Raw genomic sequence first — 144179 nt, forward strand, 5'->3', positions numbered from 1 at the left:
ATTGCTTTAATAATCTTGGTTAAAACATGTAAAATACAATTGCTGCAGTTCATCGTCACTGTTTCAGATTGTTTACCTTATAAACGGTTCCGTTCTAGAACTAATCTGTTTTTAGGCACTTATATACTGGCATTTGCAGAACATTTCCCCATTTTGCTGATCGCTTTCTGGAAAGGTGTAAAATCTCATTCCCATCCCTACATTCTTGCAATGTGGGTGTTGAATGTTAAATTGTATCAAAGTGAACAACGTCAGCCGTATGAATTTATGTTTTCTCTACAGAAAAATCCAAGAATATCAAGATCTCGCACTACCAGAATAAAAATAAGCAGTTTTGTGAACCAAACCTTCTCCAGTCAACTGCTCATCTCTCATGCAAATGGTAATTTCAACCAAATAAAGGTAGGGTCAGGCATTTTTGAGGAACGTTGCATCTTTGAGATAAACATCAGGAGCTAGCTGCTCCTTGGAGCACTCCCAAGACAACACTCCCAATGGTGGGCTTTTTAAAGTACCCCTTCTCACACTAAAGGCAGAGTTATGGTTCTGCGTCAAAACGACGCCGTGCCTACACCGTAGGGTACGCGTCGACGCGTACCACACGCCGTCACTGGCGCCGTCACTGACGCCGTGATCAGCCTTTATTTACCGCAGCACCCGCCTGTGCGCTCCTGAAAGAAACTCCGAAAATAACTCCTAAAAGATGGGTGAGTACTTGTAATCTGTCTACGTTTGTACTTTCTAAACAGAAAACAAGCTTATTATCTTCTCTTTTTCTGATTAAATGCATCCGAAATAGCCGGGTATTTTTAAAACCGAATATTTCCCCCCCTTCGTTTATAAAATCATTTGTATCCACATTACATCGTTGTTAAGAAAAAAACAACCTTCCACACATAACCGAAGATCTGCGTTTTCGACCACATTCATAAGCATTCCAAACCTGTAGATCATATGTTCTTCCGGCCTTCAGGCCTGCCTCCGCGGCGCAGCCTCACCTGGAGCCGCGTCTCCTTCTCGGTAACGAGCCGGAGCCCCCCCGTGTCCCACCACGGAGCTGCCGCGTTAAATCGACGCAGCCCTACGCCGTAGGGTATGCCGTAGGCTACGCCGTAGGGTACGCCGTAGGGCTGCTCGTCGCCGCGTACCCTACGGCGTAGGCTCTGCGTCGGTGTAACGCAGTAAACGGTGGTCAAGAGCAGAGACCATTTATTTAATAAATAGCTTGGAGAACAGATGGGGGATCATCTGTAGTTCTGTAGTAAACAAAGGTCGCACGTTAGACGTCAGACTCAGAGCAGATTTGTTGTTGTTTTGGAGCATAATGTGACGTTCGAAAACGCAAAACTCCGGTTGTCTCTGTCTACACGCATCTACATAAACTGAGTTTTCAAAAATCTTTTAAACATTCGTTTATTTGCGTTTTCATGTGGATGACAGGTCCAAACGTAGGAAAATATCTTCGGTTTAGCAGATATCCGGCTACGTGTGTACGGGGTCTGCGCAGTAAGATGGGGCAGAGCTGTGGAGACGTCTCCCTGCTGCTACGTCATATGACGCGGTGTTCGAAAAAAAAAGCGTTTTTAGGAGCTTTGATAAAATCAGCCACTTTTTCCTCTGAATACTTGCCCTTACAGTATGTCTTGTAAAACATATTAAATCCTACTTTAACTTCTCACATAGTAATTTTCACATAAGGTCAGGTATCATTTTTGAAAAAACCCTAACCTGCAATATGCTCTTTAAGGGTGCAACAGGCATGGGCCCCCAATAAAACATTTTCTTCTTGAAATTAACATCCCTTCAGTTACATCCATTACATGTATTATATTGTGTGGGTCTATGAGAGAAAACAATGACTTTTGAATGCTGTAGTTATAAGAACTAGTAGCTATAACTTATAAAATAGCAAGCACTTTGAATTGCATTTTGTACGAATAGTGCTTTAGGTCTAATATATTTATTATGTGTTAATAGCTGTCTTGATTGAGACACTTCAATGGGTGTTTGGCCAAGGCAACATACAGGCCAGAATTTAGATGGAGTAGATTGTGTGGAGAGCGCCACTTCATGTGACAAAAAGGGCTCTAGCTTTAATTAGGGCCCGAGCACTGACAGTGCGAAGGCCCTCTATTGTATCTGTAGGAATGTTCCTTCTTCCAACGAAATAAGGGCCTTTTTGCCCCCCTAAACGTGCCCCAAAAGTCACCAAATTTTGCACGCAAGCCAGGCCTGGCGAAAAAATTTGATATTTAATGGTTTGCACTAATGGGCGTGGCCTAATGGCTCAACAGTGCCCCCAAGAAAACTTTGTGCCTCAAGCCCCACCATACGGTTTGACGTACATGCACGAAAATCGGCTCACACCTGTATCATGTCGCAACTTAAAGAAAAGTCTCTTAGCGCCATGGCCGAAACCGAACAGGAAGTTGGCCATTTTGAATTAATCGTGTAATTTTGGCGCAATTTATGCCATTTCTTCAGCCGCTTCTTCGCCCGAACCGTAATGTGCACCCAGGTGTGTTATACATCATAATGTGTGTCTCGATCCTGCGACGATACACATTACTTTTCTCAGTTAAAAGCGTTACTGTGGCGACGATAGACCCCAAAAAGCGCGCCCCCCCTTCTTCTGATTGGTTCATATTTGATAGTCCCTATTTTCTGCTATAACCTTTGAATGGTTTGACATAGAGACTCGTGGGTGATGTCATCAGACTCGGTTTTTGACTCCTTCCCCTTAATTGGTGCAAATTAGCCCCTCCCCTTCATCTGATTTGTCGATATCTGACAGTTCCTACTTTCTGCCATAACTTTTGAATGTATTGATATAGAGAGTCGTGGCTGGTGTCATCCGCTAAATGTCCAGGCCTGAAGACATCTACATGCAAGTCATACAAGCGCTTCCACTGCAGCACGCCTGAATATGCACAAGGGTGCGAGGGCCCGTTCATCGCTGCTTGCAGCTTTAATTCATATTTGGTTTCCACAGGATTGTGTGAATATTATAGCCTTCATTGCCAAGTCGTTAGCTTAGAAGTTGCCCGCGCAAACTTTTTGCCCAAGTGCTTCCAAAATATTCTTGGCAGTTAACTGAATAAACCATCTCTTGGAGCGTGTCACAGTGGATTTATTCAGTAGGTCAAGGAAGGAAGGTGATTTTTTCTGTTTAACTGTATCATAGGCTGGTTTCAACTAGTCAGATTTAAGGAACAGAGACATTTTCTCAAAACATAATAAAACTCTGGTTGAAGCCAGCTGAGTAAAGTTACATATTTTCCACTAAAAACCCGGAGAACCTCAGGGCCGCAGAGACTGTTGATGTTTTTAAAAAGAGGCTCAAGACCCATCTCTTTAATCAGGCTTTTAACTGACTCATTTAACTCTTTTAAATTTCTTATGCTCACCCTTATTTTTATTGAATCTTACTGCTCTGTTTTATATTTAGTTTAGCCTTTCTTATCGTATTTTATTTTATATTTTATTTTTGTTTAATCTCAATGTTTTATCTAAATATTTTAGTTGTTATTTATAGTCTATTTTATACATTTTACTGTCTTATTATTTTAGTTTTTAATGTCTTACTTTCTAGACATACTTTTAGGATTTTATGTTTGTATGTTTTATGTTTTTATGTTTTTTATAAACTCCTTTAATGTATCTTATCCTGCTTTCTTGTAGCTTTTATCTCCAGTGTTTCCTCATGGGGAGCCTCCATGCTGGGAGTGACTCTGGCCTGCAGGGGGTCGTCCTGGGGGTGGTTCTGGCCTGGATGGTTGTGGAGCTCTGCACCACGGCTTCACCGCTGTGGTGTGGACTCCTCTCTCCGTCCGGGCCGGGATGGTCTCTGTGGGCCCCCCCCCTTGTAGCTGCGGGCTATGGGACCTCCTGGCGTGGACGGCTCCCTGTTACCGTTTCGTCGCCTGGATCCTCTGTGCCTAGCCATGTCTACATCATGTGTCTGCGTGTGTGTCTGTGTGTGTAATTTAGGTGAATAGTAGTGTGCTTTTGTCTGCGGGGAGGGGGGGGGGGGGGGCGCATTAATAAGTTTTATGTTTATTTGTTTTTCTTGTTTTTTTTGTTAAGCACTTTGTGTTTCATTATTTGTATGAAAAGTGCTATATAAATAAAGTTTGATTTGATTTGATTTGATTAAAAGCTTTCAGTGTCATCCTATTTTCCGTTGTTTTTTTTTTTTCTTTGGTCCGATTTCATGCCACTGAACAGCCATCCATGTTAACCTCTTGAAGTAGATAATTTGATGTTGTTTCACCTAAAACTCCAATTTTAAGGTTATACCTACTACAGGTAGTTACAGTCTCCAATGTCAATAAAACCATAAATTTAAAACATCAAGCTCTTTATTTATTTAATTATTCATTTATCCGTAGCAGTGTCTGCTCAACCAGATTCTCTAACTATATGGCAGCACTTTATTAAATCACTGAAACATGCGTGCATGTGGTTCTGCTCTGAATGGGTTAACTTTCAACTTCCGCCGCTGCACAACCTGCTTTCACCACCTACAGTATGAGTCACAGGTACTAACAATCTCAGCATACCTTCCCAGTCCTATGGGCTGGCTCCGAGCCTTGCCAAATTAGGGGCCTGAGAATTACTCTTGGAACAGAATAATGATTAGGTGGGTCCTATCAGGATAGGGAAGACTGTTTATAATGAGATCGTAAACATATGCTTGTGCCAGCAGAGCAGCTACCCATCAGCTTAATTGCCCCAATTTGGAACCTGAACCCTCATTGGTCCTCTCCAGAGGAGGTAGAGTATGTGGAGGAAAAAAATCTGGAGGTATATTACAACAACAGTGACATGATGGAAGGACACAAGTGCAAGTGTTGGGCCATACATACACATTCCAAGCCGTGCGATGCATTATGCAAAGGCTCAGGCGCACACACACAGTACAGTAACCAGCACCTGCATGGAAGATTTTGAGGGCAAACAGACCCATTGTGTATTGTACTTGCTTTTGTGAATCAATGTAATTGCTATGCTGAATGGGAGGACGATATATAGTGAATTGGCTCAACAATTGACAACGTATGATGTATGCATGTTTCTTAGTGTAAGTGGCAAGACAATGAGCAGAGGTTAAGTTGTACTAACCTCTGTCTGTTAAGGAGCTATTAGGAACAATCTCAGCCTGCAATAATATAGATGACATTAATCACCCCTCTGTGTGGGTGCAGACTTTACAACACACTAATAGGTATTAGCTGTCAGTATACCTCCCTGACAACATGTTGGCTGCGACCAAACCCCATCAAGTCAAACTAAGTGATTCAAAAAGGCTGCAGAATCTGTCAATCACCCATCCTAGCGTCCATCCCCTTTGTATTGTTTTTAATATTCTATATAGGGTTTGAATTATTTTAAGAATACTGCATTCCATTTTTATTTAATGTTTACATAGCATACAAGCTCTTACTTGGAAGGAAATAGTACTTAAATAGATTTCAGTTTTGACCCAGAAGACTACCTTTCTTTTAGACTGTCTTCGGTAGCTTCCTGGTTTACACAACAATGATGGTTCTTGTGAGACATACCCTTAATTATACCTACACCTGTTGTGTTCACATCATTTCTACTGATAAAGTAGTTTTACAGTAGTCGGTGGACATTGATTCACTTTGGGAGCCAGCCAGTGATCATTCAAGGAAGTATATGTTCTTGGGCAGATGTCAGTTTAGCAAATCTGGTGTCACCCCTTGCTCCAGATGCAGCCTTAGGCTTTCTGTTCTTTCTAGAGAGAAGAAACAACACATTCAAACAAGCCATACCTTCATTTTCAATACAAACTTCATCTGGTGAATTTTGGAGGGGGGGGCTAAACCCTGTCCAAACTGCCCCCAAACAATCCACACTTCCCCCATTTAATTTCATTTTTGTTCATTTATGTAGTACCAATTCACAAGGAGAGTCCAAAGAAAGGAGCTCCCCAGGGAATCATGGTCCAGTAATCTACCTTTAGCAGGATAAATAACAGGATTGCCAGGGGTAATTGACTCAGCCCCAACTTTAAGCTTTATGATAAAGGATACGGTTTAAGTGATATTATTACGGTTGAGAGGATGTCTGTAAACTTGTTGTAAACTCTGTTACTTACAGAAGTGGTAAGGGTACATACAGTACAGTTTTTCACACACTGTTTTGGCATTTGGCTCTATGTTTTTTGTTAATTTGGCCCACATGACTTTTATTTTATTCTGATATACAAAACTTGGGAATTCAAAGAGGATGTACTTGCTTTGTCACAAAACCGAATGTACACCATCAAAAGAATATGAGGTGCTGTGAGAAACATAATTCTGAATTAGCGTGAAAACCAAACTCTTTTACACACCATACTGAAAACCTCACACACTCACATGTGAAAGACTCTTATACATACAACTGGAAATGTATCCACTCACAGAAACTACTGACTTACACATACTAGTGAAATCTGCTCATACAGTTGAAAATGTTTCCCTCATATACACACTGGTGAAAACCTCTCACACCTACAACTGAAAATTTCAGTTGAAATGGAAGTTGGTTGGTTAGTCCGATTTTTTTAACGACAGTTAATTTTGATTGCTTGATACAGCGATGTCATATCAGCAGCCAAAAACAACCCTGACTGAAGCCATAACCTTACTGAATAATATATTGGCTTCATTGGAGAGCATTTGGACCCTGTCCAATGTTAAGACTGCATGGCTACAGCACTACAACCCTTACCCTAACCCTTTTAAAACCCTCAACCAGAATATATGTAATTAAACATGCTACCAGTCACGACAACGCAACAGATCTCCGGGTGTAGACTGAGACTATCCCTGCCTACATCACAAAGTGCATTGAGGATGTAACAGACACCAAGACCATGACTGTCCGGGCCAATCAGAAGCTATGGATGACGGGGAGAGGTCTACAGACCTCTGAAGGCCTGGAATGCTGCCTTCAGAGCTGGAGATGGGTTGGGCCTGAAGACAACCAGGGTCAACTTGCACCTGCTAGGTTAAGAAGCAGCACTCCGGGATGATAGCTCATTGCTCAGCAACAGAAGAGATAGTTGTACAAGTAAAAGCCCTCACCATAGACCTTTGACAGCACCACCTCTCTGCTGAATGGACTTCACAGAAGACCCCCTAGTACATTTGTACTGTTTGCGTACTGCATTGTTTTTGTATTAAAAAGCTGATTTTAGGTTTTTCATGTGAATGACAAGTCTTCAACACACCAGAGTCAGTCATGGTGTTCCACAGGGTTCTGTTCGCGGACCATTAGTTTTCACTATGTGTATTAAATCCTCACATTATGTTCTATTTTCAGGTAACATAAACTGGCAGAAACTCTCATCGTTAAGCAGATGATACTTGTCTGCATAACAACACCCATGTCCTACAGTAGATGACCGCTAATGTCCTGCTAATAAACCCAGAAAACATTTAGATTGTGGTCTTTGGACCTGAGCCCTTCAAAGACCAAGAATTTAGTTATTTTAATGACTCTGGGTGGCATTACTTTGGCATTAAGTGCTACTTTGAGGAACATTGTCATGTTTAACTGTAGCGAATAGACATAGGCTTGGGGTTCAATTGTGTGCACCTACAGTAGGTGGTGACGTGCACTGATCAGGGTTACGTGGCGTAGGTGATGATGGTGGTGATTAATAGTAGCACTCAGGGGAATGATAGTTTGGTGGTGAATGGGTGATCGGGGAAGCTTTTTTTTTGCTGACTGCTAAAATATACATTGAGAGCAATTTTATATGATATTTTTGCTCACATGTTCATCTTCTCTCTTCCTTTTACCTATAGAGTATTTTACGTGTACCTGCTGGTTTTTAACAACTGTAGAAATAATCGCTACTGTAACTGTTGGACTATGAAATACAAATGGCAAAATTATGTTTTATAGCAGTTTTAAAGGTTAAAGGGAATTTTCAACACATGAGAATCGGCCAGGTAGCCAGAGGGTGAACTTGATCAATGAGTGGCCGGAATAGAGAATATTATCCCTTTAAGTTTTTTATTTTAATGCTTTGTCATGTGCAGTTGCATTACACTCTTTGACCTTATACTGTTGTCATTACAGTTCTGACCTGTAGTACTCTGACATCCCTCTAACAAATTTAATAAAGTTTGGAGTTCTGTTTTGCAAATATTGATTTAAACTTAAACAAGTCGAAAATAAAAGAATAAGGCACTTTGCAATTGGCTAGAAGAAAATGTATAGGACTTAAATTTGTCTTTGAATAACTCCCACTCATTTTATTAAAGCCCCATGCACGAAGAAGCAGTGCTGCTGAATTTCCTGTAAATTCTCTTGTTGACAAGTGATAAAGAACATCACAAAGCAAAGTAGCAATGCATTATTAAGGAAAGATGGGATCACCAAGACATGTAATTTGCATCCTATCAATTTTGAGAATGATCAGGTAGGCTTCAAAGGAGGTGGTTTAAAATTGTTACTTATTTTAGTTGATTGCATTGTCAACGTTTAGTCCTAATAAACTGATAGAGATGTCATTCCATAGCTTCAAGTGTATCTCTTAATCGAGTTATTCATCAGTTGGGATCTGCTCAAAGTATCACTCATCTCAAACATGTCACACATGCACGTCTATTACTAAAACCGCATTCCTATTGTACAGTTCAGTTTAGGTCCTCTTTTGGCCATAGAGTGGATACAAGAAATCGGGGCAAAAACCCCTGTGACGTTTTCTGAGGACTACTTTGGAAGCCCCCTCATCACATTCCTATTCAGTTCCCATTTAAGCTGCTATGGTATTCTGTTCTGTACTCAAACATAACTTAAAGTTGTCAACCGCTGCGGTATGTCATTTCTAGAGGGTGCAATGCCTTTTATAAAAAACATTTTGATGCTAGCACTGATGGAAAGTGGATTGATGAACATTGTAGGAGTGGACTGAAGTACCCCAGTTGCTGTCAACGGAGCAGCAAGGTGACCTCAGAAGGCCTTTCTCTTTGGATTTGCCACAACTGAACGCTTTCTCACAGCTCCACTTATTTCTGGGATAAGTGATGCACTACTTACTAGAGAAATAAAATCTCAAACAAAAACACAGAGATCTAAAACTGAATCTAAAATGTAACATGCATCCTTTTTACTGGCTCTTCTTATAAGGGCTAGAAAAATCTAAGCCAAAGAACATTGCTTCTTCACTGAAAGAAACCTAGGAGTAAGTCTTCATCTGACTACATACTATAAGGGGTAGGGGTGGGGGGTTACTTTCTCACAGATGAAATTGAACTCTATTCCATGTTAAGGATGCTTTTACTTTAATACTTGCTGCCAAATAAATGCAATTTCAGCAGCTAAAATCTAAAAATACAAGCGGGTATGCCTGCTTAGTATGCCAGGTAAGTCTCTGGCTTCCCCTCCATAACCTTTATCCTGTATAATAATATTACACTTCATCGATTGTCCTATACCAAATTATATTTAGCAAGTGAAATATGAAACCTATGTGTGCATATTTATATGCAATGAGACAACTTACAACTGCAGGGAATTTACACCAAGTCTGTTGGTGTAAAATACAATTTTCAAAGGACAAACGGCCAAAAACACATCCATGCTACACAATTTTAAAATGTCAAACCTATTTGCAAAACATCCATGCCTCTGACTTGTGTAAAGTACAAATGGAAGGTCGAGTACATGGAACTACCTCTACTAAACACTCATGTGTGGAGCATTGTCTTCTTTTATTCCAATTAAAAGGGTCGGTCAAATACTTAATTCGCTGGCAACTAATGGTGTGTGAGAGGCAGCACTGTGTGCTTATCAGGTCAAAATTATCAGGTTTGTACCACTGCCCCATGGACGACAGGGGCTCTTCTGCTTGGTTGTATTCAATCTCATTAGACAGCACAGGGAAACAGTGGGAGTTTGGTTTAAAAAGGAGGGAGGGAGGGATGGGTAACTGCTTGCCAAGGTATCAACAGAGTACAGTGAATAGAGGAAAAACTGCTGTTTGGAAAGAAAAAAGGCACGAATGAGTCCAGGGTGAAACCTAGATGGTTATAATGTCACTGGGCTAACGTCCTTTTGTTCTTGAAAACAAACCGGAGATTAACATAAGAGGTCAGATGTTTGCTGTGTTTGTGTTTGGATGTACTTCAGTGGTACTGATGACTGTCAAGAGACAACTCGTACTCGAAGAGGATGTTTATACGGCTGAATGATGTAATTCCCCAGCTCCAGTATGTCCTATCGGCACCAAGTCAAGGCCATCCCCCCACCTAGCAGTTTTCCGGGCCATGCTGGTGTGCCTTGTTGGTTTATCCAAACCACACCTAACCCTCCCTAATAAACAGAAGATATTCCAGCACTGACAACATAAATCTGATGCACTATTTATTTGTTTGTTTATTTTCATTTGAACAAGAATGTCAGATATGAGACAGCAGGAGAAAACAGAATTACATAGAGAAGAATGGGCTCAGTGAATGGGCTCAGTGAATCTTGTAAAGATACCTTCCATAAAAACACAATGAAAATATATCTGGTGTGTATATATTTGATGAATGATGAAAAAGTGACTTTGGACAACTGTGTTAGTGTCGGTTGTTCCTGAGAAATGGTACTCTGTGACTGAATGTTGATTTGAAAATTAATTAAGGAAGGTCTGGCAAAAAAGAATATGTTAGTCTATGGAGTCCCCTTGGAGAATTTGAATCCATCACTGCTTCCTCCTCACTTGTGTTCGCTTAATTTTTTTCTTGTTCCCCCATGTTACATGATTTTTTCTCTGTATGTCTGCTGTGTGTTGTTGCTGCATCTGGCTGAGCTGGAGGCAACCCTGAGCATCATTTCACAATCACTTTCTTCTCCTATACTCTAAATCTCTTAAGTGTTTTTTCAGGGACTCCCCAGCCTGCTGCAGCTGCTGCTTTACTTCTACTTCCTCACTGAAAGACAGTTTTCTGTTGAACCCCTTAGGAATTCACCAAGATGTTCTGTGTTAATCATTCCAGACACCAACCTCTGTGATATGTTTGGCTTCTTTTGATAACCTATCTTTGTTTTAGACGAGCGCTGCTAATGGTGGCAATTTGTTGTAGTAGATACATGTTTCGGCTTTTTTCATGGATATCATTGAAATTTGAATTATTTTTAATTCCGGGTTTGGTGCTATGCTGCTTTATTACTTTTTCATTTTTTTAACCTTTATTATTAGTTACCATAGCAATTAATTACTCTTTTTCAAATCTAGAGCCGGTGATATCAAGAGATATTGAGAATAAATTGTACCCAGACTAAGACCCCACAATTGAAGAGGAGAGGTCGTATAGAGCAGTAGCAAAGCGGAGAGAGAGGAATAGGAAGTTTAAACCTTCCAACCGTAATCATTGGTGATGTCTGGTCTCTCGCAAAGTATATACTGTAGATGAGCTTATAACCAGGGGTGCACACAAGCCGGTACTCAAGAACCGGTACTGCACGTTTTGGATGTTTCCCTGCCTCAACACAACCCTGATAGACAAGGCTGTGTCACCAACAGAGTTGTGTAGACCTTGATGAAAAGCGACCATTAATTTGAATCAAGTGTGTTGATGCAAGGAGACATCTAAAACATGCAGTAGACTGGCCCTCGAGTACCGGCTTGTGTGCACCCCTGCTTATAACCGTGACCAAGACAAATCTGGAGTTCCACCAGAATGATGTGTTTCACGGCTGCAGGAGCATATGCCCAACTTCAGCTTCTCTCTTTTCTTTTTACAACTATCTGCATTCATATGGTGGGTTAGTGCAAAAAAAGAATTTCATTGCTATGGTTACTAATGATAAAGGTTCAAAAAAATGGAAAAAGTAATAAAGTTGTTTGGCAAAAGAAAACCTTTTTTTAATATATTTTATAATTTGATCTTGCAGCATATTTAAAGGGGACCTATTATGGCATCTAATACCTATTTTAAACAGGCCTTGAATGTCTTAAAAAACAAGCTTTTATATTGTTTCTGCTAAATAAATAAGAAATTCAGCCTCTGAGCTATGTCTTTATTTTCCCATTCTCTAACCGCATTCTCTATGCGGGATTCTGAGTGGGCGGGCGGCTATGATAATGAGGCACTGTGCTGATTGGCTGCCCGACGAGATGACGTGATGACGCGATGACGCGATGACGCGAATGACGCAATACACCGCTACGAAAAAATGGCGGAAGCTCCGGCCGGCGGAGTTAGTTGTGGGCGTGCTCCCGCCGTTATGTAACGACGGGAGCAGAATTTGAACGGCTCGTAGAAGCCACATCAGACTGGATGGCTCATCCGGGCAGCTGTACAGACACTGCAGAATGTGGTTGCTTTCCTCCTTCTCTGAGTTGGCAGGCTGAGGGGAGACCACGTTGTTAAAGCAAGAAAAAACGTGTTTTTCATAATAGGTCCCCTTTAAGTTTTCTTGTGGGTGTGAGAGTGAAGCTGAAAGTGCCCTACACTCTTGACTCGCTCATCTAACAAACTTTATTAGGAGCAAGCTCCAACCTTCTTACCTCTTGACTGAAGCTCATGTGGAACTAAGATTCTTTGCAGTTCCTCAGCTGACTGCTAGAGGTTCCAAAAGTGAGTCCATCTCCACTGACTCCCATGGTAAAATCTCCAACTTCAGAGCAGAAATAAACATATGCAACCCTGTTAAAAAAAAAGTAGTCTCAATTGACGAGAGATTATATAAAGCAATACATTTTACATTATACATTATTCATTGACTGTCAGCTCAGCTAATGGCTAGCCATTATCACTTCCTCATCCGTAACCATCATGCTATCGCGCCTAGCGATGCAACAAGCTGTCGGCTAACGTTGGCTAAGTGCTTTATTCTTCCATTGAGTCAACATGTATATTCCGCTGTAAAAGTCTGATGAGATATTTCGGCTGGGTTTGGCCAAAGGAGCTGGCAGCAAAGCTAACTTTGATTGACATGGTGGGCATGTTCCCCTTGGCTTGCCGAGCAACATGGCTGCGCCCCACATGAAGAAAAACATAATTCAGAAACCAATGGTCACTATGATTAGGACCTGAGATGGATTATGTCACAGAGGACTAAAATCACAGAAGTACAGAATGGCAGACAAAGACAGAAGACTGTGATTTCCCGGTTTCGAGTTTTCAGTTTTGGTATATTAGGTTCCTCTTTTATTTTGAAAGCCCATGTCCTTGTATTTAAAGGGGACATATTATGGCATTTAATGTATATTTTAAAAAGGCCTTGAATGTCTTAAAAACAATCTAAAGCTTGTTTTTTCTACATACATCAGAAATTCAGCCTGTGAGCCATGTCTATAGTTTTACCGCTTCTAACCCCTTTTTCTGTGCCTCATTCTAAGGGAAGGGGGGGGGTATGATAATGAGGCTCTGTGCTGATTGGCTCCCTGAATGACGTGTAGCAGGGGAGGAACATAAGCCTGGCATTCAGTTACACGGATCTTAAAGCCTGATTTACGGTTCTGCGTTAAATCGACGCGTACCCTACGCCGTAGGCTTTGCGTTGGTGAAACGCAGAACCATAAATCAGCCTTTAGTCACCTCATCTTCACACAGGAAGGCTAACAACCACACACACACACACACACAAGCATACAAGTGTGGTATTCAAAAATAGAGCGGGAGCAAAACTTAGTTTGATTGTGCTTTATTTAAGTTATTACATAAATCAAACCCATCGAAATCCCAGCTTGGTTTCTTCATTCATCCGAGCCTGATCAAGTCCAGGAGTCCAGGAGAACTGCAGCTGCGATGGGCAGAGCCCGCAGCTCTCTGGCCGCGCTCCTTCAACAGTAAACGACGGAGCCCGCTGGCGGCGGTTCCTCCCGGAGGAACCACCGCCCGGTCTTCGGGCAGAGACAGGTCTCCTTCTCCGCTCCAGGCACCCCGCCACGGAGCCTACGCCGTAGGCTCTGCGTTGGTGTAACGCAGAACCATAAATCAGCCTTTTGCTTGGAAGATCTGAAATGAACAGAAGAAAAATATATTACGGTACCCGTCGGGGCTCCTCACCGGTCCGGTCCGTGAGCGGCCCCGGAGCTCCGAGCTAAGCTAAATACTTAACCCATGCAAAGATCATACTTGTAGCAAATATAAATAACATAAAAAAATAACGTTCTTACCGCTGACTCGTGTGCAGTTGCCGGGTCCATGCTGTTGGTACTGATCCTTTTATAAGGGTAAGTGTCGATGCAAAACCTCATCTTAACTGTCCCTCGCTGTGGAAACAGCCACCGCTGCTAAACACTGGCTGGAGCTCCAGCTGGCGTAGCTGGCTGGTTGTGGGCGTGGTTTCAGCAGCGGGGGCCGACCTATGGAAATGAGCGCCTAGGGTGACGTCACCCTAGGCGCAGATTCAGAATGACTCAAAAAAAGTCACGTGACACTGGAAGACTCAGTCAGGCGGGGGGAGCAGACCCTCCAGAATTCCATGGTATTTTATCTTCCCTGTGCTGGCAGGGTGAGGGGAGACCACTTTATATATGTTAAAACAAGAAAAAACGTGTTTTTCATAATAGGTCCCCTTTAAGTTTGGTCTTGACTCCCATTGTTCCTTCTGGGGCCGGGGCGGCTCTGTCTCTCCGGGCAGGCTGGCCCCCTGCCGGGTGGGGGTCGTTGGCCTGAAGGGTGAGGGCCTCCTGGCCGCGTGTCCGGCCCGGACCGGGTGGCCGGGGATTGCCTGGGTCGCGGTCCGCCGCCGCGGGATCCCTGGCTGCTTCTTTCCGCGCCGTGGGGGCCCCGCCCGCGGGCCCCCTCGGCCGCCGCCGGGTGGGGGGGGGGGCCTAGCAGGCGGTGGGTTGCCTCCCTCCTACTTCTCCCCTCTGTGGGGTTGCCGGTGGTCTGGGACAACGTTATATATCGGTAGTTCGTTGTATTTTCATGAAATAACTACTTTTCATTGCTGTGTTTTGACAGAGAATTTGTCCGGGAGCTGAAATAAATAGATGCAGAGAGAGCGTATGGACAAGGAGGAGAAGATGGAGAGAGAGCTACTCGACAGAGAGAAGAACTTTGTTAATAATAAAATAAAATGAAATTCAATAGACTGATATGTTCATTTCAATACATTTATTAAAATTCCTTTCCATCCCTTATGTCATTTCATCAATGAATGTGGCTTTACTGCTATTTCAACATTTAAGATAAGATAATCCTTTATTACTCCCACATCGGGGAAATTTGCAAAATATGGCCCGACTGGAATCGAACCCGCGTTCGCTGTACATAAGTCGCCTACTCAACCCGTTGAGCTATATATAGCTTTATTTTGTCTGTAGTTTGTAGTTTTGTCTGAATATAAAGTGAAGCTTCATGTTTACTTTTTTTACTGATAGATGAATAAAGTTCTATCTATCTATCTATCTATCTATCTATCTATCTATCTATCTATCTATCTATCTATCTATCTATCTATCTATCTATCTATCTATCTATCTATCTATCTATCTATCTATCTATCTATCTATCTATCTATCTATCTATCTAGTAAAAACATGAAGCTTCACTTTATATTCAGACAAACTAACGTGACAGCTACGACTGTAAAGGTGCGGGTATGCTTCTGCGTCAAAACGACGCCGTGTCTACGGCGTCTGGTTTTTGTACACGCAGAGGACACGCCGTCACATGCGCCGTCAGTGACGTGCACCTCCCGAAAATTGTAACTACGCGTCGAGGAGACGCCGACCACACGCAGACCGAGAGGGCTGTGATTGGTTCGTTTGAAAGCGAAGCATTTCCGGTTTCCGGTTTGAATCAGTAGTGAACTTCCAGGGCTTTTTTCTTCGTTTATGTGTGATTTTTTTTGTTTTTATTTTTTGCACAATAGTTGTCCTTATTTCTTTGATTTACTGTGACCGGAAAAAGTCGGATAAACCATTCAGAAAAAGATCGCTAACTAGTGGCCGCGAGGGGTACTGCACCGCGACCAAATGGAGAGACGGAGAACTCTGAACGGTTCGTGACGGCGTCACGACTGCGCCGTGTGCTCTGCGTGTGTGTGACGCAGAACTGTAATTCAGCCTTTAGATTTCATCTATTAAACCAACATTTATTTTCCTAAATGATTTATTTCAGCCGGCGACAATTCTCCACAGAGCTGCAGGTTTCTCCCCGGGACGACGCCGTAGTTTGACCCGGCGATCGTGTCTGTTCTCCGGCCGTGAGCTGCTGATGCGGCCGGACCGGCGGCTCTTTTGATCCCCGGAACATCGGATCAAATTTCTTAACATGCGTTATTTGGATAAACTGAGCCCAGGGTGGGGATCTTAACGGTTACTTTTACACCTAAAAAGATGTTAAAACGTAATAATGTGGCATATTAACAGCGCTACAGCTGAAATTACAACAGCTTCTAGTCTGCTTTTAAATCTCATCTTTCGCTGACGTTTTGGTGCGAGATGCATTCTGGGATACACTGTAGCACACTGCTGTGTGAACGGTCTGCTGGAGCAGCGTACTGAATCGTTCATTAAGTAGGCAGTATACAGTGCATACTTTGCAGTATGTAGCATGTAGTGCGGTAGTGTCCGAATTCGGAAACGACCCTTGTCTTGTCTTTCCCTTGCTTCCTGCTGGTCCATCCGGTGTCCACCCTCCATGTTTCCTGCTTTTTTGGATTATGGTGATATTAAACTCTTGTTTTTTTTTTTTATCCTGCTCAGCAGCGCTTTTGGTTTTGTTTTAATTTAATCAAACATATTTTTTGAACTCCTGCCTCCTCGTCTCCTGCATCTGGGTCCTTCTCAATTACTACTCTAACAAGTGATGGGTGTTTTGTGTGTTACAGTATGTTGGATGTACCATCCTGATTTGTACGAGAGCTGAAATGGTCAAAGCGAAAGAGACGCATAAAGCAGTGAATTTGACCACCAACATAGGTTCAGCAACTACTCAGGATCGCGGCCTTCAAGCTGAATCACAGTTGGTATTGGTGTGTTGGGTCATGCAGTAGACCTCCACTAGTGCAATGGATTTCAATACTTGGAATAAAGTTCTGATATCTAAACTACACATTGGTGTGTGTGTCAAGATGGCTGTTCATACATGGGTGAATTGTAAAGATGGTAGTTTTTTTTTTACAATGATTTTAAGAAAGATATAGACTTAAACTGCTCTTTCTGAGAAGTACACCCTGAAGAGGTTTTTCATTTATTTTGCTCTTTTCTCAACTAAATGATGGGAAGATATTTGTAACCTAATTTCTTTTTTGATTGAACCTCATCTTTCCCTGTGCTTTGAACATATACCGTTTGGTTTATCTGACTTCTGCAAAAGAAAAACACTTCTATATCATCATTCTCAAGAAAGAGAGGTTTTTGATTAATCTCTGAAAACGAAACCAAACATTAAGAAATCCATCAACATGAAAACTTTAAAAAACCTTGAATTGATGTACACTTTATAATGATTTTGTATCAAAGTTTGCTTCTGTATTTTTGAAACATTTTGTTGGATTGTCTTGTGTTGCACCTTGTTGCTTTAATAAGAGACTGAGTCTCGTGTGATTCAAAAGGTCGGACGAGATTTCATCACACTCAGTGAGAACAAAGGAAATCGTAGGCTGTATGGCCAAGATAAGAGTGTGCATGTGTATGGGTGTTAGAGAAGAGAGTAAAACCCTGACGTTTCCCACACACAGATGCACCAATGTGAAGCCAACTTTGCATGTGCTCTCTGGTCATTCAGCTGGGAAAGAAGGAAAAGCTTACAGTAGTTTTCTGTCGTAGGAGAGATGTGGATGCAACAATAGACAAACTATAAGATAAACAAACACACTTCAGCAAGTGTAGTTAATAAACACAATTGTTGTGCGATTGGACCAGGGTTCCTCTGGGTTGGCGATCAACTGGGTGGTCCTGGCGACGAGGTTCTCTCTCTCTTGCTCTCCCCGTCTCCGTGCGGATGAGCGATTTGGCTTCGGTACTGCAGCTGGGCTTCCTTCGGCTCTGAAGGCATTCACATCGTTCGACTGGGGGTCAGAACGTTCACAGATTGCTCGTTGCAGCGCTGCGGCGAGACAGACTGTAGTTGCCGTTTCCTGGCAACCACACGCTGGGCATGACGATGGAGAAGTAGGCCATTGGCTGGTAGCTCGTCACCCTAAAGTAAGAGCTGTAGCCTTCACTGCTCACAGGCTCAGGAGAAAAAAGGTTTGTGGGAGAGTGAGAGCGAGTTCGGGAGAGAATTATAGCTGGGCCTGGGCTGGTGTGCATCAGCGGGGACCCCTGTTGCCTCACAGCGAGAAGGTCCCCGGTTCAACTCCCTGGCCAGGCGGGGGTCTTTCTGTGTGGAGTTTACATGTTCTCCCCTTGCTTGCGCGGGTTCCCTCCGGGTGCTCCGGCTTCCTCCCACAGTCCAAAAACATGAGTAGTAGGTTAATTGATTATTTAAATTCCCCGTAGGTGTGAGTGTGAGTATGTCTGGTTGTTTGTATATGTGGCCCTGCGATGGACTGGCGACCGGTCCAGGGTGAACCCCTGCCTCTTGCCTGTAATGAGCTGGGATAGGCTCCAGCAGACCCCTGTGACCCTGCAAAGGATAAAGCAGGTATAGAAAATGGATAATTGGAGCAAAGTCTGCTGGGATTTTGAGTCATTATGGACATTTCAAACCATGTGGTCCGCCCGTACAGATGATCTTAGCCCTTTCTTTGTTCAACACTGCTCCTTTTGCACTAGTCCTTACTCGGCCCGACTCGGCTCGTCACGCCTCTACCCGTTTTGTCCCCGTTTGTTTTTCCACACCCAGGTGAGAAGTGGGCAGGTTGGGGTGAAGCTGCTGTGACGTACTCGATTACGCAACCGCTTTGTTCATGTCGGCGCTGATCAGAAATCAGCTGGAGCCGCGAGCGGCTGAGAGTAAAACAGCCCGTCTACATCCCTTTTTTAATTCTCTCGTCAGCCACCAGGTTTATGAACATCTGCACCTCAGAGTTGGATCACCAAACAGACGTTTTGCGCTTTATAATAAAGTCGCTGCGAGCCGCGAGTCGTGCTCGCGCTGACTCCCGCTTCCTGATTCAAACGTCTGACGGCCCCGCCCCCCGACCAATCAGTGGCGCGGAGAGTGTTGACGTCAGAAATAGTCCCGGCTCAGCCCGGATAGAACCTCGCCAGAATGGTTACAGAAATAGTATCGGCTTGGAGCGGCTCTACCCGTCTCAGCCCCTAGTGCAAATGCGCAAAACGGGGCCGTGGCGGGTAGAACCGAGCTCAGGCGGGACTAGTGCAAAAGGGCCACACAGGTCTGTGGCCCAACATCCTTACGCTCTGGTTGGTCTTCGATTTATGTTCCTATATGGCATTTTCCCCCTGTACCAGGGGCTCCTAACGTAGGTCCTTCATCATTCGCAAGATATCGTATGTCTTTTAAGTCTCTTGTGGAGAGTTTAATCACATGTGCAGTCATCTGCTGGGGGAGCAGCATCAGAGCCGGTGACTTAATTATTATGAACACACTGAAAAAGCAGGCTGGTTCTGTTCTGGGGCCCCTGGAGCTGATTGTGTGAAGCAGAATACTCCAGACCCCAGCCAACCCTAAGCATCCTCTTCACAGTGACTCAACAAAAGAGTGTATTCATTAGATCTGCAACAACAAAGACCGCTAAAGGAGATCCTTCTGGCCCACAGCGATAAACCTCTACAGTGAATCTCTGAAGAGACTTAAATCATAAAAACGACTGTAATACATTTCCCTGCGGGGATTAATATAGTATTTTTGAATCGAATTATCAATGAGATAACCAAGTCTTGTGTTGGATTTCCAAATACAGTGTTTCAATTTCCTATTTTCCATTTGTCTACGACAAACACTTTGACAATCTCGCGACAAACTGTGAGCTTAATGATGATAATTGGACCTGCCAGTACATCCCAAAACAAAGTCAAACAGAATGCAACGTTATTTTTTCTTAGGACTTAATTATTGTCAAAATTCTTCTGTTCTTAAAAAAAGAAAACAATATCATGCTCAACACAGAATTTCTTTAGTTAATTTATTTTCTACTGTGCAATACGTTTTTATTTTTCATTGTCTTTTGTTGGGACATAGCTTAATACATTTTTTTTTAATATAAAGAAAATAAAAAAAACTGAATTACAAGAAACATGTACAAAACTTCAGCATCAAATTTATTGAAGCGATATAATTGCTGCCCTATAAAGCGTTTTCTGTATGGACATTCTTTGTTTTTAGAAATACACACCTCAATGTGACTTGGTATGAAGGAGGAGAAGAAGGACTACCTTTAGGCTTCTTTTTTCATTTTTTTTAAATTCCCAGTGCCCTGGTAGCAGGAACTGACTCAATCCTGATAAATCATAAAAAGGGCAAAACGAGGGTTCCTGGAAGAATGCTGGGACCCACCCACCTTAGTTTAGGTACCACAAGTTTTATTTAACAGGCACTTTTATCCGAAGCGACTCACAACAGATGCATTCATTTCAGACAAGGTAACACCGTAGAGCACAAATGAAGCGGACGTAAGTCAGCATTCGAATAAGCGCAGTGAAGAAGTGCAGTTCAGGAAGTTGATAAGAGGACACTGTTACGACAGAAGGTGTTTTTGAAGGAGTTTCAACTCTTGTAGCCGCTGGTGACTTGTTCCACAATTGACCATTGTCTTGGCAACCAAGCAACAGGTAGCTAACTGTGGCTAGTGCTCTGGTCAATCAACTTGGAAGGGTCTTGAAATGGTCAGAGGGCAAGGGTCACTAGAGAGATGGACCACGCTGCTTCACCTGTCACATCAGGTAGAAGCCAGAGAGTTAGAGGTAGTCCAGCTGATGTCCTCCAGTTAACCATGGTCCTCACCTCAGTCCTCAGCTGGAAGCAACGATGCCCCCCGGCTCCCAAACCCCCACCAGGCCAGCCAGAACCCCTTGCATGATATTTTACTTTATAGTAAGTTATATTACAAGGCAGACTGTAGCTCCCTAGGTAATACTAGTCTTGGAGTAGCAGACCTACTCTAGAAGTTGCAAAAAGTAAGATAAACTGGCTTGAAATTAGCATAATATGGACATTTAACAGGTTATTCCTGTTTTTCATTAAAGGTTCACTGGCGCATATTGACAAGCTATCTAAATCAGATAGCTTTGATAGTTTGAGCCCATAAATCAACCAATTAAATCTCTGTTTAAACCAAACGATCCAGTCTACAGTACAGAGGCAGAATTTCTTCAAGAAGCTTGAGTGATTGTTGAAGGTGATTACAAGCATAAATCTGTCACACAGAAACGCCAACAATACGTCAAAGATGAATAAAGTAGAATAAAAACATGGAAGTAATGATGAAAACTGGCCCCAGGCTACCCTGCTGGCAGGGTTAGTTCAGATGCTGCATCAACAGTACTCCTCTCCTCGTGTTTATATCTATTGAGTTGGAAAACGGCAGGTTGCGTGTCAGGAGAGAACCGTCTGCTGCATCAACAGTGATTGACTTGTTCATATGTGGCTGATTGCTCGAATGGTTAATTCATGGGAATATTAAATAATTTATTTGCAGATTAATTGGTACATACATTTATTAATGATGTGAATTTTTGCCACCATGACGGAAGCCAAATCTGCATGAGGAAAGAAATGATGCCGTTCACTCAAATGCTCAGCGGTGAGGAAGCTCCGCTTCGCGGTTTTGATTTGTATGAGAAATTAGCAGAAGGTGAAGTTGTTGTGCCGTCAGCAGCATAACACCTCTTTTAGAAATAGCTACAATCTGACAGGCCTTTTATTTTTCCCTCTCCATCCCACACCTAACCCCTGTCCTCCGCCGTTTGATGAGTAATGCAACATGAGGATGAGGCATAGCTTCAACACCCCTCAGAATTCAAAGCTTGTTCTTTTACCGAGCTAAACTTTGCTCTATTTGTGGCCTGGCATTTTGCCAGTCAGGGCTTTATAAATGTTCACGGCTAAGCCCGAGGCTGGTAATGAGCCGGTAAGCAGTGGAATCCTCAATGGAGAGCAGGGGGGGCGCTGGATCCCAGGACGTCCACGGGGCTGCTGGATAAACCTGAGACTGAGAACACCCACTCACATCTGCACCATCTGCTTCATGGCTGAAGTACCCCCCCCCCCACCCACAGATGCATGCCCACGCACTCCTGGCTCTCACTCGGCACTACTGATACTGTCAAGCGCTTAAATGCCAGACCACCCTCCACCTACCGGCTGCACCACCCTCCCCCGGTCTCCTCATGCACCGAGGAAGCAGGAGGAATACAGATATGCTGTCCCAACACACACAAACACACCTCCACATCTCCATATCTTTGTTCCCCTTATTTATGTTTTTAGATTTTACTCTTACTTTCCACGGTAGTTATATGCTTTAGTCCCACTCCTGGATTTCATTATCGTAAAAAGCAGTCTCATGCCTTTGCATTGTTTACACAGCTGATTAACACAACAAAGCATGTAATAGTTGTTTCCGTCCACATGTCTGAAACATAATAAACGCGCTGAAAGTGCTAATGTTCTCATTTTGAAGCCTGGAAAGTGGAAAGCAATTTGACCGTTTGGGAAAGTGCTGCGGTCCAAACGTATCAGTTACACTTGTGAGTATTCAGATGCGAACATTAAAGCAGACGTGTCAAACTTGAGGCGTGTGGGCCAAATCCTGCCCACCACTTCACTTTATCTGGCCTACGACAATATGCACACATAATCATGCAAAAACAAAAATAGTCTACCAACTCATTAATTCAATTCAATTCAATTCAATTCAATTTTCTTCATATAACGTCTTTTACAACAAAATTTGTCTCTAGGCATCTACTCATTGCATGGCAGTTTTTCAAAATTAGGCCGCTTCACGACAGTTTTGCTGTGGATAAACAGATTTAAAACCAAACATCCAAGATAAGCGAAGGCAACTTCAAAGAGAGATATAGGGGAGATATTTAAAAATTGCTAGTATATTGTTGCTAGATCACTAATCATGTAACAAGAAAAAAAAAGAGTTATTCTCACTTCATACCTTAAGATAATAGTAGACTATTATTCATCCAAAAACTCACAAACATGAAGTAAGTTTAACTAAAGTGAAAAAACCGTGATGTAACGAAGGAGGGACAGGGAATTCTTCACAGACTTCTGGAGGCGTCATAATGTTTTTACTTCTGGCAAGAAAACTTCTGCAAACATTCTTCAACTCATTCAAGAAAAGAGACAAAGAGACAAAAGAGACATTGAATGAGATGAAGAAGTTGAGGTGTACATTAAGCACACGCGTCAGTTTATTCGTGCACGACCCCCCACCCTCAGGGACTGATCTGATCACCTCTGTTGTCCTGTGTCACTGTTTGTCTGCTGCACTGTTGAACCTCATGTAAATAATAAAAAAGTCACTTTACACCGTGCACTTTATAAGTATTGTTTTACACAACACCAGCAGTTACATGTAGCATTTGGTTTATTGTTGTTGTCCCATGCTGTCCTATGTTGTTTATGTCTGTTTGCAGGGAAACATTGTTGAATTGCACTGTGTACTGTGTATATAGAATGACAATAAACCCTCTTGAATCTTGAATCTCAATGTTCTGAATATTCAGAACAGAAGTTTAGAATATTCTAAACTGGGTCCAGATTGTGTAACTGGGGTGGCTGAAATCAGATAATATTGGACAATATTATATTGTGTACTAAACTTATTGTACGGTAATGTGTGTGCGTGCGTGCGTGCGTGTGCGTGTGCGTGTGTGTGTGTGTGTGTGTGTGTACTGCCCCCACACACATTCCATTAGTACATTACCTCCTACATGCATAAATCTGTAAAAAAAAAAAAGCCTTTAATTTGCATGGTGAAGTATTAAAATGTAAAAGTTTGAATGTATTTAATTAGAACTCCACCACAGTTTTCATTATCTACTTCATCACTGGCTTATTCTCTGAAGTTTGATGAAAGTACTAGGCGTCGGTAACAATCATTAAAAGGTGCCCTCCCACGTGGAAACCTTTCCTGAGGCCGAGCATGACCCAGTCTGGTTAGTTTAGTGAGTGTGGATGCTGGACTCCTGGTCCTGGTGTTTGGAGGAGCTGTCCTTGGGCATGCCGCCTGCTCACTCGTACAGCAGGAGGAGGAGAGTGCGTACTGTATGCACAGGTTTCGGTGCACAAACATGTTCTCCACTGTGCTCACTGACACAGCACGTGCCCTGAATAAACCCCCGGTGCCTGATGTAACGATATGATGTTGAAGCGGCAATTGTGATGAAATGAGAGTGGGGGGGGCGGGGGGGGGGGGCATCTGCAGTCACAGCAGGCAAAGCTGGAGGCAGTCGATCGTACTCTGGGACAGAAACCAGCAACATGGCTGTACCACTAGTACCTACTCGGCTCTACTCATCTCAGCTCGGCTCGACTCAACTCGGCCAAGTTTTTTTTCCATAATAATTCAGCATCTGCAGCAGAAGTAGGAGGGTTGGAGCCAAGCTGCTGTGACGTATTTGATTGTGTGATCTAAACGAAGAAGACAACAACAATAAAGATGTAGAACATGGAGGAGATGATATATGTGCTGCTGGGTCTGTGGCTTGTGTTCGATATCAAGTTAAAAAATTAGCGTGAGAGAAGCTTCAAGCGGCAACGCTTTCTAATTAGGGCCCGAGCACTAACAGTGCGAAGGCCCTATTGTATCTGTAGGAATCTTTTTTTCTTGTCTTTCTTCCGACGAAATGAGGGCCTTTTTGCCCCCCTAAACGTGCCCCAAAATTCACCAAATTTTGCATGCAAGCCAGGCCTGGCGAAAAATGTAATGGTTTGCATTAATGGGCGTAGCCTAATGACTCAACAGCGTCCCCTAGAAAACTTCGTGCCTCAAGCCCCACAATACGGTTTAACGTACATGCACAAAAATCGGTACACACCTGTATCATGTCACAACTTAAAGAAAAGTCTCTTGGCGCCATGGCCGAAACCGAACAGGAAGTCGGCCATTTTGAATTAATTGTGTAATTTTGTTGCAATTTATGCCATTTCTTCGGCCGTTTCTTCGCCCTAACCGTAACGTGCACCCAGGTGTGTTATACACCAAAATGTGCGTCTCGATCCTGCGACAATGGGCATTACTTTTTTCAATCAAAAGCGTTACCGTGGCGACGAAAGACACCAAAAAGCGCACCCCCCCTTCATCTGATTGGTCCATATTTGATAGTTCCTACTTTCTGCCATAACTTCTAAATGGTTTGACATAAAGAGTCGTGGGTGGTGTCATCTAACTCTTTTTTTGAGTCCTTGACCTTTATTGGTGAAAATTGCACACGCGTGGGCCCATTCATCACTGTTGCAGCTTTAATTTTTTTTAGTTTTTCTCGGTGCTGCTGAAAAGTCAGCTGGGAGCCGCAAGCAGCTAGGAAGTGACCGAGCTCCAGGTAGATCTTGTCGTTCCTTATCGCCCGTCTAGATCCCTTTTTAATTCTCTCCTCAGCCACCAGGTTTATGAACATCTGCACCTCAGGGTTGGATCACGAAACAGACTTTTGCGCTGCCATTGCCAGTCAAATACAATGAACAAGAAGCCGCGAGTCGCTCTTTCGCTGATTTCCGCCTCCTGACTCAGACGTCTGACTCCCAACCCCCTCACCAATCGGTGGCGTGTAGTGTGATGACGTCAGATACAGCCCGACTCAGCCGCTTAGAACCTTGGCAGACTAGTTACAGAAAAAGTATCTACTCGGCACGGGTAGACCGCTGGTGGAAAAGCACCAAACCTAGGCGAGGCGAGTCGGACTGAGTAGGTACTAGTGTACTAGTGTTTTCACTCAACAAATACGCACATTCATGCTGGCAGCCTGGTTTTTCAAAAAAATTATAATCAACTAACTGCATGTGGAGGCTATTATGGATCCAGCATGTGGGCTAATCTAAGATTCAAGATTGGTTGGATGAAAACAATGAGCTCCCAAACTGAGGCCATCTTAATTGGCAGCGCACAACAGATAGAATCCTCCTTCGAAACCAACGTTACTTTCTCTGCCCAATACATCCCCACCTCCTCATCAGTCATCTACCTTTAATCAAGATTTGACCCACAGTATCACGCAATAGTCTGGACCCAATAGCACCACTCCAGGCTTTGTTTCTGCACCTGCACCTGTTCTGCACCTGTTTCTGCACCTTTACGCTACTCGGTAGACCTGCATCATCATTAAGGCTGCAGATGTTCAGACAGCAGTCAATCAGCCATCTTAAACCACCAAACTGTTTTATTGCTAGGCAGCACAAAGAGGAGAAATAAATGTACATATAAATATACAGGGTAATGTAGAGGTTCATAAGAGCAGCTGGAGACTCTTCTCCTTTGGAGTTTGGATGAATGAAATCAGTTCTGTGTGTCTGAGTGATAGCAGACAGAGGGAAGGTGACGGCAGCATAATGGTGGATGGATTAGCAAAAACATTGCATTTTTATCCCCGTCTGAGTTTGGAGGGGGAAACAGGGTTGGGGCTTGCCGAGAAAACATCCAGAACTTTCTCTACGTCCTGTAACTCCACCTCAAGGTCAGCAATCCTATTGGCTTCTGAGACCCAAATCCGTGTCAGCTGTTGCCCAACCAATATATCTTTGGCTTTGTTGTTATTGTCCATCGGCACTGTGTCCCACAATCCTCTGCAGTGATTAAACAGCTGAAAGGGAGCGTGAATTGGGATGATAGGATTGAGAATGACATGAATTTGTATGCGAGTCTGCATGTCGCAGAGTATTTTGGGGCTGTCAGTGGAAAAAGGCCGGGAAACAGATCTGCAGACAGAGAGAGACACGAGCGAACGGTCGTGAGCGCTTCTGTTTACTTCCAGGAGAAACTCTCGTACACCTCAGATGCACCTCTTTCTTCTGAAGCTGCGCCTGGATCAAGAGACATTTCTAGCAAAGGCTCTTTGTCAAGGTGAATGAAGAAAGGGAGGAAACCATCAGAAAAGTGTTTAAGGTCATTCCATCAAAGGTTGTCTGCATGTGTCACTGCCAAAAGAAGTGAGATAATCATTTCTGCTTTATTGGCTTTGCCCTTTGGATTTATTTTGTGCAAAATAGCTCAGTGTGAGCATTTAAAAGCCTCAGAAGTTTTTTTTTTCCTTCATTTGTTTTTTCTTCGTTTTCCTGCATTGAAAATGAGAGCAGAATCTGCTCTGAGACAGTATCCCCTGGAGGGTTTGCTTCTGTGCTGATGTTACTGAGTGAGCGATTGAAGCTCATCCATCAGATTCAGTGCAGGGGAGCACAAAGAAGTCTAAAAGTTTCACTGGCTACCGGCCAGGCCACAAAAACTGGATGTTTAACAGCTTAAGTTTCCGCTAAACCATCTTGAAAGCACACGAGAATCATTTGTAGTGTTTTCCCATCTTGGTTCAGTGGGCTGGTGAATCTTTATTGTTTTCTTGGCGTGCAGCAAAATAACCTGAACTACTTGAGATGACATGCTTCACAATTCCCCACTTTTGTTCAGTCAACGTTAAGATGTGGGAGAAATAGCTTTTGGCCATAGTTTTGAATAATAATACACTTGCAATAAGAACTGGATGTCATTTTTTAGGTTTGCAAGATTACTTTTTGACTAATAGTCAAATGGGGAGGAAAACATAAGCACTTTGGTGACAAGAGTCTTTTCTGTGGTATATATATTTTAGGATTTCATAGTAGTTTTCTTCCATTTTTCCATGTACATCCCAATCTGAAACCGAAGGATGCTGCTCTTTACTTTTATTTGGAGTTTGTTTATTACTCTTTTATAAATCAAAGATTGTCTAGACATATGATGCTCAACAGGAGAGAGTTCTGCTCTTTAAGAGCCACAGCTTTAAGAAACAAAAGTCTCCTTGAGTTTGGAGTCTGGACCAAACTGTAACCAAAGAGCCCTTATCTGAAAACGTCAGAGATCCACTGGTGACGAGCGCCCAGCGTGGCTTCTAATGTTGAAGTGCGCTTGACTCTTAGAGCAGTTATTAAACAGAATTCTGGGGGCATTGGACACAGATCTGAAGTTACACGAGGCATCTTCAAAGACCTGAAGCAGGATGCAGAGTTAAGATAAACTCTGGTGTTATCCTTCATTTACACGCGTGTGGCTTTGGCTCGCTCCTGCTTGACGGGCTACTGTAAAGAGTCATATATGCTGCATACCCAGGCCTTACCTGTGCTATTTTAGAGATAACAGGTCGGGAAAAAATAAATAAATACAACTCCTTACCAACCAGCTCTTTCTCAAAGTGAATTCACTGTTACTGGAATCTCAAGGAACCTGGGTGGAGATCAGGAGATGAGATGCAGCATTTATAATGGCTCGAACATTCCTTCTCTTATTGTCAAATAATACATGTAATAACACATTTTAAAATAAAAAAATGGGAACAGCAGATTTGATGATTAAATATTTCTGGATATTAGTTAAAAGTGAGATTATAGGAAGCTATTACCACCAGGAATTGTATTGATCACAGAGTGTGAATTTCAATATACATATAAATTAAAATATTTAAGTAGAGGACAATGATTAAATGGTGGAAATGTGGCAAAAGTTATTTCTAGAGAACAAATTCCCCGTCTCCTCTGTGTGTTTTGAAATGAGAGCTTTTCTTCTCTATGCCGTGGCGGGAAAACCTTCCACATGATTACAGATGTGGAATGGATAACCGCTAGCCATTGGCTGAGCCGACTGTCAATCAGTCATATTAGAAATAAACGTATTGCTTTATATAAACTGTCCTTGTGTGGTTCAAGAAAATTCACCCCCTTGGAGTTGTCGGTGTTAAAACAAACGATTGGGACCAAAATGGTTTTCTGAACCAGGCTGTAAATGTGTTTATATCGGTTCTGAAGTTGGAATTTTAACACGAGTCACTGCTTTGATGGTGAGTCAAGCAACTGCAACGAGTTTTATATCTGTATGAGAATCGTCAATCAACCTAACATGCTTTTTTTTTGGTCTGTGGGAGGAGCCGGAGCACCCGTCCATGTACTGTTAGCAGACTATAAGCAGTTTGTTTAAACAAACAGGATAAAAGTACTGCAGTTTCAAGCTAAACCTCTTAAAGGAGACCTATTATGGCATTTAATGTATATTTTAAACAGGCCTTGAATGTCTTAAAAACAATCAAAAGCTTGTTTTTTCTACATAAATCAGAAATTCAGCCTGTGGGCCATGTCTCTAGTTTTACCGCTTTTAACCTCCTTCTCCATGAGGGATTCTGAGGGGCCGGGAGGCTATGATAATGAGGCTCTACACTGATTGGCTGCCTGAATGATGTGTGGCAGGGGAGGGAACAAAGCCTCTCCGGGCAGAAGAGCCGGCTCCGTACACAAAGCGTGTCCCATGCGATGCGATCGAACTTCAGTGACAAAATAAATTCCATTGCTTTATTTTCTATTGGACTGTCCTAACTGGCCGTGAGTTTAATGGTTTCAGTGTGGACAGAGAGCGTCCGATGTCACGCAGCTTGACGCGATAGTCGGACGCTCTCATTCAGTTACACGCTGTAAACGGATCTTAAAGCCTGATTTACGGTTCTGCGTTAAATCGACGTGTACCCTACGCCGTAGGTTCTGTGTTGGTGTAACGCGGAACCATAAATCAGCCTTTAGTTACCTGACCGGGTCACCTCGTCTTCACACTAATTCACACAGGAAGATTTAATTGAATTCTAAACAGGTACACCACAGTTATTTACTCCGATTCCTCATCATTTCATTTCTTGTGTTACAAGACAAATGAATCATGTTAAAGGAGCGTGAGGCTCCTTTTAAGAAATGAGACTCTCTAGCGCCACCCTTCACCACAACGGCCGTTGGGGATACTGCAGCCAACAGTGAAGCCGGCACGGGAGAACGGGGAGAACGTGCATGCAGCGCCATGTGACGTCACATCCGCAGCCCAGCGCGGGAAATTCGGGACCGAATTGCAGCACATTTTGTAGCACACAGCCTGTTCAAGGCAACGGAGAGATACACTAGAGGGCTCATTTATGCACTATTGCTGGCTCAAGGAAGGACCGTGCATTTCTTCTGAAGGTGTCGTTGAACAGCTTCAGGTGCTTTGCTTGGAAGATCTGAAACCATAAACAGAAGAAAAATGTATTACGGTACTAATAGAGCTCCATAACACGGAGTAACACCGGAGCTAATCTAAATACTTGCAAAGATCATACTTGTAAACAAATATAAATAACGTAAAGAATTAACGTCACTTACCGCTGACTCGTGTGCAGTTGCCAGGTCCATGCTGTTGGTACTGATCCTTTTTTGAGGGTAAGTGTCAATGCAAAACTTCATTATTACTGTCCCTCATTGAAACAGCCACACGATTCACCGTTTCTGAACAATGGCGGACGCTCCAGCTGGCGGAGTTAGTTGTGGGCGTGGTTTCAGCAGCGGAGGCCGACCTATGGAAATCAGCGCCTGTCGTTACGTAACGATAGGCACAGATTCTGAACGGCTCGTAGAAGTCACATGACACTGGAAGGATCCTCCGGGCGGGGTGTACAGACCCTGCAGAATTTGGTTGCTTTACTACTTTTCTGTGTTGGCAGGGTGAGGGGAGACCACTTTATATATGTTAAAGCAAGAAAAAACGTGTTTTTCATAATAGGTCCCCTTTAAGATTCAATTTCAAGAAACCACCTTCAGCATAAAAGCAAAGCTTACTTACATTTATTTGAGAAATATGGTCAGGTGTGAGATGCGAATGCAGCTGGTGACCGTCCCTCCACCTGGGAATCAAACTCACTCTGCCGGTATCGGGGTTTTTCCTGGATCCCATGATACTGGTGCTAACTTTGTCAGACTGAGGAACCTCGCCCCGATCACTTTCTTTTTGTTTTTATTTTAGAAAGTTAATGGAGCAAGGTTCGACATTTTACCATCCTTTCTAAGTCTGAAATGGTCCCACAACAATCTTTGCTTTCCCCTATTATGTTTACCGTACTTTTGATCTCTATGGTAATATATTCTTCCTGTTTTTAAAAAAGTTATTTGAACCAGAATTAATTGTACTCTCTGCTGGTAGCTTCAGTCAAACTCAGAGCATCGCCTCAAGGATAAAACCTTGTTGGGATCAAATTCTACATGATTTACAAAATTCTGAACAATCAATCATTGGTAATTGATCAACAATGCCCATCCCTACTAGGATTGATTCACTGATTTAACAAACTCTGGATCTGTATTACTTGGTGGCACAATAGTGCACGACATTTAGTGTTTGCTTGCTGACAATGAAATAAAATACTGAAAAGAAGGAAAAAATTATAATAAAACAACCAAACGAAGTGACACCAAACCTTTATAGAGCTGACATGGTTTCTTCATTTCTTCATGCTGTTTGCTTTGCAGTTGCCGTCAAAGGGCCGTTCTGGTGGCTGAATGACATTATCTAACCCTACCCCTAACCCTACAGCAGTGTTTAGGGACTGTGAACTAGGTGAAAAGACGCTGCCCAGCTTTTGGTAAGACCACTCACACTGACTAGAGTCGCTGCGTTTCACAGCAGCTACCACGACATGAACATTTCATGCTACTTCTGCATCCGTTGGGACCCAAAGGTAAAGACAACACAGAACCTACTCTCGCGCTGGACTGCAGCGAAGCTGTGACAATTTACACACCACGGATCGAGCTGACAGGAAAGCAAATAGCAGAAAGACACAGAGAAAGCAGTCAATCTACAAAATAAAACACCATGATCAGGCTCCAACTTGTACATCAACACCACAGGAACCCGAAGAAAATGTGGGTAAACACTTCAGTGGGTTTGAGAAGAGATTTAAACCACAGACGAGGAGAGTTTATATGTATAACTCCAGAAAGCAGGCAAGGCAGGTCAAAGCAAGGCAGGTTTATTTCTACAGCATAATTCAACAATAGGGTGCTTTACAAAGACATTAAAACACATGGCGAGATATACAAGTTTTTTGGATTGAAGTTTTCCACACTCTCTCGAAAATTCGGAAGCGTAAACTGGTTCCAAATCCTATGACTGCTTTGTTCGGTCCTTCTAGTGATGACGACCCCCGGATGACTTCTACTGAGCGTCATATGGTCTCTTTCGCCTTGCTCCTGGCCAGGCGGGCCATTCTGCTTAGATGGAAGGGGGCGGCCTCGCCCACACACACTCAATGGCTACGAGACATTATGCACTGTCTTACTCTAGAGAAAATAAGATTTTCAGTTAGAGGCTCAGAGGATAAATTTTATAAGACCTGGCAACCCTTTTTAACTTACTTTCATGATTCTCATACAATATAGATTTTACGATGAGAGAGTGAACACAGTGGACCCTTGACATTTGATAAGCTCAAAGCTTAGATATTAATATGCCTGCCAATTTTGTTTCCCTCCTTGTGTGCCTTTTTAATTAACATTTTTAGGGATTTGGGTGGGGGGTGGGCTGGTGGGCTCAATGTACTACCTCAGGATTGCAAGATTTCCTTTTATTTTTATTTTTTCTGTATATGTTTTGTAAGACAACTATTTTGATACTACCTGGACCTGCACCAGCAAGACCTTCAGTGGGTTTTTAATTTTTTTTTATTTTTGTTGTTTTTGGTCAGGATATACATTCTCAATGTAACATTGTATTTTTATATTCTTTGTGAAAAATAATAAAAAAGATTTGAAACAGAAAACACATGGCGAGATATAAATTAACGCATGACTCGTGTGATCCTAAAAACATCAGTCGGACTCCCGAATTTCATGGGTCCAGCGACGCTCCAGCTGGGCGCTCCGGTCACGCTGAGGTCTCGTGGATGATGGAGCAACGCCGCTCCACGGCAGGACGGTGGCGGCTCCGCTGCAGGTGGGACCCAGGAGTCGGTCACCTCGGCCGTGATGCCCGCCGTGCCTTTGTGAGTCACATTCTTCATAGTTGATGTGTCCCAGAGAGCTTAAAACAGCCTGCAGATGCCTCAAGAGCATCATGTTGAGTGTAGAGTGTAGAGTTAGTTTGGTGGATGTTGCAGACATAAGGAAGGGAACGCCACGGGAGCTAGACAATTTCCAAAAAGTTATAAAGTCTTCCTTCAGATGAAACTGAGGTTTTAACATTTAAAAAACAAACAAACAGTGTTTCCATTTGTTTGTTTAAACATCCGTGCTCTCGTCCAATATGCAGCGTTGTGTATAACCCCTTCAAGTAAAAACTGTCAACATGGAGTTGAGTGGATTTTCACAGACGCTTAACTTTGACAGTGAACACAATAAAACTGACGTTTCTGAGCAACTGAGTCCCCGCAAAAGCAGCGCATTAAATACACGGAGGCAATTCAGAGTGAATGTCATAAAACATTAGAGGAAAAAAAGTGAAGAAACGTTAAATGACAGAAGGAAAATAAAACTCCATCGCCTAACGAAGGAATGTGTTCATAAAAACGCTGTTAAACACGGCATCAGAAAGGTAATTCAGGATGTGAGAGCTAATTTAGCATCTGCAAAATAAGAAATCCAGATTAAAAGACAATTTAAATGGTGCGTTGCTCTCTGCATCTAAACCATTTGTAGCACAAATGGGTTTTTTCTTTTCATCAGAACCTTTGCTTGAAGGGGGAAAAAAGCAATAATAATCCATCAGCAATACTATTTTGATTATTAATAGACACAAAGCAGTAAATCTGCAAGGCAGCTCCAATCACGCAGCGTGGAAATTGACATGTGATGTCAGATGAAGGGGTGAGCTGGCTGTAATGCCCACACACTGTTTCACAGAAGACTGAGAACAATGGGTGCGAGAGAAATCTGTGAAATTGTTTTCCAGACAGATTTGTAAACCGCTGGAGCAGCTTGTAAGCAGCTTTCACTCAGATGAAGCAATCCAGACAAGACCAACAGCGTCGCACATCTGCCCGCGTCTGAGAGCATTCGGTGGAGGGATATTTAGCATCATCCTCCCCACTCTCCTGGTGGGGGTAAAGCAGCCCTCGCAGACAGAGGAGGAGGATGTGAACTCTGCTGCTCGCCGGGGCTCACGGTGTGTCGGAGCACTGGTGGGGATTAGCGGTGAGTTACTGGAAGGGCAGGAGAGTCATGCAGTGCAGGCAGGTCTGTAATGATGATCCTCCCCATGAGTGATAATGAGCGCCCAGGTAATCCTGGGACCACGAACACACACACACCAGCACTTGTGATGTCCTGACACGCAGAACAGAACTAAATACCACCAAGGCACCTCATAAACACACATCTAAAAGCCACGTGCACATCACCCGTGTCTTATCTGCAAGCTGGAAAATCAGAGACGGGCAATCTTTCCACCGGGGGCCGAACTTCTGGCACCCTGGAAGTTGTTGTGATGATACCCCCCTTTCTCCTCCCTTTCTACCAGCATCTTTCTTTCATCCATACAGATAGCAGCGGTGTCCTGAGACCCCTCGCCCACATTGGTAACGGGGACCACAGAACGCCGGGCCCAACCTCGTTAGCTGGACTGGAAAGAAAAGGGGGAGAGATGGCGGGAAGGTGGGGTAGCCAGAAACATAAGTGCTGTAGGTTTGAGGAGCAGCAGAGAAAAAGAAGAGTAGGAGGTAGTAGGTGTGTGTGTGTGTGTGTGTGTGTGTGTGTGTGTGTGTGTGTGTGTGTGTGTGTGTGTGTGTGTGTGTGTGTGTGTGTGTGTGTGTGTGTGTGTGTGTGTGTGTGTGTGTGTGTGTGTGTGTGTGTGTGTGGGCACGTGTTACTGTGCAGAAAATATGCCGTGGCACTTTGGGAGGATAAAAAAGGAAGAAAGAGTGAATCTCTTTCCCCTTCGTCACTCGTCTATCTCTTTGAATGAGAGTTAAATCTGTCAAGTCAAAGGGGAAGAGCTCCTGCTCTCGAACCTCCCCCAGCCCCACTTCCCACACCCTCACTTTCTCTACTCTTTGATCTGATCGTTGCTCTCTCTTTTGTCAGGCCAAATTAATCAATCCGCATGTCATGTCACCCCAGAAAGACGAGGACACGTGTGTTGCAGCCGGTGTGCACAACACTTCATGGCTGCATGAGCACGTGCATGCTGCCCAAGCATCCCTCCACTAGAATGGCGGCAGCCTTCTTGCTATGCTTATGAATAAAGATGATATTAATCCTAAAAACTAAAGACATGGAGGAGGGGATTACTGTGTTTACTACGTCCCATGTCTGCAGGAGTGGCGAGCGCTCACCAGGGCTGGTGGCATGTGGGGACTTTCAAAAAGCTTCATAAGATGATTTAAAAGCTGGAGAGAGAAAGAGAGAAAAAAAGAGGAAGTGCTTTTTCTCTCTGTTTGTATCTGCCATATGTTGTTTAGGTTATTTGAGGAAAATTAGAGATATATTGGGTATTAGGGATCTATTTTTAGAGCGGGCAGCATCAAGCCATTGCCAGTGCCTCTATGTATTTAAATCTGCCCCAGCAACTTGCCAATATTTTGCCCATATTCTCAAAATCCACACTGCAATGGGAGAGAATGGGAAAGATAAAAAGGGAGAAATTCAGAGAAGCAGAGCAACCGATCTCCCAAAATAGGTCAGTTTGAAAGCAAGATGAATTTTCATACAGCCTTTTAAAAGGGCTTTTTAGGACTGAGGATTGTGCAGGAGAAGATGCCGCTGAGGATCTCTCTCTTTTCTTTTTTCTTTTTCCCCACACATGCATTCACAGCTAGGTTGAGATTCATGGGAGGGCCTTGAAGACTACTACTGCCCCCTGGTGTTTGCCTCTAGGAAAGGTGTGCGTTCCCTCCATCAAGACGCTCAAAATCTCTGCTGAACATTGGGAAAAGGAAGAAATAAAAATAAAAGGAAACGTGGGTTTGGTCTCCTCATAGGCATCCTGCTCACGGCTTCAAGGAAGATGTGGGTGTCAAATGCTGAACGGATGAGATGTCCACTTTTCCCGCTCATACTATGTGGCGGAGCCTACACAAACACCAGGGGGAGGGAGAAATCAATGACGACGTGCCAGACTTGGCTCTGTCATCCACAAAAATCCGCGCACTTAGAGGGGGCCACCTCACATTCAGCCCGATGTTGTATAACAATAGAGAGCCAATTTCTTACTCATTTCCCTGAAATAAAACAAGCAATTATTCATATCCTGTTTGGACGGGGATTGGATATGTTAATACTGGGGAAGGGACCCAGCCTCACCTCCAACGGCTCTCCTTTTCATTCCCATTTAATGAACCTATTATGTATCTGCACATGGCAAAATCTGATTATACTCTGATGATACTCTGGGCACTTGTCCTGTGTCAGATTTGTTCTCCTAATTCAATAAACAAAATAAATATATTATTTTCATTGTGTTGAACGACTGAATTTAATTGCACAGTATTTGTGTAGCGTTTATCTGATCTACTGGCAGAAAAGCAATTACATTTTCATTGATTCAGAACGATGTGAAAATAAAAATAGATGTTTTTATGACTGTATAATGACTCATTTTGTCACGTTTCAAGCCGGATGAGGACCTAAATATACAACACAGGAGGAGGGTGGATAAAGGAGTGAAAAATCTTAAATAAAACCAACGAAAACAAGCCAGAAGGGCCGGAAATCCAAAAACAGAAAAAGCTGAGCATAAGAAGGTACGGGAGAAACAAACATCACTGACGAAGAGGTCTGAGAACGCCTGTGAGGACGTATACGTGAGGCGGTGACGAGCTGTGGTGGGAAAAGTGCAGCCATTCAAATCAAAGCGGTCCGAAACAGATGTGGACAAAAAGGTAAACTAAAACATTATTCAAAACCTTATGCTACCAACATGTGCTATCAATATTTTCCCCTTTGCTATAGTACGCACTTTTCAATCAGTTTCAGAATCTACCATTGACAAAAAAAGAAATATAAAAAAAAACCAATCCTTGGACAGGGTACAACTTTCGGAATAACTTCCTCCTCTCACTTCTCCACGCATGCTGTATCCCCAACGGGGTCAGCAGTTTCAACAATGGTAAAATAAAAATAGCACAAAACATAGTTTTCAAAAATGGAAAAAGTTCTCAAGACTTTCTTAGAGTGAAAATGATCATTTACTTGTTGCAGCTTCAGTGTGAAGGACCGAAGACCTGGAAGACTGTGATGATGAGGAATCTGACCACAAGAGGTGCCGCGTCATGAGCAATGGCACCGGGAAGATGACAAAGCTCAATGACTCGGGTGTGAGTTTCACCAAAAAAAAAAACTCAAGCAAAAAATTGTATTTGGCAATTCGCTGACTGTTTGTCAATGACCAGCTGACAAACTCAGCAGGACGACGATGGTCACCATATGTATTTAGCTACAGTACATCATTACATTCCTCTGCAGCCTCAATTTCTTGCGAAATCTGCCAACTCTTGTTTTTTCTTTCCACAAATATGTAATCGAAAAATCCTGTAAATCGATTCTTGACTCCTTAAAAGCCTTGTTGATCTTCTTCAACACTTCTTCTCTTCAATGTTTGAGGTGAGATTTTCAATACATGGGCCTGCAAACCCCGCTGTCCCGCCCCCGCTGTTCCTAACAGAAATACCAAGACAAATCAAAACAAAAATGATGACCAAGGATAATTATGCATATGCTGGTTGGCAGTGTATAGCCCAGGACTTCTGCATGTTTTTGTGAGGGTAGCTCACATTGGCTACCCAAGGGAACACGCGGAGAACATGCAAACTCCACACAGAAAGGCCCTTTCGCCAACCCCACCCAGGTGGGTGCTGAAGTCATGGGGAAACTTAACACGCACTCAGCACCCACAGGACCTTCTAGCTGTGAGACGGCTGCACTACCAGCTGCGCCACTGTGCCCCCTCAGCAATTTAATTGTTTATGTATGTTGTGTTGTGAATCGAGCCATACCAACTATGTAGTGATGCATTTAATTGATTTTTGTGTGAAAGCATGCTGTTGAAAGCATGTCCTCTGAACCTTCTTCTGGCGTTACCTTCCTAGGGCATCCACCGTCTCTTGCAGTTGTTTCTGAGGTCTGTAAAACCGTCCTGGCATTGCTGCACTCAAACGTAGTGACATAGAGGAAGTAAAGGTGTGCTGCAGAGCTTGATCACATCCTCAAAAATCACAGAACATAAAACATTTATAGCCTATCCACGGAGTGCAAATGTCCTTTTCAGCAGAGTTGAGTCTACACTAACTTGGAACTGACCAAAGACCTGCTAAAGACAGAACACAAACTAAAAATCCAAGGAGGTAGTGTCAAATCATGCAGTTCGTAAGGGACTGGCTCCAAAACAGTTACGGTAGTTTGGATTGACCCGCAAGTTAAAATGTTCAATTTTATAAAAGAAACAAACACTGCCATCTTTACAGGTGGTTAAACGACGGTTTTGGTCTCCATATCTACATTGCATATCCCAGTCAACTGCAAGGGGAAGGGATCTGATCAGTTAAAACTGTATGAAACCTCAATTTTCTGCACAACTACATGCGTTTTTGATCGAGTGACAGGTGCATTGTAGTTTATGGTTTGAACAGCTCACTTTTGGTAACTTTTTAGTGACGGAGATAAAGTGGATGTTACGAGCTCTGGGCCTCCTCCCTTCCCAGGAAGGCTTGTGTCTGGTTGTTCCCACTGGTTGGCTCCTCCCTGTACTCAACTGATCAGACACACCTGGCTCATTTGCTCACCACTCCTGGTTAAAAGCCTCGGTTTCCAACACACTCATTGACAGACCGGTCAGTGCTGTTGTTAGCTACAGAATCCGTAGATACTTTTGCAAATACTTGATCACTTTATGTTCTCAGTATTCCAGTTTCTCCAGTAACGTGTCCTTAAGATCCAAACTCTCCAGATCTATAACCCTATGAATGAACTTATGCTCCTTCTACACTGGTCTGAGTCTCACTTGTGAGTCCAGTCTGAACTAAAACTAATGGGGTGTGTAAATAAACAACCAGGCTTGCTTGTTCCATGGTTTTGTGCGGAGTCACAGGATGGCCACAGTGGTCCTACCATTATGTTTCAACAATCTTAAGAAAGCAGCGGGTGATGTCACAGAAGGCTTGTCTCATCTAAAGTCCATAATTAGTCCAATGATTAAGGTTTGGGTTCTATTTTACCCACAGATACCTTATGACAGCTTTATGTTGAACATTTCATTATAGTGTTTTCCAGCAACCAGAGCATTGTTGCAATGGTATTTGAGCAACTTATATGCTACCGTAACAAACCTTTGGCTTGAAAATACAGTTACGCACCAAGTTGATATGTTCATATTCATTTCTATGTTACCTAAAACAGAACATTATCCTTTACCGTATGAAAAATGTTCTTTCCACCGGTGCCATGCTGTCATGCATGCAACCCATTGTCTTTGTCGAAATTTTGGGTGAAATTCCTTCAGCTTTTTTGTGTTTCCTCTTTCTGCTGAGATAGTAGCATAGCTGGCTAGTAGCATAGCTACTGAGCATAAATCAACATTGACACAAACCTCAGGAGGGACGCAGAAGAACGCTTTGGGAAAAAAATGGAAAAACACCTAGCCCTTTTTAAAAACAAAGTATTGGCCCACTTATCCCACCTTCACCTTTCCAACCTCTGGCTGTCGAATTTGTTTTTTTCTTTCTTTTTTTATGACTGATGAGGCAAAGACTTAAATTATGTAACTTGTATAAGGACATTTAACTTACTCAGAAATGTTCTTGCTCTGAAATTAAAGCTGGGATCAGAGAGTGTTATGCTTCGCTTACGCCAGACATCAACTTTGATGTTTTCCAATTAATCCAACTCCCCAAACCACTTTTTTTTTCTTTTCGTTTTTATATCAAGGACAAAAACCCACTTGCCCCTTGCGGTGAATGGCGTAGGCCTGGGGAGAAAGAGACACAGCAAAGATTACATAGTGACCTAGGTATACACAATGAACACATCTCTAACCAGCTTAACTGAACCACCCTAATGAGACAAAAAGGGCTGATTTTGTTTTATAGTGGCTAAATCAACCTACTCGGATGTAAAATCACGCATACTGCAGGTATTAATTGGGAAAATGATGATGGGAATTGTTGGTCAACCCTGAGGTTTCTGTCCTCGTGGTCCTGCATAAAATCAATCCAAGTGTGCAGCAACTAATTTAAGTTAGTAACTTCAGTTTTCCCTGTAGATGCACACTGCTCTAACTTCAGATGTGCTGTGCTGGCTGTTCACACAATGAGTCTAATATGTTCCTCCCAGAAAATGGGAATCATGCATGAAATCTTCACAAATCTGTAGTGGAGTCGCATATAAATCAGCTTCCTACTAAAAACCAACCCTGGATTTACAAACACCAAATAAAACTCAAGACAAAAGGAACATGTGCGTCATAATGAATGTAGTTATTTGTAAATTGTAAGCTGCTCCATTTGCTCGTTAATTAGCATAAATCCCCACCAAGGGGCCACCATCTGAAGGAGGTGTAAAGGTGTCTTCAACCTGCAGGTCCACTTAGGGACATGGCACACATTAAAATGGGAGGATATAAGAAACAAAACTTAGAAATCAGGAATATCATTGAAAGTCTAATACATTTAACTCATTACAACCTCAGCAACACACATCACAATTAATTTTACTTTCCTCACCAAACCAGCGAGTGTTTCATCACCAGAAAAATACCTCCGGGTTTAACTGCAGCTGCCGTCAGTGGAATTCAGAGGTGATGAGTGCGGAAAAGACACCTCTCCTGGATGGATATACTCCCACTATTTTCAGTTTCCAAGAGAAAAGGACGAGGGTATAATAGTCAAGTGTGATTTGTGTGTGGCACAAAGGGAACTCTACATCGAAACAAAGAAACACCTGGGCCGCTGCCATGCAAACACTACGCTGACTGAGAGGTCTCAAAGAAAAGAGAGGTTGCAAAGGACGAGAGTCCAGGCAAAGCCAGCCAACGGAAATTAGGTTTTCCCATTCTTCATGATGCTTTGTGAAGTGAAAAAAGTGGTGGCGGTTTATTGCTGAAGACATGCATACTACAGAGCGCCACAGATGTTAAGACAAGATACCTTTTCTATTGTTATTGTATACTTGATACAACAAATCAGTAGATGCTTAAAGCAGCTGTTTTTAAAAGAAAATGCATGCAGATTAAAACATCATCATTATTGACGGCACAAAGAGATCAGGCTTCACTCATAAAACCGAGCATGGCAGGTAAAAGTGCCCTCGGAGAGGGAGAACATGATGTTGATAACAAGATAATAGGTTAGTCATGTATGAACAGAACTATAGACATAGAAACTATTTTTTTCCTTTGTATTTCAAAGTGTTTACTTTAGCAGATACTGAGGAGTACGACGGAGTATTAGGGCCAAACTAAAACAAAACAAAAAAAATTGGAAATTATGAGAATAAAGTCGTAAAAATTACGAGAATAAAGTCGTAATGTTGCGAGAATAAAGTCGTAATAGAATAAAGTCGTAATATTACGAGAATAAAGTCGTAAAATTACGAGAATAAAGTCGTAATAGAATAAAGTCGTAATATTATGAGAATAAAGTCGTAAAATTCTGAGAATAAAGTCGTAATATTACGAGAATAAAGTCGTAAAATTCTGAGAATAAAGTCGTAAAATTCCTAGAATAAAGTGGTAATTTATGAGAATAAAGTAGTAATATTATGAAAATAAAGTGGTAATTTATGAGAACTTCAGAAATTCATGAGAAGAGCATCTTCTCCCTGTGTTAAAATGAGGAATATTGAGCATCTTGTGAAGTTATATTTATATATTTATAATATATTACAACTTTATTCTCGTAATATTACGACTTTATTCTCAAAATATTACGACTTTATTCTCTTAATATTATGACTTTATTCTCGTAATATTTTTGTCTTAGTTTGGCCCTAATACTCATTCACTGAATCCCACTAAAAGTTTTACCTCTGAACAAGTGACTCCTCCTGCTCATGTCTGTACCAGCTACACTTCAGCCCATCTAAATATATCCATCCGTCCATCCGTCCATGAGCTGCTACTTATCTGAATTCAGGTCACGGGGGCAGCAGCCTCAGCAGAGAGACCCAGACCTCCCTCTCCCCAGCTCCTCTGGAGGGATATTGAGCTCTTCCAAACCCAGTGTACTTTTTTAAAAGCAGTACAACACATGTGCAAAAAAGTGGGATTCAAAAGTTTAAAATTAAAATTAAATTAATTACATTAAATTCAGAGACAGAGTTTGGAAGTTACTTTCTAAGTGATTTTTCTGTGATTTCAACATCTTTAATGTGGAATTCACTGAACAAACATCTGATTCTCTGAGCTGGCTTGCAGCCCTTCCAACATCTGTGGTGCCACATTTCAGCTTTGATTTGGACTAAATTAGTCCAGCTGTTCTCCCTTTCGTAATGCCTCTGGAATTGAAGAAAGCTCGTTATTCCAGCTCTGGTGTCTTAAGAACATACATTTCTTTGATAAAGGCAGCGGCACCGTCTCGCTGCCAATCAGTTGGAGAGCTCAATATAGCGGGCTTAATCATGATGCTACAGGTTTTGTCCATATCATAACCTGCTCAGATACATCGCGGTACACCAATATCAGACTCACTATTCCTTTGAGAGACTGTTAACCGTCTCATAGCTGAGGTTTATGCAGTGTTTCAGTACTCTACAGGATTAAGACTTATTAGAAGAGTGGAGTAGAACTGGTTTAGACTGATTGCGACAAAAGCCCCAGCCTCAGTGTTGTCTTCAGCAAATCCAAACACCAATCTGATCGATCGCCGCTTTCCTGCTCACTGCAGGGCAGCAAGAAAGCCATCGCAGACGCTCCCATGTCTCTGCCTTCATCGCAGCGTCTGTGGTCACATGTTCCTCCAACTTTCCAATCGCACCCCCAGCCGATAAGTACCACGCTGCATTTTGCCGGGTGCTTCTCCACAGGCATTCACAAACACCCAATTACACACATGGAGGTGGACGAACAGACGCAGGGATAATGAAATGGGCAGATAATGGCATACATGCATGTAGCCGTCAGGGTGGGAGGTTTTAGAAGTAATGTCTGCTATTCTACGGCCTCTTCAAATACAAAATTCACTTCCTTTTATCATTTCACATCTTTATATTTTATTATGAGCAACGTGGGAAACAAAGACAGATCAAAATACATTTGGTCACACTCTGCAAAAACTTTAACGATTCATATAACCCACTGATGAACATTGGTCATTTTATGCTTTTGAACAGACAAGGTGTTGTTTTTTTATGAGGAACAACAACAGCAAACAATCATAGAGGGTTTAATTATGTATTATTATGTAAAGTACACAGTCATTTCCCTGAGCGCAAGGCATGCAGCTCCGTCTGGAGCCCACGCTGAACCAAATGAACTACCATGATTAACCGGCTGAAGATCACAAAAGAGAAGCCTTTTAGTTTTATGTAGGACCACGACTCGCTGGAAACGTTCGGCAAGGATGCAGAGCTGATTTAATAATCCAAAATATGTCAAAAGAGTTGCTATTGTATGTCTTAAAGTGTCAACAACCGAGCTAAACGGACACATACCTTGTGTGTGTGTGTGTGTGTGTGTGTGTGTGTGTGTGTGTTGCAGGTGGCCGTCCTCAAGCCTTCATATCTCCATCTGTCTCTCCCCCGTACGTCTTTTTAAGGTCAACAAACGGTCGTCCCAGAGTCAACAGTCTTAGTTAACAGTGAATGTGTGAAACACAGCGCAACAGTAAAACAAAAGAACAAAGAAGGAAGCACAAAGCACGCTCGGGGGGGTGTGGGGGACACAACCGCTGCCTAAAACTCACTTCCACGGTGTGACACAGACCATCATTCCAGTCCGTCGTAAGACCTTTTTAATGATGTCTTTATTCCTTACCTGGTTTAGTTTAGGTATCAAAACGGCGTCATTGTGGTCAGGAAATAATGAGTGTTTGACGTAAGAAGGACAGGACGAGACACCAGGCTTCTTATTCTAAAAGTTAACGTTATACAAGTCAATTAACAATCTTCTTGGGCAGCTGAGCCTCTGCCGTATCGTCTTTGTTCTCTATAAACGTCTCATCTTCATCTTAAATCTGTTGTGGATGTCATGCTGCCGAGGCCCAGTTCATTTCAGATGCAAGCACAGACAGACAAACAAACACTCAGCCAGACACACCCACCAGTGTTTACTTTTTTAACGCTCATCAGGCGTCAGATCCAGGGCATCCCACAGATAGGGAATTGTTCTTTTCTTTTTCTTCGTGAAAGAGCAGTTGCCGAGAGATAGGGGCTTCGTTTTTTACCGCTGCTGCACTCCATGAAGCCAAACTAATGATCAAAACTCCGAGCTGCTCAAAATCATCCTTCACCCCACATTGTTTTTTTATTTATTTATTTATTTATATATATATATATATATATATATATATATATATATATATATATATATATATATATATATATATATATATATATATATATATATATATAGGAGCTGATTGTAAAGATGAAGGGCGCGTGTGCCAGCAGGTGCGTTTCTGTGGGCGTTCGCTGTTAGCAGTATCTCCACGCTTGCCTCCACATCCTGCATGAAAGCACGTGATCGCTTTAACACGTGTGCTGAGGGCAATGGTGGGGAACTACGTGGTGACCAGCGGGTGGCGACCTTCGTGTCGTTTCCTCTTCAGCATCATTCAGATAATAGTTCGGATTCAGCCGTGGCTCATCGGCCTGCACGAAGCAGCACTTTGAAACAAAAACCAGCGTGAATATCAGCTTAATGATCGACCGTGTAACATATGGATGTGTTAACGGTTTTTGTGGAAACTGGTCTTCGAGGGTGAGGAGCAGGGAGGCAGCGGCCACGGTCATCTGGTCGTGTGGACAGCTTTATTCAGTTAGAAACGAGATTGGCAAAAACACCACAGAGTCACTGTTGACAGAAGAAAGTAGTCATTTCAGAGATGTGAAGCATGTGATGTGTTATTTGCTTTTCTTTTTCAGCCCTTCCTGTCACAAAACCTGCGAGAGATATCCCCGCTCTGCTGCACATATTCATCCAGGAGATCCGGCAGTGATCTCTGGGTTCACAGCGCGGCGATGGCGCTGATGGAGATGGCACGATGCTCTGCTTTGGTGTGTGAAATAAAAGAGTTTCACATCACGCAAACTTGACTGCAAGCAGAACAGAAAAGGAAAACTTTCCATCTCCCTCTTCTTCCCTGAGCTTTTGATCATATGCGCTCCTGCCACTCTATATAGGGCGACGAGATTAGTCATTGCGGAGCCCATCTGTTCTCTTTGCGACTCGTTTGTTTACCCACTGGTTCGCATCAGGGCTTCAGGCAATCAGGGGGGTTCCTCCTGCGTGGGAAGGGGCCTGGGCGTGAGGTTAACATAGCTCAGTGATTCATCACATTTCTCACTAAGTAATGGTGATGAGCAACACAGATTCCTTCCACTGCTGACGGTAATAAAAAGGGCAAAGTAATGGAGAAGGGAGCTGCAGCCGACCAAATAAAGTTACGTGGCAGCACGATGCTTCTGAGCAGGACGAACACGTGCCAATTACCAGCCGCCTTTTGACAAGACGAGCAGCCTGCGATCGCTGTCAGCAGGGAAATAGCTTTGTCCATGTACAAGACCACGGCTTGACAGACAGGTGTTGATAGGATGCAAGCCTGAATTAGCTTCACGCAGTAAACGAGCGATATAAACACAGTTAATAACAGCGAAACTCACAGGCAATTACTGTAGCTTCTTGTTTTCTTATTTATTTCCAGCAGCATTGTCATTGTTCAGCTTCCTTTTTGTGTGTACTGGTCAGTGCACACAGTTTTATCATCTATACCAAAATTGTCTTAGAGCTTCTGAGAGGTCAGGAGGTCCTGAAACAAGAAAGTAGTGAATGCAGCATGTGGTTCAGCATTGTCCGTCTAAAAAACGCAAGGCCTTCCCAAAAAAAAACATGTGGTCCGGGTGTTTCTCTAAAGTCTGCCTTTCAGCACTGATGTTTCCTCATCAGGTTGAAAAACCTAATTCTGAAAGGCTCTACTGCACCTAAACACCATCAATGAGAATGAGAAGGTGTCCAAACTTTTGGTATGCACTGTATAATGAATGTCTGCCATCTCTGAAACAGATTTTTCTGAACTACATATAGAGGAATGTAATACTACAAACTATGTTATTCAAACTAAAATAACTAACTTTTTAAACTACTGTCTCCAGGAAGTTTGTTTTTTCTCAGTTTCTGTGGCATCGAGTGAAGAGTGAGGACCGGGGACCAGTCCACTGGTGACCGGTCCACTGGTGACCGGTCCAGGCTGGAGGACCGGGGACCAGTCCAGACCAGGGGCACCTCCAAAGATTTTTCATAGGGGTGGCCAGATGGGGCCACTTAAATTCTTGGGGTGGACGACAAAACTAAAAGCCATAATTACAGGATTTTATTATACTGTACTTATACAGTATATACTTGTAATATACAGGCTCAGAAATACTTAAAGAAACGCCAACTGATATGCATTTGGCCCAAATGATTTGGGATGAAACGTATAACTGACGATAGAATCTATGTGACCGGCAAGTTTTTTTTTTTTTTAATTGAGGCAAGTGGGGTGGCCAGCAAATTTGTAAGGGGGGCCGTGGCCACCCCTGGCCACCCCCTGGTGGCGCCACTGGTCCAGGGTGGAATGACCATTGACCAGTCCAGGCTGGAGGAAATTATTCAGTGAAATATATGTGCTTTAATGAGAACAAAGCAGAGACTTTTCTGACTTGTTTCATATTTTCTTTTTGAGTGTAATTACTTGGGTTTGGGTGTACCTTCCTCTTGAGGGTGACCAATTATTTTTCACGGGGAACGTCGGTGTCTTGCACAAAGCTAACAACCCTTCCTCTTCGCCTGACATGCAAGCCACGCTATGCTCAGATGTTGGAATAAAATATTGACAAGATGTCATGCAGCATTTTCACTGAGCTACGCTGCGCTCGTTATCCTGGCTGACCATGTAGAAATGATTTTGTGATTATGGTGCAATGTCAGGAAACCCAGTCCGCCGTCTACTCGTGGAGGCCTCTCTGTTCTTTATCTCCATCTTTTGAATACATTTTGTAATATTTGCACAGAGGAGCTAAAGGATTTCAACATCTTAGGTAACCTGTTGACCGTGCTGTAACTGAAGCCACGGCCCTGTGTGTGGTTATGGTCAAACAGCAGCCAGGAGTCGGGGAGGCAGTACCATTCCCTCTGTTGCTAGGACACTGAAGGATCATCTGACTATTTGTGGCTGACTAACTTCCAGAAGTGAGAGCTTGGAAAAGGCTGTGAAAAGTTGAGGTGTGGGTAAAGAGAGAACAATGCGCTGATTAAATGAAAAACTCCCCCTCTGTGTTTTTTTTTTTGTTAAGTCTTTTTTTGATAACCCTCTCCAAGTTCTCATGGAGTGAAATAAAGCTCCGATATGATCCCTTCTTTGAGCATGCGGTTGTTGAACCGAATGAGGACGGGCACAGTTTTCGGTAATCTCTCAGTTTGCCGCACAAAGATAAAAATACACGATACTCCTGGACGGCTCAAAGCCGCAGCATTCCTCGCTATCAGTTCAAGCGTAAGCACACAATCCCTGCTTCAGCTCAAGCGACGGCTGGGATGCGGTAATAAGCCAATCCATCCATTTTTAACGGAGAAAAAACAAAATCTTTTCAAAGTTCCACATTTGAAATGTAATGTTGTGTATTCAGGTCAGGGGCTGTCGCAGCGCGATGCAGCTCTGCTGGAAGAGCCCAGACTGCCAAGCACGCCCCATTTAAAAGACAGACGCCCCAATAAGTGTTTCTATGTGTGGAGCATGTGGAACGAGAAGAAGCGGCATCCCACACCATAGTGGATGGTGTAGTGTTAACATTCATAGATATTGTATATTTAAAAACATTAAAAATTTTGTTTCGAGTTAAGAATAATAGCCTTCCTGCTTGTTTTCAGCATTTCTTTAAATTAAGAGAAACAAATTATAATTTAAGAAGGCTGTGGGTCTTTGAAAGATGTCGTGTGAGGACTAATGTTAAACATAGATGTGTTTCATTTTTGGGAGTCAAATTATGGAATCAACTTAGTGATGAAGTGAAACTGTGTAAATCTCTGTTGAATTTAAAAAAAATATTGAAAAGTAAAATAATTAAGGATTACAATGCTAAATGATTGGAGTATAATTTGGTTAAGCAGAACAATTTAAAGGGAAATTTCTCTTTTTGTTTCTTTTCATATTGCAGATAATCTGGGTGTTCTGTTGGAAAGTACAGGGTAGGCAAATATAAGCTTTGGCTTCAGCCTATTCCTTTTTCGGTTACAGAGTTTATTATTATTTTTTGTGTGAAACTGATGAGTGTAAACTTGTATGAAAGTGTTTTGTCATTTACACACACACACACACACACACAGTTTGAATTGCAAATAATGTAATGTAACCGAAATAAACAATTCATTCATTCAACATTCTTTAGATAAAGGTAAATCAGCCTAGTGATTTATATGAGCTGTTATTCATTTCACAAGATGAATAATAATAAGATCCCCATGATAAGAAAGCTTGTCGGTCCACCTTTAGCAATAGTAGTCAGCATGTCCCGTAGGACTTCATCAGTCTCTCACATCTGTGTGGAGGAGTTTCGTTCCCTTCTTCTAATCAACTTCTCTTCAGTTCAGTGAGGTTTTTGGGGCACTGTTTTTATTTTTTATGCAAAGCTCTCCTCAAGTTCCAGAATAGGATTTGATTTGGGTTGAGGTCTGAACTCCGACTGGGACGTTCCAAAAACCTGGTTCTTTTATTTTTCTAATCATTCTGGTGTGGATTTGTGGCCACGCTTTGGAGCGTTTTTTAGCTGTGCACAGACGGCTGCACATTCAGCTCTTGAACTCTGATATCCAGGAGTTCATGGTCGACTGCAGAACTGCAAGGTGGCCAGGTCCTGTAGTCGCATAACAACCCCCGTATCATCACACCGCCACGGCTGTGTTTTGTATTTCTATTTACTTCACATGAGGTGTCTGCTGAATTTTCTTTTTGGCAAAATGTGCCACGAGGCATTAGGGCCCAGCAACACTACTGTGCAACACTACTCTGCTCTCTTGTGGTTTTGTTTTTTGTTTTCCAGATCCAGTTTTGTGAAAATTGGTTGTTTAGAACCGAATCTTTCTCCTGACAAACCTTCCAAGCAATATATACTGAATGTAGTCCTGCTGTCATGGACTGTAACATTTAACATTTTGGGGATTACAGAGGTGGGCTTGGGCTTGAAGGACCCAGGTTTAAATCCCAGAGTTGGCAACTGAGGTGAACCAGTGTAGGCCTCTGAGCAAGGCCTTTAACCCCCAAACTGCCCCCCCAGGAGCTGGAAAAATGGCAGCCCACTGCTCCTAGTGTAACTAGTGATGGGTTAAAAGCAGAGGAATCATTTCGGTGTGTTTTGTACAATCATATTAGGTACACCTGTCCAACTGCTCCTTAACACATATTTCTAATCAGCCAATCACATGGCAGCAATTCAATGCATTTACGCCTGTAGACATGGTCGAGACGATCTGCTGCAGTTCAAACCGAGCATCAGAACAGGGAAGAAAGGTGATTAAAGTGACTTTGAACGTGGCATGGTTGTTTGTGCCAGACGGCCTGGTCCGAGTATTTCAGAAACTGCTGATCTACTGGGATTTTCACGCACAACCATCTCTAGGGTTTACAGAGAATGGTCTGAAAATGAGAAAATATTCAGTGAACGGCAGTTCTGTGGACACAAATGCCTTGTTGATGCCAGAGGTCAGAGGAGAACGGCCAGACTGGTTGGAGCTGATAGAAAGGCAGCAGTAACTTAAATAACCGCTCGTTATAACCGAGGTCTGCAGAAGATCATCTCTGAACGCACAACCTGTGGAAGAACAGGAAACTGAGGCTACAATTCACACAGGCTCACCGACACTGGACAACAGAAGGAAAAACGTTGGTCAGATGAGTCTTGACTTCTGCTGCGACATTCAGAGGGTCGGGTCAGAGTTTGGAGTCAACAACATGAAAGCATGGATCCATCCTGCCTTGTATCAACGGTTCAGGCTGGCGGTGGTGTAATGGTGGGGGGGATATTTTCCTGGCACACTTTGGGCCCATCACTACCAGCTGAGCATCATGTCAACGCCACAGCTTACCTGAGTATTGTTGCTGACCATGTCCATCCCTTTATGACCACAATGTACCATCTTCTGATGGCTACTTCCAGCAGGTCCTTGAACCATTAGCAAATGTCACTCAGTTTAAAACGCTGATCTCCAATTTGTTTGGAAACAGTTTTATAACTCTTTCAGTAGCAACAGATGCTCCTCTTCAGATCAGTGCTTAAATTATTCCCTCTTGGCATTGTGTTAACATACACCTGAATGCTGTACCAGTTTTCTGGCAGAAACATCTGTTTTTATGGAGGTCTGCACACCAGCTAATGACGACTTCATCAACGACTGATGATGAACAGCACCTGGCTCCAGTGTACCCTCTTAAATCCTCTTGAAATATGAAGGGGTACTTAGTATTGCCATCATGATTTTTTTTTTTTTAAATAACAGTTGCCTGATGTTTATGCAACTCATCCGATGACCCATTAAGATCCGATGTTTTTATACACACACACGTTATAAGATTAAAAGATAGGATATTTATTTAGCATGACAGTATGTTGATTACAACTCTGCTTGCTTTAATGCTCACAAAAAATGGATGATAATATGCTGAAGTCCTGCTGGTGCCGACAGTCTTTTATAGCAGAGCTTCTGCAGTCATTTTGACGCTGTAATGTGTCCTCTAAATGAACTGAAGCCAGCTACAAAAACTCCAGCTCACAATAAGGAAGGATTTTTACGCCAAATGTATACCCAAGGGCACAACTTTAAATCAAAATGACTGGAATCTTAAATAAACCAACAGAATGGAGGAGCAGTGACAGCTATGTGGTGCTCTGGCACAGAAAAAAATTGAACAGCCACTAAAATCTCTTTTTAAATAATGATTAACGCATCCAATTTCTGCGATCTGTACTGAGTGTAGCATCATGGGTAATTAAATGATGGTCTACAGAGCCCTGAAATGACAAGGCCATAATTAACACAAAGCCTGGTTTCCCTCTGACTCAGAAATTATCAATAACGATGCAGAACATGTTTCCCAATGAGAAAACCCAAAGTGTGCAGCTACAATCTTTGAGTCAATAATGTTACATACTTCTTGGATAAAAAAATAAGTAAATACACTTGTTCAGTATCTATTCATGGATTTATTGAGCACTTTCACCAATCCATAAAGGGAGATATGCAAAATCAACACTCAAACATATTTACATTAGTGTTAACTTTCATATAGAAATAAAAACCAAAGCATTCCCCTATAACTGTTGTGCATGTCATTTCATTAAAAGAAACAACAGCCTGCCAGGTTTGCAGGCCCTTCTATTAAAAGATTTTCTCACTTAAGAGCAGGACGGTGCAGTTTCTTTCGTACCAGCTCACTGACTGAGAATATAGCTTCTTCTGGTAAACACGGTCACAAAAGCTCTGCACTCTGAGGAAGGCAGATGTGCTGTGAGACTGTTTTCTGTCTCGCTGATTCATAAACAGGCTTTGTTTTTAAACTGGCAATGCCCCCTCAAAACAGTACAGTACACGCACGGCTCCTCCGGGTAGCGCACGGCTGCCAAAGTCACCCAAACAAAAAGACGCTCCCAGTTATAAAATCTTTCCTGTTCTAAAATGTACATCAAGCCTGTTATTTTTATTATTGCTTTCCCTCTCTGAGATAAACAGGGTAATAAAAGGAGACGCCCCGCCCCGCCCAGCGCTGCTGACATTTCAGGCAGTCCTTTTGGAGCAGTAAAGATGCCCGCTTGATGGATGCCAGAGCTCTATAGGCAATGGGATGACAAAGATGAGGAATGCTTATTGATGCAGGGGGGAATAAAGGGAAGAAAAGGGGAGAAGGTGGGAAACATTGCTATGGCACAGAGTGGAGATAAAGAATAGTGGGAAGACGGTGACATGCGGTCCATCAGTGGGAAAATTCCGGACTAAAGGAGGACGGAAACTCGCTCCTCCTGGTGTCTTCGTCCATGTTTTCAGTAAACCGGTCTGTGGAGAATTTCCCCGGAGGTGAGTCTGCGTTTCAGCTCCTTCCACAGCAGCTCCCGTTCCTTCAGGACGCCCTTTATGAAGCCTCGGTTCTCCTGCGCTCGCCGGGACAAGTAGGGCATCACCTCACTCACCGGCCCGTAAGGAACGTACTTGTAGACGGGGAAACCCGCCTGGCCTGGGGTGGAAATGGATGCAAGACAAAGAAGATGGGTTTATTCATGACATGAACGGATATGATTCTCTTTTCAGAAACACACACTGGACTCATTCGGGCTTTTCTCGTTTGAAACTTTGCTGCGGTGCTAATCGGCCAGGGCTGCAGCATTTTTCATCGCCATCCTCAAGGTCCCGCTTTTCAACCTGAAAAGCTGCCAGTCGGGTACTTAATGATTCTGTTTTCAAAGGGTTCCTCTCCTGACAAATGAAGCCAATATCACGAGGAAAACAACAAAACATCTTGTCTTGACAGGAACATCCCGGGCAACTAGGGTTGCCACCCGTCCCGTAAAATACGGAATTGTCCTTTATTTGAGAAAAAAATGTTGCGTCCCGTATTGAACTAATACGGGACGCGATTTGTACCGTATTTTCATTAACTTTTACACCATATTCTAGTTCAATTATTGAAATAAATTAACTTTTACACCATATTCTAGTTGAATTATTGAAATAAATTAACTTTTACACCATATTCTAGTTGAATTATTGAAATAAGTTAACTTTTACACCATATTCTAGTTGAATTATTGAAATAAGTTAACTTTTACACCATATTCTAGTTGAATTATTGAAATAAATTAACTTTTACACCATATTCTATTTGAATTATTGAAATAAATTAACTTTTACACCATATTCTAGTTGAATTATTGAAATAAATTAACTTTTACACCATATTCTAGTTGAATTATTGAAATAAATTAACGTTTACACCATATTCTAGTTGAATTATTGAAATAAATTAACTATTACACTATTCTTCACCTGTATGTATATTATACATCTGGGCTGATGTGGACATACGTAGCATAGGAGGATATTTCAGTTGCTAGTATGGTTGTCTGTCTGTACAGTCATGCTAGTTCAATGCTATTAAAGCACTTTAAACTTTAAATCAAAGCATTTAGTTTTTTCATATAAAATAAACATATTTTTATTCAGTTTAGAAGTTTTGGGGCTTTTTTTTTTGGCTCCTGCGCTGCTGAAATCGGGGCGTCCTTTATTTCTATTTCTGAAAGGTGGCAACCCTACGGGCAACAGCATGTCCAAGAATAAAATCAGAAAAAACTGAATACGTCACATCTGCTGCGGTCACTGATTGACAAATATTATAAATCTGATAACTTTCATTGTTTTGAATTTCCAAGAATCCTCTATGGCTGTCCCTCAAAAAAGCATGGGTATTGTTTACATCAATACCCATCAAAGCCCCTTCAGCTTAAGCTCCACACTGACTGACAGCTGCCAGCTCTCGCCGCGTCCGTCTCTCACTGACGAATAAAGTGTTGAGAACCAACAGAGCTGTTTCATTAAGACATCTGGTCAATACTGAGGTGTCTCAGTTCATGACAGGCAAAAGACTCTACACTGCATATTAGGAACAGGTTGAAGTCCAGTTTTCAGAGCTGACCAACTTTAGAGCAGAAATAAACAAATTACAGCCTGGTTCAAAAAAACTGTTTTGATGCCATTTGTGTGATTTCACATCCATGACAACCCTGGGAGGGTGATTTTTTTTTTTATTTTCTTTTGTACCATGCCATGGGAGTTTATGTAGAGCAGTGCATTTCTTTTTTAATATGACTCTAAACGGGATATTCTGCAGTAAACGTCCGCCGGCAGCTCTGCCGCTATTTCCCCAGGGACCCGTTAAAGGAGCTGGTAGCTACAGTTAACTACGATATACGGTAGCCTTGTTCCCTTCAGCTTCCCGGGAAACATGGCTGCGCTCAGTACGAAGAAGAAGACGCTTGAAAACGGCTTTCCAGAACCTAATGGGTCACGTTACATAATGCTTTCTCCATTGCTTTTACAGTCTGTGGCTGGAACACACAAACCCAACCGCAATTAGCACAAGCTGGTTGTTGTCGCTCATGCCAACTTGGGACGCTAGCCAACGTCACCTTGCTTTCATTCTGCCCTAATCTGTCAATCCGTCTTTATTTAAGACGTCGCTACTGGAACAACATCCGACATGAGCAGAGTCAGGGCTGAAACGAGGACTGCTGGAAACTTGATGGCGCTGCTGGAAACCCACAGTCACTGAGCTCGGACCCAGATTGAGGGTTAGGACCCTAACTGAGCACTAATCATTCAATTATTTAGATTAGATTAGATAGTCCTTTATTCATCCCTCAGTGGGAAAATTCGCTTTGTGTAGCAGCAGTATACACACAACACACACATGCAGCGAAAGAAGGATGAAAAAAGTAAAAAATATATAATTACATAATATAAACAGTATATATAGTGGAATAAAAATAAAATATATACATTATTCATTTCCATTTATTTTTACTTAATCAGGAAGTTCCATTGGGGTTAGAAACCTCTTTCTTAACAGACCTCTCAAGAAAGACATTGACATTCCTCCTTTACTGCATTCTGTATGATACTCTGAAATTCATTCATGGATATGAATGTTTGTAGCCGAAGAGTTATTTGGAGATTATTCCATTGGTAAACACTTCGGTTAGCCAACCTGGAAGAGTCCTGGAATTGTTCAGGGATGATAGTGGCTCAACCGGAGGAAAAAGCTTGCAAGGGGTAGCAGCGAGTTACAAGACCACCTGTCGAACCATCCTGCAGTAAACCCTGTTTAGCATTCTCTAACCGGGGACAAAGCTAGCTATTTCTGGTGGTTCAGTTAAGCTTCAGATCTACGTTGGAGTGGTCAATTACAATTAATAGCAAATCAAGGCAATCATATCAAACTATTCTTATCTAAATCTGACTGATTTACACTCTGATTACCCGCTGTGAGATATTTTATTTACAGCTCAGAAGTCCCACAAAAATGCTAAGTAGCTAAATTGACAGGTTGCCACTGAACACTAAAGAATTAGAGCAAATTTGTGTGAAACATACAGATATATATACAGGACTGTCTCAGAAAATTAGAATATTGTGATAAAGTTCTTTATTTTCTGTAATGCAATTAAAAAAAACAAAAATGTCATACATTCTGGATTCATTACAAATCAACTGAAATATTGCAAGCCTTTTATTATTTTAATACTGCTGATTATGGTTTACAGTTTAAGATTAAGATTCCCAGAATATTCCATTTTTTGAGATAGGATATTTGAGTTTTCTTAAGCCATGATCAGCAATATTAAAATAATAAAAGGCTTGCAATATTTCAGTTGATTTGTAATGAATCCAGAATGTATGACATTTTTGTTTTTGTAATTGCATTACAGAAAATCACAATATTCTAATTTTCTGAGACAGTCCTGTATATACAGTATAATATTATTTTACCTGATGAGGTACATAAAAATTCTCCCACACGTAAAGTTGTCATGGATATGAAATCTGGCTATGGAGACCAAAACATTTTTTATGAACAAGTCTGTAAATATGTTTATATCTGCTTTAAAACTGCAGTTTAACACACCATTGGAGCCCTAGTGGTCATTTGAGGAACTGCAGGATTTGGGTGTTGATGGCAGACTAGCGAGCCGGGTGTTGCCCCTCGGTAGAGGCTGAGCTATAAGTGTCAAATCATCCTTTTGGAAGGAAGGAAAGGTCGGTGTGATGGTGTCTTTGTGTGTGTTCTCACCCAGTGGGAAGCTGATCTGATCACACATGCCCAGCAGTTGACCAAAATACACCTTGTTCTCTGTAGGGAAGAGGCCCAGCTCGCTCATCCTGAATAAGACAGAGATACGACATGAACCTGGCTCATACGTCGGCACAAGAAAAGCCAGCAGGAAAATCCAAATTGTTTTTAACAGTGTATCTGAAGAAAATCTGACTCCCACCTTCTCAAAGTGTGTTTCACTGTATCCTCATTGTGGGAAGCAACCATCACGTTGGAACTTCCGTTGCGTGCAATCTCATCCAGCACATAGTCCAAGCACCTGTCACACATTTATGAAGTAGGAATTATTTGAAAGTATTTGGGCTTTTTTCCCACAACACATTCATTTGAAGAATTTGTATTATGACATAGGATTCATTTAAGGCATATCTGTACACAGGTGGGCAGTAAGTACATGCCTGATGGTATGTATGATATGTATATATATATATATATATATATATATATATATATATATATATATATATATATATATATATATATATATATATATATATATATATATATTTATATATATATGTGTGTGTCTGCTTCATTGTGGCTCAACTAGTACACTGAAACACTGATTTCAGAGGTTTAGTTTCAAGCTTGTCTTCATCTTAACCTGGCAAGCCGGATGGTTTGTAAAGCAGGGACATCTGGGAAGCCGTCATTAGAAAATATCTGAAAAACAGCCAGCGTTTTTAGGAACTGCTTAGCACTGTAACAGGCCAGCCTCAACCAATCAGAATAACTCTGGAGAGCCACCTGGAAGGAACGCATCACCATCTATTTCATTGTTGGTTGCTGTCACACCTAAAACCCAACAGCTGGCGAGGAGCTTTTTTTAAAATTAAACCCTCAATGCCATCGACTGCAGCAGATATTTATAAACAGGCTTCACCAAGGTTTCTGAAGAGCAATAAACTTAACTCTAACTGGTTTAGCAAATAAAAAAGCTGATGACAGGTTCTTTGTATACAGCGGGGAAAATAAGTATTGAACACATCAACATTTCTCTCAAAAAACATATTCCTAATCGAGCTATTGACATAACATTTTAACCAGATGTCGGCATCAACCCAAGTAATGCACACATACAAAGAAATCCAAACATTTATGTCCATAAAGGCATCAAACAGGACTAAACCAGCTGATATTACTTTGCACTAATAGGGGACAGGTTAACTTTGTAAATACTGACAAACTCCAGCTGTTTTCTTGGCTTTCCAGACCTTTTTACCCCTCCTTTTCTTCATGTGTTCAATACTTATTCCCTGTGCCATTTCACTTTATTACACATAACTTAATTTATGGACATAAATGTTTGGATTTCTTTGTATGTGTGCATTACTTGGGTTGATGCTGACATCTGGTGAAAATTTCATGTCAATAGCTCGATTAGAAATATGTTTTTTGAGAGAAATGTTGACGTGTTCAATACTTATTTTCCCCGCGGTATATGAAGAAATAAGCACTTGGCTAAGCTAAGAGGAATCAAATCTCAGACGTGGAGACTGACCCAACAACAGACAACAGCTCTCGTCTCCTACCTGTGGTACATGCGATTGGTGGACTCATAGTCGGGGTTAATCGGGTCCTCGTATCCAGCCTCCTCAGCCCGCTCTCGCTCCTGATACATGTACGCCCCGCGCACCAGTTTGGCAGCAAAATGCCAGTCCTCCCTTCTGGACAGTTCTATGTCCATGGTCACGTTGTCAAAAGCCTCCTGCGGAGCATTGAAAAGAGAAACCGCTCAGCTAAATCTAATCCTCTGAGTTAAGAGACAGATGTGTCTAATTGGTTAATAATTAAAAAGACAAAAGACGTGTAGAAGTCAATCTTTGTGTAAATCTTTGCTGCCATCATCTCTCGGGACAACTTCACAACAACGATGCCTTGGTCCCTTCAGTCATCCGGTGCTCAGTTTGCACATCAGTTCAGCCTAAGTTTCCAGATGTTGGATGAAACTGGTAGGATGTCCAGCGATCCGTCTGTTTCATTTTGAAAATATACCAAGTCTACAGAGTTTAAATATAAGTAGCACCAATGAGGAGAAGCAGGATGTTAAACACACATCTGTACATCTAGGCCAGACACCACACCCCTTCCTTCTGGTGTCCCTCCCACCGACACAACCGCATTGGGGCAGGAACTACGCAGCGACTGACCTACTAAAGCTGACAGCAGTTGTTCATCAGCGTTCCTGCTCCACTGGAGACATGTTTGGGGGTGCTCTGGTGGCAGGGGCCTCGCACTATGGGCCGTTCTTTTTTTTTTTTTTTTTTTTCCTTCTTTCCCTTATCAATATCAACTGTCACGTTCCATTACAGACCTAAATGTGTACTAGTCTGTGCATATCAATAAATATATGTGCAATGATGTGCTTGCTGATTGATGTCGCTGCGCGTGTCTGTTGTAGTTAGAGAAATAACAGGAATAATCGTTCAATTGCGGCTACAAGCACCAAAATTGGCACACATACTCTTTAGGGGTTGCTCTTTTCATAAAACCATTGTGCCAAAAAAAAAAAAAAGATGGCGGCCTTTTTTCAAGATGGCCGCCATCGAATATACAGTAATATTGCATTTCGCAACAAAATCCAATAGGGTTGTCCTATTGGAATGACTTTGGCGTCAAATCATAACCTTTTCACTATGTAGATTCTAAATTTGGACCCATGGACTTACTCATTGGCTTCCTTGTACCATACATCAGTTCCAGAATCCTAATATTCTGCCAAAATATAGGTTTTTTGTTATGTTTGATCCCGGTAAAATGGATGGTAGTGTATAGCTTAGTATTTTTGGAGGTGTGTGTGTGTGTGTGTGTGTGTGGGGGGGGGGGGGGTTCATTCATTGTTCATACTACGTATGACTCGGTACGTATGACTCAGTATGTACTGTAAGTATCATACTAAAATGCATGATTCATGGCGCTCTGCCAGGAGATGCTATCCCTGCTTCCAAAAGGGCTCCTGTCTGACCAGTGTCCTGGAGTAGAGTTCCAATAGACTTCAGTCTCAATATGCAAGCCTCCGAACATTAGGACAAACTTGTCCTTACCATAGATTTCAGACCAGTCCCACTGGACCTGCTTGACTACTGCATATATTGACTAGTCAGCAGCACTCACTGGCACCTGGCCGGGGTTTAGTAATGTCACTATCTCCTTGATCTTGTCCATCACGTGCTTGATTCTAGCAACCGAGTGGGCCTGATCTCGCAGCAGAGGCAAAAATGATGTAATGCTGACCTCAAATGGCTTTCCTCTCTTCTGTGAAGCATGGTGGGGTGACCAAGTTACATCCACCGGCCCATCTGTTAAAATTACTTTCTCCAGCCACTCGTACTCCATTGCCAGATGTGGCCTCAGCAGACTGGTGTATGGGGGTGTCACACCACTCTGGGGAGGAGAGGGTTTCTTCTTGGTGAAGAAGGCCGGCCAGACATTGGTGAAGGTGTCTGGAAGTTCTGGAACTCTCTTCACTATCTCTTCTCTGAACTTCAGCTTTCCACAATCTTAACCTTTGTCTTCTTATGTTGGGTGCTGAAAAACAGAGATGATGGTTCCGTGGAAAGAAGTGGTCGCTGTTGTTGCAGTGAGGTTGTGGTCTATGTTGTCCATGGCTGATGTTGTGAACAGCCCTTTCCTCAGAACTGGTGGACAGACCACCCCGTCTTCCATGTACTTACTGACTGTTGCATCTCCCAGCTGTGCAGATATCTCTAGAACCCTGTTGTATGGAATGCTTATGCCATGCTCATTAAGCATGTCCACCAGCTTTTGCTTTCTGGTCTTTGCGTAGATGGACATCCCCATGTAAACAGGGAATGGGGTCTCTCTATTTTGGGAGTGTCTGTGAGTTGCACTTCCTTCTTTGTACTGTGTGTAGCAGTTGTACTGAAGCAGCTGAGCAATTGCTTGATCGGTCTTTGATGCATCAAACCTCAGCTGAGATTTGATGTCTGCTCTGTGTTCAAGCATGGCCACAAACTGAAGAAGACTGTGTGGAATGGCATCCTCAATGCAACTCTCATAGAAGGTTCCATCCAATGTGGACTTGTGGTCCAACATATGTCTTCGCAAAATGTTAGCTGCTTTGCTAAGAATAATAGCTTCACTATAATAGTCAGAGGCTTCTGACAAGACAAAGCCTACCTCTTTCTGGAAAGCCAAAAGAAGATCCCTTCCCTGCTTGTGAGCCTCCAACTCAGGTATTTCTGACAGCAGTTTTTCCTTCAGTCTTGTGGAGTTGACAGTAGGTGCATCAACACCCAGCTCTTTCAGGTGCTGGGCATACAGGTGAACTATGTCTGTAAGTCTGAAGACTGAAGGACCCTCACCAGATTTGGTGGTCTCCACTAGATATGCGACTAGCTCTGAGAATGCCTGTGGGTGGTCATCCTCTTTGGTTGCATGTTCCTTTTCCAGTCTCTTGGTGGCTCTGAGGTAGGACCTCTCTCTATTGTACAAGTCTACCAAGCATGCAGCATGGCATTGGAGCTCCTGTGCAACAACATCTTCACCGCTGAGTCTTGCAATAAGTTTTCCATCATTTAAAGTCTGGGCACATTCATTAACCCTCTTATTGAGATTCATTGTCATAGCCTTTCTGGTCTGTTCAGCGGATGTGAGTTCTTTGTCATATATGAAACACACATATGAGCTTTGAATGCTGGTTCTGCTAAGCTTGGTCTGGCATTCCACTGACTGAGCACTCTCTGCCTTAAGTTTTGAGGTTCTCACTCTTTCCAGTTTTGTTTTTGTCAACATAGCATGACAACTTTGATGGTATTGAGCCTTGTTCCTCCTCAACGTATCTTCAATGCCACCACCTTCATCAAGTCTGTCTGGATCAACTTTAATAGGCATCTCATTCATTGCATGAAAGATGGGAATATTCATTGCCATCATAGTACCCATCATGCCATTCTGATTGTCGTGCGTGTGGTGATGAGAGCTCATTACCATTTTTCTCTTGGCAAAGACAACACTTGCTCCAGTCAGTCAATTTAGGCAGTCCTGGATGTATATTTGCCATTTTGATTTGATTTTGATTAATCAAGATTTCACAGTGTGATGATGTGTATTTATTGAAACAAGGCCGAGGGGTTATCCTTTTACCACCATTATGCACAATAAGGTATGGGATACAACTAGGTTCGACAATAACTTATACAATCTACACCTAGCCCGATCATTCATTCAGTATCATGTAAGTCCTGTTCGATCTGTACACCATCTGGGTAAGTCCATGAATAGTCATGCTTAGCCCCCTTACCCTTGGCTCGGCTCTCCCGCGCTGGCACACCCTGTCAATTCAGGCGTGGCTGTCTAACTAAACATCAAACTACATGTAAACTACACTAGCTAACTGATGTGGGGCATATTAGACAGCATTTAGGACACTGAAGCCATTACTTAGTTACACCAAACTAATGACTCAGCTGATACTGAACCCCATGCTGAGTTTCACAGCAGCGGTACCGACAGTGTGCCCTGGCTGTGCATTGACATCCGCTCTGTTGAGCTGCTACATTACCCCCCCCCCCCACCCACCACCACCACCACACAGACACACACACCCACACACACACACACTAAACCTCTAACAATACTAAGGTATACACTGCCATCCATTTTACCAGTGTCAAAATTTTGCAGAAAATTAGGATTCTTGGACTGATATATGGTACAAGGAAGCCAAAGTGTAAGTCCATGAGTCCAAATTTAGATTCTACGTAGTGGAAAGGTTATGATTTGACACCAAGATCATTCAAATAGGAAATGTCTAAGCAATTTTGTTCCAAAATGCAATATTACTGTATATTCGATGGCGGCCATCTTGAAAAAAGGCCGCCATCTTTTTTTTTTTTTTGGCACAATGGTTTTATGAAAAGAGCAACCCCTAAGGAGTATGTGTGCCAATTTTGGTGCTTGTAGCCGCAACTGAACAATTCACCTGTTTTCTGCCTGTTATTTCTCTAACTATTGTTCAATACAACTGCGTCAGACCAAGCGCAGACACAAGGTGCTCTGATCCAGACGGGTGGAGTGTGTAACAAACTGTCACACAATGTCAAGAGAATGTGACAGATTCAGGAAATTTCCAGCAGGGGATGAAAAAAGAAAAAAACTAAAGAAAATGGAAGAGTTTAATGCCTCTCTGACAGGCTCGTTTGATAAATTTGTTACAAAAATCACCGATCTGACCGGGTCAGCCGCTGGGCCCCGCGTCGAGACAAGCCCAGATGATGATGAGGCAGGGGAAGGTATCCAGTATTTTGCTTATTGGAGAGTTAAAATTGCGCATATAGACATCAGATGCGACCCGAAAACCCCCAAAATTTCGAGCACGCTCGCTACGCTCAAGCGCGAGGGCCCCCCCCCCCGGCCATTTCGCACAGGGCCTCGCAAATCTCCCAGACGGCTCTGTCTGGTGGTACTAGTCTGGCTGTCGCCCCGCCTACGTCACATGCTTTCTCGGACTGGGTTGTATGTCTGCCCAGCGGCATCTTGTCCTACCTCCTGGAACTCAGAGTTGAATCTCGAAGAACCAGACTAATTCTTTACATGGAAGATGAAAAGACTCGGGACGGCTGGTCGGAGTACCTACATCTGGTTCTAAGTTGACGTTTTAAAGCAACAATGCCGGCACATTATTTTTCAAACGTGTTGTGTTTGTGCATCGTCTCCGTCTCTGGGGTCTGACCTTTAGGTAGCACTGGTAGGTGTTGAAAATGACTGGCTTCTCTCTGTTGTGGATCCTCTGCATCTCCAAGGCAAGTCTGTTGATCGCTGGCTGGAAATAGGTTTGCTCTGCATCCACCATGAGGCGAACGCCATTCTCTGAGGCAAGCTGGGACATAAAAGCCTTCGTGAGCTGGAGTCACCATCCACTGGTTTATGAGTCAGCATGCTGTCATTAAAAACACTCTTTCTTTGATTCTGGTACATTAGACGCTTCAGATCAGGTAACACATTTATCAGGACTGAAATCTCTTTTCATATCAGAGATGTTGTGTTTTATAAACATGAAAGGTTTATCGCAACACCATCGCTGATCAAAGATGCCATATTTTGCGCTTGTTCAGTGTTATTCAACAAGAAGCAGCGACCCGTGTGCACAGTTGCTGCTGGTGATCAGGCTGCAGTGGATTTGATCTCACCTTGGCCAAGACATCCAGGCGCTCGATCATTCTCTTAAGCTGATTTTCCTCCTCCGCCGTGAACTTCTCCAGCAGAGGCTCCAGCTCACCTCGCTGAGGAAACAACAGGGATGCACTGAACCGGGAACGGCTTGAGACTTTAAAGAAACGAGCGCTGCACAGCTCAAACATTCAGATCAGATAAGATCAGCCACAATATTAAAACAACCTTCCTAATACTGGTCCTGTCTGAGCTGCAACGTAAGAAGTTACTTTACACCTGTGAGTTGCAGCCTTGATAAATAGACTCAAACGGACAAAACAAAGGAGTTATTTATGAATCTCATATACCCAAATCTTAGAATACTGAAAACACGTCAATTATTTTCACATATGTAAATTATTAGCTAATTTAGACTGGAAAAGCACGTTGCACGAGAAAGAAACACCTGGAGGAACATCTTAAAACTGTTTGGGTTCAATGATGACAGGTCAGTGACATATCTGGGTATAAAAGGTGGATAATAGACAGGAAGGGTCCCTCTGAAGTACAGATGGGCAGAACCTAACCAATTTGCAAAAATACTGTTTTAAATTCACTTCAAAATAATGTGTAGCAATTAACATTTTTAAATTTCATCAATTACAGTAGAAAATAAGGAAAAAAAACATTCAAATAGTCAGAGAATCTGAAGAAATCTCTGTGTGGTTGGGATAAGACCAAGAGTCAACAGCGGGTCCTGAACTGACCTGAACTGACCTGCCTCCAGGCCTGATCTCCCCAATTATTGGCTCATCATGAAAGAAAAACTATGACATGTGAGACCCGGGACTGTTGAGGCGTATAAATCCTATCAGACCTGAATGGATCAACATTTACCCCCAAACACCTCATCAGCTGGTCTCCTCCGTTCCCAGACATTAACAGACTTGTGGCAGTAAACATTTCCCTGTTCCAACTTTTTATAAAATGTAATGCTGCCAACAAATTCAAAATTGTCTTATTTTTTTTTCTTCTCAGTTTTAACATTTGATGAATTTTCTGTGTGGATTTATGAGATTTAGAAATGAATGCGTTCCGCTTTTATTCTGCACTTGGGACTGGGACTGGGGCTTTTCTTCTCTCTGTCATCAACTGCTCACACTGCTGAGTTGCTCGGTTCCTTCATCATCACTAACTGAAGAGAAGTATTCCAGCTGCTCCAGCTGCTGCACTAATTTCAGTGAGTGAGTTGCCTCTGAAACGGTCCTGCGAGGACTCCATCCCAATCTCGTTTGTTCATAGCAGAAGCACGACCTTCTATACATCACATCAATGTCTGCACAGAAAATGCTTACTTACCGTACCAGCCGGGGCTAAATAAATTGTAATTATACCATGCTATCTCCAGGAAATGTTTTCTGTGCACGGCGCGGTACTGACCTCCACGTTTGGAACGACAAGCAGATCCGATGTCTGTGCTCTGTCGTCTATCAGGCTGTTCCAGTCAAGTATGTCGATACATCTGCTGGGGAGGTAGACGGGAGAGTTTTACAGGAACAGCACGGGGCCGAAGCTCCTTAAAGCACGAACTGCCTTAAAAACAGATATCTTCCAATACTGAGTCAAGTAAATCATAATATTCCACAACTCAAGATTATTATTAAGCAGGTTTCATCTGTTCATCAATGATCATTGCAGATGTGTGGCAAAGTATAAAGAAAGCGTTCTTTTTGTGACATCTTTGCAGAATTAATCATCGGTGGATGTCATGCACAGATGCATCCTCCCTGTGTGGACATGAATGTTTGTGGCCAGCGTTCTCACCTTGTGGAGTCTCTCTTTCTCGAAAACCACCCGTCGTAATCACCTTTAGCCCCCAGTTTGATCAAGAATTCCTGTAATGATACGAAAATCTAATGTCCAGGGGCCTCGTTTAGAAGCCAGCGTGTTAACATTCAAACACAACGTGCACAAAAGCAGAGCGACGTGCAGCACATATAATCAGATTTATGAAACCGTGTGCACGCAGATCTTCAGCTAAAAATTCCCCCCATAAATCACAGCCCCTCTGGAAATGTGCGCACGTAGATTAGGCTCATATCTCACCCTCCATAATAATTGTCAATGCAAATCACTTAATGAATGTTAATGCGTAGTAATGTGTCTGCCGCTCGGCGGTTCCTGGCGCTGAGTTACGGCCCAGTGAGTGTTTGTGGTTCCTGAACACCCGCCTCCTCTCCTGCCGGTGGGGTCGGAGCAGCCACCAGACGAACCGGTTCAGCCCAAATGAATGTAACAATCAATGGAACCATTGACTGCGTTTACATGCACTCAATAACCCTTTTAAAACCTGAATATTGGCAATAACCCAAATTTGCACTGCCATGTAAACACCAATAACCCCTTTGAATAACCGGAATTTGCTCATATTCGGGTTTTTAAAAACCTGAATATGACCCCTGGGTTACTCCTTTTAAAACCCGAATATTCGGTCATGTAAACGCCAAACGGAATATCCCGATCAAACGGAACATGAATTTGTTTTCTGCGCATGCTCTGTTCACAAGGAATCCTGGTCTTTTGAGTCCAGGAAGTTCTTATAAACACGGAGAAACACAAGACCAAGCCACACTTTTGGAGTGAGGAGATTAATCACTTCATAAATGTAATGAAGGATATGAACATTTTGGCATTTGTAGACGGTAGAAAGTACCGGGATAGCGAGATTTACAAGAAGGTGAGTGAAAAGTTGCGCGAAGCAGCATTTGTTTTGAATTTGGATACAGGAAGAAGAAGCGGAAATGACGCTAATTGCGTCATCACGTTCTCCGCGCGTCGCTGGTTTGATCGGGATATCCCGAATGATTCATAACCATGTATACAGGGATAACCCTGTTTGCTCACGCATGTAAACGGAATATTCCGAATGTTTCTGTAACCGGAATATTAGCAATAACCCAAATTTTGACTGCATGTAAACGTAGTCATAGAGTCTGAGAGGAAACACAAGCTACTTGCTTGTTTAGGAAACGTTCTTAAATTCATCCTGGGAAGGATCAGTGATTATAATAAAAAGCCTAATGAACAGGTGAGTTCACTTTCAGGACTTTGCCAGCTTCCCCACCCCCGTTGAGATGTTCTGGTGGTGCGACGGTGACGCGACTGACAGCCGAAGTGGGCGGCAGTCGCTGCATCGCCTCCGGTTCCCTTCGAGTGTCGCCAGACAACCGAAACCAAATATTGACATGTGCACACCGTGTACGCTTATTTGAGAAGTGTCTTTGTTGCATTCAGCAGTATGTTTAGGTGGATTTCTGGCAGTGATGAGGTGGGTTTCATCACGTAGCCTCGCTGAGGCAGCTGAGGGGCTGAAGGGACTGAATCTCTTCACGCTTCATAACAAGGAAAGACAAGACACACTTGAGTGAATCCTGCATCGCTCTGCATTTTAACAGCCGCGGCTTCACCTGTGGCCTCTCCTCTGCGGATAAGCCGAGGTTTATAGAACTGTAATCACAGCCCTTCCTCTCGTAACGGTTTTAATAAGCATTTCCGTGGCACTCGATAGGAAGTGCTAAACCTCTGGATTCCACTTTGATTTCCCGGCAGTGGGACGAACAAACGCAGGAGGAACTGCTTCTGGATGCAGTCTGACAACGAAGCGTGGGATGTGGGAGGAGCAACGAGCCGACGAGCATCAACAAGAGACGTCTAGAGCCCTGAGGAACGACTGCCAGCACTTTACCCTGAAAATGTGTCGATCCAAGGTGTTTATAAGCAGTTCTGCTGCTGTTTTTAGTCATCGCATAGAACCAGCCCCCGCCCTGTTGCGATTGGTTCGGTACATTATGTACCAAGGGGAATGGCTTTGAATGGGGAGGTCCGGGGACCATTTCACAAGAGAAGATTTTCACAAAGTGAATGTGTTAGTATCCCAATATCAGCATGTCTGTGGGCACGTTTCAGAGTTGGTGTAGACGTGTATGTGTACATATTCACTGAATGTAAAATGTATTTTATGTTCCAAATATCTTTCTCAGGCTGCATTTTTCACATCTGCAAGTAGCTATCAATGAAGGTTGCCAACTAAGGCTGCATAAAATTGTGAAAATGTCTTTATATATTCATCTACATGAGCACTATCAATATCACAAGCAGAAATTACAATAAATGTACGTAAGTGCCATAAGTGCCATATATTCACAATTTTGGCCAATCAGTGGAAGCCTTACTGCCATTGACGGGATATTGTTGTTATTGTTGCAGGGTACAGTTCTTTTTTTTTTATCCCTGATTTTTTCCCATTTTTTTAATCACCCATTGCTCCTACCTACGTCAGTCCTGGGCACATTCAATTATTTTTCTTATTAAAACCATGTTGCTGGAATAGAAATAATATACCGGTATTTCGTTTTTCCACATGTGTGTTTCTGCAGGACGGCCTCCACAACATACCCAGAAGTTTTCATATGTCAGGTCACGATGTCATCGTGATTTTCTACGATGACATCACAGGTGGTTTGTCTTCTACCACTGATCAGCCCCACTTTGAGCTGGACAACATCGTAGCAACAAGAAATATTCTCTTGGCGTGCACGAGGTGTTGGCCACAGATTAGAGGATGCCTGTAAAACCATTAGATGTTGACAAAAGAGGAGTGGGGGAGGAGAAAAAACACTACCTGCAGCTGCGTCAGCTCCAAAGCCTGCATGCCACCTTTCCCCTGCGATGACGCCAGGAACGAGAAAAATCTCTGCCATTTCATCAACACCTCAGAGAACTGGAGCTGCAGGGGAAGAAAGAGGAAACGACCAACACTGTTAGGAAATGAGCCGGACTGCAACACTGAGGATTTTGACGCCTCTTGGGTCGTACCAGAAGCTGTGGTCGTCCTAGTGCAGTCGCTTTAATGGCAGAAAAACCGTCCATCGAACTTTTGCCTAAAGGAGGGACATTACTTCATTATAGGGCTGGGCGATTATACGATCTCGATTTGTGATCGCGATCAAATTAAGTTCGATCACGGTGATCAGCTGTGGGTCTACTTTCTCGATCACGTGCAAAACATGCTGCAGCAAAGTGCACGACAACCAATCACAACCCGCTTTCCTGGCACCGCGCTGTCTGCATTAATTGATCATGCATGACATGCCGCGGCAAGTTGCATGACCATAGGCAGTAAACTAGTCACATCTGCCTCCCCTGCACTGGTGGGAGCAAGCGTGACCAGAGAGAATAAAACTACAAGACAACAACCGCAGGCTAGCGTTAGCTTAGCTTCGAGCCGACCGGGACTCACGGTTAGCGGTTATTTATTTATTTATTTATTTCGCCGGACAACTTCTTCCGAGCGTACAGGAGGAGGGTGTGATGGATTCACAAAATGCCCTTCGTGATGGATGTATTGTGTATTCGAACCGCACTCATTAAAGTTGTGATTCGCTCTGCTTGTACCACAAATTACTCATCACCGCCGACTTCAGAAACTCCGCGGCCCCGACATGGGTGTGTGTGTGCGTGCGTGTGTGTGTGCGCGCTCAGCGGAGTGAATGTGTCGGAGCGCGGAGGCAACAAGCAGAGCTCAGCAGATGACGCCGTAGGCTCTGCGTTGGTGTAACGCGGGACCATAAATCAGCCTTAAGTCCCTTTTAGGCTAATACTGTGAGAAATAACCTCTCATAATAGCGGTACTACAGTTAATAAATGTAATAAAACTGCCGTTTCTGCTGACTACTGAGTCCCGTAAGTGGCGAGTGAGTTTTAACTCCTTAATTACTAACCAGCGTCAGAGTCACGCACAGTAAACAAACAGTGATGTTAGAGAGCCACCTGTTGGTCAATTTAAGCAACCGCATCGCCAGCTGCTTGACAGTGGCTCAACTCATATTAGTTTACTGTTTTTGTTTTTAATAATGTCATTGCAATTTTATCTATGCAATTGTGAAAAAAATGGCAAAATAAATGAAAAACTGTGAACAACCGCATTCCGTAGGCTATTCGGTACTCAGTATTCAGCAAAGTCTTTAAATTTTATTCCGCTTCAGTTTCGGCCTCAAATTTTCATTTTGGTGCATCCCTAGTTTTTTCGGTGGGTACCACTGGTAGCATTCTGGATTCTTGTTAAAACATGCTATTTGCTTTATTTGTTAATAAAAAAACAACTAATCTCTGGTTTCTTTCTATTTTATTCCAGAAGGGAGGGGGGATCTTCTGATTTAAAAAAAATCGTGATTAAAAATCGAGATCGTTCAATATGGGAAAAAAAATCGTGATCACTTTTTTTGCCATATCGCCCAGCCCTACTTCATTATCACAAATGTTTAAAAACAGAGATTAGCAGGACAGTGATTTATAGGATAAAAATATTCACACGGACAAAATGCTTCACTAAACTGCTGATGAGGCTCACGTTCTCTCTACCCACCAGACGCTTCGATGCACTTTCTGAACGTTTCCATGTGCTGGTCGCACTTGGCTTCGTCGGAGTGGAAGTACACGCGGACTCCGTCACCAAACCCTTTGTGCGCTCCATGCTTTTCCTTTTCGTGGCCCTCGCCTGGAGATAAAAACAAATTTGCATGCCTGTTACTCCTAATTGCATCATATACTGAATCCATGAATGAGAACAAAAACAAGGCAGCTTACCTACGAGCTTTTCCCCCGCAGCTGATCCACATGAGCTAAAAACAGGAGGAGCGCAAGAGGATGCAGTTAATTTGCTGTATTGGAGAAACATTTAGAAAGTCAGTTGCATCACGGTTGGGAACTCGACTTGTTTCTGGGAACATTCTGGCCTCGTGGCAGCAGAGCGCCAGGGACCGTGTTCAGTGACCCGGTGCTCCGTGTGCCGAGCTGCCCCGCTGTCTGCCGCTGACCTCTGGAGAGACTTGAAGCATCACTTGACCCGTTCGCTCCTCATCACCAAGCACCAGGGAGCTCATGCATCCTTAACACTCGACTTAACAGCATCCCAGATCCTGCAGCAGTAAAGGGAGTAATCTTCTTCCTACACCCCCTGCAGGCGTGCAGCAGTGCAGTCCACCCAACACGCACTGTGTTGGTTTCCTTCATATTCCTGTTAGTCTCGTTTTCTTGTATTTCTTTGGCTGCTGCTGTCCTGTGTTTAGTTAGGTTTGTTGGTTTTACCTGTTTTACTGAGACTCTGAATCCTCGGGCTGGTTCTCAATTCAAAGTACTGCAAGTCTGGACTCGTGTACTTGGTGGGTCGTACTCGGCACGTACGACTCAGGATTCACCTCTGGGGACGGGAGTGTCTGTTTCAGTCTTTCTGCTTTTGTACGTTGCGCATTACAGCTCTTTTAGTTGGCTCAAACAAGAAAACATGCACAATTTAATTCAGCATAAAATAATAACTGTAATGCAACTCAGAATGCATCATGAAGTCCTCTGGTTAAAGTGTTCCTAATCGTTTGATTATGTGATGCCGTTTTTAATGGATTATATACTTTAATAAAGTTTAATAGAGGGAATTGGAAATGAAAAAATGACAAAATTGTCAGAGGAATTGATCAGAGAGCACAATGTTCATTTCTGCTCTAAAGTTGAACTTTTTGACATGCGAGTCAGTTTCCGTTCAGCCTCCAGGGGCCAGTGAGCAGCTGATTGTGGTTCAGAGCATCAGATCATTTTTAAAAGAAACTCTGAACTGGGAAATCAAATTAATTTTTTTTAAATTTAAATCATTCATCAGTGAAAACGTCATTTTTAGCTCAGCTGGCCCCCCTACAGGCCCGGAGGTCGAGTCACTTCACGACGCTGTCCAGTATTTACTCATTTGGCCTTTTTTTGCTTCTCATTTTCTCTTCTGTCATTATTGTTTTTGAGTCTTTCACTCACCGCTGTCAAGACTCTGAGAGCCGGTTTCATCTTTGTGGATGTGAGCTACGGTTCTGTGACGTGACACGCAGTTTGGCGGGTTTCTGCTAGTAAGAGACGGCGCATCACAAGAGCCTGATGACACTTTCCAACAGAAAGCAAATGTTGCATCAAATGAAACTGAAACTAAATATTTGAACATTAAAGTATTTTTTTTGCAGCTTTTAAAAATGCTGTGTGGTTCATGTAAATGAGGAGTGTAAAAATCAGAGCCTGTGTATTTCTAATACTCACGGCCATGACATCTGACAGATTATTGCGGGGAGCCCGCTCTCAGCCTCAGTCCCTGGGTTTGCTTCTGTTCCTTTTCTTTTTTGTTTCTGCTCGAAGGAGCTGACTAATATTGTTGATGCGGCTTTGACAGACAGCCGCGGGGCCTGACCCCGCTCTCACATATAACCGACTTAATGTGCACTGTTCTCCCGCCTCTCACTTTTGAAGGTGAATGCCGGGCAAAAACAAAACTTTTCGGAGACTTTGATGTCTCCTAGCAGGAATTCTCCCAAGACACGGTATATCAAAGCTTTATCGTGACATTTTGTTTTGAGCGATGGTTTACAAAAAGCATGGCGTTAAAGCACAACAGGGGTCAACGCAGAACGCCTTCCTGGGAGCCTTATCGTTTTACTGAGAGTGATAGCTTCATAAAGAGTAGCAGAACACCCTGGCAGGCAGAACCTGACATTGTAGCCTGCCGTCACTGTACATCCGCTTGGAAATGATACTGTCCAAAAGCCTTATTGTAAATTCATTACATCTGAACTTTTTTTTTAAACTACGGATGATTTGAGAAAATAAATGGCCAGTGTTTCAGCTTGGTACATGACACTAATTGAAATGAAATTAATCTGACAAGTTCATTTCTCTACTCCACTTCTGAGAGATGCTCATTTAAATATCCACATTTCAGTGACTTGACTGTGAAGCAACTCCTAAATGGGCCAAGAGTCTTAATTCTGTCTTGGACCGAGAGATGTCCTAATTACCACAAATGCACGAGCACCCAGAACTGCTGCGAGTAACATCCTTGCTGCCTCGGGAGACGGCGTGCATAATGTGTGTACTGTGGTCCAAGTCGGCATCAGCGAGCAGATCAGATATCTGCTGCCATGCGCCGCCCATGTGACAGGAGGCCCAACAAGTCAGGGTCTCATCAGCCAGCCGACCCACAAGGGGGAGCCACAAATGTGCCAAAGAACAAGTCATGCTCATCATTTACACGTTGGTCTTCCAACAGTCATGTGAGAATGAAAACACCACCTGCTTTCAAGACTATGCTTGTTAGGATGAAGAAAAAAGGAATTACCTGGTAATAAATGACTTAATTTAACAAAAATAAGGCAAAATGCGGAAGCAGGGCATCAAACAGTACACCCCATAATTCAATAGTTGTTAGAACCATTTTAGCAGCAACGCCTTGAGGACAATTTTCTGAATGACATCATCAGTCCTGCATCCTTGTGGACAAAGTTTGGTCTGCTGTTACTCGCAACATCGGCTGTGTTCATTGAGCTTTATTGCTTTTCCTTCACAGAAAGCTCTCTCTCGAGACCCTGACACACATTTAAAGTCGGCTCAAGGTCTGGAACATAACGGAGCGTTTCCAACATATCCACTCGTTTCTGCCGTGTTCACGGCTTCTCCTGTTCCGTTTCCTTTGTTGACCCAATTACTGCCAAGCTTTAGCTGTCATCCAAGTGGCCTCACGTTTTATTTGTTCCTGGATTACTTTATTAAAGAGGCCCAAAGTTGACTCAGCAGAAGAGAAGTGGCATGTGCCCAGGACCCGTGGCTGCAAAAACGTGTAAACAATCATCCTTCTACCACCACGCTTGACAATAGGTATGAGCTGATGTTTTTTCTTTTACATTTTTAACTTTTTTTTTGTGCTTATAAATTCTGTTTTGGTTTTTCATTGACCATGAGGCTTTGCGTTGTTGCTAAACATCTCCAGTTTTGTTCCATTTGCAACATTGATCCAGAAGTCATGTCGTGTTTAGATGCAACCCTCCCGAACAAGTCTGGTTTGTGCACTTTTTGTACTTCGATGTCCATCAAGCTAACTCAGGCCTGAAGAGCGTGACATGTAGCTCATGGGTTTCTTATATTTTCTCTGAGCAGTGGTCTAATCTCAAGGTGGAGTACCTGTGAGAAGACTGGCAGCATCTGTTTGGAATAATTTCTACTTATGGATAATCTTTCTGACTGGAGAATAACGGGCTCCAAATTGTATATAAATGACCTTTTTTATAACCTTTTCCGAACATAGGAACTTCTCCATGATCATTGCTGATGTCTTTCTCTCTTGACATTGTGTTAAAACACACCACAGTGAATATCATCTCGGCAAGTTGTCAAATGTTTTGCTTTTGTAGAAGTGCTCACACTTGCTGGGGATCAATTAATCAAGAGAATTGGATCTTGGGCACCTGACTGATACTTACACTCTGAATTCCTGTGACCATGAGCGTATACTCTATAAAACACCACTTCTGCGCTGAAGTTGTTGGTAAATAAATAATGACATGGAGCATTGCATCATGTCTATGTTTGAGATTTTATTCAGTGAATGTAAAGGTCTACTAATAACAAGATTAACCATTATTTCCTAATAGGGCCTTTGTCCTCAAATGGTGCAATATATATATATATATATATATATATATATATATATATATATATATATATATATATATACATATACATACATGAACACACCCAATTTCTTTTGTAATACCAATAATAGTGAAAGGTAATATTGCAACTTTCATACCCCTCAGCACCCTTCTGGCTGATGTCTTCCTCAACGCTGTAGTCCAGGACGGCGCCCACACCGAAGGCCTGGTTCTTCTGGATCAGCGGTTTGATGGCTCGGTGGTCCTCGCCAGCGACAAACTGGCCGTAGAACGTCATCTTCATGAACTGGTCAAAGGCCTTCGGACCCAGGATCTTCTTACTCAGGTCCATTATCTGAGCAGTTAGGGAGAGGGTTATCATCAGCTGATGGTGTTGACCTCCACAAAATCAATCAACAATTTACCATAGGACATGTTTTCATGTTCCACTGCTGAATAAATAACATATTCAACACATGACAGAGCTTATGTAACATTAACTCCAGAGAGGTGGATTTGCAAGGTTGGAAAAACAGGTTGTAACATGAGATGTGAGTGCACTGCAGGCACAAGGGTGTTCACGGTCCGGTATGCGCTCTCTGTGCCTCCGGTCATATGTGTTTGTGTTTTAAAGAAAGACAGATTACAACAGTATGAAATGCTCTTTACCTCTTTATTCTTATCAACCAGGAAGTCATAGGAACAAAGTTTGAAGACCACCAAACTTCTGAGTAGCTCCAGTGAGTCTTTGCTCTTGAAAGCCTCCTGGGTCTCCTCGAAGTCCACGGAGAGCGCGTTGACCGGCGGGGTGAAGGCGTCGCTGGGTCCCCGGGCTGCTCCGAGCTCTGCGGGCTCTGCGGGCTCTCCGGGCTCTCCGGGGGGCCGCGGCCGCGCCGACGCGTTCAGGGGGCCGCCGAGGCTCCCGTCGCTCCCCGGCGGGGTCGTCGCGGAGCAGGAGCCGGCGGTGGAGCGCAGTCTGCGGCTCGGCAGGCAGCGCTTCCACCGGAGGTCCGCACCGGCCCGAGCCAGGGAGGACCCGGCTCTCAGGGTAAACATGACGCACAGCTGAGGTGATCGTAAACTGAGCTGGGAAACACTTACCAAGCCATCTCAACCCGGCGGGCAACTGCGTAGTAAATAGGTCAAGCTGTCAGTCTGGCACCTTGTGGATGATTTGCACATCTTTTTTTTTTTTTTTTTTTTTTTTTTTTACATAACAGCCAACAGGTTGATTGGCTGCAAAACACAAAAAGAAGAGGTGTGGTCCAGGAGAAGAGCCAAGAACAGACCCACTTCACTTGTAAGGGGACAAATACGTTACATTTAAGTAAAACGATTTAAATATGATTTAAATATTTTGAGAAAGATACTAAGGAAGAATCATTATTGATTAAAAAAAAAACCAGGGCTGTTTTTTTGTTTGATAATAGGCTACTGCAAAAGTCTCATATCTTCTTGTTTTTCTCAAAATTTAAGTGCACTTAAAGTGGCATAAGTCTTTACAGAGCTCAAAACTTTTTAGTTCAGTCAACTGCATACCGACTTTTGAGTGTTACAAACTTATAAATCATGAGCCAGTACAACAGGGAATACAGTGTGGCGATCTATATTTATTTTTCACCCTCTTTTTTTCAATACAGATGTCTGTAAATAGGTAAAGCTGTCAGTCTGGCACCTTGTGGAGGATTTGTGACGCGCATCTTTTTTTTTTTTTTTACATAACATCCAACAGCCAACAGGTTGATTGGCTGCAAAACACAAAAAGAAGAGGTGTGGAGAAGAGCCAAGAATAGACCCACTTCACTTGTAAGGGGACAAATACGTTACATTTAAGTAAAACGGTTTAAATATTTAGAGAATGATACTAAGGAACAATAATTATTGATAAAAAAAAACGAGGGCTTTTTTTTGTTTGATAATACTGTACAAAAGTCTAATGTATCTTCTTGTTTAAGAGAGACAGGTTCTTGTGTGTTCTGATTACATCTTAAATGGGCTTAAGCCACACTGCTGCTAGAGATGGTCCGGGTGAAGCGCACGGACATCACAGCAAAGTTGGTGCGTCCGCCCAAAGCGCCGACAACTTCCTGACTGAAGCGTTTATGAAACTGACAAGTTGCAGTTCCTCGACTGGCCACTGGGGGCTCGCTCTAGAGACGACACCCATGTGATGAGATGCTCAGATGAACACTGCACAGCCTTGATTGTGTTTCCTTTAACAATGATGATGGGTTTTTTTTTTTTTTTTTTAATATATTTTCCACATTTGCTAAACTCAAACCACTTGATAAGTTTGGGGTGGGGTGGTTGTGGGGGGGTCCTGCAGTCAACAAGCCAGTGTGACTTTGACTACAAACTGCTTTTTTCTCCATGAAGTCATAATCCAAACAGAAAAGGGGGGCTGTGATAGGTTGGTGACCTGTCCATGGTGGACCCCCACCTCTCGCCTGTAATGAGCTGAGATAGGCTCCAGCAGACCCCCGTGACCTTGCACAGGATGAAATGGGTATAAAAATGGATGGATGGATGGATGGATGGATGGATGGATGGATGGATGGATGGATGGATGGATGGATGGATGGATGGATGGATGGATGGATGGATGCATGATTTATTTTAAAGGAAGTTAGCTCATGTTGCCTTCAAGTCGGTCAATGCCATTCTCTTCTCCGCCTATCAAGCAGTCCCCTACACTAAAGTACTCTGTCTTACCAACAACATGGTATCTGATATTTCTAAGAAAACATTGATGATGGCTGGTGAGCGTCCAGCAGTAAGAAACCTCCTCATACACGCAGGGGTCCTTGATGTTGTGAAGCAACAATAGGAAAAATCAGTGAACTTTATTGATAACTTGAACATTTTCTGGGAACGCAGATATCTTTTTAAGGCAGATGGGTTTTCTCTTAATAAATAGGCCTATGGAGCACGGCTGTTCACCTCCAACATTTTTCATTCTGTGAATCAGACACCAGCAGCTACCGCCAAGAACAGAGGCGCGGAAATCAACTGATAGGACGGCGTTCTGAGGGAGGACTGCTGCCTGCTGAGATAAGGATGGACCACGGAGGACTGATACGTCACAGCAACAAGCGGAGTCTCCCCAGGCTCGAACAGGACAGGTGGAGCCCCCCTCAGCCCCAACAGAGAGCCCCAAACCTCCTCCCCACCCTCTGCACTCAGCCCAGACTCCCCACTCCTGGATTCCACGTACAACATGAAAAACCTTGTCAGGACTGGAATCCAACTCCCACCACGCCCCAAGTCTCATGTCTTCTCCTGATAACGTCCATCATCCAGCCCCTCGCACTAAACAAGCGTCCACCAAGAGCAGAGCCCACCCCCCCCCCCCCCCCCTCCACAAAGTGGACTTTCACAGCGGCGTCATGATCCGTCTCCTCAGCATCTCAAGGGAGACGAGGCTGTTGGTGTTCAGAACCTTCCAGGAATAAGCTGACATGTCCCGGGTCCACGCGGTGACTTCACCAACAGGGACTCTTTCCATGAAGAGCTCAGGCCCCCTTTGGGAGAATGCCGTAACATCTCTGTGCTGATAGGTCAGAAAAAGAAAAGATGACAAGATTAGAAACTGAATAGTAACATTAACACTTATTCCTTGTCAATCTCAACTTTCCGCCCCAAAATAAAACTAGTTGTTAATCCACTGTAACCGGTTCTGGTAAGTGTCAGATCTGTCAGGAAAAAACACTTTTAATCAATGATTTCATGACTGAGCATCATCTTGACATTATGTTCTTATGTTCTTGAGTGAAAACGGTAAAACACCTGCTGTGATAGAGTTGATGCCTCACAACTTTAGTTTTTTAAGTGAAATTAGAGAGCATAGGGGGGGGGGGGGGGTCATGATTCACTGAAGTCTAAAAAAAGGGCCTCTCTCTAGTGATGTGTCTGTGGAGATTCATTTATCCAGGTAGAAAGTTCTTCTAAAAAGGATTTTATTTTAAAAACTCTGGACTTAAAACATACTTAAAAACACAAGACGTTTCGGTGTTCATCCAAACACCTTCATCAGTTGTTTGGTCCACAGGAAGTAGCTCTGACAGTTATAGACACAAAGGAGTCACATAACTAAGGTCACATGACTGCCCAATGAGTGAGCCAGAAGATGGTGTCCCAGGAGCCTAAACAGATGCCCCTCCCCCCACCTGTGAGGTGGAGCAAGTTGGTTGGTCTGTTAAGCGCCGGGGTAATGTCTTCAAAACAGCATTGTAAGATGAGGACAAATGATGTCTCAGTCCCCCCCCTCTATTTAAAGAGGTTCGCTCCACTTTCACATAGATGGCCTCCCTGACGCCCCTCTCAAACCATCCATCCTCTCTGTCCAGGACGTGGACGTCCTGATCCCTAAAACTGTATTTTTCTTTTTGTAGGTGGGTGTAGACTGCAGAGTCTTGTCCTGAAGAATTCTCCCTCCTGTGTTGCGACATGCGTTTGCTGAGCGGCTGTTTTGTCTCCCCAATGTAGAGCTCTTTGCACTCCTCTGTGCATTTCACTGCATACACCAGGTTGGTCTTTTGATGTTTGGGAATCTGATCCTTAGGGTGGACCAACCGCTGTCTCAAGGTGTTTTTAGGTTTAAAGTACACAGGGATGTTGTGCTTGGAGAAAACCCTTTGGAACTTCTCAGACAGTCCAGCCACATATGGAACGACAATATGACTTTTTCTGGGTTTTGGAGTTCTGGTGTTTCCTGGTTTTGGATCTTTCTGCTGGTTCTTTTGTGTTTTGATGAAGGCCCACTCAGGATAGTGGCACTGTTTTAACGCTTGCTTTATATGTTGCTGTTCTTTGTCCCTTGCCTCTGGGTTGGTGGGCACGGTCTCTGCCCGATGTTGTAGGGTGCGGATCACTCCCAGTTTGTGCTCCAGAGGATGGTGAGAGTCAAACATTAGTGATGTTTAAGAACATCTAGGCCTCCAGAACACCATGCAAACTTTTTCTATGATTTCAATGACCTGCTGCCTGTAATATGTGTTGATTCTGAGTGTTTAATATTCGTGGGAGACTTTAACATCCATGTTGACAACCCCCAAGACAGAGGGGCTAAAGAGCTATGCGGTGGGCTTAAAAGGTTTGGTTTTACTCAACATGTGAAACAGGTAACGCACAAATGGGGGCTTATTCTGGCATGATCATCAGTAAGGGTCTTAACATTTCCAAGGTTTCTGTGACTGATGTGGTCCTGTCTGGCCACTTTTCAGTTTTTCTTTTTAAAGCACCATCTCCATCCACTCAAGTAGTAAGTGATAAATAAAAAACTATTTTTTAAGGATAAAAATGAAATGTTTAACCAAGTCTAGTCTTTCACCTCAACTCTGTCCTGTAATTGAACTACTACATAACTTCCACTGTAAAGTTTGCAGACATCAGTGCCCCCACTAAGGTGAAGGTTGTCTCTGGTGAGATTAAATCTCCTTGGAGAAATTAATAAGAAATGAAAAAAGGGAGTGTCAAAAAGTCAAACAATCGTGGTGAAAGACTGGACTCCAGGTCCACTATGACATCTATAAAGAGTGATTTCACGTATATAATCTACAACTGAGGACTGCAAGGGAGTCCTTCTATTCTGAAATCATCAACAAAAACATCAATAACAGTTGTGCCTTGTTTGCTGCTGTGGACCGTTAACAAACCCTCCTGTGTCAGCAACATCTGAACTCCCCTCTACTAAGACCTGCAATGTCTCCTATCAAAACCAATTTGGACAAAATGACACCATTTTAGCCAATCAACTACAAAAACCTGGAGGCTGATATGGATCAGCTAAACTCATCCTCCTGCTGTCACAATATTTATGTTTTACCCATCATGCTATCTGATCTGACTCAAATAGTAAACTCATCCCTTTTGTCAGGTGTTTTCCCCCAGACCTTGAAGACCTTGAAGATCTTGAAGACTGCAGTCATCAAACCACTGTTGAAAAAGAACAATTTGGACAAGTTGCTCATGCTACTGTAAATTACAGACCCGTCTAAAATCTTCAATTTATCAGTGAGGTTATTGAAAAGGCTGTCTCGACAGTTAAATACCTTCTTAACCCTGACCAAACGCTTTGACGTCTTCCAGTCTGGTTTTCATGCTCACCACAGGACTGAGACTGCCCTTGTTAAGGTGTTCAAAGACATCCACATGAATAGAGACTGTGGAAGGGTAGGGTACGCGTAACCTACGCCGTAGGCTCTGTGTCGATTTAACGCGGAACCATAAATCACCGGCGACTCTTCTCATCCCAGAAAACATCGGAGCAAATTTCTTAACAGCCGTTATTTGGATAAACTGAGCCCAGGTTGGGGATCTTAACGGTTACTTTTACGCCTGAAAAAATATTAAAACTTAATAAAGTGAGATATTAACAGCGCTACAGTGGAAATTAAAACAGCTTTTAGCTTGCTTTTGCTCTCGGCTTCCTGATATGGTGTGACGTACAGTATGTACAAACGTAACTACGCAGTCGCTTACGTACCCGAACGTAAACCACGCAGTGACGTAGCAAGTGGTGTCCCAATCCCTAGGGAAGATTACAAGGGCCTTGTTGCTTAATTTAATTAATTTTTAGGGCTAGTGGTAGTGGGTGAGGGCTAGTGGTAGTGAGTGAGGGCTAGTGGTAGAAAGTAGGGTGAACATTGGGATTGGCCCTTAGATGTGGAGTTCCCCAAGGTGCTATCCTAGGACCCCTCCTATTTAACATCCACATGCTTTCGCTAGCTCGAATAATGATAAACAACAAAATAAATTACCATAACTGAATCTATCACAAGTGAAAAAATAAGCTTCCAAACCACCCTGAAACATTCTCATTTAGTTGATAACACCTGTGGACTGATCTTGTGTCTGATACAAACAACATTAGAAACAGATACAGTACATAAAAGGAACTATGCACTTATTTTATTTTGGATGTGGTGCTTGTGCACAACACCCCCAGGACCCTGTGGTAGCTTCCTTGAATGGTGTTAACAGCCAGCGGGGGGTTATTGCTAAATGTGGCTGACTCTGTCAGGGTGCAGTCATCGGATGGGGGTGACGAATGTGGGCCAGAGGATCCAGAAGCAGCGGTGCTGCTGCAGCTTCCTTATATCTAGCAAAGATTGTTGCATCTCATTTTACGTTGTCATTTCTACTCAAGGTGAATGTACAAGTCTCATCATGTACATTTATTTACATTTTTGTAGTTATTAGGTAGTTTATTTTGACAGTTAGGTGTAGAAATCTATGTCCAGCAACTATGTTCAGCTGGGCCAGCGGGACCTTTGTCAGATCAATAGATGCACGTAAGAGAGAGGGTTACACCCTCTTTTCAAACCAACTTCCAAAATGTTGGCGTGTCCCTTTAAATGCTTGTTATGTTGCTCTGAGTGCAGAATCTCAAACCTAAGCAACTAGAGATGTCAAATAAACGTGTGACGTGAAAATGTTGATATTGAATACAGTGGAAAAGGAACCACTCCAGTATGATTGCAGTATGAAGCATTTTACTTAATCACAGTACTCGAGTATGTGTGTGAATTACCTTCCATGGCGGTCTATGTCAACTGGTCATTCACTGTGGCTAATACAAGACGCCTTCTGACAACTCGCAGGTTCCTGGTTCAGATCTCACACGGGCCCTTTCACGTGCACTGTGGATGTTCCCCCATGCTTGTGTGGGTTTCCCGCAGGGGGTTCTGGTTTCCTCACAAAGTCCAAAGACCCCATTAGTGAGAACGTGTGCGGTTGTTGGTTTTTATGTGGCTCTGAGGTGGAATGACGGCCGATTAGTGTTTTATGTATATTCTTCAGCATTAGAAGTTATTAAGTTACACTGAAAAATGATTTCCCATTATGGTCAAGAACCAGATAAGGTCATTCAGTTGTGTAACTCATCTGTACTGTCATGCATGAAGAGACGGCTGCAGGGGCCGACAGCCCCACCATTAGTTATTACCTACAGCCTACCTTCACTCAAGCATGACATTATTTCTCTTGCAAATATGGCTGGAAGAGAGTCGGAGTTTGTACAAGTGTCTTGGCCTCCATGAGGTTGCTCTTCTTTTAGAGAAAAGAAATCCAGTTTATTGCGTTTGAACGATCTGAAAATACATGTTTTATGTATTCTTAGTAGCTTGGAAACCAACTCATTATAAGACGAGGGTTCGGTTACATTAACACAAATCTTGGAGCCGCTCATAGGAACATTTGCCACTTTTGGGTCAGATCGTACCTGTACAGGAGCGGAGGTTAAACTGTGGTCCTCGATCTATGTTTTACAGCACAAGCTGCCGGCTGCTGAGTTAAGCGCCTCACGATGACTGATGAAGAAGTGATGATGGATTAGATCTATCAAATGTTTTTCCCATAATTATACATTAATTAATTGCTTCATTTAATAAAAAGATCATCCCATGTACAGTAGTCATGGATCTACACTCTAGCTGCAGAGACCAAAACATTTTTTTTTTTAAACAGGTTGTAAATAGGTTTATTTATGCTACAAAGTTGGACATTTTATGGTGAAGAAAAAAAGCATTTTATATTTGTATATTTCAACAAAATATTAAATTGATCTTATATACCAAAAGCTGACTTCGAAAAAGGGAAAATATATGTTTGATTCAGAGCTTCTTTACAAACTCTTCACAAACAATAATCCAGCTGTGTTGTATCTACTAATATGGTACTTTTACTTCCCACTCAGTATTTTTAGTCTCCTGTTTTATTGCTTTTATTTGAAGCCAACGGTTTGAATACATCTTCTCCCTCTGGATCAAATTAGACTGGATGTCTGGAGGTCATTAGGCGTATCTGTAATGGATTAACAGGCCTCGCACTTGCGTTCACAAGATCTGCAGATGCAGATAGGAACCACATGTCCGCATCAGTTCCTCCTCACCACCGGAGGGGGGCGCTGTTGTCCCATGTGTTCTCCCACTTACACCTCCGGTACCGCACAACGGCAACCACGAACACGTGACCCTCTGCCCAGTTATTAATTAAGAACTTTTTGAAACTGTGATTTTATGAAAACCATTTTATTGTTTTATAAATCATTTTAGGACATATGAGCGTGGCTTTTTAAAGATATAAATCATAAAAAAGTCAATGGTTATCATTTTCAATTGGCTAAAATTAACAGTGCTTTGTTAATAATGCTGTTATTTCTTCTTAATTTAAACATTACATTTGTAGGCTACGTTTCTTTGTTTTTTTTCTTGTTCCTTGACTCCGCGGTCGTTAAAGTGGACCCCGTTGCGCAGGGGCCCATGTAAATGTGGAGTCGGAGGGATGGCGCACGGAGCCAAATATAGAGTAACAAATCAGGAATTTCCCTCCTGCCACTCCTGAGAGCGCAACACAGGACCAAAGTTACGGATTACGCGCTTCTCCTCCAAAAGGGAAAAAGCAAACGACTTCTCCGCTTTCAAACTCATCCACAGTCCACAAACTTGAAGGAGATTTGGGGAAATTTGATCTGCTAATGTCAACTTTGAAAGAGTCGACTCTTGCTGCTTGATAGAAGCCCTGATCGGAATAACCAGCGCGCCGCAGGAGCATCAGGGCGACTCATCTGGAAGTTTTAACTTGAAGATTGGACTTTTGTCTTTTCCTTTCTCTCCAGTTTTCTTTTTTTGTGTGTGTTTGCCGAGTTTCCCGGTGGCGTTGGTTTGTTAAACATTTCAAGAACAAGGATTCAGTGACTCTTCCAAAGAAAAAAGTTTTTCTTCACATCTGGATTATGCGCGTGAGGGAGACTCGGGAGTGAAGAGAGAGTCGACCATTGCTGCCCTGGAGAAGGGAAATGCGGAGTGAAGACGGCGTCTAGGAGGATGTTGCTGCTTGTACGATGGAAGTGAAGAACCTTTCTGCTTGTGCTGCCTTGCTTTGTCTTTTCTTTTGTTCAGTTCTGAGCCAAGACCTGAACCCTAAAGGCAGGAATGTCTGCAGATCAGCTGGGTAAGAAGCACGCAGAGGAAACGCGCCTTGGTCCCCTTGTCTCTATAGCTGGGGTCCCGGGGGTCCCGGGGGGGTCATGCTCTGTCTGCCATGTCTGACCTTCTTCTGGTAGTTTACTGAGAGTTTGGAAAAGTGCATCACTCACTTCTTAATGCTGTGTTTTCCTCTAGTGGCTTAAGAAGAAGAAAAGTTTTTTCTGAATGTGACCAGGTCTCATTTATTAGTTGGTAAAATACTTTTACCTCGTACATAAAAAAAAAAAAACAGTCCTCAGTGAAGCATTCAGCCTCAACTGCTTTTATTTTCATGTTATCCACTCATTTTCAAGTGTATTCAGGGTGACCTATTTTGAAGACATAACGGTGTCTGTCCTGTGTAGCCACAACAGGAGGAGGAGACAGCTGTGCAGATGTGCAGCCTGCATCTGGAGCAGTTCTGTCGCTGTCCTGTAGGGGGCGCTGTGCTTGGGCCCGAGGTTGGGAGATCTGTTTGATAACAGAATGATCAGGATTCACCTTCCAGCCTCATTTAGGTTGTTAGAGGAGGTTTACATGAAAAAAGAAGGATTGCAGTGTTAGAAGGCAGGAATACCCTGTGATGTGACGGATACTACCTAATGGGAATGCTTTGCAAAAGGGTCTCCGAAGGTTGCCACAACAGAGAGGTTCAGAAAATGTTCAGGGTACTCTCAGGGAAGGTTGCAAGCAGCCAAGAACGAGGTTCATTTTTACAAAAAAAAAAAAAAAAAAAAAAACTTTCCATGGAAACAACCAGAGTTATGACTTTCGGGCAACGCTCCCACAGCTGAAGAGCAACTTTCCCAGAACTTTCTGGAAACCAGAGATTGTTACCTGAGAGGCTTTTCTCTGTCCAATGAATCCACATATTCAGACAGCTTCTTCTCAGCAGTGGTTAAACGCACGTCCACAGCTGAGTGAAAGGTCTGAATTCAGAGGCACAAAACATGTTCATGTTGAGTTTATTCTCCAATATTTTCCAGACAATGTGCTCGTAGGTTGGTTACAGTTCGTTATAAGGGAATTTCTGTTATACTGGAGTCTTTCCTAGACTGTAGGGTGGGTTGATACAGAACAACAACAACAGAAAGGTCCTGTGCAACAAACTTGACCAGCCTGAAAATAGCTTATCTGAAAGGCCAGAGACGTGTCCCTTCCTGTGCCGTCCAGTCAGACTGAACGCTGCTCATCAGACACGTCATGGTGATGCAACACTTTTCTCTGCATCAGGAGCAATTATCAGACAGGATCTTTGGGTTTTTCACACTGTTATATATAAATAGTCCTGGTGTCAACAGTTCTGGTCGTTGCTGTATTCAACATCCACTCCGGTGACCCCTCCGCTCCCCGCTCCCTCATTCTCCTCCTTCTCACTCGTAATGACTTTGTTTTTTCTGCCTTGAATCACATGAATAGAAGGAAGTAGTTTCACATTTATCATTATTTTACAGAATTTCCAGTATGCGTCCTCACATTCATCTGTTGAATGAGAACGAAACGGCAACACAGTTGAACTTGACTCTAATAATAATAATGTCTTTTTTTATTGAAAAGGAATTGCTTTCACGAGTTGCTAGAAATCTTTGATGTGTGAGGAAAAAAGCTGTAAGCCTGGAGACGTTTTCAACCCCAGACATGGTTTTTCTAGTGGAGAAAGAGCAGAGCTGGAAGTGTTTGATAAACTTAGTTGAACCATTGTCTTTGTGGTAACGAAATCGAACAGCACTTTCCTAAAGATAAGCTCTTAAACAGCAGTTTAATGGCAGAAAACAGGGAAAATAGTTATTCATTGTGAGTGCTGACAGTGACCGACTGAGTGTAAACAGTTAACGTTGGTTAAGGTGGTGGAGCTCTGAAACACCAGCTTCGCTGTCACAATATGTATATAAAATGGCAAAAAAAACAACAACAAAAAAAAAACCTTGTTTCTTTAATAAGAAGTTGAAGAACACAGAGAATAAATCTCTGATCTTCAACACATGCCTGTTTTGGCAAGATAAAAGACGCTTTGCTGCTCCCTGAAAGCAAACCAATCCTTCTTCTTCAAAGAATTTGGGGGAAGCCGATGTGTTGCAGGGGCCTAAAGAGGTTAAAGGCGTGGGAGGAAGAGGAGATGCATCCGTCCTTTCCTGTCAGGCTGAACACCGCCTGCAAAATATTGTCTTTGAATATTCATGCGCTCTCCTCGCTGTCTGGGAGCTGGAGAACCTGATAAACTGCACAGATTTGGAGGTTAAGAGCTTTGGAGTGTGTTTATCTTCTCCAGACCGGAATTACTCATATTGAAATAATTATATAACAATAAACTAAGTGTTTGCATCATGCACAATGCCTCGCACGCGTTTGCAGGCTTCGCATGAGCCACATCAGTAAGAGCTATGGGATCAAAGAGGCGGGAGCCGGGTGTGGATGTTGCCTCTTTGATACGTGTTTGTTTTGCTTAATTCCAGTCTGTCGCTCCACCCCCCCCCCCCCTCATTCTGTATCTCATAACTTTCTTCCAGGTCACCGGGATTGGTGTGCTGCAGTGGATGGGGGCAGTTAGGGAATGAGTGCCTGACACGTACGCAGAATTGCTACATTTATCAGAATATGTCAAACGGTTTACTGTGAGAGCCTGCTGAATAATTTGGCATGTTTTTGTTTTTTTTGTCCCCCCCCCCCCCACTGTAGCTCTCTGTGAGGGCAATTTCACCTGCAAGGACAACGAGGTGTGTGTCAGGCCAAATGAATGTCGCTGTCGTCATGGATACTTTGGAGCCAGCTGTGACACCAGTAAGGATTTTTTTTCGCTTCTTTTATAAACACTGTTTCTGTACCCCCCCCCCCCCCCCCACTCCCCATAAAGCATAAAGGCATAAAGGATCACATACATGGAAACCATCATCTAACTACTGTATGTTATGATACTTCAGTCACGATACGATATTACGATATCCAAATTTGCGATATATTGCAACGTTATACATAGTTTGCTGAAAACTGTAAAAGGCATTATGCATCTTAAAACCTGAGTTGCATGTACATCCGATTATAATAATTCCTGGGACAAGCTGAGTCAAAACAATGTAATGCAAATTATCCATGCCGTTTTATTGTAACCATACAACCTGAAGTTACAACATATTTGCATTAGCTTTTCATATTATTTATATAATATGAAATTAATATAATTTAAGCCCATGTATACAATTAAGTCGTACTGGATTTACAACCCGTCTGAAACATGATTTATTATTTGAAAGGAAAAATAAATCAATATTCAAATTCTGGATATCTTATCGGCCAGCAAAGTTTCGCGATATATTGCCATATCGATATTTTTGCCCAGCCCTAATTTCCTTAATTACTAAATGTAAAGTAAATTTGTAAAGCATTGACTATGATTTTATATGAAATCACACAAAAATAATGGTAAATGTAAGCATGTAAGCATGCAAGTGGGCGAGACTGTCTGAAAATGCACAGCTCTCTTGAGTTGCACTCAGGAAGAAATTTGATTGGCTGTTTATAATGTAAGAAAGTTAAACGAGGGACGCTGCTGTCTGAGCTCCCTGTGAGGGCTGGACCTCAAAACCCGGATAGTTGTTTGTTAGATGGATGTTTTCATCATCCAGAATTGATTTCTTTTTCTCCCTCACAAACAAGCAAACGCCACTCTCGCTCACTGGCTGCTGCGAACGTCACCTGCAGTAAAATTCAGTTGCCTTTCAGCTATTTAAAGGGAAGACGGCGTGCCGGAGACCTCGGCTGTGTGGCACACTTAAATTGTATGATTACAAGCTGGCGAGTGATAAACTCTTGCTTTTACTTACACGAATAACTCCAGTCAAATGGCGCAGAACCCTATCCTCCGCTGAGGCTCCAGCGTGCCTAACATATCCACTTTGGACAAGCATGTTTCCTAAATGATTAGATGGAATGTAAATCTGCAAAAAATAAAATATGAATCATGAGAGATAACCGTGCTGAAATATGAAACTAAAATTTGACCACTCAGTTGCTCCGTCCAGACTTTTAAGAGACTTTTGATGAAAGTGTTTTTGCTAAATAACTTAATGGAATGCAAATCTGCAAAAGATCAAATATGAATTATGTGATATCCCAGAATTATGTGAAGCTTGACCTCTTGAGCAGTGCTTGTAAAGTCAGTTTCCAGCTTTGTCGTGGTGGGAAAACAACTGGACGAAAGTAGTTGCCGGTGTCAGCCTGCCTTTTGTTAGGCAACGCAAAGCAACTTTATTTATATAGCACAATTCAACACAAGGTAATTCAAAGTGATTTACATCAACCTTAAAAGCGGCAAGACATAATTAGACAGTAAATAACAAATAGAATGAAATAAAATTATGAGAAAAGAATAAAATAATAAAAAGCATAAGTTGCTGAAAACTAAGGGCAGTAGAGTGCTGCAGGTACACATCTCATTCGCGGTTTTCAGAAAGTATTTAATTTAAGAGTACGCTTAAATAACAAATAAATGAAATAAAATGATAAGAAAAGAGGTAAAATAATAAAAAGCACAAGTTGTTAAAAAGTAAGGGCAGTAGAGTACAGCAGGTAAGTATTTAATTTAAGAGTACGCTTCAGTAAACAGTAATGTTTTTAGGCCTGATTTAAAGGAGCTGACAGTTGGAGCAGACCTCAGGTCTACAGGAAGTTTGTTCCACCGGTGAGGAGCAGAATAACTGAACGCTGCCTCACCTTGCTTGGTTCTTGTTCTTGGGAACCACAACAAACCAGACCCAGATGAACCTCAGGGGTCTGGGAGCTTCATAGGAACTAACAGATCAAGCATGTATTTAGGTCCAAGACCATTCAGGTCTTTGTAGACCAGCAGTAAGATTTTAAACTCTATCCTTTGACTCACTGGAAGCCAGTGTAGCGATTTCATGACCGGTGTAATATGGTCCAGTTTCCTGGTGTTTGTAAGGAGTCTGGCGGTTAGCTCTTAGTAAGACTTTTAATGTCTTTATTGGACTTATTTTTCTGCATTAATGTTTGCTGTTTTGACCAGGAAACGTAGTTTAGAAGCTGGTTGCTTGAGGAAGACATGTGCTTTGGGCGGCCCGTTGTTTCCTGTGACACAACAGCAAAGCTCAGCTTCTGCTTTTCTCTGCATGATTAAACATCGTTCTAAAATAGACAGCGGTGACATCATCACCATCACTTTCAGCACACTCATCAATCTGGTCAGGAAGTCAGAAAGGGGAAGTGATACTTTCATGTTAAACAATAAGGCCTTACGACTTCATCCTGATTTATCATATTTTTGTCCAAAAAGCTTGTACACAATTCGTCTTGCCATTTTCAGATGTCTGGTGTCTACATTGTGACAGCTGTTAACTTGATTTAGACTTTTGCTCACAATAGAGTGTTTATAGACCCTAATTTTTGGGATATTTGACAAAAGTTCTCCCATTTCCTGTTAACAGAATGCCCTGCACAGTACTGGGGACCTGACTGCAAAGGGAAATGTCACTGTTACCCCAACGGCCAGTGTAACGACCTGACCGGTGAGTGCACCTGCAACCACAACCGCTGGGGTCCGAACTGTGAGAACGCATGTCTGTGCCAAAAGGGCAAGTGCGACCAGCAAACAGGAAAATGCACATGTCACCCCGGCATCTGGGGTCCCCAGTGCAACAACAACTGCTACTGCAGCGTCAACTCGGTGTGCGACTCCATGACGGGGCGGTGTCTGTGCAACCCCGGCTGGATGGGGAGGAACTGCGCCATCCAGTGCAACTGCAACGGCTCGCCGTGCGACCAGTTCACGGGGCGCTGCCAGTGCAGGGAGAGGCTGTGGGGCCCACGCTGTGAACGATACTGTCAGTGCTACCACGGCAAGTGCAACCCGGTCGACGGCTCTTGCACGTGCACTCTGGGCTACCGTGGGAAGCTCTGCAAGGAACCGTGTCCGGCTGGATTCTACGGTCAAAACTGCAGGAACAGGTGGGGGAAAAAAAAAGTTTGGGAGAGCGCAAATACACAGATTTCACAGATGCCTATCATCTGATCCATGTTATTAATGTGGTTTTGATAGGAAATAAGAGTTTTTATGTGGTGCAGCTCATAACCCTTAAACATTTTAACGGCAGAAAGTAATAAAGTTAGATTTGGGGCCTGGTCTTTATATGCTTTATCCTATAATTATCAGCCAATATATGTTAAAGCAATTCAGGTTACAAACTTTACCTTACATGGTCACACAGTAGAACTGCCACAAAAGAGCACAGGAAGAGTTCAGAATCAGAATCAGAATCATCAGTTGGCCAAATCAGGTCAAACAAGACATGGAATTTGACTTGGTTATTTTCACTCACTGTACAGTAAATAGACAAATGACAGCTCTTATTAACATATATACAATTTAAAAAAAAAAGGTGAAAGGTGCAGCTGTATGAGGTAGACATGGTTATTGAATATATTCTGTAGTGTTTATGTCTTTCTGTGCATTTACCTTTGAAAACCCCACCATTAAGCTGCTTATGTCTTACCTGGGTGCCGGCAGATGCGGGCACTGCAAAGGCCAGCAGCCCTGCAAGGTGACGGAGGGCCGCTGCGTCACCTGCGACAGGGGCTGGAACGGCACGCGGTGCGATCAGCTCTGCTCCAAGGGCTTCTTCGGAGAGAACTGCCAGGAGGTGTGTCCCACCTGCAAGGACGGTCACCACTGTGACCCCATCCATGGCAAGTGCTCCCACTGCAACGCCGGCTGGATTGGGGACAGGTGAGAAAACCGCTGGCTGCTTGTTTCTGTCGTGTTTCTGTCCTGCAGAGCTTCATCAGCATAGACTCTGAAACTAGAAATGTGTTCAGCTATTGGATCATATGTACCTTTTTTTTAACCGTCTATCTTTATGTGCTAGGTGCGAGGTGCGTTGCCCCAATGGCACGTATGGCGAAAACTGCGAGAACAACTGCAGTCATTGTTTTAACGGCATCTGTCATGTTGTCACCGGAGAGTGTCTGTGCGACCCCGGCTTTTATGGCACCTAGTAAGTCACAAGACACCTTCTTTGGGGGGGGGGGGGGGGGGGGGGGGAAAGGCATGTTTAATGTTTAAGCCCCTGGCAGCTTCACAATACACAATGAGGAGTTTCGATGACTCTCATAATACCTTTTTCCCCACAATTACCGGTCTGGGAAGTGCAAGATCCAGCGCCATGTTTTGGGCTCCACTCACAGAGGAGACAAAAATATTAAATTCCCTGCTGGAGACACGACCTTACCCACTTATGAATTTTCTTTTCAGTTTTTCACCCTTCTTGGACATCTGCCCCGTAGGATAAACTTTAAACAGATGTTGTTTTTTGTCTCCTCTCTGCACTCAAGCTGCAACATGACCTGTCAGCCGGGCCAGTACGGAGTCAACTGCAACCAAACGTGCTCCTGCAATGACAAGAACTGTGATCCCGTGTCTGGGGCCTGCTACCTCCGTAAGGAAAGCTGCAATCTTAAAATCAACCTCATGTTCAGTTTTTCTCAGACAAAACAAAACAAAACAAAAGATAACTACATGGCAGCATATGCTGAAATAAACGAGTGTGCATCCAGAATGACAGCAGCCTGGCTGGGCATTAACGGTGTGAGGGTTGGCTGTGCGCTCCGAGGAGCAGCAGTCATCTCTTCAGGTCGGTGTGTGGAGGAGACTCGGGGGGCCTTGATAGCATTTCCAGACCGAGACTGGTGTCCTTTTTATGGCTGTGTTTGTTGGCTCCTTTCCTCTGCAGCCAGGGTAGAGCGAGAGGAAGGAAGGAGAAATAAAAAGGCTGATGGAGGAATGGAAAGAAAAAAAGATCATTTGGACTGAAATAAAGAGCCCAGGGAGAAAAAAAAAGTTGGTGGTTTGAAAGCGGGATTATTGGAGGCAGGAGATGAGGGTATCCGCTGAGAGCAGACAGAGATAGCCGAGACCTTCGTCAGGCCACAGTTTGCTCAGCGACAAACAACAACGCGTGGCGTTTGGAGTCGAGTGTTGAGACGCGCAGTTCCTTAGATGACCACAGGGGGCTGGCTCACGTCTGTAACAGCGGCCGGGGGGGGGGGTTAAGATACACCTCAGGTAACTACGGAAGAGTATTAGGGCCATGCAGGACATAAAAAAATATTTGCAAGGGCAAGATTTTTTTTTATTGTGCACTTCAAGAAAAAAGTCGAAATGTTGAGATTGATGTTGAAATACAATTTCGTGAATAAAGTCGAAAACTTGTGAATAGAGTTGAAATTTCGAGAATAAAGTTGAAATACAATTTGGTGAATAAAGTCGAAATGTCTCCTCTGGCCCATCAAATCCAGTCTGAAGCCGATTCTGAAATACAGTTTCATCTATAGGCCTACGAGGAATTTTGTAATACGCTGTTTGTTACAGTCTCAGAAGGTTAACTTTATTCTGGAAATTTCGCCTTTTTTTCTCAAAATTTCTACTTTTTTCTCAAAATTGTACTTCAACATTATTCTCGACATTTCGACTTTTTTCTCGAAGTGCATAATGAAAAAAAAATCTTCCCCCTCTAAAATATTATTTTTATTTTTCCTCTCTAATACTCTAATACATTTGTAAAGTGGCAGTTTTATGCATAATTAGGGGCGCGGTTTTGATGGCTTCATGGTAAATGGCTAGCTGTCGTAGCTTTACCTATCTAAGGGCTGACTTAAAGGGGACCTATTATGGCATCTAATACCTATTTTAAACAGGCCTTGAATGTCTTAAAAACAAGCTTTTGATTGTTTTTGTTAAGTAAATGAGAAATTCAGCCTCTGAGCCATGTCTTTATCATCCCATTCTCTAACCTCATTATCTATGCGGGATTCTGAGTGGGCGGGGCTATGATAATGAGGCACTGTGCTGATTGGCTGGAAAAAATGGCGGAAGCTCCGGCCGGCGGAGTAAGTTGTGGGGCCAACCTATGTAAATCGCATTTTCGTTACGTAATGACGGGAGCAGAATCTGAACGGCTCGTAGAAGCCACATCACACTGGACGGCTCATCCGGGCGGCTGTACAGACACTGCAGATTTTTGTTGCTTTCTTCCTTCTCTGAGTTGGCAGGCTGAGGGGAGACCACTTTATATATGTTAAAGCAAGAGAAAACGTGTTTTTCATAATAGGTCCCCTTTAACTTCCTCTGAACAAACACCAAAGTGAAGCTGAACTAACCAGGGGGCCACAATTACCTTCGTTCACACACAAAGTCTGCTGGTCGCTGGTCGCTGGTCGCTGGTCGCGTCCCCTGTAATGGAGTAGGAACAGGTGACTCTTTCAGACTGACCCACTTTGCCCGAACGTTCGCTGGAAACCAGTTCGGAGAAGCCTCAGGCCACAGTCAGTCCCTGACATCATGGTGGCGTGGAACTAAAACGAATAAAAAGGCTTGGGCTGCATGCTCCACAGAACCCTGAGTGACGTCAGGGTGTTCAGTCCTGCTCTTTTCATACAGTCGGGGGTCAGTGACATCATCAAAACTAGTCGCTCTCACTTCAGTCCCGGCCCAGATCAGCGATGACAACATACCACAACCAGACGGTCCCATAATCCACCGCAGATTTATGTGACAGCATGAAGACCTGAGGGTCTCGGCCCGTTACCCCATTAATCGAAGTTTACTCCTCCTCCGGCACTCGTCTATCTTCTCAAGTGTGAAACACCATCAATAAGTATGCAATAAACGTCCTTTTTTTTATTTTGGGTGTATCCCCCTTCAAGAAGGAGGGGTGCTAATAAATCACTGATCACCTATGATGATGGGTAGAGTTGTGAAAGTGGTCTCCAGTGGAGGGGAAAGTGGTTTCAGCTCTTCTGAGAGTATTTACATCAGTTTTTATGAAAGCTATTGCATGATTAAAGCTATTTTTTGTTTCAGTTGCTTTATTCCACACTTTTTACAATTAACTGTGACAAAGAGAGGCATTTGTCTGTAACTGGCACATCCTCTTTTCCCTGTATTTTATCTGTCAGATCCCAACCAGCGGATGGGTGTGATCGCAGCAGGCTCCCTGGTCTCCTTCTTACTGATCACCCTGCTCTCGCTGCTCTGCTGCTGCTGCCTCTGTCGACACAAAGACAACCACAAGTGAGAATGAAAACCCAGCAACATTTTTTCCTACAGATATCAGGTTTTCAAATGAATAAATGCATCAAAAATGTCATTTTAAGTAGTCGTTTATATACCGACATTGCTGTGTGAATTGAAAAAGAGATCCGTGTGAGCCCTCGACAGAGGCCGAGGGCCAGGCTTTAAATACCTCTTCTGCATGATTCATTTGGATTTCCATGGCGTCATCCTTTTTTTTTCGATGCTAACCAAGGCAACTCTACCAACAGCAAAAAAGCCAAACGGATCTTGTGTGGACGATTCAGCAGAATCAGCACTAAACTTCCCCGTATTCCACTGAGGCGACAGAAACTGCCCAAAGTAGTCGGTAAGCCCCAAAACTTTTTTTCTCATGTCTCACCACAGCGCTGCAGTGCCAGAAGCAGCAGCTTTGATGAGATCTTTATCTTTAGTGCTTGCACGGAGGATTGTAGGCATTAATAACCAGCAAATTCACCAATAATGCAATGTTTAGATTCTGACCGGTGGGATGTTGAGGGGGTGATGTTTCCCCGTTTGACATAGTTTGAAGACAATGACAGCATTTTCTACTTCTACCTAAGTCTGCCGCGTAGACAATGAACACGGCTGAAACGTGCACGGCGGCTGCAGGCGAGTTTGGGGTTTCATTTGAAAGAAACGGTCCGGTTTTAAAGCCCGTTATTATTCTTGGCGCTCTCAAATGCCATGTGTTTATATTGACACAACCCTAGACTTGGGCCTTTTTCTTCTCATTTTTTTCACCCATTTTCCATCATCCTCTTCTCCAAGAAAGTTTTTCTTGTGCCGAGAAGGAGGTTGTGTTATTTAAAAAAAAAAAAAAACAGGAATATGGTTGTAAGAGGGGCCCGTCTGGTGGTGAGTGACGCGTTATCAAAGGCTGCTCTGTTTGGGCGGCGCTGCAGCGCGCTGCTCCATGCTCAGGTCTCGTGGTGTGCGTGACAGATCTGTCTGTGACCGCACTCTTTTTTTTTAGTAGCAAGATGAGATAAGAGGATTTTTTAAAAACCCATCACAAACAGTTTTTCATGGCTATTTTCTTCAGTTCTAAAAAAAATCTTTTGGGGAATTTGAGCTTCAGAATTTCCTTCAAAACATGTTTAATTTAACGTTCATGAGGGGAGATGGTCACTTTGCATTTATTGAGTTATTTATTTATACCCCCATGTAAGTGATTGTTCCAGCGATACTTGCAGAATAAATGCAACATCATGCGCTTCTCATGCGTGAATTTACTGTGAAAATACTGGAGTGTTTATTGTAAAATCAAACTATAGTCTTGTTCAGCTAGAAAGTTCTTATTTGCCAACGAATCAACTGATCGATTTATTGAAAATCATCTTTCCTTTTTTAAATAGTTGTTTCCTGTTTAGCAGCTATTTGTTTTTTTTCTGTTTTCCCCAGAAAATGTAGACAGATGCCTCCAGATATCTCCACTGTGGGAATCTGTTTGTTTGTTTTTTTGAACATCTTAAAGGCCATAACATTTCAGAAACTGCAGACATAACCTCTTAACTTTGCTTTGGCTTAAGTGCCGCAAAGAATTTTAATGGGTGCTGAGGATGATGTCGTTCTGTCGGGTTATAGCCTCATGCTGCTTTCTTTCCAGCGCTGGAGGAGCAGGTTGCTCCTCAGTTTCACAGCTGATTTCTCTCGCTCACATCTGCCCGTGTAACGTTTCAGTTCAGGTCCGACCCTCGGACAGAGTCGTCTTTGTGGCTCTGCTGTAGAAAATACTCATGTTTAAAGTGCTAAAACAGTTTCTACTATAGATAATAGTGTGACATACACACGTAACTCAGAGGCTTCATACTTCATACTGGAGCTAAAGACATTTTTTGAAAATTTCAAATTCACTCTAATATGTCAATTTGATCCCATTTCTGCTGCTCTGCCTGTCGTTGTGCTGCCCACGGAGGCGCGATCTGCCAGCATTTAGAAACTCTAACTCTGTCTGGAGCTACGCAGTCCTGCACACACACATTCCAGAGGGGGCCCGATGGGGCTGGAAACAGGAAGTGGTCAAATTTACCCCAGCTCGTGTCAGAGCTGTGATTTATCCACGCCAGGGTCAGAGGCAACAGATGTGGCAAGACAAAACTGATGGGGGATCAGGGCTTCGGGGAATAAAGGACACGAGACAAAAATGTTGTCCCAGCGTAGTTGGTCTGAGAGACGCAGCTACGTAAACACTTGGTCACCTTCTCCCCTCCTGGCAGATCCGATGCTTGGAGTTTAACATTCCTGTCTTAAGCATATTTACTCCACGCCCTGCATATTCCGTCTGGCAGTGCTCGCATCCTCCGCGTCCGAATGCTCCCTTACGAATCCCTTTAAAGATCAGTGCCACCTGCCTTTTTAATGTTTGTTTACCCAGAACAAGCTGGCTTTGGGATCACAAATGTGTTTGCAGCTGCACTCGGGGTGAGATAAAGGGGGGAGAACGGTTTCCTATGCAGCAAATGCATTTAGTAAGTTTGCCTTTTAGAAATGGAAATGTTTTGTTGCATATCATTATTATTATTGCTGGCTAATTTTGACGCCGGTCCCCTCCCAGATTTCCAGAGGACTAGAGCAGTATTTTAACTCGATGCTTTCAGGCTTTAGCCTGCAGCCGGCTGCCTCTCGGCTGGCTCTGCCCCCGCGGAGCAACTGTGGCTGTGGAGCCGAGCAGCTGGGACGGGTCAATCACGGGCTGTTGTGTGAAGCCCTTTATGCAGGGAGGGATCAGAGTGGCGTCCAGTCTGCAGTCAAACTGCCCCCCAGGACCCACGGTCTCCAGGACGCAGCTTTCAAGGGCAGTTGTTCCCGTGGCTGCATACTGTACAGGCAGTCCTGTAAAATGTGCCCATGTGTTGGCTTGCTGACTTGCAGGAGGGAGATCTCTAGGTTAGCCGCTCTACATTCCTCCGTCTGCAGAGCCTCTGTTTGTCTGCCAGCTGCTGCGCACTGAGCATTATTCTTTTCTTTTGGTTGGGAAAAATCTTCAATGACCATAAGTGGAGATTTGATGAAAAAGATCAATATTAGAAGTGTGGAAGCATATAGCATAGCATAATAGCATAGCATAATAGTGACAGGAAGAGGCGTGCATGTAGGAAGCAGAACAAACGTAAAGCTTTTGGAGTTAAGCAGCCGTGTAGACTAAAGAAAACAACTTATTAGACAAAACATTCTTTAATGGTGAAATGTCATGTGGATAATGATCAAAGGTTCCTTCAGCAACTATCTATCCCCAAAATTCAAGTCAGCTGAAACCAAATGTTGTGAATGACTTGGGTTTTCCGTCAATCTTTTAATTTTTTGAGTATATTCAGAGATAACGGCACCAGGATTCATTGGAGTCATATTGTGAAAGACCGGTTCAGGGAGCATGAGTCGTCATTTCAGCAATGACTTGGCGACAGCAGATCTCAGACCTTAACCCCACTGAGAGTCTTCGGGATGTACTGGATAGGTCTGTCCTGTCATTGGTGCAAGATTCTAGCAAAGAAATGATGCAACTCTGGATGGAAATGGATGTTTTACCATAACACAAGCGTAAACAACACCACAATACACGCCATTATCAAAGCTCAAGTTTGGACAGGCAGTGAACATATAATATAATAATTGAGCCCTGTGTGTGTGTGTACATATATATATATATATATATATATATATATATATATATATATATATATATATATATATATTTACTTTGTAACTATTTCGTTAAAAAGACACAGGTTATGGCTGATGATCAAAACAGTCAAACAAACAAAAAAAACAAAACAAGAAATGACGGACAATCTTGTAGCTTTGCTGGAGCCTAGCTGGAGCAGTTAGAAAGAAAAGTATTTCCCTTATGGAGGAAGTAGTGCCGAACTACAGAGAGACTGCTCTACACGCATTAGTGACATATGGGGTTTGTAAGCTTGGAGGTAAAACTTCCAGCCAAAAAAGCATGAACAAGATGTCACCATCCAGTTCTCTGGGAGAAGTGTTTGCGATGCGGTCTGGAGGATGATTTCCAGCACTAAGAAAACCTCAACTGAAGAAATCTTTGCTTCAATCTGAGTGATGGCCTGGAGCATCGTAAATAACTCATCATAGCTGAATCACCTACGCCCAGTAATCCAGAAGGCCTCTTAGAAAAGGATGCGAGACTTGGACAGGAACGGAGAGCTTTTATTGATAGCTGTTACAGAGCTGTTTCTCATGTACCCAGTACCCTGGATACAGCGAGTGGGGAAGAAAAGAGCCTTCTGGATCTCTTAAAAAAGTTTTTCAACAGGGAATGTTTTGGTGGAGATTTCTGTGTGACACCCAGTGGTAAAATTGATAGATGGACTTGTAAACATAAGGAAACTATTTTATTATTGATGTCACATGTGGAGATTTAAAAATCTTAATGTTGACAGATGAGCCTCTATCATCTGAAATAGATTGCTGCTATGTCTCAGTTAAAATGACCCCAAAGCTCATTAAAGACCTTTAGACCTTTTGTTTTGTTCTCTAACTACATTCGTCTTCAGTATTTAGATTTTAGTGAAATGTAAGAAAGCTAATAAAGAGTTTTAAGATCAAACAAGCGATCATAAAAATGCTTAATGCATGTTATTTAGGCCTGGTGAGCCATACTCACTCACTCAGTCACTTTGTGAAATGGCTCTGGTACCTCAGCCATCTGCAACCGTTTCCATCGGTATAGAACGTACCGAACCAATTGCATCAGAGTAGCGCAAGCTCCGTGCAAACCATCCAGTGGTATATTCCTCTACGCCCATTTGTACCCTCCCCGGGAAATCAGTCAAACCCTGATGAAACAGACTAAAGGGCCATTTGTGCCACTGAAACGGACACAGGGCCTTCTGGCCATGTCTTGCAGTTATGTCTGTCTTTGGGAGCGTAGCCTTGATGCTTGAAGGTATTGTGACATAATTTTTAACATGCTTTTAACACTATTAAAAGTCTTGGCCAATATCCCTCAAATGTGTCTAAAAAGGTATAACAAGAAAAACTTCACTCCAGTACTCCATGCCTGGCTTTTTATGACGGTGTTTTTTTGCGCAGTGAAAAACGCTTCCTTTTCCCCCTTTCCTGTCAATCATTGCCCCGCTCCTCCTCCAAACCTCCTCCAACCCAACTGCTACACACTTCTGCCGTCTCCACACACACGCGCGCACACCGAACCACACACCGACACACAGCCCAGACAGGGCGACTACAGCCCGGGGATGAAGTCCGTGACCAGAGGACTGGAAGGCAGCACCGTAGCTCCCTGCAAGCAATACGCTAACAGCGGCGTCGGAGAGTTAAGCCGGGAGCGACAGGCGAAGCATGCACGGAAAAGCAGCACGGCGAAGCAGACAGTCCACAGCAAACAATCACAAAAATAAAGGCATGCGAAGCAGCAGTGTCCCCTTATCTTAAGTCCAGTCAGTGGCCGCGGGTCTTTTTAGCAGTTGTCCTCCGGTGATGAGAACAGAGGGGGCTCTAAACAGCTCTGTGTTAAGCCTGATGTATGGTTCTGCGTTAAATCGACGCAGAGCCTACGCCGTAGGGTTCAGCGTACGGTGCGCGTCGCCGCGTAACCCTACGCCGTAGGCTCTGCGTCGGTGTAATGCGGAACCATAAATCAGCATTAATGGTGCGCTGGAGAGGAGAGGAGACAGGGAGCTGGGTGGAGGGGGCGGTGATTTAGCGGACCGTTACGTAACGGTCCGCCACCAAACCAGATGCGCCGTTTTTGCATAAATGTGCGGAAAATCCCAGAAAGCACACAATACACTGAATGTTAAAAGTTCATTTTTTTTGGGTGTAATTGATGTCAAGACACCCAACAAAACACAAAAAATCAAGAAAAATGTGTTTTTCATGTATCTATACCTTTAACATTACGGTTGAAATGGCACAACGCCACCAGAGGGGGGCAGTATTGAGCACAGTGAGCCATGTGTGGGAGGTGGGAACTTCGGGCGAAACATCCGAAAGCAGTTTCAAAAATGAAGTTTTAATGTCAGTCATGCACAGGTGAAATTATAGGAATGAATTGCCCATTTATATACACACGCACTTTGTGTAATTGTAAATATGAAATAGCCAATTTTGGAGTGGAGTTAGTGGGTTCTACAATTAAAAGACATGTGGGATACATTTCTTTATGGGTAAGGCAACCTAAGATTTTATTTTCATATAAAAGTTACAGAAGGTTGTATGTGGGATAGTGACAGAAACAATGTTTTAGAACAGACTGATGTACAAAAGGGGACTTTAAATGGACCTTAAGGCCACATGTCCACTATACCAAGAGCGAATTAGCGTCAAGACTTATTGCCCACCACACCCCCGGGAGGCTTGTATTCAAAAACGTCAAGAGAAATCCACAATCGTGGTGTATTTCAGCTTTATTATTTTGTTGTAATGCAGGAATGTTTGCCATTCCAGTTGTTGGCAAAAATCTAAATCACTGCTGGTTTAGCTGAAGCTGGGTTAGTATAAACCGGTGGTTACTTGGCTTATGTTTGTATCATGACGATTACAGATGAAGAAGTGATATTGGCGGCTGAACCAACTGTCAATCAGTCATATTAGACATAAATGTATTGCTTGATATAAATTCCCCCCCAGAGTCGTCAAGGTGGTGAAATCAAACAATTGAGACCAAAATTATTTTTTTAAAACCAGACTGTGAAAAGCGGCGTGTCAAGGAACCGCAGCAAATCTAGCTATCATCACGAGACTTAACCTGGAAGTTGGACGGTTGCCACTTGACTATTAGAGCAAAGGGCCTACGGAGAAAATCAAATGCAGTTTAGTAGAGATCAATGTCTGCTTTGATTGGATAACGGCCTTTTGTTCAGGGCTTTCGTCTGTGTAAATTTGGACCAGGGTGGCCTGAATGTCGATGGCGACCATGCCTTCCTGCTTTCCATAGGAAATGAGTGGGATCCATGTGATGCGAGTGACACCTCAACACCTCATTAGTATAGCTAGTCAAGCTAATACTTACAAACTAAACAGCAAGGCTTCAATATAGACCTGAAGCAGTGGCTTTAGTCAGCAAACACAGCTAACACAGCTAAAAGGAAAAAGAGAAATAGGCCAAACCTGGTGTTTGGTGGAGAAAAACCTGAAGGCGAAAGAGGGTTAATTGAAGGGCGCGTGATGTGATGGTTGGTCACGGGAAGCAACTGCGTGAACAACAAGCAGGGTTTAGGATGAAAAATAAACCAGACATTTGGGTTTACAGTATATGTTATGGTGAGAGGAACGTCAAAACAGACTGTTGACAAAATATAAATATATATTAGTAAGATTTTATTGTTTCATGTTGGCACTTGGGAAACTCATCGCTGATCAGGGTCCTGGTTCAGTCAGGGGTCATGGTTCAGTCAGGGGTCATGGTTCAGTCAGGGGTCCTGGTTCAGTCAGGGGTCCTGGTTCAGTCGCTGTCCTGGTTCAGTCAGGGGTCCTGGTTCAGTCAGGGGTCCTGGTTCAGTCGGGGTCCTGGTTCAGTCAGCGTCCTGGTTAGGGGTGGTTATTGGGAAGGACCTCACGATACGATACGCATCACGATACTTGAGCCACGATACGATACACATTGCGATATCCCGATTATGCGATATCCCGATTATTATATTCTACATAGTTCACCGAAAAATTTTAAAATGCATTACACATCTTAAAATCCAAGTTGTTTATATGTACATCAGATGATAGTGATGGATCTTAAAATCCGAGTTGCAAGTTCATCAGATTATAGTGACAATTCATGGGACGAACTGAGTCAAAACAATGTTTTATTATAACTATACAAGCTAAAGTTACAACATATTTGTATATGTTTTTCATATTATTTACATCATATGAAATTAACATTAAATTTAGTATGAGGTTGCTTTAATTATGTGGCAAATGATAATAAACACAAGAAAGATGGTACTAGAACCAAGGACAGGCACAGTGATCAGTCAGTATAGACATAAATCCATAAATAAATAAACCTCTGTCCATTATTTTTCATTTTTTAAGGACAGGCAATTGTGTTATATAAAAAATAAATTATAAAATGAAATAAAACATGAAATAAAACCTGAGCTCAGTGCAGGGCCCTCCCAGGGTTGGTAGAGAGTGGCAATGCCCAGGACTGTCACTTAGGTAGGAGCACTGGGTGATATAATGGGAAAAAAATCGGGGATAAAAAAAAAAAAAATAAAATCGATATTGAATCAGCTGGAAAAGTATCGCGATATATTGCCATATCGATATTTTTGCCCACCCCTATTCATGTTGGCACTTGGGAAACTCATTGCTGATCAGGGTCCTGGTTCAGTCGGGGTCCTGGTTCAGTCGCTGTCCTGGTTCAGTCGGGGTCGTGGTTCAGTCGCTGTCCTGGTTCACTCGGGGTCCTGGTTCAGTCAGTGGTCCTGGTTTAGTCAGGGGAAGTTTACCGAGGGCTTGAACAAACCAACGGATCTGGCATCTAAACAGAAGCATCTGAAGTGGTCGTCATGTCGCGTTAACGCCCAGTGCATATAGGCCAAAACGGCACTCTTCACACCGGATGGGATCATTAACCCCAAATATGCTCCAGAAACCACAGCTGTCCCGAGAAGCAGGGGTCAGCAGAATGCCGGAGTGTCTGATGGGGGTGGAGGGAGGATGGCGGGATCAGGAGGGAGACAGTGAGGGAAGAAAAATGTGACCTACATACAGCTGAAGAGGAGGATTCAGCGAAGGAAGGCTCATGTTGCTCTGCAGTTCAGCTTAGGACCCAGCTCTTGATCAGTGGAGTTGATCAGATAATGTTCATACAGCTGCTGTAGCAGCAGATCTGCACTTGCTGCGTCTCAGATTTGTAGGGGAGTATATTTGTGAAACATGCTCCTTGTATCAAGTCTAGCAAGTGTACCTGGTTCTACTCGTGTCTTATCTCCACGCCCACCGAGCAGTATGAGTTGGTTAATTCCCTTTATGACGAGACAGTTACTACACTAGAGCCATAAAAATGGGAAAACACAGAGGACCTACGCACAAATATCAGTTTTCGCTTTTAAAAACCCATAAAATAGAAGTCTGTGTTTGCTCACATGTAAAAGCAATAAAACACTTTATTCCATTGAACTCATCAAAACCGCCGGTTTCTTCAGAACCGCTTCGGGTCTGAGTGGGAACAGACTGTTGTTCTTGTAATATAGTACAAAACCCTCAAAATGACCTTTTGGCTTATTCATTTGTTTTCTGTTCTCAGTAGCCCACCACGACCCGGAGAACACCTTCAACTGCAGCTTCATCGAGCCCCCCTCTGTGGCCGAGCAGATGTCCCCCTCCTCCTGGTCCTCCCAGGAGTCCTTCTCCTCCTATGAGAGTGAAGACGAAGGGCCAGTTTACTGCGTTCCCAACGATGGTCAGTCACTGTGAATAAACAGTATGGTTATCTGGACCGATGCACGTAAATCCACAATGAGTCTTGATCACAGGGGAGTTTCACACTCTCGTGCAAGCTCCGAGATTAGTTTGTGTTCTTTCAGAAACCAGACTTCGCCGTGACTCATGCAAGTCTGCAAATGTCATTATGGAGATAGTTGGCTTCTAATCACATGCCATCTAGGTCATGGTTTTCCTTTGAGAACATGTTAAGTATAAACAGGAAATGGAGTGGTCTAGTTAGCTTTCCACGTAAATCCATAGTAAGACTAAGTTCTTGTAGATTGGTAGAAAACACATTTGAATAAAAAGTCTCCAAATAAAGGAAACGGTAAAGATTTGAAATATGTGTCATTTCCCTTATATGTTTCATTTTACTGTATGTGTTCTTTCTGTTCAATTTACCTGATCATATTTTATTGTTATGAAGCCTATAACTTGCTATATCTTTGAGGTTATATAATTCATCTGATATGCCCTCTTCCATTGGTCAACAGAATCTGTGAGTGATGCCAAAGAGAAGCAGAGCCCAAGCCCTGCTGCAGAGGAGGTGGAAGAGGAGCTTAACGACGAGGATGCAGGGGAGTACACTTCCCTCAAAGACACAAGTGTCACCAAGCCGGAGAGCGCTGAGCCGCGCCTACACAAGTACTCTGACAGCGAAGGCTCCAACAGCGGCTCTGACTCCACGGCCGCGGCCCTCTACGCTCGCGTCGCCCGACTTTCAAAGCAGTCCAAGGACGACGAGGGCAGTGGAAGGGACGGGGATAGCACCCCTACCCCGGAGCCCAAGCGAAACGGCAAGCCGCCGCCTTCGCCTGGAAAGCCCAAGCCTCGCCCCCCAGACCCCTCTACTAAGCCCAAAGTGTCGTGGATACACGGTAGCACAACGGGGTCTCCACTGGCAGAACAGCAGGGAGGAGTTAAGTCGTTTATAATGTCCAAAGAGAAAAAGAGGAGCTCCAGCGATGGGTCATCCAAGAGTGAAGAGCGGCAAAAAATAGAGGATATTTGTCGAGCCCAACAAAAGAACCAGGAGTGGAAGGATACAGGTGTCAATGGGTCCGCCAGCAAACACAAACCTCTGCGAGGTAAGAAGTCTGGGGACGGGCACAGCCCCAGTCACATGGATCACATCAACGGTGTCGTCCAGAACGCCCTCAAGAAGATAAGTAATTTCCATAGCTCCTCACCTGAGAAGAAATGTGTTGACAATCCAAAGCAGACCCCCAAGGAGCCCCCCAAGAGCCCCAAGTTAATCCACCCTCACATGAACTCTGAGGCCGCCACGCTGCTGGCTGCTCAGCTTAAGGAGAAAACCCAAAGCATCAACAGGCATGAGGGGACAGGACTGACCAAGACCAATGGTCTCTCTCCATCCAAGGGGCACAAGGAGAAACCCACACCACCGCAGAAAGCCAAGAGGACTGCGTCCAGTGGGCTCGGCCAGCAGGGCTCCACCAAGCCCCTGCTGCCCACCTCCAACAGCCTCCAGAAGATGGTGGCGCCCGTCGCCAACAGCTGCGGTACCCCAGAAGCCAAGAGCCCGGAGAAGCAGGACTTGAACGGCTCCAGGACAGGGGACCTGTTGGACCCCACACCAAAGAAGACCCCCATAAAAAAGCCCCCCAGGAAGAAAGGCAAGGAGGGCACCTTGGAAACGGTCGAAAGTAAACCCCCCCCGCCAAAGACAGCCATTATGCCACCACAGGTAGTGAAGTAAGTCTTTTAAACAACAAGTTGCACAAAGGTTGTGGTGGATTTTCCACAAGACTGAAATGTATTTGTTTCGAACGTTATCCGACATTTAGTTTTTCAATTAAGGAATAACGTGTGTTCTGTGACTTCAGGACCAGTTAAGAGTAATACATTTGTTTACACCGATGGTGTAATTGGGTCACATTGGCGAGGTGCATTATAACCTCTATACGCCATTGTACTACTCTTCAGCAATACTTTTTCTTTTTTTTATTCTTTTTGGGGAACCAGTACGTATCAGCTTCACACTGCAACCTGTGACTCGGCCGGACACAACTGTGAACAGAGTTGCAGAGACATTAGCCAAAGTCAGTCATCTCTTTTTCTACAGCAGCTGGTCCACCGTTATATTTATATATGGAAAACATAGTTTTAATTAAGGAACCAAATGCCAGGAAAATAGCTATTTCCATCGAGGTTCTCCACGGGTACTAAAGATTAGCAGACAATCAGCGCTCTGATGATGACAAGCCGACGCAAGAGAATACAGCCCTACAGCAAAGCCAGTTTATGACAAAAGTCTCATTTCCAATCTCCAAGGTTGTCTTTTGAAAGTAACCCCGACAATATTCATAGGCACTCATTTTTTTTAAGCAAAGGAAAGACATTCTTCAATGTCTTTCAGCCTCCCTGTCATTAGGATTATTAAAGGTAGTTTTGGTAACACCAAATCACCAGAATGTGCTCTTACTGTACATTTTATTCAGTCTGCTAAACCACTTAACCATAAATGAGTCCCCGGGCGATCATGTGTCCTAACTTGTCATGTTTCCGAATCGTTTGGAATTCACTAAGTTTCCCTGCGTTGAGGACGATCGGCCTTTTCAAGTGTGCTGGAGAAAGAAATCACTCTGCAGGACTACGCCCTTTTCAGTCAATTCAGTTTCCTATTGATTTATTCGTATAAGCACTAATTCACAAAAATGTCAAGTAATTTCAAAGCACTTTACAGAGAAAACAAACAGGCTCGGAGCCATCCAATAAATACAACTCATTTATATTCCAGTTTTATTTCTCTTTAACCCAATTTATCGTAATCCATTTATCATGCAATTTATTCCAGTTCAGTCTGATTCAAATGAATCCGTATGGCACACTTCCTACTGATTCAACGTGAGTCTGGATATCCAGTCAGTGTCACATTTGAGTCATTTTTGCTTCAGATAGGTGCTATTGCGATAACCTGTAAGGAAGAAAAGCTATTCAGGCAAAGATATTTTCCTCCCCGAGGATCGCATCATCCAAAGCTAGCAGAGTCATGCTGAACTGAAGAGGATGCTTACATTTCATTGCTTTGGGCTGAGACTGAAACGAGATGGTACTTTGCTTTGTGTACAAAATGTGCCTCAACTGTAGATCAGTTTAAGCAAAGTAAGCTGTTTGTGCCTAATCATAATGTTCATTTCAGGTGTTGATAGTAAAGGTAGGGTAAGTGATTTTAGACGATGTCCAACCCAGACGCTTTGTCACATTCAGTAAATATTAGGGCTGGACCCGAAAACACAGACGTCAGGATATTCATTTGTTAGGTGGGCACCCAGTTCTCAGGTTTTTGGGGTGGCTTTTTTTGTGTGGGGGGGGGGGTGGCTTTTACAAAGAATCAACTGCAAGATCCAGCTCTCTCCCTCACCCGTGCCCATTAAATCACCTGCAGCTCAGCTTAGTTGTTAAGGGGATGACATCACACTGTGTGGCACACGTTAAAGTGAGCGATGACCCTCATTGACGTCTGTTGTGCAGTCTTCAGCTGCTGTCACACACTTTTCCACATCTCTCGCTGTTAGCTGTGGACATTACACTAACCAATGTAGCACCTGTGCCCCCATCTCGCCTTCAGCCTCGTACGTCATACAAGAGAAACACCTCCCCCTCCCAGCAGACATCAAAGCTTCAAATATTTGTTGTGGATGTATCGTGTGAGCGCTGGATCCTCCTGCTGACGTTCCAGTTGTGATGTTAGTCGGACGGGGCCCTCGTAAATATCTTGTGACCAGCTGCCCATCTTGTGGCCACACAAGGTCCCATGTCATTGTTCTTACAAGCCCCTACTTCAAACACTCGGCAGTCCATGTCCCATTGATCATCCCGTTGGTACAGTATTCCAACAGGATGACAAATATACAAAGCCTTCAGCTCCGACTAGCCATTTCCATCCCGCCCATGATGGAATTCCACCATGAAACCCACTAAGTGAAATAATCAGACATCCCAAGTCTCCCAGGATCTCCGGGAGTCTCCTGCATATTCATATCGTGGCTTCCTGATGCCTGCAAATTAAATACAGTTTCTGGGAAATTGTACGGTCCCACAAATGTCTTTGTGACAGCGAGAGGGAGTGACAGAGAGAGGGAGTGACTGCGAGAGCGTCCTCTGTTGCATCCAGTGGGTCTCCTTCTCTCTCTCACATTAGGCTTTACATCCACATCAAAGTGTCTTGCAGCGTGATAATCAAGTATCCAACGAAGGTAATGTTGATGCATTTCACCCTTAAATGTACCGCTGTCAATCAACTGGGCTACATAGGCACTGTGGGAACTATGCCTTATTTCCTGCGGGAAATCTCACAGCCCTTATGTGGTTCAATATAAGGGCTATTCTTGCCATTTTCAAATGTGTATACAAACATCTTGGTACTTTTAGGTGGCTATAGCGCATATACTTGCGTGGCAGCCCAGATAAATGAGTTCATGATGGTGCATGTGGGAGAGAGTAGCTGGCTCTCTTTGTATTGGTGATCTTTTGTTTCAAATATCAACAGATGTGACGTCATCCAGAAATTCCTTACCCTGCCTTTAAAATGAAAAGACTAAAACCAGTGTTGGGGTGGGATACATACATTTGAGTACTTTGGTTTGTCAAGTGAAAACCTATCCAGTATATGTCAGTTATTAGTTGATTGCTATATTGAAAGTAGCGCTATTAACATGAGGTGTAGAAACGGATGATTAAAAGAAAGCCGCAGAAAGCTACGTTCATCTACCGCTGGCATGTTTTGAGCTGAATAATATCGCCGTCATAAAATGTCTTGGTAGTGTATATTTTTGTCAAGGTACAACACATTTCTTTGGTTATTTTTATCAGCATTTCTACTTGTATACTTTGTGTACTTTCTATTATCTTTGTAAGCTGTGCTTATATGACCTTTGAGTTCCTTGGTGTCAATGAACTGGCTTTCATGATGTAATTGCTTTTTTTTTTTCTTTTTTTTTTATCCGTTGCTTATTTAAGGCTCCGACGCAAGCCTTTAGTACGAGTACGTCCTTCTGTAAGGTTTACATTGGCTTTGTAATTGTTCTCTGTTGATGTTATTGTTTGTGTAACACTTAACTGCATGACGCAGAGCGTAATTATCTGGCATTATAGGAGCAGAGGAAATCTACAGCTGTCTTGTTCCTTCCAGCTGTTGTTATTGCCTCCCATAAAACTCATACAGAAAGGATTGTACAGTACTACCATAATACCACTGTTGAAACAACTGCATATACTTTAAACCATAATTTTGTATAATTATCAAGTTGCAATATTTGACTGACGGGCCCTTGCCTGTTCCAGCGGGCTTATAGTTCATGTTTATAAAAAAGGGTCTTAAAAGCTGCAAAACCGTCACCATCTGTAAGGTATATTCTGTGTTTGTGTTTTCTTTTTGTTTTTTGTTTGTTTCTTTATTTGCAACTTTTCCATTTGTGTATGGTTCTTGAACAAGTGTTACTTCATTTACTTCTTTGGAATAAAAAACAAAGACAACATATCAATATGTGTAACCCTAGCTGACCCAAAACCTAAAAACCAGGCTTTACTTACTTTATTGTAACCGCCATCATATTCTCTTCTGCTGCTTCTTTGTTCTCACGGGGTCATGACCTCTCTTTCTGTCAGTATTTTTCTCCTAATTTCTGATCGCAGCATCCAACACAACAATGAGGTGTAAAAAAGTAATACCTCACACTCATTCTGAAATATTTGGATGGATATTCATTAGGGTGTTGATTGATATCTGAGCCGTTTCCTGCCACTGGGCTGCAGGAGTCCCACGGTCATGGCAGGAGGCATTCGGTCACAGCGGCTCTTCAAAGAGCCCCAAGGAACCAGGGAACTGTTGATTTTGCGCCTTCGGGATGGGGATGGGGGGGGGCACAAGAGCTCTTTTCACTGGGAGTTAAACAGTGGAAACTTTGTTCTAAGAATTTAATCACATGCCGCTATGTGTTTGCTTCCTGAGTGAAAAAGAGGGATATCGCAAAAACTGGACCACAAGGCAATGAAGGAGGGTGATTAGAGATGGATATTAGGATAGCTGGACTGATGGATTAGTCATGTGATGGCTGAACCACCAGTTGACGTGGTTTTGATCTTGATTCAACTCTTTCAACATACACGTGTATAATCCATGCCAAAGCACTACTTTCAAAGGCCTGAAACTTATTTACGGTCCACTTTTGGACCCATGGTGGGGAAAGCTGTTTTCTTACAAGCAATAAATTATTTAAAACTAAAGACCAAATTGGCTCATAATGTTGTCCAACATGAATGAAAATGATGGTTAACCTCTGGGTTAAAACACGTATCAGCTGTACCTGAAATGTTACATGATAATCAGGAGATTTGTTGGTGTAGCAGGTCTCTCTGTTACACTTTTCTCTCTCTTTTGGTCCGATTGCCGTTTATCTGCGAGTCCTGGTCACAGAAAAAAGTATATCTCAGCTCATTGTGATAAACTCGACTGAATATTAAACAAAACACAAAGAAACGACGGGCGTACGTTTTGCATATCTCTAAAAACATCATCATATTAAGTTATTAAGGGGCAACTTACCACAGGAGAATGTGGCAGACTGGTAACAGTGATAGGGTTTTCCACTCAAGGTTGCAGGGGCCCAACAGGTGGAGCAAGCCCCTGTGGTGGAACCGTAGAGCAGGGGTCATCAAGTCCGGTTCTCAGGGCCGCTGCCCTGAGTGCTTCAGATCTTTTCCTGCTCTGATACTCCTGATTCAAATGAACTGGTCACCATTAGCTTGTCAATAAGGTCTGTTAGTGACCCACTTGTTTGAATCAGATGTGTTGGAGCTAGGAGTAGGGTTGCCACCTTTCAGAAATAGAAATAAGGGACGCTCCGATTTCAGCAACGCAGACCCCAAAAAAAGGGACATCCCCAAAACTTCTAAACTGCATAGAAATGTATTTATTTTATATGAAAAAAACTAAATGCTTTGATTTAAAGTTTAAAGTGCTTTAATAGCATTTAACTTGCATGACTGTACAGACATCCAACCATACTAGCAACTGAAATATCCTCCCATGATGTGTAGATGTAGAATATAACCTACAGGTGAAGGTCGGAACATTAGAATATGGTGTAAAAGTTAATTTATTTCAATAATTCAACTTAAAAGGTGAAACTAATATATTACATAGTGTCATTACATGCAAAGCAAGATATGTTAAACCTTTATTTGTTATTATTTTGATGATTGAACTGTTTATTGATTTCATAATATAGAGATTTTTTCATTTGGGGTTTTCATAAACTGTGAGCCATAATCACCAAAATTACTAATACCAATAACAAATAAAGGCTTGAAATATCTCACTTTGAATGTAGTGGGACATAATATATTTGTTTCACCTTTAGTTGAATTTACTAAGAATGAAGTTTTGCAATATATTCACATTTTCCGACCTTCACCTGTATATTATTACATCAATAAATAAGAGCATAATATGTGTCCGTATTGGTTCAATACGGAATGCAACTTTTAATTCCCAATTACGGAACAATTCCGTATTTTAAGGGACGGGTGGCAAGCCTAGCTAGGAGGCATCTAAAAGAGGCACAGCAGCCGTAGACGGACTATCCATCACGCCACCGGGAGGTTTCTGAGGAGCGGTTTTGAAGCCAGCGCTGCGCAGCACCGTGACACAAACGGGCAGAACAAATGGGTCTGGGAAACCATCTGGAGCACACCTCCTCTGGCTGCTCCGCGGCGGACGAGCTTCCAGCTGACGTGGGCATCGGAATATCCTGGTTCCGATGTCTTTTCATTGGTGTAATCAGAAATCACCACTGTGTCTGGTGGATGCTGAGTTAGCACAAGCTGCTAATTTCTTCATGTAGCTTCGTAGCATGACTAGGGTTGCCACCTTTCAGAAATAGAAATAAGGGACGCCCTGATTTCAGCAGCGCAGGAGCAAAAAAAAAGCCCCAAAACTTTTAAACTGAATAAAAATGTGTTTATTTTATATGAAAAAACTAAATGCTTTGATTTAAAGTTTAAAGTGCTTCAATAGCATTGAACTTGCATGACTGACAGACAGACAACCATACTAGCAACTGAAATATCCTCCTATGCTATGTATATCCACATCAGCCAAGATGTATAACATAGCCTACAGGTGAAGAATATGGTGTAAAAGTTAATTTATTTCAATAATTCAACTAGAATATGGTGTAAAAGTTAATTTATTTCAATAATTCAACTAGAATATGGTGTAAAAGTTAATTTATTTCAATAATTCAACTAGAATATGGTGTAAAAGTTAATTTATTTCAATAATTCAACTAGAATATGGTGTAAAAGTTAATTTATTTCAATAATTCAACTAGAATATGGTGTAAAGGTTCATTTATTTCAATAATTCAACTAGAATATGGTGTAAAAGTTAATGAAAATACGGTACAAATTGTGTCCCGTATTAGTTCAATACGGGACGCAACATTTTTTTCTCAAATAAAGGACAATTCCGTATTTTACGGGACGGGTGGCAACCCTAAGCATGACGGTGACTGATGAGGGAGTGATGATGGCTATTTGCTTAGCTGACTGTCATATCAAAGTATACCCAGTGTCATGAATAAATATTGCTTCATAGAAATTAACTTGATGTGATCAGGAAAAAGTAAAAAAGAAATCCTTCTAGCAGACCAATCTGTTACTTTAAAAAACAAAAAACAGGCTGTTAATGTTTGTTTCTGCTGCAAAGATGGACATTTGAACTTGGGAGCCAATAGAGATTGACAGGTTTTTCTGGTTTGTGCCTGATCCTAGTAATTGATGAACTGTACTGATTGTTACTTCCTGGATTGGATTGTTGGTGCGTGGACAAAACAGCAACCACGCCAGACAGTAGAGCAAAATGGCTGAACAAAGAAAAAACACTGCTTGATGTAGCACCACATGCTACATCTAAAGGGTAAACATCAGTCTGACATCACCCACTGTGAGAGTTTTAGCATGACATGATTAACATTTAGCTCCTCTTCAGTGTCAGTTTGGTCCTTCGTAGCTGGTCTCAAGTCTGACAGAGTCCCTTGATTTCTCCAATTCTGACTTCATTTGCGGTTTGTTCTCGAAATCACATGCTGGGGATCTGCACACCCTCAAATCCACTCATTTTTCCTGTGACAACATCTTGAAGTCAGATTTATTGCCAACATGAAGAGGAATGTTGACACAAGTGGCTCCATCTGCCCTCCGGCTGCAGATGGAGGAGATTCTCCGCTGAGCGTACCAACACATGTTCTCTAGCGTTTCATCCCTGACATGTCGTGTGGGAAAGCCGCATACTGGAAGTGTTTTTTGCGTGTCACCGCTTCAGCATTTACAGATAAACTGGGTTGTTTAAACATATGTAGGAGTTTTGATGTGAATTGGCTTCAGTGCGAGAGTTTTGTGATAATAATTAGGAGACTTTGCCTTTCATGCTCCCTCGGCAGTCAGTTAAAACAAATGTTTTTGTTGTTTCAAAGGCACCGTTTTGAATATTTGCAAGACAAAAGAATAAACGGGAGAAAAAGTACAGGATAATGCAAAACTTGGACAAAAAAACCCGCTATTGTAAAGGCGTGGGGGTTCAGCGACATCTCGACTGCCAGTCTAAACACGACTCTGGAGCTGGGGCGCCCTCAGTGTGCCAGGTCTGTAGAAAAAAAAAAGTTGACTTTTAAAAGCTATGAGTCAGCCAGAAGACCTGGACTCCAAAAACCTATTCCAGTTCCTGTGTTTCCATGGCAAGAGGAACAGATTGGAAGCACATGTGGTAGCCATTTCAGTCCCTGCACGGAGACGAAGAAAGAAATTTATGAGTGAGGGGGGAAAAAAGACAAATATTTTTCTGCAATGCAAAGCTAAAAGAAAGGGGAGTCGAGTTACACTTTGAAAGTAACAGGATGTATTAATTCAAAAGTAGAGTGAGCAGTTTTTGGGTCTCCGTGTAAGAGCAGGGTTTAGCTGAAAAAGAAGCAGTGCGTATGCTCCACAAACACAGGTCGCTCTTATTCTTGCTGTGTTCCTCAGCCTCGCGCTAATTCTGTCTCAGAAAATGTCAACGTAATAGAGAGTTTGAAGTCTCGCAAGTGTCTTGGAAGTGAAAAATATATGCCGTTAGTGTTCAAATAAACTCAGGCCGACATAAGTGTCCCATGCGGCACATTTCTTCTCAAATGCTGTCAATTGATTGCATCAGACAAGGCCAGGGGAAGTTTGAGAACGCGCTATTCATCTCTCATCCCTGTCGACACGCTGTCTGCAAGAAGGACTGTCTAATTGCAGTCCTCCTTACACGATAAATGTTGTTTCTCTGTTCTGTGGAAATGCAGAATCTATGAAATGACTTTTACTGGAAATAGAGCCGGGCCTTTCTCGAGCCAAAACCACTGAGAACTGAGGTCAGCGTGCAACCAGAATGAAGGGGGAGCAGCGCCAGCATCATTCGGGTGTTCGTAGATTTCCAGGGGCACCTACACGCTCTGTGATTTAAGACTGTCAGTATAATAAACGCGTTGGCACCGAGTTGAAATGAGCTGGTCTTAATGAGTGAATTAGGAGCAACCACACAACAAGCCGACCTCCCAAACAGACGAAGTAAAACTAGGTCAGAAGAAAAATGGGTGGTTTTGTTTCAGATGGAGAAATGTGTCAGTATTGTGCCTTTAAATATTGTATGTGGGGCTGAAGACTTCTTCCTATGTTAGTTGAACTAGTAAGCCATGAACCCTGTAATGGACTGTTGATCCGTCCAGAGTCTTCTACCTGAAGGGAACTGGGACTGGCTCCAGCAGAACCCCGTGACTTTGAATTAGCAGATATAGGCAATGAATGGACAGGTGGGTGGATATTTGCGCTGATGTAGCTGAATATGAGCTGGTACCTCAAGTATCAGTCGGGACATGTGAGGCGTCTGTAAAAAAAACACCTTCAAAGTTCACTTCCCGAGAAGTTGTGCAGAAGAAGCACATGAAGATGTACGGCCAGAAAAGCAATGAGGCCACAGCTTTTGTCTTCTTTCCAGGCCGGGACTTTTCCCCCTCTCTTTTTCTGTCAAGTTTAAGGATGCACAAAAGGTTCTCTGGTACTTCAAATTACCCTGGATTGTTTCCCCTTTTGTCAGCATAATTCCAAGGAAAGTATTAGAGGAGCAGAGTGGGATGGCTAATAAAAAGCAGATCATCAGATGCCTTTTCTCAGTCTTCCGTTTGCTCTCTCTTTCTTCTTTTTATCCCTCTCTTCTTTTCACATTTTCTTTGTAGCCTATTTTCCTTCTATCACCCCCTCTCCCCTGTCCATTTAGTTCCCTGCACACCCATCCATCCGCTATCTGTGCAGTAAAGTGGGGCTTCAACTTCATAATGTGGCTCGAGGTTTCAGCTTTCACGAAGCTCCACAGGCTCCACAGGCAGTTGTTTTTTTCTCCTTTCCTGCCTGCTTCTCACTCATTCCATCTTGGAGCAGCAGAAAGGGAGATATTGGGATGGAAAATGATCACAAGACCCAATGTCTTTGCCCAAACCCAAGGAAAGTAAGCAGATGGCTTATGTTTTTATGCAGCAAGCCCCAGCTGTCCTGACAATCAGCGCCGTCTGCAACTGGCAAACTGCAGCTCACAGAAACCTTTTTTTTTTGTCTGAGTTGCAAACTATGGCTCAGGCTTTTTGTGCAAAAACACGACTGCTGTTTAAACTGCGGAAACATGACCCTATCTTGCTTCATCCTGTTACTATTGACAATTCTTTTATCAACCACTTATTTAGGTAGAGAGTATTGACTGTAGATGCATGCCAGCATGCGGTTTACAGCTGCATTGCTCTGGAATGTGAAATGCTGGCTGTGTTTTTGCAATGACTATGCCTTTGTGCAAGTGTGTATACACGCCAGTATACATATATGTGACCCTCACAGACTCACTCTACTTCACAGTACAACACTGGAGTCATTATGGGGAGCCATGTGTTTCTGATTACCCGAGCACAGATTATAGGGAGGGAAGCATCGCTTGCTGTCTGTTTGCCCCCTGGCTTCTCTGATGTGGCCTGCAACTGGACATTAATCAGCCCAAATCCGTCAGCCAACCCCTCACCCCTTCCCTACCTCCACCCAAAACCTTTGTCCACATCTTCTTGCTATCAACTATCCCCTCACCCCGTTAGCAGAAAAAGCATTGTGGTCAGTTTAGACGGCCCGTTCTGAACTGCTGTTCTCTCGGCTATGCACACTCGCTGCTGAACGCACTAGCGGTAACGTCATGTGACGCCAGAGGACAAGAGTGTGGCGTTTGCTGTTGCCCTTGCAACCTGATACACATGTAACCTCCACTGGGAAATTCCTTTTTGATTTGCCCCCTTCGGAGGGGGTCAGAAGTCAGGGTCATACGCGGAACAGTGTATGAGGGATCCCAACGGTTTGCTCAGGAACAGCCGTGTGTCTGTATATTATCACACCACCCAAACAGAACCTCACACTCTCTCAAATTCATTCAAATAAAGCAATATTTATTCATGACACTTGGTATACTTTGATATGACTGACAGTCAGCTAAGCAATTTGTTTACGTCATCCACAATCACAAACAGTCCGGAAATGTAAAACCTTCTTATAGCGGTAATTACAACCAGAAACATTAAAGTTATCATCCATTAAATTCTAGTTTTGACAGTTTGTCTGACACTCAGTTTGCAATACATTCTTAATTTAAAAGGTAAAATGCAGAAGCATAGTTATTCAGGACAAAGGAAACCTATCAAGGATTTGCTTACGGGACTGGAGGAAGGTCAAAGCAGTCAAAGAAGTGCATGGATTCCCAGATAAGTGTCGGGCCTCATACATCATCACATCCAGATTGTATCAAAGTTTTTGTCACTTGTTTATTTTTATGTGCAATGCAGCACAAAAAATGACAGCATCTCATAAAGAAACAGAATTTACAAGCCATTTCTCCCATATCTGGCATAGCTGACCATTAGCTGAGAGCTAACCTCCAAAGATACTCAAGAAAGTAATGATTTGGACAATATCTCTGGTTGTGCATGCATCCTCCGTAACTGCTTATTCCTATTCAGGGTCACAGGGGTCTGCTGCAGCCTATCTCAGCTGTCTTCAGCCAAAGGGCTGGGGTACTCTTTGGACAGGTGGCTGGGCCATCGCAGGGCCACATTTAGGCCATATAACAACCGCTAACATGGCTGTGTGCAATTACGAATCACCAATGAACCTGACACACATTTTTGGACTGTGGAAGCTGGAGTACCTGAATAAAACCTGTGCAAGCACAGGAACAGCATGCGCACTTCTAACAGAAAGGCCCTAGGTGGGAATCGAACCAAGAACCTTCTTGCTGTGAGGCAACAATTCTAACCACCAACCCTCCCATCTGCTATTGCAGCGTTAAAAGCTTTAAGAATAATGAGGTGGACTTTATAGTAATTTACTTTAATTGAATTAGATGAAAATATGGTTGTACAAATGCACAATTACTGTGGACGACTGAGGAGGAATAGATTGATACCTTTATTTGTAATTGAATTAATCAACCTTATTTAATAAATAATCTTACACTAATGAAAAATGCTTTTATGACGTCTTCAAGATCCAAAGACCTTCACACATTGCGCTCTATTGAAATAAGTGTGAGTCTTTAAGGTCCCTAGTGGGACATATTAGATCTGAGGTAGGTTTTGATACATTTAAAAGCTGAGACGATTCTCTCCCCAGAAGCAACAGTGACTGAGAGAGTTGAGTAAACAAGTTGATTGCAGGTGTCTTTGATAATAATAATAATAATAAATTATAAAAAAGAATACATTTTATTAATAGCCGCTTTTTCACAACACTCAAGGACACTTTACAGAGAACATCGATTATACTATAACAACAAAAAAGCAACAGATAAAACATTAGCAAATCCCAATAAAATGAAAAATACTGAACTAACAAAACAATAGGTTGTGTGTTTGTTTTTCATGTGGGACATGCCAGATTAAACAGGTGAGTCTTAAGGCGGGATGATGTAGAAGGCTTAGTGGACGGATAGAGCTGGGTGCCATCCGCATAGCAGTGGAATTGGATATTGTGTCTACGGAAGATACTGTATGACTGAGAAGTAATAAGTATATGATAGAGAAGAGGCCACAGGATAGAGCCCTGGGGAACACCACTCTTAACAAGAGACAGTTGTGATTTAAACATTATTTAGATGAAGTGAGTGTGTACGGCAGGAAAGGTACGAGTACAACCATGTTTGTGCAGTGTTGGTGATTCCGATAGAAGCAAGACAGTCAAGAAGGAAGGTGCGAAAAACTGTGTCGAATGCTGCAGTCAAATCAAGGAGAATCAGAATAGGTCCAAAGTCTGCAGCATAAGGTGATTCTTACTGGGGCTGTTTCTGTATACTGTGAAGTGGACAGAAACCAGGCTGAAACTCTTTGTAAAGATCATTGTTAGACCGGTGATCATGAACCGGTGTTGCAACAATTTTCTCCAGAATTTTGGGTATAAATGGTAGATTGGAAAGCTATTTACATTGCTGGTATCCGAGTTTCTTCAGTACGGGAGGTATAATTGAAGTTCTAAGGGGTGATAGCACAAAACAAGATGATGGTGAAGAATGTATAAAGGCAGTTATGATGAGTAACAGTGAAGACAGACAGGCTTTTACTAATTTACTCACTATCACACTATAATGAGGAGGATGGACTGAGCTGCTCTGAGCTACATTAGCTTACCGTATTTTTGTGACCATTAGGCGCATATAAACGTCTTATTTTTTTTTTTAAATGTGCTGCGTGCCCAATGACGCAACGCGCCCATTGTATTATGGTAAAGGCTGATTTATGGTTCCGCGTTACACCGACGCAGAGCCTACGGCGTAGGACTGCGTCGACTTAACGCAGATCCATAAGGCGGACGTAATTGAGGCCACCATGATGTTAAAGGGGGAAGTGGGGTGCGTGAATTGCCCATAATTTGCGGACGTAGTAGGGACCACCATAAGAACGTTAAAGGGGGAAGGGGAGCGCGTGAATTGCCCGTGATTGCCCGGCTGCGGCTCCGTGGCGGGGCTCCTGTAGCTGACGGGGAGACTCGGCCTCGCTACCGAGAACGACTGCGAATCGGCTGCCGCTTGGTCGGTCGGCGGGCTCGGTCGGCGGGCTCCTTCGTTTACTGTTGAAGGATTGTAGATGCGTGGGCTGACGTGTCTGCTGGGTTGGACTGTTGTTCGGGCTTTTGCAAAAGCCGGCATCAATTCCGAGGGGCCGCATGGCACGGAAAATGACTCGGCTGCTCAGCGCGGCCAAGGAGCTGCGGGCTCGTGCCCGTCGCAGCTGATCAGTTCTCCCGGTCTCGCGATCAGGCTCGGATGAATGCAGAAACGGAGGATGAAGATTTCGATGGGTTTGATTAATGTAATAACTTAAATAAAGTACAATCAAACTTAAGTTTTTCTCCCGCTTTATTTTTTTTTCCGCTCTATTTGTGTGTGTTGTGCGCGCGCGTGTGTGTGTTGTTGCAAGGCGGCGCTCCATGTGTGTGTAGACGGCGCCTTTTCGGTCGGTGCGCCATATGTGTGTTTTAAATCCAAAAAACTGAGGGTGCGCCTTTCCACACGGAGCGCCGAATGGTCGCGAAAATACGGTATGTATTATCTGCACCACTCCCCACTTTCTTGGTGCCTGTTTTGCTCCTCCTGTTTTTTTCCTTTTTTTCTCATCCATCTGAACGTTGTTTTCCAGGTGTTAATACAAATGAACCAATGTAAATGCACAAAATTACCAGTAGGTTGTTTTTCAAATACAATATTAAAAAAAATTCCCAGAAAAAAAGGAATTTAATTAATCCATTCATGCACGAAACACATCCTCTGCAAAAGCCAGCAGCGTTGTAGAACCGTGCACAGCCTCTTTGCTCGGGGAAAAACTGGAGTCGTTCATTTTAGGTCACAGGTTCAAGCTAACCACAAGCTAAATCAACGTCGGTGACATTTATAATTATTATATGTGCTGTAAATTTACTCACAGTTCCTGCCACAGACACACAACTTCATGAATGTAAAAATGATGTTAAGTTGCTCAAGAGTGAGGAAATCAGTTTCACCATGAACCGATTTTAATGATATCGTGCTCTTTAAATTATAGAGTTAATTTTTTTTTTGGCCAGATTAAGACATTTTACAAGAAGAGGAAATAATGTTTAGCACTTTCAACAAACATGGTATGAGTAGTTGGCATGTTGTTTTCAACTATCACCTCAGTAGAGGCAAGTTGTTGATTGCAATCATCTTTTGTTCCCAACTGATAAAAAAATGACGTCCTGAACTGATCATGCATTTGTGAACTTTTATTGTTGAAAAAAGGCTGATGTGCATTTGCTTTTCTTTCTTAAAATGGTGCCAACTATCAGATAATACGTTCTTCAAGGATTCTTGTGATGAATTCATCTCCAATCAGAGGCCGCAGATCGTCGTGCAAACATCTGTATCACTTTGGTTGCTTGGAACCTAGCTGCAAAAGAAAACAAAAATGGTTTACCACAATGGAGAAAGAAAAAAAGAGCAAACCCATGTAATGGGGAAACCACAGTTAAAGCAGAAAACATTTAGTTACTTTTTTTCCTGTTTGAAAATATCAGTTTTAATTTTATTGGAAGGATTTGATTACTTTGACAAAGTCTCACCAGCCCGTTGAGACTAAAACCATCCGAAGTAGGTTTTGACTGAACGGCGGTGAACCAAGCTCACTGGGGGTACAGTGGACATCAAGGCAAGGTGACTAAGACTCATGACAGTAATTACAGAAGAGAAAATGAGAAGCAGACCGAGCAAGAGACCAAACAAGAGTAAATCTTACAATATTGTGGGACCGACTTCGCCTCCAGGCCACATGCAGAGGTTTCTTTGTTCTACTTTAAAAAGGGACATATGGGGGGGGGGGGGTTGAAAGAAATCATTTTGGTCTTGAATGACAGTAGCAGGTAAAACATTTCATTATACCACTACTTTAACTTCTGTTTGGGTCAGATGTCTCTGTAGGTGCTGTGACATCACAGACCCAGCTCAGGGAAGCAGCATCTCACCTTCTCATGTGTATCTCCACCCAGCTTCACATCATGTTACATTTGGTGTACTTTGGAAGTGAGAAACACAAAGCTGTGGCACAAATTTCGAAAGAGGCAAACCCCACAGTAAAGAAGGATGGAGTAGAGGCATTGACTCCGCCTCCTAAAACTGTCTGCTATCAACAAAGCTGCGAAAATGTAGTTGGAAAAGGAGCTTTCGTATCTCTATAACTGCTAAATTTCATTAAGAAACGGGGAAAAAACAGAATATGCTTCCTTTAAGATTCCCCCGCGTGGCCGCCGCTCACTCACTTCCGCCACTTCAGTCCTGCCTCTTTTCTTTATGAGCAGACGGGAACACAGCAGGAAGACATGCAGCAGGATTTCTTACCAGCTGCCCTGAGGATCCTGACAAACAGACATACACACAAGAGGGGAAAAAAAGAAGTCTGCAACTAATTGCAGCTATATTTGGTCTATTTCCTCTGCTTATGCCTGAACGTACAAATTTATACAAATATTAGGGAACGCAGAGGCAGGCTAAAGTGCAATATTTCTTACAATCCTCAAATGATTAAAAACTTGAAAGGAAAACAAGCACACAAACTGATGTCCCGCGGGCTGGCAGACAGCATCCGGTGCTTTGGAGAAACAGGAAGTGTGTAACAAGCCCTCCAAAGTAAGCGGGATCTAAGTGAGGTGTTTAAGCGTTTGATCTTTTTCCAGCTGCAAGTGTTGCAATTTCCAAAGCTCCTCGGAAAAAGTTGCTCAGTTCAAACTTTGCAAATGTTTTCATCATCCGTGTCTTAGCTCTATAACCGTCTGGTTTAAATGACTGCACTTTCCCTTTGTCAGCAGATTAATAATAACAGCCCCCATTTCTTTTTCTTTTTTTGGCAGACAGCGCGTGATGTAAGCTGAAACATGCTGATTGTGAACACATATGGTCTGCTTCCACACTAGCAGACTCACCCTGCCCCCACGGTTTGCTGCCTTTTCCCCCTTCTCCCTTGCCACCATCTCTCTCTTTCTCTCTGTTTCTCTCTCTCTGTTTTTCTCTAAAGTGACTATTTAAATACTTTTAGGCTGAACTTGCACTGTTAGAGGGACTGGAGTTTTACGGCGCAGACATGCGAACGTTAAACTCCTGCAAGAGAGTGAGCCTAGAGATTCGCAGCAGCTGCCAAGGGGAGGGAACCCTCTTAAAAAGGTGGACTGTTTTTAAAGCTTTCTGGCTCATAATGCCAAAAAAGACATGTGTCTGCCAGGGCGCTGAGCTGCAGAAGCATCCGTTCAAATAGAGATAGCAGGATGGTTTTGCTTCAACATTCCAGGCCAAAATGGTTTGTTTTCGTTGGAAACATAAGTGTCTGTGGTTAGAAATTGGAAGAACATTTTACCCGCCAAACTGCCAGGAAGTTTACACGCGGCTGTTACCTCCCTCTGGTGGTGACCTAATGAATTTTTGTTCTTTACGACACGGAGCGATTGAATAAACTCGGAGAGGAGAGATGTGTTCTGCTTTCAGGGTGTCTGTAAGAGGAAATGTGCTCTGCTGTCACAAGGTCTGACTTCATACAATGGGCTGAAACATTCACTCTCGTGTGGCTGTGACCCAGCAGAAAAAGGCAGAAATAGGAGGAAATGTCATCAAGGAAAACACAGCATATGACTCTATCTGAATAGAGGCAGTGTTCAATAAAAGCTACAAAAGGGTGGGTCGTTGTAATGTCGAATCAGGTCTTTGAATGGTCCTTGTGGATCAGTCACTACTCAGACTTGGATTACACAAATCCTGCAAATCTGTAGAAATACCGCCATTGATACTGGAGCCGATTAGAGCCATTGACAGCTAACAGATAAATATATAGCAAACTGTAATCAGGTCTTATGCCATTGTTTTAAAGAAATGCTTAAACAAAGGGATTCATGTGCCATCACTTTATTTTCAAATGCAAACTCAAAGGGAGACTTAATGTCACCTGTCTATAAACAACACTGAATGTAGTCAAACAGCAAGAATCTGGACACTTTTGTTTCTTTTTCTGTTATTTACTGTACATACCTCTAAAAAAGCGAACTGGTTACAAAGAAAACAGGAGGTGCCTATAGTACGATTCTGACTCAGTGAAACCCAGCTGCAGTGACGACATCCAATGCCAATCCAGGAAGCAGGAACACACGGAGACACACGTCAAGCACTGGAAATCTGCAACAAAAAACCACAAACAAAACACGAAACCGGCACGGAGCCAACCAAAACATGAACAGCAATCGACCCAAATCTTGAGATCTGATCGCAGTCTGAGCTACCGCTACCGCTACCTAACCCCGAAAACTACAGAGCAAGTATGCAGGTGAACAAGCCAGTGTGTATGTCTATGTGTGTGTATGCATGTATGTATATGATCATGCATGTGTGTGTGTGTGTGTGTGTGTGTATGTGTGTTCATACGTGTGTGTGTACATGTCTTGTAAACAAGGTTTTCTGATAGGTTAGCTTGTGGTGCCATGTTGGCAGGAATTGACGCCACGCAACCCAATTTACCCACAAATGGACAAATGGGCAGGATGAGAGCACAAGTTGCCACAAGTTAGGTATGTGAGCTTGGTTCAGCTCATCTGTCAATCATTCCTCATCTCAGATGTCGTGTCAAAAGCAACTGCTAAAAAGAGCTGGAACCAGGACAGTCGGAGTCCAGCTGAGGTCTGCTGGGGGCGGCGGGCGAGCGGGCGGTCAGCTACTCACCGCCTAGCGACCCACATCCTCACCCTGGATGACTCTGGACTGGTCCGGGGGTGAGAGCAACCCATCGCCAGCAGTCCGGCGTGCTCGCCATCAGCCCGTTGGTCCGGGTTTGCGGCCTTCAGCTGTTTCCGGCTACATACAGTATGTAAGGTCCACCGCCAGAACCTTCTGGGCCAGCCCAGAGACGGCCATAAAGGTCTGTTAAAGGAGCCGTCTGTAAGAAATGGCCAAAACTGGAACTGCAGTCACTTTCAAAATATTGTTGAGCGGCGTGTACCCTCCCCCTCCTCCCCCCGACCAGAGGTTGCCAGGTAGGCTGCAGAATGCAGCAGGAACGTAGGCTGCCATGGCTGCGATAATTAGAGCCGAGCTGGCAACCCGGATGCCGAAACAATACTGACTTGGTGATTGGGAGATAGGTGGAGGGTGGAGCTTCAGGCCAAAACAAAAAATGACAACATAAACATCAGTTCAGGGCTGCAACTCCTCTTTTTAAACTGGAATATCCTGGCTTGAGTGCTGTTGTCAGTGACATAAGTATTTGAAATTAACATGATTTTTAAATGTCTGTTGACATATCGGGGTCATTTTATGATTAGGGCCCGAGCACTTGCAGTGCGAAGGCCCTATTGTAATTGCAGGAATTATTAGGGCCCGAGCACCTTCAGTGCGAAGGCCCTATTGTATCTGTAGGAATTCTTCGCGTTATTATTATTATTTTTCTGACAAAAGGAAGGCCTTTTTGCCCCCCTAAACGTGCCCAAAAAGTCACCAAACTTTGCATGCAAGTCAGGCCTGGCGAAAAATTTGATATTTAATGCTTTGCATTAATGGGCGTGGCAAAATGGCTCAACAGCGCCCCCTTGAAAACTTTGTGCCTCAAGCCCCACAATACGGTTTGTCGTACATGCACGAAAATCGGTACAGACCTGTATCATGGCGCAACTTAAAGAAAAGTCTCTGGGCGTCATGTCGAAAAGCCAAACAGGAAGTCGGCCGTTTTGAATTAATCGTGTCATTTTGGCGCAATTTATGCCATTCCTTCGGCAGTTAATACGGCCCGAACCTTAACGTGCACCCAGGTGTGTTATACATCAAAATGTGCGTCTCCATCCTCCGACACCACGCATTACTTTTCTCTTTCAAAAGCGTTACCGTGGCGACGCTAGACGCCAAAAAGCGTGCCCACCCTTCATCTGATGGGTTCAGACAGAAAAAACTTTGCGCCTCAAGCCCCATAATACGGTTTGACGTACATGAACGAAAATCAGTATACACCTGTATCATGTCGCAACTTAAAGAAAAGTCTCTTGGCGCCATGGCCGAAACCGAACAGGAAGTCGGCCATTTTGAACATTCTGAATGAATCGCGTAATTTTGGAGCAATATATGCCATTCCTTCGAGAATTAATACGGCCCGAACCGTATCGTGAACCCAGATGTGTTATACATCAAAATGTGCGTCTCCATCCTGCGACTACACGCATTACTTTTCTCTTTCAAAAGTGTTACCGTTGTGACGCTAGATGCCATAAGGCGCGCCCCCCCTTCATCTGATTGATCCATATTTGATAGTTCCCCAAAAGTCACCAAATTTTGCATGCAAGGCAGGCCTGGCGATAAATTTGATATTTCATGGTTTGTATTAATGGGCATGGCAAAACGGCTCAACAGCGCCCCCCGGAAAACTTTGTGCCTCAAGCCCCACAATACGGTTTGACGTACATGCACGAAAATCGGTACACACCTGGATCATGTCGCAACTTAAAGAAAAGTCTCTTGGAGCCATGGCCGAAACCGAACAGGAAGTCAGCTATTTTGAATTAATTGTGTAATTTTGGCGCAATTTATGCCATTCCTTCGGCAATTAATACGGCCCGAACCGTAACGTGCACCCAGGTGTGTTATACCTCAAAATGTGCGTCTCCATCTTGCGACTACACGCATTACTTTTCTCTTTCAAAAGTGTTACCGTGGCGACGCTAGACGTGAAAAAGCGCGCCTCCCCTTCATCTGATTGGTCCATATTTGATAGTTCTCCAAAAGTCACCATTTTTTGCATGCAAGCCAGACTTGGCGATAAATTTGATATTTAATAGTAGTGTCTTACTAATATTTACACCTTACAAATATTCAAAAAATTAGGAAAAAATATTTCCAGACTCAGCTACATTTTATCGCTATATTGGTCTGTCATAAGGCAGTAAGTCAAAAGGAAAGGAGTAGCTGCGTTATAGCTCAGCAAGGGCATTGCCATCTTTAGTGCCAGAGATAGTGAGTTCGATCCCCGCTCGGAGCTGAAAGTTTTGTCAGCAATTTTTGTGTTTTTTTTTACATCAAAATGTGCGTCTCCATCTTGCGACTGCGCGCATTACTTTTCTCTTTCAAAAGTGTTACCGTGGCGACGCTAGATGCGAAAAAGCGCTCGTCCCCTTCATCTGATTGGTCCATATTTGATAGTGCTCAAAAAGTCACCAAATTTTGCATGCAAGCCAGACTTGGTGATAAATTTGATATTTCATGGTTTACATTAATGGGCGTGGCCTAACGGCTCAACAGCGCCCCCTAGAAAACTTTTCTCTGCCATAACTTTTGAATGGTTTGACATAAAGAGTCGTGGGTGGTGTCATCAGATTCTGTATGGAGTCCTTGACCTTCATTGGCCTGAATTAGCCCCACCCCTTCTTCTGATTGGTTGTCCCGATTTTCTGCTATAACTTTGGAATGGTTTGACATAGAGAGTCGTGGGTGGTGTCATCAGATTCTGTATGGAGTCCTTGACCTTCATTGGCCTGAATTAGCCCCCCCCCCCCCCCTTCTTCTGATTGGTTGTCCCTTTTTTCTGCTATAACTTTTGAATGGTTTGACATAGGAAGTCGTGGCTGGTGTCGTTTCTGATATGCTTATGGGCGGCGGTGGCCGTGAGTGCGAGGGCCCGTTCATCGCTGCTTGCAGCTTTAATTAGGGCCCGAGCACCTTCAGTGCGAAGGCCCTATTGTATCTGTAGGAATTCTTCGCGTTATTATTATTATTTTTCTGACAAAAGGAAGGCCTTTTTGCCCCCCTAAACGTGCCCAAAAAGTCACCAAATTTTGCATGCAAGTCAGGCCTGGCGAAAAATTTGATATTTAATGGTTTGCATTAATGGGCGTGGCAAAATAGCTCAACAGCGCCCCCTTGAAAACTTTGTGCCTCAAGCCCCACAATGCGGTTTGTCGTACATGCACGAAAATCGGTACACACCTGTATCATGGCGCAACTTAAAGAAAAGTCTCTGGGCGTCATGTCGAGAAACCGAACAGGAAGTCGGCCATTTTGAATTAATCGTGTCATTTTGACGAAATGTATGCCTTCCTTCGGCAGTTAATACGGCCCGAACCGTAACGTGCACCCAGGTGTGTTATACATCAAAATGTGCGTCTCCATCCTCTGACACCACGCATTACTTTTCTCTTTCAAAAGCGTTACCGTGGCGACGCTAGACGCCAAAAAGCGCGCCCACCCTTCATCTGATTGGTTCAAACAGAAAAATCTTTGAGCCTCAAGCCCCATAATACGGTTTGATGTACATGGACGAAAATCGGTACACACCTGTATCATGTCGCAACTTAAAGAAAAGTCTCTTGGCGCCATGGCCGAATCCGAACAGGAAGTCGGCCATTTTGAACATTCTGAATTAATCGCGTAATTTTGGAGCAATATATGCCATTCCTTCGAGAATTAATACGGCTCGAACCGTATCATGAACCCAGATGTGTTATACATCAAAATGTGCGTCTCCATCCTGCGACTACGCGCATTACTTTTCTCTTTCAAAAGTGTTACCGTGGCGACGCTAGACGCCAACAAGCGCACCCCCCCTTCATCTGATTGGTCCATATTTGATAGTTCCCCAAAAGGCACCAAATTTGGCACGCAAGCCAGGCCTGGCGATAAATTTGATATTTCATGGTTTGCATTAATGGGCGTGGCAAAATGGCTCAACAGCGCCCCCCGGAAAACTTTGTGCCTCAAGCCCCACAATACGGTTTGACGTACATGCACGAAAATCGCTACACACCTGTATCATGGCACAACTTAAAGAAAAGTCTCTTGGAGCCATGGCCGAAACCGGACAGGAAGTCGGCCATTTTGAATTAATTGTGTAATTTTGGCGCAATTTATGCCATTCCTTCGGCAATTAATACGGACCGAACCGTAATGTGCACCCAGGTGTGTTATACATCAATATGTGCGTCTCCATCCTGCAACTACGCGCCTTACTTTTCTCTTTCAAAAGTGTTACCGTGGCGACGCTAGACGCCAAAAGGCGCGCCCCCCCTTCATGTGATTGGTCCATATTTGATAGTCACCAAATTTTGCTCGCAAGCCAGGCTTGGCGATACATTTGGTATTTCATGGTTTGCATTAATGAGCGTGGCCTAACGTCTCAACAGCGCCCCCTAGAATACTATTCTCTGCCATAACTTTTGAATGGTTTGACATAGATAGTTGTGAGTGGTGTCATGGGACTCGATATTGAGTCCTTGACCATAATTGGTGAAAATTAGCTCCGCCCCTTCTTCTGATTGGTTGTCCATATTTCCTGCTATAAATGTTGAATGTTTTGACATAGAGAGTCGTGGGTGATGTCATCTGAATCAGTATTGAGTCCTTGAGCTTCATTGGCCTGAATTAGCCCCGCCTCTTCTTCTGATTGGTTCTCCCTATTTTCTGTTATAACTTTTGAATGGTTTGACATAGAGAGTCGTGGGTGGTGTCATTGGACGCTGTATTGAGTCCTTGACCTTCTTTGGCCTGAATTAGCCCCGCCCCTTCTTCTGATTGGTTGTCCCGATTTTCTACTATAACTTTTGAATGGTTTGACATAGAGAGTCGTGGGTGGTGTCATCAGATTCTGTATGGAGTCCTTGACCTTCATTGGCCTGAATTAGCCCCGCCCCTTCTTCTGATTGGTTGTCCCTTTTTTCTGCTATAACTTTTGAATGGTTTAACATATGAAGTCGTGGGTGGTGTCATTTCTGATATGCTTATGGGGGGCGGTGGCCGTGAGTGCGAGGGCCCGTTCATCGCTGCTTGCAGCTTTAATTAGGGCCTGAGCACTTGCAGTGCGAAGGCCCTATTGTATTTGCAGGAATTTTTATTATTATTATTATTATTAGGGCCCGAGCACTTGCAGTGCGAAGGCCCTATTGTATTTGCAGGAATTTTTATTATTATTAGGGCCCGAGCACCTTCAGTGCGAAGGCCCTATTGTATTTGCAGGAATTTTTATTAGGGCCCGAGCACTTGCAGTGCGAAGGCCCTATTGTATTTGCAGGAATTTTTATTAGGGCCCGAGCACTTGCAGTGCGAAGGCCCTATTGTATTTGCAGGAATTTTTATTAGGGCCCGAGCACCTTCAGTGCGAAGGCCCTATTGTATCTGTAGGAATTCTTTGTATTATTTTTCTGACAAAAGGAAGGCCTTTTTGCCTCCCTAAACGTGCCCAAAAAGTCACCAAATTTTGCATGCAAGTCAGGCCTGGCGAAAAATTTGATATTTAATGGTTTACATTAATGGGCGTGGCAAAATGGCTCAACAGCGCCCCCCGGAAAACTTTGTGCCTCAAGCCCCACAATGCGGTTTGTCGTACATGCACGAAAATCGGTACACACCTGTATCATGGCCCAACTTAAAGAAAAGTCTCTGGGCGTCATGTCGAGAAACCGAACAGGAAGTCGGCCATTTTGAATTAATCGTGTCATTTTGGCGAAATTTATGCCTTCCTTCGGCAGTTAATACGGCCCGAACCGTAACGTGCACCCAGGTGTGTTATACATCAAAATGTGCGTCTCCATCCTCCGACACCACGCATTACTTTTCTCTTTCGAAAGCGTTACCGTGGCGACGCTAGACACCGAAAGGCGCGCCCACCCTTCATCTGATTGGTTCAGACAGAAAAAACTTTGCGCCTCAAGCCCCTCAATACGGTTTGACGTACATGAACGAAAATCGCTACACACCTGTATCATGTCGCAACTTAAAGAAAAGTCTCTTGGCGCCACGGCCGAAACCGAACAGGAAGTCGGCCATTTTGAACATTCTGAATTAATCGCGTAATTTTGGAGCAATATATGCCATTCCTTCGAGAATTAATACGGCCCGAACCGTATCGTGAACCCAGATGTGTTATACATCAAAATGTGCGTCTCCATCCTGCGACTACACGCATTACTTTTCTCTTTCAAAAGTGTTACCGTGGCGACGCTAGACGCCAACAAGCGCACCCCCCCTTCATCTGATTGGTCCATATTTGATAGTTCCCCAAAAGGCACCAAATTTGGCACGCAAGCCAGGACTGGCGATAAATGTGATATTTCATGGTTTGCATTAATGGGCGTGGCAAAATGGCTCAACAGCGCCCCCCGGAAAACTTTGTGCCTCAAGCCCCACAATACGGTTTGACGTACATGCACCAAAATCGCTATACACCTGTATCATGGCACAGCTTAAAGAAAAGTCTCTTGGAGCCATGGCCGAAACCGAACAGGAAGTCGGCCATTTTGAAATCTGATTGGTCCATATTTGATAGTTCTCCAAAAGTCACCAAATTTTGCATGCAAGACAGACTTGGCGATAAATTTGATATTTCACGGTTTGCATTAATGGGCATGGCCTAACGGCTCAACAGCGCCCCCTAGAATACTTTTCTCTGCCATAACTTTTGAATGGTTTGACATAGGAAGTTGTGGGTGGTGTCATGGGACTCTGTATGGAGTCCTTGACCTTCATTGGCCAGAATTAGCCCCGCCCCTTCTTCTGATTGGTTGTCCCTTTTTTCTGCTATAACTTTTTAATGGTTTGACATAGGGAGTCGTGGGTGGTATCATGGGACTCTGTAATGAGTTCTTAAGCTTCGTTGGCCTTAATTAGCCCCGCCCCTTCTTCTGATTGGTTGTCCCGATTTTCTGCTATAACTTTGGAATGGTTTGACATAGAGAGTCGTGGGTGGTGTCATTCGACTCTGTATTGAGTCCTTGACCTTCATTGGCCTGAATTAGCCCGGCCCCTTCTTCTGATTGGTTGTCCCTTTTTTCTGCTATAACTTTTGAATGGTTTGACATAGGAAGTCGTGGGTGGTGTCTTTTCTGATATGCTTAAGGGGGCGGTGGCCGCGAGTGCGAGGGCCCGTTCATCGCTGCTTGCAGCTTTAATTATTATTTTTCTTCTGACAAAGTGATGGCCTTTTTGGCCCCCTTAACATGCCCAAAAAGTCACCAAATTTTGCACCCAAGTCAGGCCTGGCGAAAAATTTGATATTTCATGGTTTGCATTAATGGGCGTGGCAAAATGGCTCAACAGCGCCCCCTTGAAAACTTTGTGCCTCAAGCCCCACGATACGGTTTGACGTACATGCACGAAAATCGGTTCACACCTGTATCATCGGACAACTTAAAGAAAAGTCTCTTGCCGTCATGCCCGAAACCGAACAGGAAGTCGGCCATTTTGAGTTAATCGTGTCATTTTGGCGAAATTTATGCCATTCCTTCGGCAGTTAATTCAGCCCGAACTGTAACGTGCATCCAGGTGTGTTATACATCAAAATGTGCGTCTCCCTCCTGCGACCACACGCATTACTTTTCTCTTTCAAAAGCGTTACCGTGGCGACGCTAGACGCCAAAAAGCGCGCCCACCCTTCATCTGATTGGTTCAGACAGAAAAAACTTTGCGCCTCAAGCCCCATAATACGGTTTGACGTACATAAACGAAAATTGGTACACTCCTGTATCATGTCGCAACTAAAAGAAAAGTCTCTCTGCGCCATGGCCGAAACCGAACAGGAAGTCGGCCATTTTGAACATTATGAATTAATTGCGTAATTTTGGAGCAATATATGCCATTCATTCGAGAGTTAATTCAGCCCGAACCGTATCGTGCCCCCAGGTGTGTTATACATCAAAATGTGCGTCTACATCCTGCGACTACACGCATTACTTTTCTCTTTCAAAAGTGTTACCGTGGCGACGCTAGACGCCAACAAGCGCACCCCCCCTTCATCTGATTGGTCCATATTTGATAGCTCCCCAAAAGGCACCAAATTTGGCATGCAAGCCAGGCCTGGCGATAAATTTGATATTTCATGGTTTGCATTAATGGGCGTGGCAAAATGGCTCAACAGCGCCCCCTAGAAAACTTTGTGCCTCAAGCCCCACAATACGGTTTGACGTACATGCACGAAAATCGTTACACACCTGTATCATGGCACAACTTAAAGAAAAGTCTCTTGGAGCCATGGCCGAAACCGAACAGGATGTCCTCCATTTTGAATATATTGTGTCATTTTGGCGAAATTTATGCCATTCCTTCGGCAGTTAATTCAACCCGAACCGTAACGTGCCCCCAGGTGTGTTATACATCAAAATGTGCGTCTACATCCTGCGACACCACGCATTACTTTTCTCTTTCAAAAGTGTTACCGTGGCGACGCTAGACGCCAAAAGGCGCGCCCCCCCTTCATGTGATTGGTCCATATTTGATAGTTCTACAAAAGTCACCAAATTTTGCATGCAAGCCAGACTTGGCGATACATTTGATATTTCATGGTTTGCATTAATGGGCGTGGCCTAACGGCTCAACCATAACTTTTAACCTGCCATAACTTTTGAATGGTTTGACATAGAGAGTCCTGGGTGGTGTCATAAGATTCTGTATGGAGTCCTTGACCTTCATTGGCATGAATTAGCCCCGCCCCTTCTTGTCATTGGTTGTTCCTTTTTTCTGCTATAACATTTTAATTGTTTGACATAGGAAGTCGTGGGTGGTGTCATCAGATTCTTTATGGAGCCCTTGACCTTCATTGGCTTAAATTAGCCCCGCCCCTTCTTCTGATTGGCTGTCCCTTTTTTCTATTATAACTTTTGAATGGTTTGACATAGGAAGTCGTGGGTGGTGTCATGGGACTCTGTAATTAGTCCTTAAGCTTCGTTGGCCTTAATTAGCCCCGCCCCTTCTTCTGATTTGTTGTCCCGATTTTCTGCTATAACTTTGGAATGGTTTGACATAGAGAGTCGTGGGTGGTGTCATCAGATTCTGTATGGAATCCTTGACCTTCATTGGCTTGAATTAGCCCCGCCCCTTCTTCTGATTGGTTGTCCCTTTTTTCTGCTATAACTTTTCAATGGTTTGACATAGGAAGTCGTGGGTGGTGTCATTTCTGATACTTATGGGGGGCGGTGGCCGTGAGTGCGAGGGCCCGTTCATCGCTGCTTGCAGCTTTAATTATTATTATTATTATTTTCCTGACAAAAGGAAGGCCTTTTTGCCCCCCTAAACGTGCCCAAAAAGTCACCAAATTTTGCACCCAAGCCAGGCCTGGCGAAAAATTTGATATTTAATGGTTTGCATTATTAGGTGTGGCAAAATGGCTCAACAGCGCCCCCCGGAAAACTTTGTGCCTCAAGCCCCACGATACGGTTTGACGTACATGCACGAAAATCGGTACACACCTGTATCATGGCGCAACTTAAAGAAAAGTCTCTTGGCGTCATGTCGAGAAACCGAACAGGAAGTCGGCCATTTTGAATGAATCGTGTCATTTTGGCGAAATTTATGCCTTCCTTCGGCAGTTAATTCAGCCCGAACCGTAACGTGCACCCAGGTGTGTTATACATCAAAATGTGCGTCTCCATCCTCCGACACCACGCATTACTTTTCTCTTTGAAAAGCGTTACCGTGGCGACGCTAGACGCCAAAAAGCGTGCCCACCCTTCATCTGATTGGTTCAGACAGAAAAAACTTTGCGCCTCAAGCCCCATAATACGCTTTGACGTACATGAACGAAAATCGGTACACACCTGTATCATGTCGCAACTAAAAGAAAAGTCTCTTGGCGCCATGGCCGAAACCGAACAGGAAGTCGGCCATTTTGAACATTCTGAATTAATTGCGTAATTTTGGAGCAATATATGCCATTCCTTCGAGAGTTAATTCAGCCCGAACCGTATCGTGAACCCAGATGTGTTATACATCAAAATGTGCGTCTCCATCCTGCGACTACACGCATTACTTTTCTCTTTCAAGAGTGTTACCGTGGCGACGCTGGACGCCAACAAGCGCACCCCCCCTTCATCTGATTGGTCCATATTTGATAGTTCCCCAAAAGGCACCAAATTTGGCATGCAAGCCAGGCCTGGCGATAAATTTGATATTTCATGGTTTGCATTAATGGGCGTGGCAAAATGGCTCAACAGCGCCCCCCGGAAAACTTTGTGCCTCAAACCCCACAATACGGTTTGACGTACATGCACGAAAATCGCTACACACCTGTATCATGTCGCAACTTAAAGAAAAGTCTCTTGGAGCCATGGCCGAAACCGAACAGGATGTCGGCCATTTTGAATAAATTGTGTCACTTTGGCGAAATTTATGCCATTCCTTCGGCAGTTAATTCAGCCCGAACCGTAACGTTCACCCAGGTGTGTTATACATCAAAATGTGCGTCTACATCCTGCGACACCACGCATTACTTTTCTCTTTCAAAAGTGTTACCGTGGCGACGCTAGACGCCAAAAGGCGCGCCCCCCCTTCATGTGATTGGTCCATATTTGATAGTTCCCCAAAAGGCACCAAATTTGGCATGCAAGCCAGGCCTGGTGATAAATTTGATATTTCATGGTTTGCATTAATGGGCGTGGCCTAACGGCTCAACAGCGCCCCCTAGAATACTTTTATCTGCCATAACTTTTGAATGGTTTGACATAGGAAGTCGTGGTTGGTGTCATGGGACTCTGTAATGAGTTCTTAAGCTTCGTTGGCCTTAATTAGCCCCGCCCCTTCTTCTGATTGGTTGTCCCGATTTTCTGCTATAACTTTTGAATGGTTTGACATAGAGAGTCGTGGGTGGTGTCATCAGATTCTTTATGGAGTCCTTGACCTTCATTGGCCTGAATTAGCCCCGCCCCTTCTTCTGATTGGTTGTCCTTTTTTTATAATAAAATTGCCGCGAGCCGCCAGTCGCTCTCGTGCTGACTCCCGCTTCCTGATTCAAACGTCTGCCGGCCCCGCCCCCTGACCAATCAGTGGCGAGTAGGGTGATGGCGGCCCCGCCCCCCGACCAATCAGTGGCGAGTAGGTTGATGACGGCCCCGCCCCCCGACCAATCAGTGGCGAGTAGGGTGATGACGGCCCCGCCCCCCGACCAATCAGCCCCCTGTAATGTAGTGACTTCAGAAATATTCCCGGCTCAGCCCGGTTACAACCTTGGCAGAATGGTTACAGAAAAAGTAATAATTTAAATAGTAGGGTTTTACTAATATTTATAACTTACAAATATTTAAAAAATTAGGAAAAAAAAGTTCCAGACATTTTATCGCTATGTTGGTCTGTCGTAAGCCAGTAGGTCAAATAAAAGGAATAGCTGAGACTTAGCTCAGCCAGATTATTGCGGTCTTTGCTGCCAGAGGTCGAGAGTTCAAGCCTGGCTTGATATGCCACATTTTTTGTCAGCAATTTTTGTGTTTTTTTTACATCAAAATGTTCGTCTCTGTCCTGTGACGACGCACATTACTTTTCTCTTTCCCCTTCTTCTGATTGGTTGTCCCGATTTTCTGCCATAACTTTTGAATTTGAGTGGAGTTTGCGCGCGCAGCTCCCGCGGGGGGAGGGGCTGATGTTCAGCGCGGCCGCCATCTTGGTCGCGGCGCCGCATTGACTGCCTGAGAACGTCGGGCGTGGCCGCCATCTTGGATCGGTATCGCTTTAACTCTTAGAGCGTTCACTTCTATTGTGGAAGGAGGTGTCTGCATAAGTAAAATAACTATAACTCACTTGATTTTCAACCGATTTTCACGCAGTTTGCTTTGTTACAAACGGCAGACATGTAGCTATGAAACAGGATGCTTGATGTACGTTAAATATGCAAGCTTTCATGCTAAAATACGTTCTGCAGGTAGTCACACTTCAGGTATACACACACACACACACACATATATATATATATATATATATATATATATATATATATATATATATATATATATATATATATGTATATATATATATATGTATATATATATATATATATGTATATATATATATAAATATATATGTATATATATATATATATATATGTATATATATATATATATATATATATATATATACACACACACACACACACACACACACACACACAATATACACAATACAAAATACAGTATAGCATATTAATGAATGTACTAATATATTTGAATAACAGACATAACAAGCTTAAAAACAAAAAACATAACGGATGACAGCATACAATTGTCATAATGGAGAAAAAAAAGAAACATTTGGAAGGAGTGTGTGTGTGAGGAATTGTATATTAGTGTTATAAATTGAAATTATATAATAATGCAATCGTATGATATATAATTTTACAATATAATACAGTCAAAAATATATGAAATGAAGCAACATACAATGCAATAATACAATATGCTATATTACTGGGTACGCTAATATGAAATAACAACATGTAATATTATATGGTATAATAGATTAATATAATATCATACATTCTGGACCATGAGATACAGCTGTACTGTATGATCGTCGTTCATTTGAGTGATCTGATTTTTTTTTTCATGGTTTGCATTAATGGGCGTGTCCTCACGGCTCAACAGCGCCCCCTAGAATACTTTTTTCTGCCATAACTTTTGAAAGGTTTGACATAGAGAGTCGTGGGTGGTGTCATGGGACTCGGCATTGAGTCCTTGACCATAATTGGTGACAATTAGCCCAGTCCCTTTTTCTGATTGGTTGTCCCTATTTTTTGCTATAACTTTTGAATGTTTTGACATAGAGAGTCGTGGGTGGTGTCATGGGACTCTGTAATGAGTCCTTGATCTTCTTTGCCCTGAATTAGCCCCGCCCCTTCTTCTGACTGGTCGTCCCTTTTTTCTGCTATAACTTTTGAAGGGTTTGACATAGGAAGTCGTGGGTGGTGTCATTTCTGATATGCTTATGGGGGGCGGTTGACGTGAGTGCGAGGGCCCGTTCATTGCTGCTTGCAGCTTTAATTATTATTATTATTATTTTCCTGACAAAGTAAAGGCCTTTTTGCCCCCCTTAACATTCCCAAAAAGTCACCAAATTTTGCACCCAAGTCAGGCCTGGCGAAAAATTTGATATTTAATGGTTTGCATTAATGGGCGTGGCAAAATGGCTCAACAGCGCCCCCTTGAAAACTTTGTGCCTCAAGCCCCACGATACGGTTTGACGTACATGCACGAAAATCGGTACACACCTGTATCATGGGACAACTTAAAGAAAAGTCTCTTGCCGTCATGCCCGAAACCGAACAGGAAGTCGGCCATTTTGAATTAATCGTGTCACTTTGGCGCAATTTATGCCATTCCTTCGGCAGTTAATTCAGCCCGAACCGTAACGTGCACCCAGGTGTATTATACATCAAAATGTGCGTCTCCCTCCTGCGACCACACGCATTACTTTTCTCTTTCAAAAGCGTTACCGTGGCGACGCTAGACGCCAAAAAGCGCGCCCACCCTTCATCTGGTTGGTTCAGACAGAAAAAACTTTGCGCCTCAAGCCCCATAATACGGTTTGACGTACATGAACGAAAATTGGTACACTCCTGTATCATGTCGCAACTAAAAGAAAAGTCTCTTGGCGCCATGGCCGAAACCGAACAGGAAGTCGGCCATTTTGAACATTCTGAATTAATTGCGTAATTTTGGAGCAATATATGCCATTCTTCGAGAGTTAATTCAGCCCGAACCGTATCGTGAACCCAGATGTGTTATACATCAAAATGTGCGTCTCCATCCTGCGACTACACGCATTACTTTTCTCTTTCGAAAGTGTTACCGTGGCGACGCTAGACGCCAACAAGCGCACCCCCCCTTCATCTGATTGGTCCATATTTGATAGTTCCCCAAAAGGCACCAAATTTGGCATGCAAGCCAGGCCTGGTGATAAATTTGATATTTCATGGTTTGCATTAATGGGCGTGGCAAAATGGCTCAACAGCGCCCCCCGGAAAACTTTGTGCCTCAAGCCCCACAATACGGTTTGACGTACATGCACGAAAATCGCTACACACCTGTATCATGGCACAACTTAAAGAAAAGTCTCTTGGAGCCATGGCCAAAACCGAACAGGATGTCGGCCATTTTGAATAAATTGTGTCATTTTGGCGAAATTTATGCCATTCCTTCGAGAGTTAATTCAGCCCGAACCGTATCGTGCACCCAGGTGTGTTATACATCGAAATGTGCGTCTACATCCTGCGACACCACGCATTACTTTTCTCTTTCAAAAGTGTTACCGTGGCGACGCTAGACGCCAAAAGGCGCGCCCCCCCTTCATGTGATTGGTCCATATTTGATAGTTCTCCAAAAGTCACCAAATTTTGCATGCAAGCCAGGCCTGGTGATAAATTTGATATTTCATGGTTTGCATTAATGGGCGTGGCCTAACGGCTCAACAGCGCCACCTTGAATACTTTTCTCTGCCATAACTTTTGAATGGTTTGACATAGAGAGTTGTGGGTGGTGTCAAGGGACTCTGCAATGAGTCCTTGAGCTTCTTTGGCCTGAATTAGCCCCGCCCCTTCTTCTGATTGGTTGTCCCTTTTTTATAATAAAATCGCCACGAGCCGCCAGCATGGATGTATTAATAAAAACTGGATGGGGCTTTGAAAATGGCCGCCCATTCATTTCAATGCATTTTACTCACTCAGCGCATACGCTGAAAAAGTTCCTGACTTCCGGGTTTACTTCCGCATACAGCGGCCCATAGAGCATGCGCAGTTGAGTCACCTCCCATGATGCTCTGGGGCCTCCCATCATGCCCCGGGGCAATGCCGCGAATATTAATATAATATGTATTAATATAATATATTAATTAATGTATATTATTACATGTATAGTATTACATATATTATTAATGTATTAATATAATATAATTACATAATATATATTAATATAAACATCCGTGGAATGCACGGACACGGCTGTGACGTCAGCCGTGACGTCACGCCCAGAAAGAAACTTTTCTTTGACTTTTCTGGCCCTTATAAAACATTTTTGACGGATATAAAGTCCATGACTTAAAAATATAGAATACAAAGATTAGTAATTGCCGGTGATTACAGCTGGAGGTGTTCTGTGAACAGTTTTAGAGGCTTCTCTTTTACTATTGCGGTCTATGGGAAAAAAGCTTTCTGGGCCGCATGGGATTTTTGGTTGCAGTACCGCGGCTGGCCACTGGAAAAAATCGGCGCGCCTTCTGACTGCCAGACCCGGGGGCTGGCCGCCAGTCGCTCTCGCGCTGACTCCCGCTTCCTGATTCAAACGTCTGCCGGCCCCGCCCCCCGACCAATCGGTGGCGAGTAGGGTGATGACGGCCCCGCCCCCTGACCAATCAGTGGCGAGTAGGGTGATGACGGCCCCGCCCCCCGACCAATCAGTGGCGAGTAGGGTGATGACGGCCCCGCCCCCCGACCAATCAGCTCCCTGTAATGTGGTGACTTCAGAAATATTCCCGGCTCAGCCCGGTTACAACCTTGGCAGAATGGTTACAGAAAAAGTAATAATTTAAATAGTAGGGTTTTACTAATATTTATAACTTACAAATATTTAAAAAATTAGGAAAAAAAAGTTCCAGACATTTTATCGCTATGTTGGTCTGTCCTAACCCAGTAGGTCAAATAAAAGGAAAAGCTGAGACTTAGCTCAGCCAGATTATTGCGGTCTTTGCTGCCAGAGGTCGAGAGTTCAAGCCTGGCTTGATATGCCAAAATTTTTGTCAGCTATTTTTGTGTTTTTTTTACATCAAAATGTTCGTCTCTGTCCTGTGACGACGCACATTACTTTTCTCTTTCCCCTTCTTCTGATTGGTTGTCCCGATTTTCTGCCATAACTTTTGAATTTGAGTGGAGTTTGCGCGCGCAGCTCCCGCGGGGGGAGGGGCTGATGTTCAGCGCGGCCGCCATCTTGGTCGAGGCGCCGCATTGACTGCCTGAGAACGTCGGGCGTGGCCGCCATCTTGGATCGGTATCGCTTTAACTCTAGAGCGTTCACTTCTATTGTGGAAGGAGGTGTCTGCATAAGTAAAATAACTATAACTCACTTGATTTTGAACCGATTTTCACGCGGTTTGCTTTGATACAAACGGCAGACATGTAGCTATGATACAGGATGCTTGATGTACGTTAAATATGCAAGCTTTCATGCTAAAATACGTTCTGCAGGTAGTCACACTTCAGGTACACACACACACACACACACACACACACACACATATATATATACATATATATATATATATATATATATATATTCATATATATATATATATATATATATATATATATATATATATATATATATATATATATATATATATATATACACACACACACACACACACAATATACACAATACAAAGTACAGTATAGCATATTAATGAATGTATAAATATATTTGAATAACAGACATAACAAGCTTAAAAACAAAAAACATAACGGATGACAGCATACAATTGTCATAATGGAGAAAAAAAAGAAACATTTGGAAGGAGTGTGTGTGTGAGGAATTGTATATTAGTGTTATAAATTGAAATTATATAATAATGCAATCGCTATGATATATAATTTTACAATATAATACAGTCAAAAATATATGAAATTAAGCAACATACAATGCAATAATACAATATGCTATAATACTGGGTCTGTAATATGAAATAACAACATGTAATGGTATTATTATATGGTATAATAGATTAATATAATATCATACATTCTGGACCATGAGATACAGCTGTACTGTATGATCGTCGTTCATTTGAGTGATCTAATTTTTTTTTTCATGGTTTGCATTAATGGGCGTGTCCTCACGGCTCAACAGCGCCCCTTAGAATACTTTTTTCTGCCATAACTTTTGAAAGGTTTGACATAGAGAGTCGTGGGTGGTGTCATGGGACTCGGCATTGAGTCCTTGACCATAATTGGTGACAATTAGCCCAGTCCCTTTTTCTGATTGGTTGTCCCTATTTTCTGCTATAACTTTTGAATGTTTTGACATAGAGAGTCGTGGGTGGTGTCATGGGACTCTGTAATGAGTCCTTGATCTTCTTTGCCCTGAATTAGCCCCGCCCCTTCTTCTGACTGGTCGTCCCTTTTTTCTGCTATAACTTTTGAAGGGTTTGACATAGGAAGTCGTGGGTGGTGTCATTTCTGATATGCTTATGGGGGGCGGTTGACGTGAGTGCGAGGGCCCGTTCATTGCTGCTTGCAGCTTTAATTATTATTATTATTATTAGGGCCCGAGCACTTGCAGTGCGAAGGCCCTATTGTATCTGTAGGAATTCTTCGCGTTATTAGGGCCCGAGCACTTGCAGTGCGAAGGCCCTATTGTATCTGTAGGAATTCTTCGCGTTATTATTATTAGGGCCCGAGCACCTTCAGTGCGAAGGCCCTATTGTATTTGCAGGAATTTTTATTAGGGCCCGAGCACTTGCAGTGCGAAGGCCCTATTGTATTTGCAGGAATTTTTATTATTAGGGCCCGAGCACTTGCAGTGCGAAGGCCCTATTGTATTTGCAGGAATTTTTATTATTATTATTTTTCTTCTGACAAAGTGATGGCCTTTTTGCCCCCCTTAACATGCCCAAAAAGTCACCAAATTTTGCACCCAAGTCAGGCCTGGCGAAAAATTTGATATTTAATGGTTTGCATTAATGGGCGTGGTAAAATGGCTCAACAGCGCCCCCTTGAAAACTTTGTGCCTCAAGCCCCACGATACGGTTTGACGTACATGCACGAAAATCGGTACACACCTGTATCAGTAAACAACTTAAAGAAAAGTCTCTTGGCGACATGGCCGAAACCGAACAGGAAGTCGGCCATTTTGAATTAATCGTGTAACTTTGGCGCAATTTATGCCATTCCTTCGGCAGTTAATTCAGCCCGAACCGTAATGTGCACCCAGGTGTGTTATACATCACAATGTGCGTCTCCCTCCTGCGACCACACGCATTACTTTTCTCTTTCAAAAGCGTTAGCGTGGCGACGCTAGACGCCAAAAAGCGCGCCCACCCTTCATCTGGTTGGTTCAGACAGAAAAAACTTTGCGCCTCAAGCCCCATAATACGGTTTGACGTACATGAACGAAAATTGGTACACTCCTGTATCATGTCGCAACTAAAAGAAAAGTCTCTTGGCGCCATGGCCGAAACCGAACAGGAAGTCGACCATTTTGAACATTCTGAATTAATGGCGTAATTTTGGAGCAATACATGCAATTCCTTCGAGAGTTAATTCAGCCCGAACCGTATCGTGAACCCAGATATGTTATACATCAAAATGTGCGTCTCCATCCTGCGACTACACGCATTACTTTTCTCTTTCAAAAGTGTTACCGTGGCGACGCTAGACGCCAACAAGCGCACCCCCTCTTCATCTGATTGGTCCATATTTGATAGTTCCCCAAAAGGCACCAAATTTGGCATGCAAGCCAGGCCTGGCGATAAATTTGATATTTCATGGTTTGCATTAATGGGCGTGGAAAAAAGGCTCAACAGCGCCCCCTGGAAAACTTTGTGCCTCAAGCCCCACAATACGGTTTGACGTACATGCACGAAAATCGCTACACACCTGTATCATGGCAAAACTTAAAGAAAAGTCTCTTGGAGCCATGGCCGAAACCGAACAGGATGTCGGCCATTTTGAATAAATTGTGTCATTTTGGCGAAATTTATGCCATTCCTTCGGCAGTTAATTCAGCCCGAACCGTAACGTGCACCCAGGTGTGTTATACATCAAAATGTGCGTCTACATGCTGCGACACCACGCATTACTTTTCTCTTTCAAAAGTGTTACCGTGGCAACGCTAGACGCCAAAAGGCGCGCCCCCACTTCATCTGATTGGTCCATTTTTGATAGTTCTCCAAAAGTCACCAAATGTTGCATGCAAGCCAGACTTGGCAATAAATGTGATATTTCATGGTTTGCATTAATGGGCGTGGCCTAACGGCTCAACAGCGCCCCCTAGAATACTTTTATCTGCCATAACTTTTGAATGGTTTGACATAGGAAGTCATGGGTGGTATCATGGGACTCTGTAATGAGTTCTTAAGCTTCGTTGGCCTTAATTAGCCCCGCCCCTTCTTCTGATTGGTTGTCCCGATTTTCTGCTATAACTTTGGAATGGTTTGACATAGAGAGTCCTGGGTGGTGTCATAAGATTCTGTATGGAGTCCTTGACCTTCATTGGCCTGAATTAGCCCCGCCCCTTCTTGTCATTGGTTGTCCCTTTTTTCTGCTATAACATTTTAATTGTTTGACATAGGAAGTCGTGGGTGGTGTCATGAGACTCTGTAATGAGTCCTTAAGCTTCGTTAGCCTTAATTAGCCCCGCCCCTTCTTCTGATTGGTTGTCCCGATTTTCTGCTATAACTTTGGAATGGTTTGACATAGGAAGTCGTGGGTAGTGTCATTTCTGATACTTATGGGGGGCGGTGGCCGTGAGTGCGAGGGCCCGTTCATTGCTGCTTGCAGCTTTAATTATTATTATTATTTTCCTGACAAAGTGAAGGCCTTTTTGCCCCCCTTAACATGCCCAAAAAGTCACCAAATTTTGCACCCTAGTCAGGCCTGGCGAAAAATTTGATATTTAAAGGTTTGCATTAATGGGCGTAGCCTAATGGCTCAACAGCGCCCCCTTGAAAACTTTGTGCCTCAAGCCCCACAATACGGTTTGACGTACATGCACGAAAATCTGTACACACCTGTATCATGGGACAACTTAAAGAAAAGTCTCTTGGGGTCATGCCCGAAACCGAACAGGATGTCAGCCATTTTGAATTAGTCGTGTCATTTTGGCGAAATTTATGCCATTCCTTCGAAAGTTAATTCAGCCCGAACCATAACGTGCCCCCAAGTGTGTTATACATCAAAATGTGCGTCTCCATCCTGCGACACCACGCATTACTTTTCTCTTTCAAAAGCGTTACCGTGGCGGCGCTAGACGCCAAAAAGCGCGCCCACCCTTCATCTGATTGGTTCAACAGAAAAAACTTTGTGCCTCAAGCCCCATAATACGGTTTGACGTACATGAACGAAAATCGGTACACACCTGTATCATGTCGCAACTAAAAGAAAAGTCTCTTGGCGCCATGGCCGAAACCGAACAGGAAGTCGGCCATTTTGAACATTCTGAATTAATTGCGTAATTTTGGAGCAATATATGCCATTCCTTCGAGAGTTAATTCAGCCCGAACCGTATCGTGAACCCAGATGTGTTATACATCAAAATGTGCGTCTCCATCCTGCGACTACACGCATTACTTTTCTCTTTCGAAAGTGTTACCGTGGCGATGCTAGACGCCAACAAGCGCACCCCCCCTTCATCTGATTGGTCCATATTTGATAGTTCCCCAAAAGGCACCAAATTTGGCATGCAAGCCAGGCCTGGCGATAAATTTGATATTTCATGGTTTGCATTAATGGGCGTGGCAAAATGGCTCAACAGCGCCCCCCGGAAAACTTTGTGCCTCAAGCCCCACAATACGGTTTGACGTACATGCACGAAAAACGGTACACACCTGTATCATGTCGCAACTTAAAGAAAAGTCTCTTGGAGCCATGGCCGAAACCGAACAGGAAGTCAGCCATTTTGAATTAATTGTGTAATTTTGGCACAATTTATGCCATTCCTTCGGCAGTTAATTCAGCCCGAACCGTAACGTGCACCCAGGTGTGTTATACACCAAAATGTGCGTCTCCATCGTGCGACACCACGCATTACTTTTCTCTTTCAAAAGTGTTACCGTGGCGATGCTAGACGCGAAAAAGCGCACCCACCCTTCATCTGATTGGTCCATATTTGATAGTTCTCCAAAAGTCACCAAAATTTGCATGCAAGCCAGGCCTGGCGATAAATGTGATATTTCATGGTTTGCATTAATGGGCGTGGCCTAACGGCTCAACAGCGCCCCCTAGAATACTTTTCTCTGCCATAACTTTTGAATGGTTTGACATAGAGAGTCGTGGGTGGTGTCATGGGACTCTGTAATGAGTCCTTAAGCTTCGTTGGCCTTAATTAGCCCCGCCCCTTCTTCTGATTGGTTGTCCCGATTTTCTGCTATAACTTTTGAATGGTTTGACATAGAGAGTCGTGGGTGGTGTCATCAGATTCTTTATGGAGTCCTTGAACTTCATTGGCCTGAATTAGCCCCGCCCCTTCTTCTGATTGGTTGTCCTTTTTTTATAATAAAATTGCCGCGAGCCGCCAGTCGCTCTCGCGCTGACTCCCGCTTCCTTATTCAAACGTCTGCCGGCCCCGCCCCCTGACCAATCAGTGGCGAGTAGGGTGATGGCGGCCCCGCCCCCGACCAATCAGTGGCG

The 144179-nt window shown here is 43.2% G+C and overlaps 2 protein-coding genes across 3 annotated transcripts; one reads left to right on the forward strand and one right to left on the reverse strand.

Annotated features, from left to right (window-relative positions):
* Positions 1-51153: 51153 nt before the first annotated feature.
* Positions 51154-74637, reverse strand: prodhb (proline dehydrogenase (oxidase) 1b). Of its 2 annotated transcripts, none has more exons than XM_061730529.1 (14): positions 74152-74637; positions 73641-73837; positions 69617-69651; positions 69396-69527; positions 67847-67911; positions 67653-67757; positions 64796-64866; positions 64412-64493; positions 63010-63102; positions 62553-62699; positions 57391-57566; positions 56019-56117; positions 55817-55905; positions 51154-52207 (listed from the first exon to the last, which is right to left on the reverse strand). In XM_061730529.1, the coding sequence occupies exons 1-14, from the start codon at positions 74536-74538 to the stop codon at positions 52017-52019; spliced, it is 1869 nt and encodes a 622-aa protein (XP_061586513.1). In that variant the 5' UTR covers positions 74539-74637; the 3' UTR covers positions 51154-52016. The 2 variants fall into 2 exon arrangements, with proteins under 2 accessions (XP_061586513.1, XP_061586512.1); XM_061730528.1 differs by having other exon boundaries at positions 64412-64496.
* An 8165-nt stretch (positions 74638-82802) lies between these two features.
* On the forward strand, positions 82803-106542 carry scarf2 (scavenger receptor class F, member 2). The gene is made up of 11 exons (XM_061730530.1): positions 82803-83433; positions 85955-86013; positions 86124-86225; positions 88886-89405; positions 89965-90183; positions 90323-90451; positions 90789-90892; positions 93411-93525; positions 93777-93874; positions 102782-102937; positions 103455-106542. The coding sequence occupies exons 1-11, from the start codon at positions 83324-83326 to the stop codon at positions 104678-104680; spliced, it is 2838 nt and encodes a 945-aa protein (XP_061586514.1). The 5' UTR covers positions 82803-83323; the 3' UTR covers positions 104681-106542.
* The last annotated feature ends 37637 nt before the right edge of the window (positions 106543-144179 follow it).

Source organism: Cololabis saira, chromosome 9, assembly GCF_033807715.1.
Source record: "Cololabis saira isolate AMF1-May2022 chromosome 9, fColSai1.1, whole genome shotgun sequence".
Lineage (NCBI taxonomy): Eukaryota > Metazoa > Chordata > Actinopteri > Beloniformes > Belonidae > Cololabis > Cololabis saira.

Coding starts and splice junctions, on each gene's coding strand:
- prodhb (XM_061730528.1), bottom strand. CDS start 74,538: ATGTTTACCCTGAGAGCCGGGTCCTCCCTGGCTCGGGCCGGTGCGGAC. Junction 73,838..74,151: donor TGGTTGATAAGAATAAAGAG/GTAAAGAGCATT, acceptor CTAACTGCTCAG/ATAATGGACCTGAGTAAGAA. Junction 67,912..69,395: donor AAAGTGCATCGAAGCGTCTG/GTGGGTAGAGAG, acceptor TCCCTCCTTTAG/GCAAAAGTTCGATGGACGGT.
- scarf2 (XM_061730530.1), top strand. CDS start 83,324: ATGGAAGTGAAGAACCTTTCTGCTTGTGCTGCCTTGCTTTGTCTTTTC. Junction 83,434..85,954: donor AATGTCTGCAGATCAGCTGG/GTAAGAAGCACG, acceptor ACTTTCTTCCAG/GTCACCGGGATTGGTGTGCT. Junction 90,184..90,322: donor GCCGGCTGGATTGGGGACAG/GTGAGAAAACCG, acceptor TTTATGTGCTAG/GTGCGAGGTGCGTTGCCCCA.